This window comes from Callospermophilus lateralis, chromosome 8 (assembly GCF_048772815.1).
Source record: "Callospermophilus lateralis isolate mCalLat2 chromosome 8, mCalLat2.hap1, whole genome shotgun sequence".
Taxonomy (NCBI): Eukaryota; Metazoa; Chordata; class Mammalia; order Rodentia; family Sciuridae; genus Callospermophilus; species Callospermophilus lateralis.
The window spans coordinates 19,260,420-19,404,084 of record NC_135312.1 but is presented as its reverse complement, the minus strand read 5'-3'; the positions used below and the strand labels follow the sequence as shown (position 1 = coordinate 19,404,084).

Sequence of the window (143,665 nt, the reverse complement as noted above, 5' to 3'; positions counted from 1 at the left end):
TGTGTTTCAGCCTGTCACCATGCGGAGAATTAATGCACCTCCACCGGCCAGACACCCAGTGCCAAAGTGAGCACCACCGGGGAAGTCGGAACCTCAGAGGGTTCTGGCCATCACCAAGTTTACATTCAAGAGCAACTTCTTTGCAGGGTGATGCTTTTTCTGAAAAATGAGCAGTGAGATGGCAGATTTGAAGCACGGTTCATTGACGTTCAAGGGTTTCTTCCTCAGATGAGCAGAGCTGTTCTGGCACTTGGAATTGCACCGTGTTTTCTGATTGTTTGGTTATTGTCGTTGGGAGCAGGCAACAATGTCGGGGCTTAAAATTCAACAGAGGATTGCTTCTAGTCAGTGGGGGCTGGGAAGGCTTTGATTGTCAGCTCAGGGTCCAGAAGAAACAAAAACTGGGAGCATCAGCATCCATTTGGACATAATTGTACTGGACATCTTAACCAAGCCACATACATGCCTGTATGGAAAGCATTTAATTATTTTAATATATTCCCAGTGAATTTTTCTATTTAGGAGAGCTTTAACCCACAAGGAGGCAAATATTGATATTATATTAACTTGAAGTTGGAATTTGGCTGTTACCATGAAACATTTATGAAGTATCTGGTTCCGTCATTCATGGGTTCAATTGCATCAATCAAGAGATAATTATTGAGGATCTCACATGCGCCCGATGCGCAGTAGGTTGTGGGAAGACCCGGGGAGTTTGCAGTCTGGAGGGAAGAAAGACAAGGAAGCCACAGCTCTAGCACGGTGGAATCTGTGGCACGGGTCAGCAGGGAGGTCCAAGGGTGGCAGGGTGGGGGAATGTCTGGAGAAAGTGACCCGCTAGGTGAGCCCCAGGTCCAATGGAGGTGAGGCTGGACGAAGAAACAGAACCAGGCTCTAGAGTCTGGGCAGTGGAAAGCACTGAAGCCTTTAGGTTTTGAAGAATTATTTTGCTTGCAGGGGGTGGTTAGGGAGGCCCCTTTGGGTGAGTTGCACAGACCCTGAGTCTGAGCAGGGCTCTTTGGCAGGGGGGTTCCTGAGGGAGCACTCTCAGGCCAGCCTGTAAAAGCACCAGGGAAACAGGGCAGGCTACCATGCTGTCTGGCTTCAGCCAGGTCCCAGGGGAGCTCTGGAGAGGGCACGGTGCTGCAGATTTGCCCCTCTGTGCCCTCTGATCAGGCAGATGTGACTGTGAGCTGTCTCTGGAGGGAAGGCAACCCCCATTCCCAGGCATTTTCAGGTGAGTGGCGCCTTTCTCCCAGGGCAAGTCTCCAGAGAAGGGAACAGCTGTGTTCTGTTAGCAGGTGACAATCACAGCGGGGGGGGGGGGGGGGGGAGGGGGGGTGCAGGCGCCCAGAGGCATTTCCACCATCTACGTTTAGAGGGAAACAGGTTTGGTTTGTTTGGGGGGCTCCTGATGTCCTCTGCATGGGGGAGATTGCTTTCCATTGCGGAGAAGGGAAGGCCTAATCAGTCTCTCTAATGGAAAATGCATTAGGCTTTTTAGAGGTGTCTGCTAAGCCTGAGGCAGGAGCAACAGGACATTTCCATGGCTTGGCTGGGGGCAGGACCTCCAAGGTGTCTCCATCAACCCTGAAGAAGAGGCCCGCAGTTCAGAATTAATCAGAGGCAAAGGGAGTGGGATTTGAGTCACACTGGAGTCTGTGACAGGCAAGCCAGGGACAGGGCTATGCCAACAGTCTAAAAATAAATAATTCCCTCCTGTTTCCTTCAGAGGCACTCAAGGCAATTTGCAAACATTTGCAGGCAACTTTTCACGGGGCTGAACTGCAGGCAAAGCTCCCACTGACTTCACAGGGAGCTCCCAGGGGACACGCAGCAAGGTGAGGCCTTAGTTCTGGGTAATTAAGACTTATGGCACCCTTGTTAGTGAAGAAATCCCGGTGCACATCATTGAAATGCAGCAGCTCTGCAGCCCGCAGCCCCTCGGCCGCCCGCAACCATTAGCCCACTCCAACCATCGTTAATTTTGCCATCCTTCACTTTTTGAAATCAGAGAATGACATCACTTTGATTAAGAGGGACAATCGTGTTACAGACAATCAGTGGAGTTAGCCTGCATTTGGTCGGGCGCTCAGAGCCGCTCACTGGTGGTGGGGTTGGTGCTCCCCGGGAGGCAGGGACCAGAAGGAGGTCAGCTCTAATTCCATCGCTGCCTTTTGAGCATGCACCGTTCTCCCCAGCACCTCGCCTGCACCTCCTCCTTATGCTTCTCTCCTTTTCTCTTTTCCTTCCTGTCCCTTTCTCTAATTCACAAAGGTGTTCATAGGTGATTACCCCTGGCCAGGAGGGAATCTCTCTAGAACATTCTATCCTGGATCAGGACAGAGGAGGAATGAGACACTTAGCACAAGGGCAAGCAACCCTTTGGGATTCAGGTGAATTGGATTTGAACCCTGGCTCTGCCACTCTGTCTGTGTGATTTGGGCAGGTCATCCAACCTGTCTGTGCCTCGGTTTTCTCATCTGTAATATAGGACTAGAAGAGTAATGACTTCATAGTGTGTCTGGGAGGAATAAACAAATTAATGAAAGGGCTTTAAAATGTGGTCATTGCTCAATGTATATGATCAAAGCAACAGACGTTTATAGAACACTTGCTACACGAAGCTCTTCGTAGGCTTTATCTCACTCAATTTGCTGATAACAAAGGAGATGGGGATGACCATTATCCCCGACTGTGGTCTAAATGTCTCACAAAAACTAATGTTGCGATGACTTGCTATTGTAGGAGTATTAAGAGGTGGGACCTTTAAGAGGTGACGAGGTCATGAGATCTCAGTCCTCTTAAATGGATTAATGTTGTCACAGAAGTCCTAAAGAGAGGGAGTTTGGCCTTTCTTTCTCCCTTTCTCTCTCTCTTTCATTCTCTCTCACCTTGTGATGCCTTCGCCATGCTTAGACACAGCAAGAGGCCCTCCCCAGATGTGGCCCCTTGATCTCGTATTCACCATCCTGCAGGACTTGGAGCCAAATCAACTTCCATTGTTTGTCCTTTCCTCTCTCGGTGGCATTCTGTGATAGCAGCAGAAAATAGACTATGACATCCCCGTTTTAGCAGCAAAGAAACGGAAGTTCAGAGAAGTTAAGGAACTTGTGCAAACTTCAAAATTAGGAAGTGGTGGAGCTGGAGTTTGTGCCCAGAGCCAAGGCTCTTCGTCATTATCCCATAAGGTGTCTCCTCCTCTAAGAAAATCAATGAGGACCAAAGGCATCCATTACTCAAAGAGCAAGACTTCCCCGGGAACTGGAGCCGTCAAAGAGGTTCTCTGTCGAGTCATCCATTTGAGGGTAGGAGGTTCATTTGTTTATTCAGCCAATATTTAAGGAGCAAAAAATATAATCGGGCACAGAGCTGGAGATGTCGTGAGCAATGCAGAGTCTTTACTTGCAGTTTTTACTTCCTTTTTTTAATAAAGAGAAAGAAGAATCAACAACTGAATATTAGAGAGGCAGGGGCTGGCTCTGTAAAGGGCCTTGCTGAGCCGTGCCTCCAGGAGGGAGTGGGCAAGTCTCTCAAGGAACTTGTTTTAGTTCATCTTGTGGTGCTGTAACAGAGCACCCGAGACAGGGTGATTGATAAACAACAGAACTTTATTTGGCTCACAGTTCTGGAGACGGGGAAGTCCCAGATCAAGGGGGCCACATCTGTGAGGGCTTCTTGCTCCACTATAACGTGGCAGGAGATACCACAGGAGCAAGAAAAGCACAAAAGAGAAAGAGAGCAGAGAAGGCTGACCCTCTCATCAGGAACCCACTCCAGTGACGACAGCATTAATTCTGTCCGTGGTTTTTATGTTGCAAATATTTATTTTTTTTCCTCTAGTTTTATAAGCACCTAAGTAACAGCCTCAATTTTGCTTTGTAACCACAAAACCAGAAATATTTACTGCTTGGTCCTTTATAAGAAGTTTCCCTGTTCTTTCCAAGCACCCAGGAGGCATTGTTCAGTGATGTGACTCAGGTCGCCAAGCAGACAGGGTCGAGGTGGCCTGAGCACAGGTATCCTGGTCCTGGGGGCTGATGCTCTGAACTGCACTTCCACCCAGCATCTGCTAAGGTCCAGGAAAGACTCAAAGGGCCAAACCAGGACCAGAGGAGAGAGAATGGAACCGAGAAAACTGCCCAGATGTGAATACAAGCAAGAATCAGGAGGCTTCCCTGGGTGCCCAGGGCTCTGTGGGCCAGACTAGTCACAGAGAATAAGACTCGTTTCCTGTGCAGAAAATAATTCTGACTAAGGGCAGCAGGCTTCTCATTCAGATGACTGGAAATACTTGCAGTGTCGTGGGAAATGCTAGAGGAAAAGCTGGACCGAGTGAGGGTGGGACAGAGGGGACATTCCCCCTGGACAAGGTGAGCTGGGGATGCCTGAGGATGGATGGGCAGACGTGTCCAGAGGAGGGTGGATAAAAGGGTCTAGGGTGGAGTATGGAGCTGGGAGTCATGGAAATGGGGAATGCAATTAATACACCGAGAGAAGACATCATTTCCTCAGTGACCAGGAACTGAAAAGTCCCCCTTCCCCAGAATGGACTGGAAGCAGAGCAATTCTTTACCTTTGAAACTCTGGGGTGGAGAGGGGAAGGGGCCATGTTCTTGGGTTCAGTGGATCCTAGAGAAGGAAACAAGATTATTTTTTGTTGTTGTTGTTGCTTCTATCATTGTTTTGGTGCTGGGGAGCGAACCCAGGACCACGGAGCTAGGTTATAACCCAGCCAAGGCTATTTTTGAAATGGGTTATCTGTGTCATTATGTGATGGCTCTTCACACGCGCACACACAATGCACACACACACACATAGAGATCATAAAGGATGTATTTTTAAAGCCCCAGCGTGTTTATTAGCTTGCACAAAACTATCTGATTAGCTTTGGACACTGTTAGCTTAAAGAGCTGAAAAATCTCCAAGTGCAAGCAGAGGGAGAATGCTCGGTGAATTGAGAACTCAGGAGAATTTTCTTCCAGCGAAGTTTCAGAAACACAAAGGAAGACACGGCCTCTGATTATACAGTTCCTACCTGGCAAGTAAAAATCTTTGATTATCTATTTATGCCCTGCCGATCCCAGGCCCAGAGGAGATCAGACAAGCCTAAAAGAAACTAATTTCCACCCTTCCGCTTTCCCTCACTCGTTTCTGTGGCCTCCCTGACCTGGAGGGGGCGGCCCCTGTGAATGGCAGCTGCCTGGGAGATCTCTTAGGCGGGTTCCAGAGGAGCAGGTGGGGACAGTGAGGGACAGACTGGGATACAGGGGAGGGGACAATGCTGCTGCCCAACTGGGGAAGGACAGCCAACACTGGCTGCCGGAGAAGATTCCTACAGGCCTGAAGTCTGCCTAATAATCCTTGGAGTCAATAAACAAGGAGTTAAAAGAGCCCTCTGCAGTTCTAGAGGAAGTGAGGATCCACCAAGGTATGGGCATGCCAGCCTTTGAAGTGCTCACCTTGGACTTCCTTGGCCTGCTCCTGGTCTCTGAGGTGCCTACAAGGTACAAAAAGGTGATCCCACTGCCCCAGCCCCTACCCCAAGTCCAAGGCCAGGATTAACGGTACAGTAAGGGGAGGTGGCCCTATCACCCGTGGGGTGAGGCTTGGGCGGTGCAGGACTGCACATCTGACCCACCCCCGCCCTGCTTGGGCCATTTGTCCCATTTACTTGTTCAGAAAGAACAGTACCCAGAAAGCAAACACTGCCGAGAACCTGGTGATGTGGTAGGGTTCAATTACCAACCTCACGTGTGCAAACCTCAAACACCAGTTTGTCCTTTTCCCTGGATAATCAATGTAGGAGCAGGTCTGAGGATCTGTCATGTCAGGGGCCCGATTTTTGCCCGGATTTAACTCTCTGAGAGATCATCTAGGAAGTGCTTTGGAAAGCTGCAGGCACACTTCAAGGCCACTAGGGTTCCACAGAATAAATTACCCCTCCAGTGTTCTACGCGGAACTGGAGATCAAATCGCTAGCTCTCAGAAATCTTTTTAAAAGATGTCATATCCAATATGAGAATGAGATTTCCACAAGATAGCTTTGAAAGAGAAAATGCCTGTGTAAAACAATACACATCACCTAAAACAATTATCTGTGTGTGTGTGACTTGAAGGAAGCATAGGACATAGGTGGAGGAGAGATTTGTATTTTCACTCCTGAACCTGATTAGATTCTGATAATATTCCATCATTTGTGAACAGTTCCCAAGAGTTGCTTATTAAGTCACTGAACGTGTCTTATGAATGTAGCAGACAATCTAAACCGTGACTCATTCCATGGGATCCCCTGGCCTTTGCTCCATCAGATTCTACTAACGAGTTAAACCAGTGTGCACACATGCGCTCGGCATCCTTTCTGTGCACGATTCCGAGCTGACCCTGGAGTAAACAAAGACTAATAAGACATATCCCAAGTTTGAAAGGAGCTCTTAACCCCGTGAGGGATGAGCAGATTAAAAAGAACACTGCACAAGATAAGGTTGAGCCATGAGAGAGAGATTAGAAGAGGTCGCTCTGACGCTGAACTGATGAATTCCAGCTCTGGACAAAGCACTCTGCCCACACGGAAGCGGGAAGTGGGCCCAGCTTGGGGTGCCTGGGAGAATCCAAAGCAACGGCACTCACGGATCTTTTGAAAGATGGGTAGGGGTTGGTAAGCAACAAGGAGGGGAGCAGAGCAGGGAAAGGTTTGGAGGTCTGGATCTAACACAGCTAGTGGGGGAACAGGGGAGAGTGTGTGGCTAGACAGCACAGTGCCTGGACATTGGCAAGGGGAGGGGCTGGGAAAGAAGGCAGTGATTGGAAGAACTCTGCGAATTGGAGCCCAGAAGGTTCTCGTTCTGGGAAAGGTACAGGGAGGTTGGTGCTTTCCACAGATTCTTCAGATAACCTCCAGGTTGCAGGGCTCACTGAGCTCCCCTTGAGATGCTGTGCATGGTATTATCATGGTTGTTTCTCTCTCTGACTCAGAAAATCTATCCATTCCCTAATGTTCTTTGCTTATTTTCAAGGAGTGTTTGTACTTAGAACAGGGGTGGGCAAACTTGTTGGCATGCCAAATTTGGCTTGTCACTTATTTTTGTAAATAAAGTTTTATTGGAACACAACCTTGCCCATTCGACTCAATGCTGTTGATGGCTGGTAATAGTACTATGACTGATTTTGCAGCCAAGCTGAGTAGTAGCAACAGAAACTGACGGTCAAAACCTGAAATACCTGCGATTTGGCATCTTACAGAAAAAGCTTACTGACCTCTGTCCTTGGCCTATTCAGCATCATCACCATCTTTTCCATTGCACCAGGAACTTCAGAGACCACCCTGAAGATTCCCTCATTACCTGGCATGCCTCCACCTTTATTAGGTGGTCAAATTCAACTGCTATCATCAACTCAGTGGAGCACATGGTAGGAGTGTCAGGAGAAGAGATGTCTCTAGAGAAGGGCCCAAGGGGTTCCCAGAAGAGAGAGGTTCTTGGCATATGTGACAGAAAAGAATTGCAGCATAAGCCAGAAAAACTCACAAACAGAGGTTTATTAGGAAGGTAGATACACCCTAAAGAGGCAATGTGGGCTATCTCAAGAGCGAGAGCCCCACCTCGGGCTGGGGTCTGATACTTATACACTGGCTCTAGTTAAGGGCTGGACTGGAGGTGGGACCAGGGTGAAGCACAATTCATGCCAGTTTTTCCTGTGCTTGTGTATTTCCCTCATTTAACAAGGGCATGGCCAAGAGCATGTTCCTCGAGATTTACAAGTGTGCTTTCTGCATCTCAATGGCTTGTGGGAGTTTTCTTTAAGATTCAGTATTTCTCACTCTTTATCCCGAATCCCTGTCTCAAGAGGATCCACTATGGAATGGACAGAGATAGTGAGCACCAGAAACCAGGGCAGTCTGATGAAGCCACTCTCTCCTCTCTGCAGGAGCCTGAGGATGAGGACAGCAGCCTGTCAGAGACACCACGTGTATTGATTTCAGCAGAGTTCAAAAACTTTTCACCACATCCTCATGGATAGGAGGGAACTGATTAGGGGGTTCTGCTGGTCACACTACCACCTCCAATGTATGTGGGTGAAGGAGCCGATGTCAATCTTAGGGGGATCTCTAACATGCTGCCACGAGACCACGGACTTTCTCATGCCCTGTTCAACATTTTACAGTCTTCTTGCTGTTGCTATAACTGAGTAGCACAGACTGGGTAGTTTATAGAGATCTGAGGTTCATTCGGCTCACAGTTCTGGAAGCTGGGAAGCTCCAAAGCCTGGAGCTAGTGTCTGTTCAGCACCTGGCGAGGGCCTTCCTGCTGCATCCTACAGCGAGAAAGCATGTGTACTAGATGGGACCTTTCTTCCCCTTTCCACACAGCCACGGATGCCCTCGTGGTATACCCACACTCGTGGCCTCATCTAATCCTAATTACCTTCCAAAGGCTCCACCTCTAATATCATCACCATATCAACTCTCCAGCAGGTGGATTGGGAAGGAACATTCTAACCATCGCGAATCAGAAGCCAGGCTTATCAATGTGGACCTTGCTCACCGTGAGGCCCAGGGGCAGCAGACAACTAGCATTGATATGTCAAATTCTGTGTTCCTAAGGACGCTGGGTGAGCTAGAGCCGTGGCCAAAATAGGCATCTGCCTGAGAGGCAGTCTCTCCTGAAAGAGGAACACAGGGCTCTGGCAGAATTTCCCTCCGCAGTCCCAGGCCCTGGGGTAAAAGTACAAATGCAGGCCGGCCAGGCACAGGCCCAAATATGTACAAGTCATAAATCAAGCTACCAGACAGCTTCATAAATTGTGTCCTATCCTCCTGCCTTGAAAAGTATACCTTATTGCCAAGCCCAGGGTCAAATTCAGAACTCTTAAGACGGCTTGAGTCTCAGTGCAACAACCTGATCCAACAGGGCGAGCCAGCCAGTAGCCCCTTCCCCCAGAGGTCAACGCATCTTTCCATTTTGTAACCTGTTCCTGGACTTTTGGGCGACATATCTGCAGTTGCTTCCTCTTTCCTGCCTCGCCAGTTATATCTGCCATCAGTCCATTTATCTGGCTCTGCTCTCCGGCTTCTCTCCAGTTCCTCAGTTTCTTCAGGCAAACACTGGACTGGGGCTTCCTTCTGGCACCGTCCCCTGGGATGCAAAGAGAACCTGGTCAGTGGCTCCCTGCTTTCCAGCTCCTGGGTCTTCCGTGGTGGTCACCACCTCACCCCCACTACCCTCACCAATCCGAGGCTCTTGACCTCAATCATAACCAGCCAAAGCCTACTTCTGCAAATTTGGGGCAGCTGGAGTAGGAGGGAGTCTCACCCACCAGCAATGCATCTCTTTGAGTTCCAGTGATTTTATTTTTAGAGTTTTACATGCTTTAAAGGAAAAGGTTTGATCATTGAAATATGATTTATGTATAACATGAACTTCAAAATGCATTTAAAAAACAAACATTCAGCTTTGTGAATTGTTAAAACATACGAATATAAGATAAACAAATGCCCCTGACCCCTGCCTTGTGCCTCGCTATCTTCTCTCCAAAGGGAACAAACCACTCTTCTGGCCACAGATACTATTGTTTGGTTTTGCTGGTTTTTAAATTTAATGTAAATAGAACCAAAGACTATAAATTCATTTATGCATGGCTTCTTTCATTCAATATGTATATGAGATTCATCTGTGACACTGTGTGTTGTCCTTGGTCACCAATTTTTAATGCTATGTAGTATTCCATTACAGGAGTGCATCTAAGTTTATGTATGCATCTCATTGATGATGACGTTGTACCCGATGGTTGGTTGTTTATCAACAACACGGCAATAAACATTTCTTGTAATTATTGGTTGGTACACATGAATATGAATTGGACTGTGTATGCCTAGAGGTAGATTGCAAAGTGACAAATCTGGCATATTTCAACTTAGTCAAGTTTTCCAGTTTTCCAGAGGGATTGAACCAACTTGACTTCTCTCTTCTTCTCTTGCTCCACATTTTTAGGGGTCTTTTTTTTTTCCTAGAAGTTTTATTCTTCCCTTTGAGAGTCACACTTGTTTCCATGTTGAAAATTCATCAAGTTTTGATCAGGTGAGGAGATGATACTTGTGGAAGTTATACCAAGTTCATCCTGGGGCATCACCGGTCTCAGTTTGGAGAAGCTCAACCCTTTACTAAGCAAGTTGACCCTTGGAGGTTCTTCATTCAGCTTCCAAATCTTCCACCGAATCTGTTGCAAACTCATGGAACAACTTCCACCTGTTTGGCAGAGGAACTGCTGCCATTTTGGTTGGGTCTGAATACTGATCCACTGTTGACCTTCAATCCCTTTTGCAAAGACGGCATTTATCTGAGTAATTTTATTTTGATTGCAGGTTCATCTATTTTTTTTCACTTCGATTAGTCCCTGAGCCCTCTTAAGGTAACGGACCAAGTACTTCTTTCATATGTACTTCCTTCACCTGAAAGAACACTTGGGATCCCACGGGGAGCAATCGGTATTTGCTAACAGACTGACTGGCTCAGTGTCGCTTAAAATCCATCTCTATTTTTATATGATAGTTCAAATGATTTAATGACTGGCTGCCACTGACAAGGCACTTGGGGACTGTGCATAAAATGACACAATAATATGAAAATAAAGCTTTGCTTGGAGACTAACACCCAGAACTGCCTTCTGTGTACATATTGCTCTTTGTACTCGAAGAAACAATTCTTCCTTTGGTCAAGTAGAGTTGTTTTCATTGATAAAAATAAGTAAATCTACATTCTCTCCTTCTGCTGTATTTGAATGCTTACAAAATCAAGCATCGTATATAATGCTCATTTCAGCAATGAATATGCAGAAAGTGCTGCATCTCTTTATTTAGGGATTTTAAACATTGCAGTCATGTTCATCATGGTGACTGTAGGCTTTTATATCTAAGACAGACTCATTTCTCAGAGCCATATTTAAGTATCTCACGCAGTAGCTCTGGCCTGTGGGTATTGCACAACATACCACTGAAGATGGAAGGTTCACCTCAGTGGAAAAAATACAAAGCCAGGGTGCAGCTGGGGGTTCTTCAAGTAGAGGAAGCAACAAGGACAGGAGAAGGAAGAACGGTGAATTCCAGGGGAGCTAAGTTTGCAACGAGAATCTGGATGTTGGCTTCATCACAGAGCACAGTGTGCTCTAAGAGAGGTCTACAATGTCTTCTGAGTTCCATGTTTTGTAGGCAAGGTTCCTCTTCTCCGTGCAACAGTCTACCAAATACTGACAGTCCACTCAGCGTGCACACAGCTTCAGAGCTACAACTCGGCTCCTGATTTTAGATCTTAGGATGATTTTTCTTTCATTTATGTGTGTGTTTTCTCATTAATTTGCTCATTTTTAAAATTAAGTAGTTAGGCAAGAAGTAGTTACCTAGTAACAACTCTATGCAGAGCGTTGGGGTTGGAGTTAAGGATGCAAAGATGTGTCTGAACCCCAGATGTTATTTCAATGAATATGCACATAATCGTAAACCTGTACCAGTGTGAGTGCTCTGAAAGGAGAACGTAGTGCCACAAAAAAATGTGTATTAGAAGGCTTTGACTTAGGGAAGCTAAGGAAGTGTCTTTGAGGATGTGATAACTGGGCTGAAAGCTGTTAAGTGAGCAAGTGAGTTAACTAGGTAAAGGACAAAGCAGAAGAGGATATAAGAACAGCTTGTGCAAAGGCCCTGTGGTGACAGAATTTGATTTACATGAGGACACCAAGGTCAACATGTCAGGGGTGAAGAGAGCAAAGGGCATGGGCAGGACTGGTAACACTGAAGGAGCTTTGTCCTCATCCCAACAGCAAAGTTGGCAACACACGGAAGACAGGCGAAGGACAGAGAGCGCCAATGTCACAGCATGGGCTGTGGGAATTGGAAGCATACAAAGAAGAGGATTTTAGGACTTTTTCTTCTTGCCTCTGCACAGTCCCTAGACAGCATCCTGACACAATTACAGGTGTCCCCCAGCAGCTGTTAGCTGTCAGGTAGGCAACTCTCCCAGGTCTGAGTGGATAATAGGGAGGATGCTCAGGGGTGGCAGAGGGACATGCTCCAGTGGTCCAGACCTGCTCTCTGCTCTGCTCACAGTGAGCCATTTGGGACGGAAGCCTGGGCTCACTGCTCACGGATGCAAATGCGTCTCACAGTAATGTTCTGACGGGGAAGCCTGGCTTCAACCTTAATAGAACAGAGAGCGCCCAACCAGCTGGCATGACCTCTCCCAGGAAGGGTAACGGGTGGCTTCGTGTGCTGGGCTTCCATTCACAGCCGAGAGTGAATATAGACAGATTCAAAATAGAAGCACTCCGGACTCTGTTTATAATGCTAATAATAAAATGAACCGCAATAGCCTTTTCATACTCCAGGTATTCAACATTTGGAGATTTGAAAGATCTGGAAAATATCCTATGGTTGAAGCTATTATGATATGTAGCCTGCTAACAGCCACAAGCCTTGGAAGGGCGGGAGTGGGGGACAGGGCAGAAGAGGGGGAAAAGACTGAGTGTGAGCTCACAGGTTCACTGCCACTGCCCCGGGGCAGGGCTCCCCCCCCCCCCCACCACCACCAGTGAGGATTTGGGTTGGGCCATTCTTCCTTGTGGGGTCAGCGCTCTGCATCCTATGATGTTTACCAACATCTCTGGTCCCCACCCACTAGACGAAACCAGCACACCATCCCTCCCCAGTTGTAACAACCAAAGTTTTCTCCAGATATCACCAAGTGTCTCTTGGGGGACTAGCTCCCTCTCTTTCTGAATCACTGTAATAGAAGATTCATCGTTAACACAGCTGGTGCATAAGGTTTCGTGAAAGGAAAACAAATATTGCCAATAATTTGAGGATTATTTTTAAATAAGAAAATTCCGACAGAAAGCGGTTAGAGGTTTTTCAAACTAACGTCGTCTTTAGTTTTCAAACGAGTTTAGTCGCACAGCCACGGTTGCAAGTGACCCCACAGGAGCCTTGCTCTAAACTCCCATCCAGGGCAGCTCTGCTCTAGCCACCGAGGAAAGTTGACCTTCGGATCCAGCAGGTCAGCTTTTTAATTTAAATTTCAAGATGCAAAACTGGCTTTGATATTTCTTCCATCTCAGAGAAATAAGAAAGGAATGGTTGTTTGCTCTTGGTGCTCTTGAGACTTTGAATATTTCTTCCACCTCCACTTTGGCAGGAGATGGGAGGGTATTAAAAGCCGTAATAGAATCATTTGGATGCCTAACGGGAGTCTGGAGGGACTGGGGAAGGACTGTCACATTTCCCAAGAGACCCAAGCTCTCTGACAGGGGTCGGCTGCCCAGAGTCCTCAGCGAGGGGGGAAATCCCTGCCCAGCGGCTGCGTGACCACGCGGGCTGGGGATGATCAGCGCTCTGCCTCTTTACCATGCTGTCCGTGTGTGACCTTGAACGATGGCTAAGTCTTTTTTGGATCTCCACCATCCTTTTCTTGGAAATAAGAGGGAGAGCAGGGACTGAGCTCCTCTCAGTGCAGGCGAGGACTGATGAGATTTTGCAGCACGGACCCCGCGCTGTCATTCGGGGAATATGGCTTTCCACCTGGAGGTCGCCCAGTCTGTACTTCTTCTTCCTCCTTCTCTCTGCTAAACTGGTTGGGCAGGCAGAGGGTTCTTTTATATATTTGGTTGCAGGATTCAGAGGTGCCACAGAAGCACTATTAACCACCATAAATTAAATCTGGTGAGTTGAGGTGAGGTTACATGAACAGGATGGATAGATGATAGATACTTGATGGATACAGACAGATTTTATATACATAAAATCACATATGTGTACACATACATAATTGTTACAATGAATATCCTTGAATAGGTTTGTAATGTGAATGATAACGTACTACCTGAAATTATCAAAAGGCTTTTGGTATTTTGGATCAGCTGTATTTGCCGGTCTTGATCAGCTCAAGCTTCTACAACAAAATACCATCGACTGGGAGGCTCATAAACAGCAGGATTCATTTCTCAGTTCCGGAGGCTGGGAAGCGCAAGATCAAGGTGCCCGCAGATTTGGTGTTTAGTGGGTCCACTTTCTGGTTCATAGATGGTGCCTTCATGCTGTGTCCTTGCAGAGTGAAAGGAGCAAAGGAGTCTCTGGGATCCCTCTGATAATGGCACTAATCCACTCTGAATACCTCCCGAAGCCGTCATCTCCTAATACTAAGACCAAGGGGACTCCGATTCAACAGAAGAATGTGGTAGTGGGGAGGGGAAGAGAATACTCATTCTGACCTACACATCTACGAAATTCTGAAATGGAGTTAGAAAACCCTCGTCGATCTGAATGTGACCAAGTTCTAGAGAAGTCACCCCTGCCATCCTGCATGCGTATCGTATCTTAGGGAAGGAGAATTTATCTTCAGCCCCTGAAGGCATATGGAGAGAGGGAGAACTTCTCTTGTTGCATTTTGTGGTTCTGTGTGGCTGGAAATAAAGAGGATTAGGCAAGAAAATATTGGTTGGTTTATTCCCAGGCTAAAGCCTGACCCCTGACTAATGTTGGAATTAGCTCACTAAACTTGCATTAGTCCAAAGGGTAAATCAAGTAATAAAATAAGACTAACACCTTTTTAGATGGGAGCAGGGTTCCAGAACATTCAGTGGTAGCCTTACTGGATGTCTGTCTCGTGGCTGGTGGTGGAGGAGTGTGTGCCCTGACCAGGAAGACTCTCATCCGTTTCCGGAAACCATACTAAAATTCAACACATTTCCTCCACCATTTAACCACCCTCCAGACAATCTTGACAGTTGTCGTCCTTTACAATGGACAGAGCCGGCTCAGAAGGTGAAGGGGCTTGCTCAAAGACCTTTGCTTAATAATTGGTGTGGTCTACACTAGACCCAATCCATCCTACATACCAAGTTACTTTAAGAAAGAAAGAAGGAGGGAAGGAAAGAAGGAAGAGAAGAAAACTTCCATTTTTTAAAAAAAAAAAGGTAGAATAAAAGAAAAATTGAAAACAGGATTCTAGGTGGAATTAGGAATCAGCAGAGTGGTTTGCTTTTTATCCATTTATTTACTTATTTGGGGCCATTGGAGAATCTAACCCACTGATGCTCTACCACTGAGCTCTATCCCCAGGCTTTTTATTTTTTTGGTTTTAAGACAGGGTCTTGCTACATTGATTAGGGCCTCGCTAAGTTGCTGAGGCTGGCTTTGAACTTGCGATCCTCTTGCCTCAGCCTCCCGAGGCCTAGGGATTATAGGTGTGTGCGCTCATTTTTTATTTGTTGTTGTTCTTTTAATTCACAGAAATGAAGAGGCGCTGCCTGGGAGGCAGGGGTTGGGGAGGAGAGAGGGGCGGAAGTGCTGAGAATTTGTTTTTTCTTTCTTTCTTTCTTAAGAGTTTGAATTACTGTGAAATCTTGGATTTTCTAGTGACCTGTGTTAAAGCCTGGGGCTAAAGCAGACCTATAATGGATCTATTTCTGAATTGTTCAGATTTTTGTTTCCTGGTGTTGTGGTTTTGCCCTTTACTAAGTTTAGATACATTTGTACTTCCCAGAAAGATGTTTAAGCCATTTGTCTTAAAAGTAATTTTTTTTTTTTTAACATGTGTCCTGTTGGTGATACATAGAAGATACAATTTTAAGAACTCAAAATATGTTTAACCACAACTGAATAAATTTGGCCTTTGCAATTTCATTTTATATAATGTTGTAATTGACATTCTTGATTTGAAATACTTTCTAACTTTTGTTTTTGTCTTGAAGGCAGTTTTGGGGAAAAAAAATAGTACTCCATTGGAACCTGTTTTAATAACGTCCTCCTGGAAATATACGTGGTTTCTACAGCACTCTAACTGGGTATCTGTCCTCTACATCATCCATCTGTATAGATGGTGCCAGGTCAGGTCCCGGCAGCATTTGGAGGGGTCCTGTGCTGCGTGGCCCCTCATGAGTGGCACAGGAGATGTCGGCGGCCACTCTCTCCAGCCGGCGCTTGGCCAGTTACGGAGTGTTCCTGCCATGTTTCTCCACTTCACTCACACTTGAGCAAGTTAATTATTTAATATGTTTGCCAAGCACATTGGGTTCCCCAGAGAAAGTGTGCCACATAAATACATATAAATGAATAATTAATTAAAGTTTAAACAGATTACTTGGCGAGTCCTGCCTTAACTACCCCGTTTTCCTAATGAGGTGTTTGGAAGTCACAGAGTCTTCTGCTTTCTTCCCTCCTCCTTTCCGGCACGTTCCTCTCCTTTCTGACCTTAGTTTCCTTCTGTTGAATTCTTCTTCTCTTCTGTCAGTTCTCTCTGTGCCTCCCTGGTGGTGGGCACTTGGTCCATCACAGAGACTTAGCACCAGATCCATAGGTAAAAGCCCTCCATTAACTTCAGCCGGCCTCACAGGCTCCTAAGAACTCTGAGGTGAGATTGATAATTAGATAATGATTCTAATGTGCCTTGAAAATGAGAAGCCTGACTCAGGAAATGCTGAGCGCAGCATGGTCATCAGCAGTCTTATCAGGAAACTCTTGTTTAGTGACCCCTTTTCCCTGATGTGTTTCAAATCAAACATGAGAAGCCGGATCGTCTAAAAATTGATATAAATCCAATCAAACCCGTCCCCCCCACTAACCTAGACTCTTCTCTCATCAGTCAGAACGATACGAGGAGATTGCAATTTAAGAGTGAGGCTTGGGGCTTCGCTGGATTTTCTTTGAGGAAACAGTGGACTCATTTAGATGGAGTTTCAAGGAGCGACATAATTGCTTATTGAATGTTGACGTCCAAATCCTAGTTATTCCTTTACTGAAGATTAAGAAGAATTAGAGAACAGTTCACGTCCGGCCTGCTCAACCTGACCCAGTTTATTTACACTATAATCTTACTTCAGAGCATGAGAGGTAAAATGAGCTGCTCTTATCAATTAATAGCTGGAGCAAAATTTAGACTTCAAGTTCAACATAAGAGCTATTTATTCCAAAGCACTACAGAAATGAAGAGGCGCTCCCTGGGAGGCGGGGGTGGGGGAAGAGGGGCGGAAGTGCTGAGAATTTTTTTTTCTTTCTTTCTTTCTTAAGAGTTTGAATTACTGTGAAATCTTGGATTTTCTAGTGACCTGTGTTAAAGCCCTGGGGCTAAAGCAGACCTATAATGGATCTATTTCTGAATTGTTCAGCAGTATTGGAGTTTAGAACAGCAGTCATGGTACAGGCATATAATGAGGCCGGCGCCACTCCTGCATCCAGGAGGGCATTGGTCACAGCCCACGCTGGCCTCGCAAAGTGCATAGGACAGCAGCTCCTCCTCGGCCCCCTTCCAGAATTCTCCAAGGTACCCAGCCCTAGACGAGCACACAACAGAAGCTGCTTGTGAGGCTGTGGATACAGGGCAGGTTACAGACCCTGCCCTCAGTCCCAGGTCTCCCCGGCTGCTTTCCACTCCCAGGACCACATTCTGCTGTTAGAAATTCACTTCTCTGAATCAAGGGGTCATTCTCCACGCAAAGACCTCTGGGAGGCGGCACACGTTGTCCTTGTCTGTCATTAATAATTTAGTATGCATTCAACAAACATTTGCTGTTTGTTGAGTTTATTTACAACATGAATGAGCAGAGTCAGGGAGGGGGGAGATGTCCAGCGCTGCCTTTCTGCTGGCAACCCTACCCCTCTGGACCAGCTGGCCCACCTGGAAAACTGGGGGTTGACCAGATCTCCAGAGTCGCTCTCAGTCCCAGCACTGGGCATCTCCAAGGCAGCTGTGGGTATGCACACAAACCAAATGGTGGGGATGGGTGGGGGCGCCTGGGCATGAAGACGCTGCCTGGAGCTTGAGACACAGCACAGCAAGCGTGGACACTCATCAGAAGGCTCAGGGACTTGGGCATACAGCGGGTGCACAGTAGGTGCCCAATCACAGTGGATAAAAACGTGAAATTAACACTCAGCTAAATTTTAGTTTTCTATGTCTGCCAGAGCAAAGTACCCATATGGGGTGCCTTGAAACCACATAAATTTATATCCTCACAATTCTAGAAGGTGGAAACCCAAAACTGAGTACTGGCCAAGCCAGGCTCCCTGTGAAACTCCAGAGCAAGACCCTTCCTTGCCTCTCCCAGGGCCTGTGGCTCCAGGCATTTCTTGGCCTCCAGCCTCAAAACTCCAATTTTGCCTCCATCTTTCCACCGCCATCCTCCTGTGTCTGCACACTGTCACCTCCCATGCATGTCTGTGTCCCAGATGTCCCTCTTCCTATGAGGGCACCAGTCATCCTGGATGAGGGCCCACCTGTGACCTCATCTCAACTTGTTTACATCTGCACAGCCCCTATTTCCAAATAAAGTCACGTGCACAGGTTCGGGGTCAGGACTCCAGCCATCTTTTTCGGGGTGAAAGCTTAACCCATAACAACCTACTGCATAGACTTTTTGAGAGAATGAAATGAAACAGGGATGTGAAGGAGCCAGACGATGGGTTTGCAGGATGAGGAATTCACCTGGGATTTGAGCCTGGCCCTTTCTCCCGACCCATCAGCCACCCGCGAAGAGATCCAGTCCCTTTAAGGGCGTGGAGACTAATAAGGGGGTAGAATTCAGAAAATGAGGTCAAGGCACAACAGGAAATGTCGAAGGGTATCCTGGGCCTAGTTTGGGTCCTAGTTTGGGAGGAGGTGACACCAAATGCTTCATGTGGCAACCTGGACTTCTAAGAATGGGACCAGCAGGCAAGAAATGCACTCCCCCAAGTCCTACTGGGGACAATGGGACTCACAAGTTCTCTTTTATCTTTATACCTTTTATTGCGTAGATGATTTCAAAGTCATTTATTGTGACTTTGAAGGTCACTTAATGAAGAAAAGCTTTAATAAGCACCAGTGATGTGCAACCACTGAGCTGCCCCGAGGCCCGCGGGACGTGGCCAACCTCCCAGAGTACAGATGCGGAGGACCCAAGGACAGCCACGCGTGAGTTTTGTAATTTCCCCTTTTCCTTTTAGGGGTTAGAACCAGGGAAGAGTCGCATTCTAGCTGATTAGGAACCTCAGGTCTAAATTTCAATTCTGGGCTGAAGAGTAATTTTCCTGAAGGTTTGAATAAATCATCCAATCTACTTCAGTTTCAACTATTTTCATCATTTCTATTTTAATCATTAATTTCGTCTACTTAGGACCCTGAAGTCAACGAGCCTGTTTGCGACTTAATTTGGGATGAAAATAGGCAGAGGCCGTACCGAGAACTCAACAGGAGCAAATGGGCTTGAATTACAACGTGAAAGAGTTGGACCAGAAACAAGGGGCACTTTCTTCGTGATAACTGCAGTTCTTTGGTTTTCTCTAGTAGGGCAAATTATAGAATTTGTATGACTGTAAGTTTGCTAAAGATAGAGGAGATTTTCCTGGTAATGAAGGTAGTTTACTTTTCATTCTGATTTGACTGCAAGAAGACAGATGAACTCTCCATTCAAGTCAATCACAGGACCTCAAGATAATAGGTGCATACAATCCATCCTGTTCCCCTTTTTGCTTTCAATGCTTGGAAGCTCAGAGCTAACAATACAGTTCAGTTAAAATATTAATATTACCTATTGCTGTGAACAAACTACCCCCAAACTTAGTGGTTCAAAATGACATTTTTATCTTTTATCATTAAGTTAACAGGATTCAGCTGAGCAGTTCTGGCTTGGGGACTCTCTAGCATTCATGATGGTGTGCCATGTTGCTGGAGGCTAGAGGCTGGAAGTTGGAGGCTGGCTAAGCAACTCTCTGTCTCCTTCCACAGGGTACTCAGTCTTTCTTACATCATGATGGTAGTCACAGCTCACATACAATGGCTGGCTTCTCCCAGGGGAAATATAAGGGGATATTTGTGTCAAGATTACAGTGGGGGATGTGGTTCATGGGTGCGTCATCTTTGGAGACATGCTACCACTGGTATTTATAAGTCTTCTTCTATTTTCCAATATGTGTAGGAGATGTATCTTTCTTTGTGAGCCTTTTTTAGAAATTGACAAGCCTGAGTAATATACAAACAATGCTCTGCTCTTGTGTAGAGCTTGCCACTTACAGACACCATGCCTCTCACTACGCTACACTGCCTGGCTTCAGCAAATGGACAAGATCAGCAACTTGATTCCTATTTTTAGAGACATAGAAATTCAGATTTAAAAGTAACTAGTGACTCATTCAAGGAAGAGGTGGGCTGGTCCCTGGACAGGTGTTACCTGCGCTCTCAAGCACCTGGGGAAGTGCTGGCAAAGATCTAAGTCCAAAACCCACGTGTGATATCTCTGTGCACAGGTTGCCTCTCCATCCACCCTTTGCAATGGTGGTTTGGTGTGAAGCCCTTGAACAAAATTGCCAGAGCTCAGGCTGGAGCATAGCTCAGTGGTAGTGCCCTTACCTAGCATGCGTATGACCCCGGGTTCAATCATACATAAATAAATGAATAAATAAGCACATTTGCCAGAATCAAAACTGGCTGTTGTTTCCTGACCGTGGACCTGAAACTTTCCATATGATTCAGTTTCTTTGTCTATAAAATGAGGTTGGTGATAGTGATCGTGCCTGTCCCTCAGAATTGTCCTTGGGATTAATGATTTAATAATCAAAGCAATACTTGGTAAGAACTTTAAAAAGACCTCTCAGTGAAGAGTTGTAGCTGTTAATAGGACCCTGTCTAGCTGTCCCTTCTCTATGCTTTTCTTGATTTTATGTGGCTCTTGCTAAGTATCCCAGCTGCTCCTGATGTTTTGTTTTGCTTGATATAGAATATTACCAGATAGACTGAAAGTGCTAAATTGATATTAACGCCTCACACGCGCTTGCTCTCTTTTCAGTGACATTCCCCCCCAACTCCCATGTGTCCACTCACTCTCTCCCCTCACTCTCTGTCCCAAAAGGATCCGTGGGTTTCTTCCCACTCCTTTTACACATGTGATCTGAATACACTCGCCCCAAGACACCCTTACATCTGCAGACACGCGCCCTTGATCTTCTGCATCCCATGTACTTTCCTTTCTCAGATTCTCAGGTATTTCTATGCTGGCTGAGCCTGAAATTGCCTCCATCACATCCCAAATTCCCCAAAGATGTTCAGAGTTTCTGCAACTATGCCCAGAAGGGCAAGAAGCAGACTGTGACTGTGGATGAGCAAGAAGGCTCTGGACACTTGGCTGCACCCTCCTGGGGATGCTCAGCCCACAAAGCTCTTCATCAGTGGCCCAAGAGGGCCAGAGAGTGGATTCCCTTGCTGCCCACCTGAACACTGCACTGAGAACCCAGGCCCAGCCTGGAGAGCTCCTGGTTAGTGCTCCTGACTAACCTGGAAAGCTGGGCTCAGGGAAGCTGCCTGCCTTTCCCCGCTCAGGGTGGGGCCAGAATTGAGCTGAATATGCACCTATTCAGAAGGGCAAAGAGCCAAAAATAACGAGGAGCAACAGCATTTCATCTGACAGGCCCAGAAATAGAGCTCATTTTGGAGCATGCCAGGGCTGCCGACCCAGTGAATCCAGAGACCTTCAACATTCCCATAAAAATCCCGGGGAGAGCTCTGGGGCGAAGAGACAGGCGCTTCCCCGCTCCTCCCTGCAGCTGCTCAGAGCCAGGCTCTGTGGCCCCCGCGCAGAGCCCACAGGTCAGGGGCTCAGGTGATGGGGCTGAGGCTGAGGAGAAGAGGACGGAATCTGGTGGCATGTTCTGAAGAAGGAACAAGAGGGGACTGGTAAATGTGAAACAAAGAACAGAGCCAGGAAATGGATCTAGGGAAGGTGAAGCCGAGGGTCCTGAACAAAAATGAAAACGCTGGACAGGAAGAAATGGCACGCAGGGCTTAGCCAGATTCCAGAGGTCACCTAAGCAGAGGGAGGGAAAAAGGCCACCGTTTCCTTATTGGGTTAGTGAGTCTATAGCCTGAAAGCAAGCTTCCCTTCTATTTTTGCTTTCTTCTCTTCTATTTTGATATGAAAGGCAAATGTCGCCATTCATTCATCTTCATTTTGAATAACTGAAATCACAGAAAGGAGGAGGGGGAGGGGGGAGGCAAAAAGGACTCCAGAATCCCAGAGAACCTTAGTGTAGACATCGACCAGGAGGTAACGGTGGGTTTAAAAAGGGTGGGGGCGGGGAGGGAAACAGTAACAGAAATGAAGAGGATGGGTTCCGTTCAGCCTGGAGTACCTCTGAGAACCTTGTGTTTATGAGCCATGGGGTGGGTACACAGAGGTGGCTGAAAACAAGCCCTGCTTTCACGGACACTTCGAGACTTGAGAGCAGTCCAACCAACCACAATACCTGGCAGAGTTGGCCAATGGCCACAGGGGGAACTGACCAACTGTGCCCTGACCCTGAGGTCAGAAGGGACTACTCCCTAGGGCTGGTGCCATGTGCCTGGGTCCTAGCCTTTTATGTAGGAGAGAAGTGGGTAAAAGGGACACTCTTCACTCCCACAGAGTGCCTCCCCCACACCTCTTCCAGCCCAGAGGTCAGCTGTCTCTGTGGGGACAAATCCCTTTACCTTAAACATCCATAGCACCAATTAACATGGTTTCTAAGTGCCCCTGTGGACACTGCCAGTCCAAAGGCACATTTCTGCTAACCCAGAAGGATAAGAAGAATTCAGGAGTTTTCACAGTACAATTATTTTCTGGTTAAAGCCTATTTTTTTTGGTGGGGGGTGCTGGGGATTGAACTCAGGGGCATTTGATCCCTGAGTCACATCCCTACCCCTATTTTGTATTTTATTTGGAGACAGGGTCTCACTGAATTGCTTAGCACCTTGTCATTGCTGAAGCTGGCTTTGAACTTGCAGTCCTCTTGCCTCAGTCTCCTGGGCCACTGGGATTATAGGTGTGCATCACCACACCTGGCAAGACTAGCTTTTATGATGTTGGTTTCTTTCTATTTTTTGATGATAAAAATCCCTTCCCCTTTTAATAAAATGATGTTGGTAGAAGATAATATATTTTAGATGTTTAAAAACTATATTTGTACTTGACAAGTTAATAGTTGGCCGACTGCATTAGCTCCCGAGATTTGACTCATCTTAGGCCATTTCAGAGTCTAAGAACAACTGGCCCAGGGTGCCATGCTGGGTCCAGCGAGGTGAGCTGTGGGCCTCTTTTCCTCTTCTCCTTTAGGCCTCTGACTTGTCCTCCTCAGGATTCATTGCCATGGTCCCTTTCTGTGTTGGGGTGTGGGACTGTTCTCTCCTATCTCCTTAGAGGGGATGTGATAAAGTGGCTCATAGGCATGAAGGAGGCCAGATTCATTCACTCTCCCCCTGGGGCCTTTTGGGTTTTAGTGCAGTATTAAAACTTAATTCAAACCAATGAATTGTAATGGTGGAATATCAGCCCTGCCACGGGGTGATGGGAGAAACATATTTATTTTTAAATACAGGATCTTCTGGAATCAAACCACATACTTCAAATGACTAACAAACCATAAGAAAAAGCAACTGTCTCACAGAGCTAAATGTCATGCTCCGCTGTGAAAAGAGGTCCTGGCCTTCCTTCCCTCTGCCCTCTCCCATACAGGATTTGTCAGCCTCGACTCCCTGGGAAGCACAGCCACCCCAAAGTCCCTTTTAGACGACTCCAGTACTTTGGAGGCCAATTTTCTGCACGCCTGTTGCTCTTGGCAGAGTGGAAGGTCCTGGATTCCCAGGGCCCTGGGTGGTGCCCCACGTGCAGCAGGGAAGCAATAGAAGATAAGTAAGTGAGCAACCGGGAGTAGAGAACCAGGTTAAATATAGCCAGCCCCCTGCAGGGCTCCTCTGCATGGACGGCACTTGAGTGAATGCAAAGGCTTAAAGCCCACAAAAGCTTTGAAAACTGCAATTCCATGAATCCTGATTACAAACAACCGCAGGGAACCATTCAGTTTTGGAAGACCAAGGGAGTCTGGGTGCAAGGAGGGAGCAGAAAAATTCAGGAGAAATACCCAGGAAGACAGGGGGAAACCCCAGGAACACTGCTGTGCGAAGAAGCCCCCTTCTCCTGAACCCGATGATGAGCTTCATCATACATGCATTAAGTACAGTCTGTATTTTGTCCTGTTGAAAAAAAATATATAGATAGGATCTGGGACAAAGCCACTTACTCTTTTGTTCCCTTGGACACTCAACAGAATAAATAGTTTTTTTCTACATTACATGGGAGAATTTTAAGTGCTTTGTTTCTGCAGAAGTGGGACAGGCATAGTGGGAACATCTGTCAACCCCCCCCCCCCAAGTATTTTCCCAGTGGCAGCTAGCTGAGAAAGGGCAGGAGTCCCTTTCCTACAAGCCACTGGTTCTGGAAGTTGGGTCTCTGGACTCATGGGTGCTACCTGAGGGTTTTGCAGAGAGCCAGCTTCTCAAGCCCCACCCAGGAACCACTGAACCTGAAATTCTGTGGGTGGATTCCAGTCACTCATTCTAAGGATCCTTCCGGCTGTTTGGCCAGGGTGGAAGTTTGAGAAACACTGGTGTAAATACCTTGGAGTCTGTACCTGGGGGCCAGGGGCTTCACACAGGGCAACAGCTCTTAGGTTACTTAAAAAAAACAAAAAAGAGGAAAGGGATGACTCAGCTACCAGGACATCACCAGTGTTGCCAGGTCTGGGATGAGATGGCTGGGGGCACGCCCGGGCTCAGGGGACTTCTATTCAACCCTGGGCATGGCATCTTCACCACCAGTCTAGGCCCTATTCCTGTGGTGACTTGACCCACAGTAGTGGCAACTCTACGGACTCCCAGTCTATTATTAGTTCCACACGGCACAAGTCCACCAGTGCCAAAGGCAAGCTTCTGCGAACTTTCGAAGGTAGCTTAACTGTCTCAGAGCAGCAGCTCTGGGCCTCCCAAGCAGTTGTCCCAGCAGCCAAGTGCTTCCCGGACTCCAGGGCGCCCAAGTCCCTCTCCACTTGGCCACAGAACCCGGGCCGGCGAGCAGCCAGTCCCAACCTGCGTCCCTGAGGCCAAGGATGTGTCCTGATTTTCTAAAAGCTGTTGGTGCACTTCAAGGGCCTCACCCCTTTCATTTGTGGTATGGGTACGATTGGACTGGCCTAATTAATTCATTTCTTTTCAGTCTAAAGTGGGAGCCGGAGCCCAGGGATGCAAATCAAATACAAACCCGCTCCGGGCGCCAATACTCTGGACAATTAAAACAAAGAGCGCGGCGGCAGCGGCGGCTGCACCGCACAAAACCCTCGGGAAACATCCAGAACGTGTCACCAATCAGCCTGCAGGGTGGGGCGCAGCCCGGGCTGAAAGCGCGAGAGCCGAGGGCGGCCACAGCCCTCCCTGCAGGTGGACAGGTGGAGGTTGGCAGGGGTCAAAATCCATCCTTGAGGACTTGAAGCTGAGCCGCTGCGTGGCACAACTCCAGGGGGCACGCTCGCCCGGCGGGAATGGCGCCCCTGCCCAAAAGCCAACAAACAAAACCCATTGCACGGGCGGGAACTGGGCTGCGCGGCCGCCAGAAGGGGTGGGTGGGAGAGGGCGACGGCGAGAGGGAGGAAGAGGAGAAGGGAGGGGAGTTAGGGAGAGAGGACACGGGAGAAAGTGGGGGAAAGAGGGGGTCAGCAGGAGAGGCGAGGGAGAGGAAGCAGGGCACGCAGGGAGAGGCGGGGGTCGCAGAGAGCCAGGGCGCGGAAGGGGGGCGAAGGCGGAAAGAAAAGAAAGAGAAAGGGGCCGGCTGGCGGCGGAGCGCACCGCGCAGGGGGCGGCGGCGGCCGGGGGCGGGACCCGGTCTGTCCCCACCTGCGTGGGCGCCCGCTGCCGCGAGCGGTGGGAGCCCCGGGGCCGGAGGGAGCGGCCGGGAGGCTGGGCAGGAAGGCAGAGGGGAGGGAGGGGACGGGGACTGGGAGGCGGGGAGGAGCCGGCGCTCGGCTGGGGCTGCGGGGGCGGCGACGGCGGGAGCGGCAGTGGCGGCGGCGGCGGGTCCGGCGGTGGCGGCAGGTGGCCCCGCGCTCGGCGGCCGGCCCGGCCGGGGGCGGGCGGGAAGGTGGCGCCTCGGGCGGGGGCCGGTCCCTGCACCAGGTGACCTGTTCCGGCCCGGATCCGGGCGGCCTCGCCATGCAGCGGCGCGGCACGGGGCTTTGGTGGCCGCGGCAGCGGCAGCAGCAACCCTCGCCGCCCGCGGTCGGCCCCCGGGCCGCAGCCATGGCTCCCCCGAGCGGCGGTGTCCCCCCGGGCCTCGGCGGCCGCCCTGCCTGCGCGCTGCTCTTGCTCTGCTACCTGGTGAGCGCCGGACCCCGCTCGGGTCCTCCCTTCTGCGCGGGGCTCCCGGGACGCGGGTGGGGGCGGCCTGGGACCCCAGCCGTACGGGGTGGGGACGGCGCTGCTAGTTTTCTCTCTTCCTTGCCGCTGCGCCCCGGGCGCTCCGGGCACCTGGGATGGGGACCGGGGCGCGGACCGGGGCGCGTGCATCGGACTTGCTTCTGTCGGCTTGTGTCTGTTGCTCTCCCTCTCAGACTCGTCGTAGACCAGGGTCAGGTCCCCTTCGGGATCCCCTGTTGTCCCCCACTCAGGCTGAAAACCTCGCTACCCGGAGATCGCTCCCCGCCCCACCGTGCTCTGCTCTCCAGCCCCCTCCCAGCCTTCCTGGGCTTCCCTCTTATTTTCTCCAGGCTCCTTTCCCTCCGGTGCTCAAGTTCGGCTCTGGCTCTCAGCACCTACCAACCGCTTCGACCCTTTTTAGTTTCCACCGGGTCCTCATGGCCCGGACGGTTTTGTGCCAACGCACCTCGCGTTTCCAGCGCTCCTTAACTCGTCCGTGGTCACTCCAGCCAAGTTGCGGATGCCAGAAAGAAATCTAGTTCTTTGTAACACGCTTACCGCCAGAGTGGTGACTTTAGCTGCGTCTTGAACGTTGTCATTTCAGGGAATGTGCTTGGCTTGTGTACGTCAGTTTGCAATTTGCCCACTTCTTGGCTCCTGTTTTACTCATCAACTAAATGGCAGTAGTCTATTTTTCAGAACCAACTCATTTTAAATATCAGAGTTATTGAGACCCTCAGAACACAGTGGGGAAATATTCCTCAGTTCCTTATGATGGTTTGCTTTCTCCTGTTTTTGAATTCTCCCAAACAATAGTGGATTTACAGAAGGCGACACCCTTGCTGCCCAGCCTACCTTATGTTCCAGGATCCTGCAGAAACCCCGGGTTATCTTGCCATATATTACTGTAAATAAATGAAATGGAAACTGCTGAATCATGAAACTGATGTAATAGGAAATTCACAGAATGTTTTTTAAAAAATTGAGCAGTGTCATTGTCCAGAATTCTTTTCACTTATGTATCATTGTCATTATCTGGAGTCTTTCTTTTTAGCAGCTCAAAACTCCCTAGGAGATACTGGCAGGGATTAGAATTTGATTCTGAAGAAATTTGCCACTCAGCTGAAGATTTTTTTTTTTTTAACACTCTACTTATTGGATGCTTCATTTCTTGAAGCAAGAGTGTAAAAATGCAAATCGTATTTCTGCCTTTGTATCTACCTGTTGAGCAACCCATGCTTTTGCTCGTATTTCAAAATTAGCCAATACCAAATTCCGTGATTGGATTTAGTTCATGTTTTCACAAGAAGTTGTCAGTTAACATGAGTGATTTTTTTTTTCGCCCAGAGGATATTATTATTTAATATTTATGCCACAGGGTTACAGCACACAGGCTCATAAATAAAACTGCCACAACAAATGGCAGGGTTTCAGTTTAAACAGATGATCCCTGTCCACAAGGCCCTGCTGGTTATCCAAACAGAAGCAGAAATGATGTGGTAGAGCTGCGCAGGAGACATGCACGTACAGGTGGTCTGGAAAGTTCCACGTGGAAATCTCTAGAGCTGGCAAGGAGGGACCACTTCTCGAGAGTTCTAGAAATCAATAGATACGAGTGCAAACCCTAAAGGCCTGAGTGATTCTGATCCGAGGCAGAGGATGGAACAGCTCAGAAGTTCTGCACGGGCGGAGGGGACTGGAGAGAAGGGATCACAGTGAGGGAAAATGATAGACTGGAGATGTGGTAGACTGGAATGAGATAGGGACGCGGTGAGGTGGAGCTCTGGAAAGAGATTATAGAAATACTGTAATGTGGAAAATAACTAGAGCATGGACGAATGTCTTGCAGCCGGCGAAGGAATGGGTTCTGGATCCTCATGGAGGGGGACCTCTCAGTGCTTTCTGCTTGTGCTTGTTTCCTTCCGAGGGGCTCACGATACCAAAGAGAGAAGTTGATAAGCAAGAAGGGCCATTGTGCAACAGAATGAGAAGGTTTTGCACAGCCTGGGAAGCCAAGGCCTGACTCAGAAGGCTGTCTCTAGTTTGTTCCAGTGTCTGGCCACATGCTGGGGATTTTTGTTCTCCAGGTGTGTCCTAACTGAGGCACTTCCAAAAGGCAAGGCCTCCTGATCCCAGACAGGCTTGGTGTGTGAATTGGAGAAAATATTAGTATTGCTATGTGATGAGCACTGTGAAAAGACTGAGAAGCAATGCAGATGCATCATTGTGTACAGTCTGTTGAACCAAGGAAGGCTCCCTGGAGGAGGCAGTTGTTCAGGGGGATAGAAGTGGGCAGGTGGGGGGTAGAAGTGGAGCAGAACAGCCATTCAGGATCTCAAGTATATGTAGACAGTGGAGTGAGAAAGCACTTCTGAAATTTGGAAGCCTAAACAAAGTAACAATAGCCTGTATTGTACTGAGTCATTTATAGGCATTATCTAATATGAATCTTAGCAACAACCTGGTGAAGTAGGAGCTTTTATGATCTCTATTCAGATGAGATAAGGGAGGCACAGAGAGGTTAAGTCATTTGCCCCAAGCCACACAGTCTGAAATTAACCCCAAATCTATCTAATCTCTAGAGCCCTGGCTTTAACCCATGCTAGTTTTTTGCCTTCTGGATTTTGCTGCATGAAACCCATTCCCCTCGTGCATAATGTATGGTCCATTAGCAAAGCTCTAGCAATTAGCTGCTGTGTGGTTGGCCAGGATGTGAGGTCATTTCTAAAGTAAACTGAAATACACAAAGCAGGAAGCACAGGCCACAGAATCGAAGCAGGATGTTAGGGAGAGGGAAAAAAATAGACAGACAGACAGACAAACCAGAAAATGTTTGCCATCAATAATGGAGAGGTAAAGGAGTGGGTCTTCATATAGTCCCCAGGCAACTGGATGGTTAGCATTTTAGTTTGTGTGGCTGTGTGTCCCGGTGTCTAGCAAGTGTTCACTGGGATGCCTTCAGAGCCAAATTGTCAGTGATTTCGGGACCAGGCCCTGTTCTGTGTCAGTCTGTTCACAAGAGCTAAAGACTGAAAGTGGCTTTCTCCACAGACGGCCTTGAGCCCCTGTCCCCTTGGGGAGCATGCCTCCAGAGTCAGGGTACCAAGGACAGGAAATCCTGCCTTCTCCACCAGCTGGGACGGAGCAACCTTGCACATCAGTCCGTGAGCACTGTGACTGTAGCTAGGATACTGCCAAAGCATGGATAATTGTGATGAGGCCTGAAAGATAAGTCACGGAACGACGCCAAGCAGGTTTCTGAAAAGATGATCCCTGGTTCCAGCGACTGCCAGGAAATTCTGAGGTCACCAAAGGTCAAGATGCAGGGAGCTTCCCCCCCAGAGGGTGAGGGCCTGGAAAGCAAAGGACTGGAGTGGCTTCCCTGGAGGTCACCGGTGCTGAGAGGCCTGCTGGATGCAGGACTCGCCCACCCTGCCCCACCGACCCCACTAACACTTAGCAGCCCCTTCTGTGACGATGGTGCTTCTAGCCGGCAGTTCTGTCCACCCTGAGCTCTAGTCTCCAGTGTCTGAATTTTTTTTTTCTTAAGTGAGAGAATAAAGCTCATAATGGCCAATATTGATGTCAGCGGTAGAGATGAAATATTCAGAATGGACATTCGCGCTTGTTAGACAAGCAGGGGACAAAGAAATGAGGACATCAGCAGCACAGGTATATGTAAGGATCATTGCCAGACAGTCACTGCATTTGTCTTGTACAGGAACCTCTCTAAGTGGCCACATCCTATCAGGTAGCCATCCAGGGGTATTCATTAGCCCCCGGGGGCAATGCACAGCATAGGAAGACCCCCAGTCAGTCAGCTGCAGGAAGAATGATGTGGGCGTTTGAACAACAGAGATGACCTCAAAACTCCAAGAGCATCCACGTTCATCCTGCCTGGTGCTCCTAAACTCTCCATCACGGCGCTCCCGTGTGCCTTCTGTGTCTTCTGGCTGCCTGTTGGCAGAAGTGTGGGTGCAGAGGAAAGATCCAGGGGAAAGGCAGAAGGGAAGAGATGAAGAACCCAGGCAATTCGCTAAGATGGATAGACTCGCGCAGATCATGAATAGCCTTTAGTGAGTTCAGTTGCCCTGTTGGCTGGTCCCATCCTCCTGGGAAAGCAGCCGAGAGCGGGAGGCAGAGCTGCGTGGGGCCCAGCCCAGGAGCTTCTGCAGCTCATGCCCCCCAGCCTTACCCAGGCCAGGGCCCAGTCGTGCTGGCCTGTTGGCCCCGTCCTGTGTGCAAGGCAACATCTGTTCTCCCGAGACTTGAGGTATGTTGACAAGATGGAACTGCAGTCCCCTTCCCCCACTCTTTCAAGATGGGAATGAAAGTCCCTCATTTGAAGCCAGAGGCAAGTGGGTGAGTGGGAGCATCATTTGGGTGTTTCTGGACAGAAAGATGCACATCGCCTCTGACTTTAGAGTCAATCAACAAGGGTTTGAATCTTGGATCTGCTTTTTGGTAGCTGATTGATGCTGGGCAAGTTGCTTACCCACTCTGAGTGCATTCCATGCCCTCAGCCGTGAAACTGGAATGCGTCTCCCTCACGGGCCTGTTGCAGGGATTAGGTTAGAAGCGAGAATCTCCACCAAGGTGTATCTGAGAGGACGAGGCTGGACGTGGATGAGAAGAAAGATTCAATACACCTGTCCCAACGTCCAGCACACAGTAGGGCCTCAGTGAACCAAACCAACCTCAGTTCCCTTCGGTTGACTTGAGTTGCAAAGAAACAGCACATTCAATAGCATGGGTGGGGGATAGATCCCACACAACGGGAAATATGGGTCATTTCTGTGATGGCATTTCTCTGGCCAGCCCTCAGGTTTGGGAAGGAGTGGCGCTTGACTGGGAAATGTTTCCCAAGGTACACGGTGGTTTTGAAGTCCATATTGACATCACCGTCCATTCTCCTTAATTGCATGCTTTGTTAACATAACAGAATTTCTGCTTATGTCTAGTCAGCAGAAATCAGAAAAACCAGGCCCTGTTAGGCCGATACAATTACTTTTTTGACCTGTGGAAGTTTGATCGGGCCAGTTTGGAGAGAGAGTGCTCATGAGCCAAGGTTTTCTTAGGTGGCTGATGGGGAGAAATGGGTAGAAATGAGACACTCAATTATTGTTTGCATATCAGACCTTCGCACCTACACGTGTAAGTCTAAATGAACTTACCATAGTGGGATGTGAACCATTTAAGATTTTTCCAATCTCTGTTTCTTCTTTAAATAGCTCATGGGCCATACAGAGAAAGAGCCAAGTCTTCCAGCTCTCTGAAACAGGGTTATTTGAATGGAATCTCTCCTTATTGATTTTGTTTAAAGGAACCAAATGCAGTCACCCTAGAAGTTGTTTAGGCTGTGCTGAGAATTCTGTTTTTTTCCATTCACCAGATACATAAATTCACCTGTTTTTTTTTTTTTTTTTTTTTTTGATTCCCAAGCTGAATTAATGCATTTAGATCTCCAAATTTGGGTCTTCTATTATGAACACAAATTAACTGGCCCATTTCTTTCCCTTTTTTTTTTTTAAATCACAATACATACATAAAGACAAAAGAAGTCTGTTTTGTGACAGTGTGACGTCAAATTTGACTTTGGCTAGGGCTCACTTCTGCTGAGCGGAGGGTGGAGGGCCCGGGCATCCTTTAGATCAGCAGTGCTGAGGCGGGACCCCCACGTGGCTGCCTAAGTGTCATCATCAGAGGGGTGCAGGGGTCCCCCCCTTCCCCGCGCCTCTCTTGCCTGGAGCTGCAGTGCATTTGGACTGTGCTTTTAAAGCATCCTCTCGCAAAGCTGGCACAGAAATGCAGACAGGTGACGTTACCTCAGTGTTTTTTCATTATCCCATTAACATGGGTGAACTTGGGGGATGAACAGGTACCCAGCCGAGGGTGAGTGGGATGGGAAATGTTTAGAATTTAATTTGCGTTTTTGGTGTGGAGAAATGGAAACGTTCTCGAGGGTAGCGCGGTTGTCTGAAAGGTCTGCAGGAACAAAATAGCTGACAGAAGTACACCCCCAAATAGGTGTGATGGGGCGTGTGGTGTCAAGAGTGTCACCTTCCCCATTCTCAGAGTCGCTAGGTCCGCTCTGACTCCAGGGGCCTGGTGGGGTGCCAAAAGGTAAGCTGATGAGACTGGGTGCATAAAACACCCACCCCACCCCACCGCTGGAGAAGGACAGTGGGTGCTCAAGATTGGATCCAGTCTTTTGGCTTACATGCAGGTCCCGCCAGGGCTGAGCAGCATTGGTGCAGGAGGGGTCACCGAGGCACCTGGCGGGAATACGCATACCCGATCCCTTATTTCAGCAAGAAACACTGGGCTCCTCCTGTGTGCCAAGCTCTAGTCCAGCAGCTGGAGACAGCGCAGTGGCGCCCATCTGAATTCCCAGTTTCCAGACGAAGGAACCTGCGGGATTATCTTTTAGGTTATGTTAATGCAACCTGGCATGTGAAAATACCTATGAAGGTTGGACACGTGTCGTGCCTGTAGCCGGAACTCTTCAAGTTCATGGCTTTATTTTCCTGGCAGGAAGCAGCTGAGAGCCACACCGAGGACCTGAGCCAGGAAATCAGTTTCAGCTTAATCAATATTTGGAGTATGAGGTGTTGCTAACCGGTGTTGGTTTGGTACATAGTAGAAGTAGCCACAACTCATGATGTAGCAGCCACCCACGGGGTGGATTCAACCACGAGGTGCCAGCTTCCTGCATTCCAGAGGGACCCCAAAAGCTGAAGACTGAGGCCTCCTGGAGGGCCGCAGACCACGCTCCGCTCCCACCACACCGGGGGATACGGAAGCACCTGTCCCGTTTCAGACACTGCCCGGGCCTGATGTCACTTTTCTTTTGTGTTTCACTTGTCACCCTGCTTCTCCTGCTTCTCACATATGCCTCTCAGTCTGCGAAATTATATCTCTGTCCCCAGCCTGGCTTTGGGTTCTCATCTGATTTAGAGCTTTTCTGAAATAAACCAGAGCAAGATGTCAGCAGCCGCTACCTGGACACCTTAGAAACACCTGGCCTCAAGCCCCGTTGCCTAGCTGGGCATGAAATGTTCCTTGTGGGGTTATTCCTCCCCTTTCTTAGGTGATGGCTCTGTATAAAGCATGACTTCTGTCACCCTATGTGCTTCAAAACCCCATCTAGAATAAAAGTTGATGATCTAGAACGGTGGTTGGCAAACTCGGGCTCATAAGCCAGGCCACCCAGCTGCCTGTTTTTGTAAACAAAGTTGCATGGGACGATTGTGTCTGTGGCTGCATTCACACTGCAGCAGAGCCGAGCGAGGACACTGAGTGGCCCAAATACTTCAGATAAGCCTCAGGTTCAACGGAGGCTAAAAAATGTCCCCCGAACCCTAAAACCATGTCTCCTGTCATCCCCTAAACAATACAGAAAAATAACCGTGTATGTACCACCTGAGTTGTATTAGCTACTGCCAGCAACCTAGAGATGACTTAAAGTGCACACGAGGCTGTGCCTGGGTTATATGCAAATGAACACATTATATAAGGGACTTGAGCATCCACAGATTTTGATGTCCTTGGGGGTCCTGGAACCAGTCCCCCATGGTTACGGAGGGATGACTGCATTTACCATCTGGCCACTTTTTGCAGCAAAAATCTGCTAGCCTCTAATGTAGAATACCACTGTCCGGCAGAAAAGTTCAAGCCGAATAATATGATTTTGTATTCAGTATTTTCCATATCAAAAACGTCAACAAGAACAGGCGTAATGGATTTTAATATTTTATTTAACTTGAGGTATCCAAATATTATCACTTCAACATGCAATCAATATAAAATTATTAATGAGATGTTTCAAAGTCTTTCTTTAAATCCCGAGGCTTTGAAATCAGTGTGTCTGATGTACTTAGGGCCCATCTCAGCGAGGACCAGCCACCTTGCAAGTGTCTAATCTGCCAGGGGACTGCCATGTTGGGTAACCTGTGTCCCTGGGGTGTGCTTTTACTGTGCTTGAGACTTTGAAGCACGTGAAAATAAAATAATCTTCATATTGGGGAGTATGAAGATTTTCTTGGGAACAGAATCCGCAGAGAGGACCCAGAGAGGACCCGGGCGAGGTGGGTCTCTGCCCCCTCCTGCACAGTGGTGTGTGTGACACACCAAGCCAACTGAAAGGAGGCCAGCGGGCCGCTGTGCTCATTAATGCGGAAAAGTGTGACGGGTGCATGTTTAGCAATCAGCTGTAAAATAATGAAGTGGATTATTATTAACTGCACTTTGCGATGAAATCAAATGGCCTTTCGCCAGCATTCTGTTTAAAAGAGGTTTTCATTGGCGTTAGCTGCATCCGCATTAAAGACATTACGAGGGAGGAAGGAAAAAAAAAAAAAAAGGGCAAAGCAGGAGAATTGGGCCTGGGTGAGTTTTTTAAGTACGAATAAAACGAAGGAGGAAGGGGTTGAAATTGTTCTTTGGAAAAGAACACGATTTTTGATATTTAATATACCATAGCATGTCCTGGGCTCAGCACTCCCTGTTGTCTCACTAAATAAGCAAACGTCTCCTTGTGCCGAATTTGGCAGGGAAACATCTGGCCCGTTGCTGTGGATCAAGATGCACTGGCCGTCCCTCGGCTGCTCTTCTGGGCCAGCCACCCTCAGCACCAGGGGCACAGGCGAGCGCTGGCTTTGGGCGCAGCCCTGGGGTGCACTTAAGTGCTTAACGCAGAGCTGCGTCGTCCTGGCCCATCTGGGGGCGGAATGAAGGGACTGCTGCTTGGGCAGGAACGCTGGGCACATCCCTGTTCCAGTCGGCACAGGCCACCGAGAAGCAGTGGGTCTTCCGAGTTGCCACCACGCGTTGGGCGGGGCCTGGCAGTAAAGGACAGGGGCCTGGCACCCAGTGGCACCTGGTGGCACCCGGCCTCACGTCTGCGGACCCAGCAGCTGAGCCATGAGAGAGACTCTGCTCTTAGTTGTCGTCCCCTGGTTGGCAGTTTGAGGGCGTGGGCAGGTGCCACCCAGGGCTCGCCTCTCCTAGGTTCTCCTCTTCCAATTATAAGATCGTTTTCATATTTGTTTTCTCCCTGTAATTTGGCAGCATAAATGAGAACATAAAACAATGAAATCGCTCCCTGTGGGGGCCCACAGTTTGGACTGTACCTACTCTACACATTTCTTCCTACAGGTTTCCCATGACTAATCAGAGGAAATGGCCAGTCCTTCCATTCTTCTCTGCCATTTGTAGAAACTGCATTTTCCACTGTCACCTTTCAGGACTGTAGCTCTCCCTGCTCTTTGAATATTCATGTGGTGCAGAATTCGAAAGATAAAGAAGAGAGCACAAGGCCTAGCACCCTCTTGCCTTGTCTCTGGCAACAGTGACAATCAGTGCTATGTGTATTCAAGGAATTTTTTTTTTTTTTTTTTACTGTGTGTGTGTGTGTGTGTGTGTGTGTGTGTGTAAAACTCAATAAGGTATTTTTGAATCTGCTTCAAAACAAAAGAAAAAAACTTCAAACCAAAAACCCTTTAGAGGTTATCCCATGGTCTGCATTTGAAGATGTTCCTCTTTTCACAGTTGTATAGTACTCCAGGAATGGATGTACTATAATTTTTTTTTTTTTTTGTACCAGGGATTGAACCCAGGGGTGCGGACCCACCAACCTACATTCCCAGTCCTGCCCCCTTCATATCTTATTTAGAGACAGGGTTTCCCTGAATTGCTTAGGACCTCCCTCAGTTTCGGAGGTTGGCTTTGAACTTGTGATCCTCCTGCCTCAGCTTCCCCAACTGCTGGGATTACAGGCATGTGCCACTGTGTCCGGCGGATGTACTATAATTTAATCAGCCCCTCTCGATGAAGTTTCCCATCCTCTGCTGTGGAAACAGTACTGGTGTGAGACAGCTGTGTGTACATCATTTCACACAGGTTTGGATACATTTGTAGGATAAGCTCCTAGACTGGAATCAGCATCAGTCCTCGGTGATCACTGCCACCAGCCATACCTAAGAGAGCAGGCTTCCTGACTCCAGCCAGCAACATGCAACCTGAAGTCTTGATCTGTGAGTCTGTAGGTTAAAAACGGTACCCCGGTGTGGTTTCTACTTGCCTTCCTCTTACTTGAGTGAGAATTCACTTATCAGTGAGCTACAGCGGCTGCTCACTTTCCTGTGGATCATTGGCTGTGTTTCTGATTGGCTGCCAGTTGCTTTAAAAGGGACGCACCACCCTCTCTTACAGCCCCTTCCTTGGTCTTCGCTGTCTGTAGGAGTGAAAGTCGCCTTCTTGGGGCAGGGACTCCACGCTCCAGAAGCAGGACCGCCTTTCTTTCTGTCCCTCTCCCCGTGTGCATTCGTACCTCCCGCCTGGTGTTCACTGACCACACATCCCTCACCCGAAGAACTTCTCTTTGTCCCTCAAAGCCCCACTGAAATGCCACCTCTCCCCCGAAGCCGAGCCCCGGGCAGGTCCTCGGTCCTGTGCTGTCTCCCCTGGGCTTCGGCATCTGAGCCCTGACCGTGTCCCCCTTCACCACCATGATTTCTAGACATCCCTAATGTCACCCTTCACGCCTCTGCATGGCTCCGAGCCAGAATCGAAGAAACGAGACTCTATTTCTTCTTCTTCTTTTTTTTTTTTTTTTTTTTTGGAGGAGACCAGAGTGACCTTTTTCATAACATAAAACTTGCCATTTTAGCCACGTCGAAGTGTCTAGTTCTGTAGTCTTAGGTGAATTCACGTTGCTGTGTGACGGCCCGCACGTCCCATCTCCAGCACACTTATGTCACCCCACACCGAAACTCTGACCCCTCCGACCCGCTGCCCTGGCCCTGCCGGGCCCTGGCAGCCCCGTTCTCCCGTGTCTCTGTGAACTGAACTGCGCTCGAGTCTCATTTAAGCGGATCGCACCACACTGTTCTGTTGGTCCGGCTCAGTTCTCTTAGCTGGTCCTCCGGCTTCCTTGGTGTCATAGATGTATCAGAATTTCATTCCATCCCAGTGCGTGTTCTCCGCCTTTGTTTATCTTGAGTTGCTTTTAGTTACCGTGAAGAATGCTGAGCACACAGCGCTCCCCTCCCGGCCCTGCTTTCATCTCTTTCGGGTATATACCCAGAAGTACAGTCGCTGAATCAGCTCGGGTGCTACTTGTGTGTCTGATTTTCTTTTTTTCATCACTAGGGATTGAACCCGGGGGAATTTTACCACTCAGCTATATCCTCATCCCTTTCTAAAAATTCTTATTTTGAAACAGGGGGGTTGCTTCATTGCTGGTGCTGGCCTTGAACTTGTGATTCTCCTGCCCCAGGCTTCTGAATAGCTGAGATTACAGACGTGTACTCCTTGCCGGACTAGATATGTCATTTTTAAAAAATAAACTGCTGTGCTTTTTTTCCATAGCAGGTGCACCTACCAGTAGTGCACAGGGCTTCTGATTTCTTCATCTCCCCACCAACATGCATTATCTTCTATTTTTCTTTCCTCTTCCTCCTCCTCCTCCTTCTGCTCCTATAGTAGCCCTTCTCATGGGTCTAAAGTGATCCAAAGTGACCTTTGGTCTACTGTGGTTTGGACAGTGAATCACAAAGCCAGACTTAGAAGAGATCCTGACACCCCTATTTCAGTACCCACATGCTTCAGACATTGCCTTGATTTCATAACCGAGCTTCCCGGATGTCTTCTGGAAGAAATGGCCACAGTGAGAGGCTTGGTCATTTGACGACAAGCTCAGCAAACACACAGCTAAGACATTTCCTGGCCCATGTGGCATCAGTCATGGCGGGAGACTCAGACACCACAGTTCGTGGCCCTGGCTTCCTGAGTGTGACTTGGAGCTGTGGGAATCTGAGGGTCGGTCCCTCATGCAGATGTGTCCTGTCTGCACCTCCAGGAGAACTGGGGACAGGCTTTGGCATCCCCGCCCTCTTGCCTGGCAGGTGCACTTTGAACTCTTGTGCCACCTTTGATCTGGCAACCTTTGACTGCCATTTGAAGTCAGGACAATAGTTTGGAAATGTCTGAAGCCAGGTTGTCTCTTTGTCACTCCAAGGGAGCTTTAGTTGCTACTGGGTTTGCCGTGGATTCACTCTTCCATAGGGAAGCGGGCTTTGGAATGGTTGCCACGTAGCTTTGAAAGTCACATTCTGACCAGCAGATGCTGCTGAGCCCGGGAGAGGGTTCAATGTGTGTGTGTGCATGCGTGTGTTGTATTTTCTCCAATCCTTAATGGTGCTTTCGACATCTCTTATGTAGATTGGTGTTTTGCATCCCAGGAAAATAATGACGCCTGCGCGTGTGTTAACATGATCACGTCTGACCTTCTGTATCTCTCTCACGTTTTTTTCATTTTTCTCCTTTACAGAATTTCGTGCCGTCTCTGGGTAGGCAGACCTCCCTGACGACGTCTGTGGTCCCCAAAGCCGAGCAGGGCGCGACTTACACAGACTTTATTCATTTCACCGTCTTGGAAGGAAACGTGCGCAACGTTTCCGAGGTCTCCATCGAGTACTTGTGCTCTCAGCCTTGTGTGGTCAGCCTGGAGGCCGTGGTCTCCTCCGAGTTCAGGAGCAGCATCCCTGTGTACAAGAAACGGTGGAAGAACGAGAAGCATCTGCACACCAGCAGGACGCAGAGGGTCCAGGTGAGATTTCCGAGCATCATGGTTTACCGAGACGACTATTTCATCAGGCACTCCATCTCCGTCTCCACGGTGGTACTGAGAGCCTGGATTTCTCACCAACGCGGCGGCGGAGACGCGAATGTGAAGTGGGAGGAAAACCTGCTGCACGCCGTGGCCAAGAACTACACTCTGCTGAAGACGGTCCCGCCCTTTGAGCGCCCCTTCAAGGACCACCGGGTGTGCCTCGAGTGGAACATGGACTACATCTGGAACCTCTGGGCAAACAAGATCCCACAGTGTCCCCTGGAAGACGGTAGGTCATCGCCTGGCTAGGAACCTGATCTCGAGTCTTCAGGCAGCGTGTGCCGTGGGGTGGCCCCGGAGAGTCTCACAACAGCCGTCGGGGAGACCCGAAAAATGGAGGGGCCTGTCGAGTCTGTGGTTTTGAACTTCGGGGACAAAAGGAGAAAAGTAACAAAAAAGTCAGGGTCAAGGGGAAGAGAGGAGGAAAAAGAGGAGAGACTAGGACCCAAGGTGGAAGGCAGGGAGGGAAAAAGGGGCCATGGAAGGGAGTCTTTGAGAGGTGTGGCTCTGCCTTGGGAAGGAACACTGATGCCGTGAACAAGGACTGGGGTGACCTTTCCCCTTCCCTGTCGACCCCTACCAGCCCTGAAATTTCTGTTATTTTTGAGCAGGACTTTTGCCCGGGAGGATACGAGCCCTAAAGGAGGCTTTGTGTCAGACAGGGAGGCCGCACCCCAGAAGGGAAACTCCTGCCTGGCTTCCCTCTGACTCTGTGACTGGGAACCTCTCTGAGCCTCAGTGTTCTCATCTGCTCAGTGGGAAAACCATTCCCCAGGAGCAGAGGGGTGAGGATTGACTGAGATGGCATTGCACAGGAGCTGGACATCTCTGGGGTCTGAAGTTCTTCCTGGCTCTGGGATGCTGAGCACCCCAGCTCTTCTCCCTGCCCCGGATCAGGAAGCCAAGGCAGCCATGCTCCCAGACCCCTGCCCAGGCTTGTGCCATTTCCTAAAGTGGCACCCCAGGACCCCCATGGTGGCACTGCCCAGCACTCTCATTATAAATGCAAATTCCTGAGCTCCATCCTTCATCACTCAGGGGCTGGGTCAGTGGGATTTTGATCCCTCTCTTACCCTGGCTGGGTCCCAGGTAGGCTTGGCAGTAGAGGAAGCCCAAGTCGTGGGCAGCAGGCCCTTGCCCAGGATATCGGTCTTCACCAGGCCTGGTTTGGGACAAGGTGACTTAAGGACATGCGCTCTACATTCTTCCTCTAATGATCAACTTCTTGTCACCTCTGGGGCATAATTTCATGAAACAACGGCTATGGTGGTTTCTGGGCGCTATGCCAAAGTGGGCATCTAGCGGAATGTAAAGGACATGTGTGAGAGTGTATTTCCATTGGTCCTGGTCCATTTGCCATCACATCAGCCCACTGGACATTTTAAAAACACTTTGCATTAACTATAGTCACAGGAATTTGCAAAAATGGTAGAGAGCCCTGTGCATCTTCATCTAGCCTTGCCCTTCAGTACCATCTTCAATAACTATAGCACAATGTCAAAACCAGGGAGCCAGTGTTGATCTAATAGTGTCCACCAGACTACCAACTTGAATTCAAATCTGCCAGTGCTCGTGTGTGTGTGTGTGTGTGTGTGTGTGTGTGTTTCTACACAATTTTATGCTACGTTATGGTTTATTCTGTCTTTGTGAGGTGCTTTGGGTACAGAGACACCTAGGAGGAGGCAGATCCCCCTTCTGCGTGTGTGTGTGTGCACGTGCGGCAGATAGGATGGGGTGGGTGATCAAATGTCTGCGCTATGTCGAGCTGCATGGGGTTGCATGACCAGTGTGCATCCCTGCCCCGGGCAGCACCGCGTGCCTTCCACGGGGACCCCTAATTTTGTTGAGCAGAGGGAGGCACAGGACACGCACAGCCACCGTTTTGCTTTTTGTCGGGGCTTAATGATTCCATTTCATGTTTGGCGAACCATATATTTCTCATTGAAGAATGATTGAATTGCGAGTTGGAAGTTTTCAAATGAAATCATTTACTAAGTTCTCAGGGCACCTGAACAGGCCCTTAAAATGTGCCGTGTCTTTCCTTTGTTGCTCCTTCCCGCCTTCGCAAGGCTCCAGAAGGGCACGGCGGGGTTTCTGTCCCCACCTCGGCAGAGCTTTATTTTTGGAGTGAAAACCCATTGAATAAAATCGTAACGCAATGGAAAACCTTTCATAAGAGCTAAAAGGCATTGGAAATGGGATGGGGGGCTCCATGCACCCCCAAACCAGCTCTGTCGCTAAGCTGTGATTTGTTTTCCGAGAAAAGTGAGCGTTTCCTCCTGCCCTCTTTAAAAGCCTGGGCCATCTCTTGGAAAGTGTGAGCTACTTTTGCTCTGGACACGGGCTGTAGGACAGCGGGGGCCTGGCCTCTGGCTTGTTCTTAGCAGGGGCTTCTTTATGCCGCTCTCTGTGAAGTGACAATGTGAGACAGCAGAATTGAGCCTCGGGGCACCTGTCGTGTCTGGTACCCACTGCAGGGCCCACCGCCAAGGAGCCTGGGGAGTGGGCTCTGTGTCCAGTGCCTTGTGTCCCAGGATGGTCCTGTCTCTGAATTGCATCACTTCCTTGACTTTCAGTTTCTGGGGAAAAAATCTGCTGTGCCCTCTGCCACCAGCCTGGCGTGTTGTCCTGAGGCGAGGGCTGTGTGTGGTCAGACCCACCCCTGGGCCGGTCATCTCCTAGGCCAGGATCTGGCCAGGCTTTTGGTCTGGGTTTTGATGGAGCAGAGTTTTATCTGGCCTGCCCAGTAAATCTGACCCTGATCAGGAGCCAGCAGCTTTTCAGATGTGGGTGCAAAGGCCCAGCCAGGTGCCCTTCTGTGTCCCTGTCCCTGCCTGCAGGCATGTGGGCCATAGGTGGTTAGCAGGCCACACCTGGGGCTCCACTATTGTTATGTGTTTCCTTGAGGGAGGGATGGACGTTATCTGCTGTCCAGTGAGCCGCATGAGCTCCTGACTCATGCATAAACACACAGACAAAAAACCAGCCACGCAGGCTGGTGACTCAGACCCGGACTTCTCTTTCTGCCACACCTTAAGGTGAGAATCCGTGAGTGTCGTTGGCTGCAGCCTCAGCCTATGTATGTCACAGGTCCAACATGTCCAGTCACTCGTCACCATCTATACTGCTGTGGCCCTGGTTTGTCACCACTCTGCTGGACTCCGGCCACCGCCTGTCTGCGAGGGGCCTCTTGGCTCTGCCCCTGGCCTGGCAGCGCAGCCCGCTCGCAGTTAGCATTACCCAGCATCCCTCCCTCTGGCCTGTCCCTGCCCGCTGTCAGCTCCCTCTCCTGCCAGGCTCCCCTGCACACCTGTTCCAGCCACACCCGCCTGCTCACTTCTTAGACCAAGTCCGTCCCCACCTTGGGACTTAGGGTTACCGTTTCCTCCGTTGAAAACGCTCTTCTCCCAGGTGGCTGTGTGGCTTGCTGCCCTACCTTCACTCAGACCTCTGCCCCAATGCCATCTTCCCTGACCGCCTGGTGGCCGCTCCCTCATGACCCGCCGTTAGTTCCCCTCACAGCCCTTCACTCCTGCACCTGGGAATTTAATAGACTTAATTGCTGACTTGCCTGCTGACCGTCTGCCACTCTAGAGCAAAAGCTCTATCAGGTCAGGGTCTTTGCTTGCTTGGTGCCACGCGCGGCGCCTGTACGCAGTGGGCATCCCACAGCCATCCACAGAATGAGCGGTGCCGCTAGGACGTGTGTCTCGTGCTTACTGTGAACCTCACACGGAGGGCAGGCTGAGCCCCTCACATGGCTGTGTGGCCCCTGGAAGTGTGAGGAGGTGGGAGGTGGCTGTGTGCCCTCCCTGCGGGCCCCTGCAGGGGCACCACGGCTGCCCAGGTGGAACCCCCGTGGGCGGCACAGGTTAAGGCTGCGGGCCCTGTTCACGCACTGTTACCTGGGTTGAGACCGCCTGCAACCCAGGTAAGCTCCAGCGGGCCCCGGGACAGGGAGTCCGCGGCTCCCCTGCTGTGCCTTTGCCAAAGTGTCCCTGAAGTCTCCCAGCCAACCCAGACCCCAGAGCCCACCTCCCGCCACTGCCCCTTCCACATCTAATGGGCAAAATCATGCTCCTATTGCAATCCAACTCGCAGTTCCACCTTTCCCCAGCCCTGCCCTGAAAATAGAATTATATATATATATATATATATAAATTTCCACCCTCAGAAATTAACCTTTGGACTCCCTCTGTTGGTGGATCTCACATAATATCACATCGTTCAATTCAGTGAGAAAAAGATTGAGCAGCTACTATGTTCCCGTTTCTTCTCTGAAATCTGGGGGCCCAAGGATGGAGAAGCAGTCCCTCTCTTTAAGGTCTGGTGTGGGCGGTGAGTAGCTCCCACAGTCATGGCCTCCGTCTGAGATGAGAGCTCATTAGGTGCCAGGCGTGGTGTGCAGTGCTCTGTGTATCTAACTGCATCTTCCCAATACTCTACCGTCATATATACAGAGGAGGTAACTGATTCAGAGAGGTAGACTAACTTGTCTAAGGCCACACAGCTATTAATGAGAGAGGTGATATTTAAACCTGGAGAATTTGATTCCCAAACCCCACATGTAACCATTAAGCTTTGCTGCTGCATGAGGGCAGGGAGCTATCTATTTGTAATGTTTGAAGCTACTAAGCACAGAAAAAAGTTAATGAGATAGCCCTTTGCTAAGCTTCCTCTTGGAAAAGGTGATAGCTGAAGAGAGACTTGAAGGATAAGCAGAATTTTCTTTTTTAGATGTTGATGAATCTTTATTTTACTTACTTATTTTAATGTGGTGCTGAGAATTGAACCCAGGGCCTCAAACTTGCTAGGCAAGCGCTCTGCCACTGAGCCACAGCCCAGCCCCCTAGAATTTTCTTTTTTAAAAAAATTTTTTTTGTTCTTTTTGATATTACATGGCAATAGAGTGCATTTTGATATATTATACATACATGGGATATAACTTCCATTCTTGTGGTTGTACCCGATGTGGAGTTTCACTGGCTGTGTATTCATATATGAACGCAGGACAGTTATGTCCAGTTCATTCTATGGTCTTGCCTTCATTCCCTTTTGTCTAATCCAGGGAACTTCTATTCCCCCACCCCCACCCCCGCTGCCGTTATTGTGTGTTAGCATCAGAGAGAACATTCGGCCTTTGGTTTTTGGGGATTGACTTATTTCACTTAGCATGAGAGTCTCCAGTTCGTCCATTGACTGGCAAAGGCCATAATTTCATTCTTCTTCTTGGCTGTGCAATATTCCACGGTGTATGTATAAATCACATTTTGTTTATCCATTCATCTGTTGTGGGGCACTTGGGTTGGTTCCACAGCTCAGCTATTGTGAATTGAGCTGCTGTAAACATGGATGTGGCCCGGTCACTGTAGTATGCTGATTTTGAGTCCTTTGGGTCTATGCCCAGGAGTGGCATAGCTGGGTCAGATGGTGGTTCCATTCCAGGTTTTCTGAGGAATCTCCATCCTGCTTTCCAGAGTGGTTGCCCCAATTTGCAGTCCCACCAGCAATGGATGAGGGAACTTTCACCCTCACCCTCACCAATATGATGAACAGAATTTTCAGCCAGAAAGGAACGTGGGGGACTCCCAGGCAGAGGTGAGAGCGTGAGGACACAGAGGGGACGCGGCCCGGGAGGTTTTATCACAAGCATCCCTGGACGTGTGTGAGGGCAGACAGGTTTCATCTCGCGGGCCGACTTGGATCGATGGCGGGTAGCTGCCTGGAGTGTAGTGTTGAGAGGGATTCTGAGGCTGAGTGTGCGTTTGTGAGCTAGAGGGCCAGGTCAGTTAATTACCAGTGTCTATCACAGGGTGGAAATGGGGAGCAGTAACAGGCTTGGTATGTATGTGTACTTGGAGGTGTAATTGGGGGAATCAGACAGAATTGAGGTTAGGAGCACATTTCGAATGCTCTTAAGCACCATGCCAATGGCTACTAAGTACTCTGCCCTAGTGTCCACCTTTATGAATGCTTCCCTGACCTTGCCTCTTAGCTAAGAATCTCTTGGAGAACATGTCTCTTTCCTTCTTTTCTATCCTCTTTTCCTTTCACTAAAAATTATTCCCATCTTCAGTTTCAATAGACTGGAAGCATGATTTCTTATAACAAAACTCCATTACAATGAAATGATTGAAAGTCCTATCGAAGTTGGAGCCAGGTTTGACTTGCATATGTGGGGAGAAAAGAAAAAAAAAACAGTAAAACAGTTTGTGCAGCAGGACTGTTCAACCCAATGATGTGATGATACTTTTTCTAATTATAAGCTATATATTTGGTATTTAAAAAAAAAAAACAAAACACAGACCTCGTTCTTTTTTTTTTCCAGTTAATCATGGTATTCTGAGTTTTTCAGTAATAACACTAATTACTGCCTAGCATCTGCATTGCCCTTTACAATTTTCAAAACACTCTTCCTGTGCACATTGTTGCGCTGACTTCTCACCCTAGTCCCCTGGGAAAGACGGTATCATTGTCATCCTCTCGTCTACGAAGGGGAAAACGGGACTCAAGGAGTTTATTTAACTAGGGCCTAAACTTCTTGATGCTTTCGGCTTTGCTATGCCGCCTCTCTGAAATATGCTAATACCGTCCTAACCCAGGTTCTAAATTAGAAGGAATACTTTTTTTAAAGTTGAATTTTTATCGATGTGAATCATCCTCTTCCTTCACCCACTGGACGTTGTCTCTGCAGCTGACGGGGCTGAGCCCAGGGAAGGGCTGAGCCCAGGGTAGGGAGGCCCCAGAATCGGTCGGTGCCTTCTGCCTGCCTGGGCGGGAATGTTCAGGGCTTTTGTCCTGTTCTTTCTGAGCCGCAAAAGTAATAGATGTACCAGGTAAAAAAATTTAAATCGTGTAAAAGGTTTAGAGGGAAGAAGATGTTCCACCCCCATCCCCCAGTCTCCTGGTGCTTTTCCCAGAAGCAAACTCAGTACAACAGCTTCTTGTCTCCTTCCAGAAATATTCTCTGCACATAGAAACAGTAAGTTTAGCCCCTGTCTTCATGCACAAGAGAGGATCCGGAAACTGTGCCGGGCACTCGGAGGGTTTTCTGCACGTGTCGCACGGCCCGTGCTTTTCAGCAGATGCTCAGCATGCACAACTTACCCACCTTCTGTTGATGGTCCTGCAGATCATTTTGAATCCTCTGCTTTCAACAGCCAAGCTTTTACTGCACATCTTCGTGCCTGTATCTTTGTGCATCCATCTAAGCAGGTTTGGAGATAAATGACTAGAAGTGGGAATTTATTTCATTTTCAAAGACTCCTGCTAATGAATATTCCACAGACTTCCAAAGTAACCACTTCACGGCCCAGTATTCTCTTTGGGTGAAGTTCTGACTTCAATCATTTCTGTTTAAAAAAATACATAGCTTTTTTCTCCTTAGTCTTTGGCCTTAAGGAAAACAAAACGCCTGCCCGGCCCAGCCTCTGTGTGTCCTGTGTTTGGAAAGTGTTATTGAGTTATTGTGCTCGGGCTTTACTTCTTAGACGGAAAATCATACTGTCTTTCCCCCCAGGCCCCTCGCAGTCGTTTTTAGTCTCGGTGATTGCTGGCAGCGGGGCTCGGCTCACTTCTCGGCTTGCGGGCTGAGGAGTCAGCGGGGCCCTTGTGGTGTAGACGTCCTGGGACGGGCTTTGCTCCCTGGAGACAGGACCTTCCCCCCACTGCACCAGGGAGTAGGCTGCCTGATCCCCCAGACACACCCCCTCCAGCGGTGGGATTCAAAGCATTTACCAGCCAGTGAGGAGAGCCGCCCAGTCTGCCTCCTGGGCGCTGGCCCCAGTGCTGCTGCAGGGGCACTGGAGGGCCCACTGAGCTGGCTCTCACCTGAAGGCGGGTCCTTGGGAGCTGAGGACAGCCGTGCTTCCTGAAGCAGAGGGAAATGTCTCAGTGCAGCCAGGCAGCACGCGGGGAGGGCCAGGCGAGCTGGACGTCAGCCACACTTCTCTGGGGTGCATCGAGTGGCAGTGTGGTTGATAAAAAGACCACTGGTCTGTCTTGGGGAGACCAGGTGTGAGCCCCAGCCACCTATGTTACCTATGCAGAATAAGACACTGTTTTCATCTCCAAATGAAGGGGTTTGTACCATAGAACACCCAGGGTCTTCACCCGCTCCCAAATCTGAGGAACTAAAGCAAAAACAGTCATGGGGAAGACTTCAAAACGTGTTGTTTTCCTGGCATTTTATTTTTACGTTTATGTCTTAACAACTCCCCCTACCCCCAACCTACCTTCTCATGCAAGAAAAGTCAAAGACCTGGATTTGGGAGAAGAATTTGAAAGGACAGGGACTGTTACGTGCCTTAGGCAGCATGGTGAACACCCTGGAATTATGGGAAGTGTTGAGGGAAAGGGAAACCGGCTTGAATCCTGACCAGGCCATGGTTAGGCTCATTCATCCATCCACCAAATATTTATGGAGTCCCTATCAAATGCTGAGCACTGTTCTGGACTATGGGAATGAAACAGTGAACAAAGTAAGGTCCCTGCTGTCATGGAATACACGAAAGGAAAAAAAAAAAAAAAAAAAGCAAGCTAGTAAATCTTTTCTTTAAGTTTTCCAACCTATGCATTCTTTAATGGTGATGGCACTGGTGCTGATACTCCCTGTTCTGCTGCAGTGCAGACATCACTAATCAATCACAGACAGTCTCTGATTTATGAGCATTCCATTTAGGAGCTTTTGACTGTGCAACAATGGAAAAGCATACCCTCCCAACCATTCCATCTCTCACTTTCTATACAGTATTCAGTAAGTCACACGAGATATTCAACACTCTATTACAAAATGAGCTTTGTGTTAGATAATTTTGCCCTACTGTAGGCTAATATAAGTGTTCTGAGCCTTACTTGGTCCAGGCTAACCTACTTAGGGTAGGTTAGGTGTAGGAAATGCATTTTTTGCCATTGATATTTATTGACATCTTAAGTTAAAGAGTATCTGTTGGGCCCTCCCAGCAGCTGCAGTCGTAGATTAGACAATAAGAATATATGTTTTCCTGGGCTAATGGAATTCTGAAGTCCTTCCTGCTCCCCAAATCATTCTTGTTCCTTGCTTCTGATCATAATGGAAGACAGCATTAAACTGAGGGAGAACTATAGCAGAGCTCCCATTGCAGAACCATCAAAGTTACAGACTTTACAAGAAAATGACCATTACTTTGGTTTTGCTGGGAACAAGCAGCATGTGTTTTTATAAAATTATTTCAGGTCTCTGAGATTTTCCCTTCTATAATTTTGTCTTTTGTCTCTAGTGCTTTAAAGGACCCCTCAGGCTGGGATCCGTGGATGAGGGAAGGGCTCGCCAGTATTTGCTTCTAACTCCTTACACTTTGGAAACCTGCTTCACTGAGTTTATTTTTACTAGTGTGAGGCTGGGAAGAATAGAACCTCACTTGCTTGGATAAATGTTCCTACTATGTACTAGAGAACCGCAGTCACCGGCAGAAGCCTTCCTGGGGTCTGGGGTGGCCATCTGATCTCTTCTGCTCCACTTGAAAGAGTGGAGAACAAACCAAGGCTGAGCTCCTGTCGACCTCTTTGGTGAATTTTTTTTCCTTCCAATTTCAAAGACATCTTTGCAATATTTCCATTTCTAATCCCTCATAACAGACCAGCCAGTTCAATGTTACCGAATTGAGCTCAAGTTTAAAATAAGAAAATTAAAAGGCTCCTCTGTTTCTGTTGGAACTATGTCCATCATTTTGGGTTTCCAAATGTGTCTCTAGGTAGATTTATGGACATTTGGGGAAAATTGGCTCATTTCATCCTATTACATTTGTACACAGGGGCCTGAGAGTCCAAATGCTGCTCTTAAGATTTCCAAATTATATTAAACCCAAAGTACCTCTCTACTTAGTGAAATTCTGTGTTTTCTTTTGGGCAATGAGGAGTGCTTGAAGGTCCAGCACTCCAGACTGAGGCCAATGTTGATATTTGATGATTCTCAAAGAAGCCAGTTCTTCTCTCCCCATGAAACCAAGGAACATAGATTGTGTCCACCATCTAATCAGGGGTGTTTCAATAAAGGAGCATTTTAGAAAGAGAAAAGCATCCTTCTTCCTAGGATGAGTTAAGGGAATTCTCTTTTCTTTGGTGGGGGATGTATGGAAAACAGGAAATTTACACTTAGCCTCTTTAAAGCAGTGGATATTAAATATAGAACTGAAACTCATTTTCCCCTTCAAGATGTGTTATGGACATCCCTATTTTCTAGAACTACAGAGAAGAAGTCTCCCACGTTTGTGAAATAATTTTTTTTTCCACACCCAGTTTTACGGGGAGTGGTTGGTGATTTTTGCGTAGGGTAATGTGTTGCGTGTATGTGGAAAGCCAAAGACAAAATAAACAAAGCAACAAAAAAGTGCAGTTTAAAGAACATGAATTCTGAAACCAAATTGCTTGAGTGGAATCCCAACTCCACCTCTTATTCTTTAACCTTCTCTAGGGCTCAGTCGGTGGTATGTTGAATGGGGACAGTAAAAGAACCCACCTCATGGTTAGTTGTGAGACTCAGTGAGATCGTCCCACTCCATGCTCAGTGTGCTGCATGACATTCTCTAACAGTTGCCATATGGCAACTGGCTGTGCCTCCATTTCCCCATGTGTAGACTGGGCAACGGAATGAGGATTTAGTGCATGAAAGCATGCTTCAGTGTCTGCACCATCATGAGCACTATGGAATCTTTCTCATTGTAACACAAAAACGATTTCAAAATGCTTTCCCTGGCATGAAGAGGGCAGTGTGTAAAAGGGTTAAGAACATAGAGGCCTGAGTTCGAAACCTGCCATTTGGCTCTACCACTTCTGAACTTTGCAAACTTAGCCTTGGGCGTCCCATCTGTAGAGTGGACGTTAGGATGGAACCAGCTCCGCAGGGTTGCGATTGAAGACTGGGGGAGACAGTCTCCGTCAGGTGCCCGGCACGGTGCCCGGCAGGTATCCAGTGATCATCCGTGTTTGCTCATAGTTGTAGGAATCACATTTAAGTGTTGGTTAGAGCCGGGGCGGAGGGCGCCAGGAGGAGGGTGGCTTGGGTCGGATGGCTTTGCCGGAGATAATCGGAAGCGACTGTTTTGCTGTTTGCAGACGTGGTGGCCCTCCTTGGCTATCTCTATGCCTCCAGTGGAGAAAACACGGGCATTGTGAAGAAGCTCCTGAGGTTCCGGAACCGTGAGCTGGAGGCCGCCCGACGCCAGCGGATGGACTACCCCGTGTAAGGGAGGGCAGCCCAGGGACTGGCCTCGTGATGGGTTTTTATCTGCAGAACAGGGCAGGCTCTGGGAAGGGCTCTTTAGATCCACAGATGTTGGGATCTACAGGGTTTAGACAGATTTGTGGACCTGAAAAACAGGCTCGCATTACTCTTGCACTAGGAGCCACCCATTTGCCTTGGTCTTTATATACAGATCCAGGAATGGCGGGAGTAAGCTGAAGGTGTTGGACCCAAGGCCTTGGGAGGTTTCAGCTGCAGCCATCCAAGGCCACGCAGATGCAGCCGGGCTTTGCCTTTTCTTTCTTGGAGGGTTGAGAGAGCTGCTTGCAGTCTCCCAGTTTCCGTATCCTCCATCGATTTCAGCAAAATCCACACATATGTATTTTTTCCTTTTGCTGAATTGAAGATGCTGAAAACGGTTCCTGGTTCTCCCCAGATCAGATGGATTTAGCAGAGTGATTTAATTCTTCCCGTGCTGCTGGCTGTAGAGAGATCTTGAGTCGCTTTACCAAGCATGTGCTCTTGCTAAGCTTCCTTGTAATAACTTGTCTTCATGAGCTTGCTAGCTGGGTGGGTCAGGAGGGAGCTTCGTGACACCATCTGTTTGCATATCATGCCACGGGTTTTTGAGGCCAGATTATAAAGCCCAGAATATTCTAAAGGACTTGTTTGGATATGGATAAGAACCTGGGGCTGCTGCCACTTTAACCCACACTGTGAATTGGCTAGGGGGGTAAGTGGAGAGAACCTGATGTATTTGTGCGACCTTGAGTCGGTTTCCCGGGTGAAATGTGGTTACTCCCAGCTCCTTCTCTTGGAACTACTGGCCTCCAGTGCAATGCATGGCATAGACAGGTGTCCAGCAAATTTTTTTCTGAATGATTGACGGATCACACATTTAGCTGAATGTGCCCTAGTTAAGTTGGATACTGTTATATCATCCTCACTCCACAAATCACAGATGCACAAAATTTGTACAATATTTTCTCACCTAAGTAGCCTCAGTCCAGGAATAGAATAATTAGATTAGTTGTTTCATATTGGTCAGCCAGACCCGGGTCTCGGAGCAGCCTAATGTGGTCATTAAGGTAGTCTGTATGTGTCCCAGTTACCCTGTGGTGATGCCATTTACAGATTAGTATGTTTTTCTACCTTGGGGCTTTTATCTTTGAAAGAAGCAAAATTGCTCAAAAAGCCCTAATTATGTTTTTTTTTTCTTTTAATCATAGGTATTAGAATAGCTTCTTATCAAATCACCTCTTATTAAAATCCATATTTTTGTCCCACATCTGACTTTATAAGCCGTCATCAAGAATTCAAGTGGCAGGCATGTCAGATTCTCATCTAAGAGGCACCGAGGCTGGTTTTGGTGCAAGGAAGACTGTCTGTGGTTTTGTACAATGAGGCTTAACTCCCGTCTCCGCAGTTACTATAACTACCTCCTTTGTCTCAAAACTCAGGCTTTGCGAACTGATCTCCCATGATGAACACTAAAGCAAATCCATCCCTTCGTTGGAAAGAAAGCAATTTACTTGGTCATTGTTAACTATAATTACCTGTTCTTGGATGATATCAATCTGCACATTTTTTTTTTTCCTCTCCTCACTCCTTTAGGTTTACTGTTTCAATGTGGCTTTATTTACTCCATTACTGCAAGGCCAATCTCTGTGGGATTCTGTATTTTGTTGATTCTAATGAGATGTACGGCACACCTTCTGTGTTTCTTACTGAAGACGGTAAGTATAAAGCAGAACCTTTAAAGGGATATCGTCATTTTCTGACGTTCTGTCTACTGGGCAGATATATTTGTCTAGAATGAGGATGATATTGTCCAAGTGGTTGCTCAACAAGTGTGAGATGTGCTTGTTTTCCGACCAGGCGATGGCAATTGTATGGACTTTGTCGGGATGCCATTTACTTAAATATGTAATTCTGTTCTTTCTACAAAAACGAGTTGATTATTTGGGGGTAGACTCGGTAAAGAGGAGTTACTAAAAATGGGTGGGGGAAGTAAGATAGCTAGAAACAGTTGAGAAAATAGGTTGAAATCTGGATGGGTGTTGGGCTCAGATAGTTTTTACAAGTGTCTTATTTTATTTTCATTTGGAAGAAACAGATACCAGGCACTGTTTATAAAAGAAAGGCCACAGGGAACCAAATGCGAACTTTAAACTTCTTTTTCCTAGAAGCTTAGAGCAAATGTCTCATTTATTAAAAAAAAAAAATGCATTTTGGTTTTGCTTCATTTTTGTTTAAAGAAAAAAAAGGAATGTTGTTGAAAAAGGTACATCTTTGTCATTCACTCCTAGGTGTTTTTTGGGGTCATGTTCATGAGTTTTGATTTTCCTCTTAGGTCATTTGCATATTCAAATGCATCTTGTCAAAGGAGAAGACCTTGCTGTAAAAACTAAATTCACCCTACCTCTGAGGGAGTGGTTTCGGCTGGATATCTCTTTTAATGGAGGCCAGGTATGAGAATAGAGGCTCCACCATGAATCCCATCAGCATTTTCACTCCAAGTCAAGCGTTAGTATAATGCCAGACAGCAACAAAATCTGTAAGCAAATTTGTACGAAATGATAGACTCTTTGCAACTATGCACTTGCTAAATCAAACTTTTATAGATGCAAGTTTAAATCATAAGAATCTCATCCCATTTAATTAACTTTTAAAGTGCTTTCTTTCGACTATATTGTGAATGAGTAAATAATATAGCCGGCTCTACAGCCACAATTATCTGAGCAATTCCGTCCTTTTCCCCCAGGGAGTTGGGCTTTGTGGAGATAAATGTTAAAACAGCATCGGCCATGTTCAGGCTGTGTTATCAGATCTACAACTTTTTTTTTTTTTTTTTTTTCAAAAAAGGAAATTTATTGCCTGGTTCAGCTAAGATCTGGTTTGACTGTTCTTGGCAGTTGAAACAATTGCTTATGTTTGGCATTAAACACACTCATAATAACCAACAAACATAAGTGATAATTCTGATGGGATGGAGGGTCTTTATCTACTTTGCACATAAAACATTGCACATAACCATTCCACCCTCTCATAATACGACTTTTATGGATTATGGCAAATCTGTTATAATTGAAGACAATTCCACTGCTCCATACACAAGATGCCAGGGTGTTACCTTTTTCTGGTTACTTGATTTTCTCATCAGCTTTTCTTATTGATTTGTGATTTTCCTGTAACAAAGGCGTTCTGTTGTCTCCTGCATTAGACAATACACCGTCTTCCCTTGGTGTTTAGGTTTATCACATTTCCTTTTTCTGAAAAGAAAATAAATCAGGTCAGTTCTTGCTGCCTCCCTGAGAAGACTCTGTAAAACATTAGCAGGGAGCTTTTGTCTATTTGTTTGTTTCCTTAGAAATGTGAGGTGACATAGCTGTGGCCCGCGTCTTTGCTCCCTGCACTGGAGTCTTATGATGGTATTGTGGCGTGGCTGCTGCTTTCTGCCGAGGAGAAGGTCAGCTCTGTGCCATGTGTCACTGAGACAGGCATCACACGTCAGAGCAAATACATAGATCTTATTTTGCACCTGCTGTATGTAAGGCACCAGGCTCCAGTTGCTTATAGACTATTTATGGAAGTAACATGAAGCACGTGAGGAGAAGTCAGAAGGCAAGCTTAATTGCCAAATGACTCAGATTGATTTCCAGAAGGGAGACAGTGTTTCATACTGGGATGCTCAAGGCAGGCTTCCTGAAAACAGTTTCTCTGTCTGGGCAGAATGTAGACAGAAAAGAGAGGAGGGGTCGTTGGAGCATATCGTTGGAGCTAAGAGATAAACCTGTTTGGGTCTTAGTCTGTTTTGTGTTGCTGCCACAGATTACCTGAGATGGGGTCATCTCTAAAGAAAAGAGGCTTATTTCTCACGGTTCTGGAGGCTGCCAAGTCCAATATCGAGTTGTTGGCCTCTGGTGAGGGCTTTTTGCTGTGGAATCACACAGCGAGGATATCTCACAGCCAGAGAGCTAGAGCAAGCAAGCTTGGGTCTCGGATCCCCTTCTTTTAGGACCACTAATTCCATCATGCGGGGGACCCACCCTCACAACTCCTCATGCTAATCACCTCCCTAAGTCCCCCACCTCCAAATACCATCGACATAGGAATTTGGGGATTAAGTTTAGGACACGTGAACATTTGAGGAGCACGTTCAAACCATCGCAACTGGAGTAGAGATTTGTACGTTATAGAAAAGTAATAGAAGGAGGGGGAAAGTCTTTGGGGTTAAAACGTGCAGAATCTTGAATATCAGAGAATTTGGACTTTAACCGGCAATGGGGCAGGGGGCCCGCCGTGGAAGATTTTCAAACAGCATAAGAATAAAAGCCGTCCTTTTTTTAAAGACGCAAATTCAATGGCACAAGGCATGATGGGCTAAAGCAGGAGAGAAGACTTAGGAGGACCAGCAAGGTGAAGAGAAAAAAAAAAAAAAATAGTTGTTTTCCGCATTTGTAGACTTTTGCCCGTTTTTCTGTCTTCCTTTCCCATCTGCCTCCCTGCCGAGTTGGTTTCCATTGAGTTTGTCTTCAGTAGACACAGTGTGGTGTCCGTGTCTTGAGGACCCAGAGAGGCCACCACGAATCTGATAAATGCTTTCTGTGGGACATTAAGGGAGTCAAAATGGTCCCTAGGTCCAGGGTCTCCCTGTTCCAGCACACAAGAAGAACCATGTGAGACAAAGCCCTGTCCCCACCGATCCCTGGTGCCCAGGGAAAGGGAGGAGGAAGAGCTGGGTATGAAGAACAGGGCACCCACCTTGCTTTCCCCCTAAGGCTCTCACAGAGTCAAATTCCAAAAACTCCTTCTTTTGCCAAACACATTTGTCTTTTTATGCGACAAGCTTGTATGCGCAAACACATTAAATGAACCTTTGTCTTGGAGTCTGGAAGCATCTGAAAGATCCAGTGGAAGAAACTGCAATTGTAGATATATTTAACCACATCAAGTCATTTGGGGAAGCTGAATTTACCAAGTCGTAAAACATGCACAGGACTAGTAAACTGTTTATTTTTGCAGAAATCGATCAGGTCAAAGACTGTCCAGCACATTCTATGAGGAATTTTGCCAGGGAGTGTGTTTGTACTGTGGGGTGTTGAGGCATGACTCACCCTTCTCTCTCTTTCTCTCTCCCAACCTAGATAGTAGTAACCACCAGCATTGGACCAGAGTTGACAGGTTACCATAATCAGACAATTAGGTAAGTGCAATTTTTCCCTTTATTCAAACTCTGGCTGCATGAGGGTTAAGGAATCTTTATACCTCAGGCCTCGACCCTAGTGCTGTTCCCACGTCCCCTCCCCATTCAGCTTTCCAAGCATGGACCCCTCTGCCTTGTAGCTAGCCTTTGTACTTTTTTATTCTTTTCTCAGGCACAAACTCTCCTCATTTTCCTGCAACGTTTTATTTTTTTCTAAGCAAGAGAAACTAGTCATTCTTCCAGATCTCATTGTAAATTCTTCCTTTCATGGCACTTCATAATTCGTTTTCTTTGAAAATTATCTCCTACGAAGGATTCTGAAAAAAAATAATAAATCAAAGTATTATTGTTACTTATTGAGCATGGCTGATGACGTTGGCTTAGTGCAAAACATAAAAGCAGTCAGTCTTTATATTTATATTCATAATCTAGATTTGAAATGTATGCAACTATTGATATTGGTGTAACTTTTCATCCTTATGTAACCATTCTCTGCAAGAGTTACAGAAACTGAGAACTCAGTCCTTTGCTTTGTGTTTCATGATTTTTTAATTTGCCTCTAGATCTGCATATAATAGTAGGTTTTATAGTGTCAGAGCAAGGCGAACCTCAATAGGAATTTGGGATACCCCATCAAAGCTACAGAATATATGTATAATTCAATGTTTAAGAATAAGCGTAAAGATCAGAGATAAAAATTACCAGTTTTGTAATATATAATTTTGAAATATGTGTCAGGACAGCTGGGTACTTGTGGGGTGGGGAAATGCTGTATGGCTCTAGTGCTTGGTTGTCTCTCTGTAACTTACAGAGGATACCTCTCCAGACAGGCTCCTGGTCCCCAGCCCCACACAGCCCGAATTCTCTTGGAAACGGATGATTAAAGAAGTGAAAGCAGAGAGAGGTAGAGAGGGTACACTCTTTTTCAAACCATTCCTGTTTAGATTTAAGTCAAACTTGTTCCTTTAGACTCTGGGCTCCTAGGACAATTCTTATTTTCATGCTGGATTAAAGGATTAGGAATTTATAGAAAGGCTAAAGGAGAGTTATACCTTTGCCTGCAAACAGAGGGTCTGAGAGGGTTTTGATAGTTGCAGGCAAGCATAGACAGCGAGCTGAAGAAGGGCGGAAGTCTTAGGCACACCACGGTGGGTTTGTGTCACAGGAGGCAGTCCACAGATGGCAGGTTTCTTGTTACTCTAAATGGCGGTGGGCTTCTATGGTGAGTGTAAGAATAGACAGGACAGGAGGGTTCTCTCTGGAGAAACTGAGGTTCTGTAGCTCCTTTGGGAATCTCTCCTAGTGCAATGTTCTGTGAAGAAGATACTAGAAGTTCAGGGGTTCTGTTTCAGGGTGTGAAATCTAAAATATCAGCCTCTTTTCCCCCATCACCCACTCCAGCTGTAGGAAACCGCTTGAATTTCACGGGTTCCTTTTCATTTTCCATGGAAGACCTTCCTTTCCTCCCAAATCCCAGAAATGTGGAGGTGGACGTGGGTGAAACATAGACAGATCGAGGTGTGATCTGGGCTGGGCCAGGGTGAGGCCGGTGAGGGATGAGCCTGGAGCAAAGAGTGGTAGGGAGTCCCTAAGTGCTCAGCACCAAGGCCGTCAGAACCAGGTGCCCAGAGGGAGCGGGTTTAACAGCAGAGCTTTGTCTTCTCAGCTGTAGAGGCTGGAGGTCCAATCACAGGTGCAGTGAGGCCACGTCCCCGCCAAAAGTGCGAGGGAGCAATCTGCTCTAGACCATTCTCCCAGCTTCTGGTAGCTCCTCGGCTTGCAGCAGTGTAACGCCAGCCTTCACGTGGCGCTCTCCCCATGCGCATGTCTATGTACAAATGTTCCCCTTCAATAGATACCAGTCGCAAGGATCAGGGGCCACCCGCGTCCAGCATGACCTCATTTGAACTAGTTGCATTTGCAAGGACCTTATTGCCAAGTAAGGTACAGGACTTCAGACTTTGAGGAGGGTCACAACGTAACTCGACAGTTATCATGGCAAAACAACCCTTTAATACAATATTTTAAAAAAATCAGAATGAAAGCCAAGAAGCCATAATGAAACAGATATCAAAATTTTAAGTAAAGGGCCAATCTGATCATGAAAGATTTCAGGGATCAGGACTGGTTTTCAGTGCACGACAGGGCAACATCCCAGTTAAAGCAGCAAACTAACCCTGACATCGTAATACTAGCAGTGTCCAGACCTGAGCAGGCTACACCTCTACCTCCTCAGCCCTGATTGTGCCCCAGGTGTCCAGAGCAGCTGGAGGGGAGCAGGCCCCCAGAACATGCATGTCTCTCCTGGGGTTCCTCTGGTTATATGTTGGGGATCTTGTCCTTGCGGGAAAACCTGCTTTCAGGGTTGGCCGAGGCACGGACAGTAGATGCGATAGCTCAGGCTTCCTGCCCACAGGTGTTCTGAGGAAGACCTTTAGCCCTCCCTTTTGTCCTTGTGACGTAAACAGTGCTGGCTATTGTCCCAGGAAGGTGGTGTAGGAAGACTGTGGATGAAGCGTTCAGGAGTACTATGTTGTGCACAGATGAGGGCCATTAAGTGACACCGGGTGACAGGCAATGACCTCAGGCCTCTGGAGTGTTTCCTTCATTCAACACAGATTTACTGAGCATATACCATGTGCCAGACACAGTGCTCGATTCTGGAAATGCAACAATAAACAAAAAGAACAGAGTCCCTGCCTTCAGGGAGCTAAAGGAAATCTAGCAGGGGAGAGCGAGATTAAATAAATAAGTTTACAAATTAATTTAAACGTACAAGTTGTAGTGGATGCTAGGAAGGAAACAAATAGGGCCAGCTCAGAGGATAATGAGGGGGTCAGAATTTAGACAGGGTTCTTGGGAAGTGATACTTCAGATGAGAATTACTCTCAGGGGTGAGAGGGAAGCCACTTCAATGCTCCAAGTTCCCCTACCCTAGAACCCTCTAGCCCATCTCTTTCCTGCCTCTGGGTAAGGCCCATCTAACAATATCAGCAATTCTTTCGGGCCACTGCTCCTCCGCAGTAATAAACCAGGGTACTCAGTGTCCAGATAAGAGTAAAGATAGTTTGCCAGCATGTCTGAGGTTTTCGAAAGAGACTGGTTTGGGCTTTGGAACAGTCTAGCTCAGCTATTATGTCAATGAAATTGATGACCATCAAACAATGCACAGTACAAGAAATCTCTTGCAATCTTTGTGCAGACACTGAGAATTTCAGAGGAGAAAGATGTGGAAACATCAATATAGGGATGTAGATGGAGACCAAGCCAGACAGATCTCCTGATGGTTGATAATAATGACAATTTAAGAATTACAGTCCAGTGCCACAGTGACCAAGTAATTTTTTATTAGTTGAAAAACTCAGTTAAAGCAAAGATCCATAAAAGGATTGTTACCATAAACATGTTAGTCTAAATCTTATCCAAGATTTTGCTTCCCATGTTTCATTTACCCATAATCAACTGAAGTCAGTTAAAATATTAAGTGAAAAATGCAGGAATGAACATTTTATAAGTTATAAGTTGCATGCCATTCTGAGTTGCATGATGAATTCCTGCACTGCCCTGCTTTGTCCCTCCTAGGACACAAATTACCTCTTTGTCCATGTTTCCATGTTGTATATGCTACCCACCTGTTAGTCACCTAGTATTTGGTTTTCAGATAAACTGACAAGGTATTGAAGTGCTTGTGTTCAAGTAACACCTATTTTACTTAATAATGGCCCCAGAGCACAACAGTAGTGATATTGGCAATTTAGAAAGCCAAAGAGAAAACATAAAGTGCTTCCTTTAAATATCATTTACATCATCACAAGAAGAGTAGGTATCATAAATACAGCAGTAAGGTATTTTGAGAGGGAGAGAGCACATTCGCATGACTTCTATTACAAAAGTATATATTATTTTATCATTTATTATTAATCTTTTGTAGTGTCTAATTTATAAATGGAACTTCATCCTAGGTATATATGTGTGGGCAATAACACAGCATATATACATTTCAGTACTATCCGAAGTTTCAGTCGGATACTTCTATGTGTCTATCTATGTGTCCCCCATAGATACTGGGGGAGTACTGAATAAGTGTGTGTTCTTTTGCTTATTTTTCTAAATAGGGCCTTTCCTTTGACCTGAAAATCGGATGTCTTTTTGGCATAGACAATGCCTAATATCTGTTTTTTTCCAAATGAAAACAAAGATATTTGTGAAATAATGAGACCCAAGCCCTTCTCAATTCTTCTGCTTCTTTCCCCAAAATTTGTGTAACCCCTATCTACAGACTCTACCAAAATATTCAATTTAGTTTTAATAAAAGGAACCACCCTTTCTTCTTCGCTCTTGTTTTATTGGATACCAGGTTGAAGTCAATAGTGAATGATTAGGACCATACAGTCACCATTGACTGGCTTGAGAGTCTACATTTCGTACTAAGAATGCAGCTCAAAAGGAGCAGAAGTCCAGCAGAGGACAAGGTCAACTGTAATAACTGTAGCTGGTAGTGTGGTGCCTACTATGTTCACTGTTCTAAATGCTTTGTTCCTGTATTCAAGGTTGAGCAAATTCCTCCTAATCTGAATGTCAGAAATCCAAAATAATCTCAAATCTGAAAATTTTGGATCATCACACCACATTTTTGAACATTTTAGATGCTCAAATAATTTCCTCTGCGAGACCATTTTGGATTTTAGATTTTCAGGTGAAGGATGCTTAACTGGTAAAGTCTATGTAATTATCCCAAAATCTAAAAAAACTCCAAAATCTGAAACATTTTCATTCCCAAGTATTTTGGATAAGGGACGTGCATCCTATAGTTCATTTATCCCTCACAACAACCATATAGGTAGGTATTATTACTGTTCCCATTTTTAAAACATGAAGGCTCTGGAGAATACCGTCTAGTGAGGGAGCATCCAGCCTGTCGTGGGCATTAGTTGGTAGGTTTGACAGGAGTGGGGACCTCGGGTAGGCTTGTGAGTTGGTGAAGTAGAGGTCACTTAGAAAACTTCAAGAAACATTGCTTCCAGCTGTCGAGTGCCGGGTGTAGTCTCATGGGAACTGTTGAAATATTCAAGTCTTATCAAGGTCTTGGAAAACAGGGTCAATTCCCAGTCTCAGAGTTGATAACTTCGTGTTCTCTCCTGGAAAAGGGGGAAGAGACCTTCATCTCCTCACAGTCCTTCAAGGCCGAGATTCCTAAAGGACACATACCAGGAGATAAAGCCCTTCTTTTCCATTTGGGTTGTGTTTGCATAAAGCTAATTAATTTCCGAGAGCTCGCTCCTGCTGTTGTCAGTGGATGTCTTGGGAGCTCGCCGGTTGCTTCACCCCAACCTGCTTCCTCTCCAGCCAGATGCACCTGCTAGGAGTTGCTTCTTTGCTCAGAGGCAGGCAGTCCATCTCCTGTCCTGGAATGACCCTGGGTGGCCAGCTTCTTGATCCCTCTGTGGGTAGCTGGCGCTGTGGCCCAGTCCTCTGCTCCCTGGCTCCTGGCAGCCTGCCTGGCATTCTGCTGTCTCCCTGGTGCCCCCACCTGCCCTCTGTGCTCCTTGGCCCTGTCCTCTCTTGACTCTCACCCCACCCCCACGGTTCACATATGTTCCAGTCACACCTCGGCCTATCATCCCTGCTTTAATTTTCAAATAGGTAATAAATTCACTTGGTTAAGGACATTAAATCAAACAAAAAAACCCTAACATTTATATGAAAATACAGCTAAATGTCTTGCTCCCATACACCCCACCCCCTCTCCTCATAGACTTTTAATGGTTACTTGTCTACAAGTACAGATTTCATACAAATTAAAAAAAAAAAAACTACTCTCTTTTGTAGTACATACCACACTGTGTTCTACACTTTTCCCCCACTCAGTGTATTTTGGAGATCTCTCAGGTCCTTTTGTACCTTTTGTAAGCTGCATTGTGAATAAAGCTCCCTGGTTGGATGGGCCAGTGATGGACACCCGGGGTTTCCCAGTATGAGCAATATAAGCAATGCTGCGAGGAATTCGGCACTCTTTATACAGGCCACCCGTGTCTTCCTTCATTGCGTCTCTGATGCTTCAGACCCTTCAGGGCAAGGCGGACTTGTGACACATCACCTGGGCTGAATTCTTGTCCTTGGCCAAGCCTTTGACCTTGCCGTGGCCTCCTCCTCTTCACCCAGTTTTGCTTCCATGCTCATCAGTGTCTGCACTTTACCTTTCCCACACAACCAGCTTCTATTTATTCCACAAGTTCTTCCCACCTTGCAGAGCAAAATATTTCCAATTAAGAGCAACAATTTCAAATAATTCCATTATTATGATTGCAAACCATATCGCCAATACCAACAGTCATGTACTGTACTGCGGTGGGGCACTCTGGTAGACACTGACATCTTTACCTAATCTGACCATCCAATAGATCAGGCACTATCATTTTATAAAAGAAAACAGTCTCAGAGAGGTTAGGTGACTGGACCAGTCACATACCTGGTAAGTAGCAGAGTTGGGATGTAGCCCAAGCCTTCCTGACCCCAGGTGGTCTTGTCTGCTGAAACCCGAAGTGACAGGCTTGTGGCAATTTGGGTTAAGTTAAGGAGGGTCAATGAAAGTCTCTTTAAATAACCTGGTTCCTGTCCAGGGCTCTCTCAGTCCTTTCTGTTCTTCTCCAGCTTCCGAGAGGATTTCCATTACAATGACACAGCTGGGTACTTCATTATTGGAGGGAGCAGGTACGTGGCTGGCATCGAAGGATTCTTTGGACCCCTGAAGTACTATCGCCTCCACAGTCTGCAGCCAGCACAGGTGAGCCCCGCACCTAGATGTTTGCAGTGGGCTTGGGTAGTAGATGTGATGTGCCTTCAGGAACACAGGACCCAGTGTAAACAAAAGATTTACCCCAGCTGGACATCAAGCATAATTAATATTAGGTTCCCCCCTCCAGCCAATGCGATAATAGATTTCTGTTAACGTTTGGTTCATTTAGCACTCATAAAATGGAAACCATTTACTTCCTCTGTTTTAATAACTACTAGCTTAATTATAGAGTAGATTTTTATCAGGCTGTTGCCTATCCAGTGATTAAGCTAATGAAAGGAGAGATTCTTAGTTATTTGGTAAAGCTTCTCTTACACGCTATTATTTAAAGTATCAGAAGATGAGAGGCTCCAGCAAATTAAAATCCTGGTACCACGAGTTGCTCTCTGCAGAAGCACAGGCGTGGGCTTGAGGGGGGTCCAGGGGCTGTTGGCTCTGGTTGTACAGAGGGAAGAGGGCTTTGCGTTCCCAGTGGAGTCTCCTGCACCAGGCTCTCACATCCAAACCCACCACAAAGGAGACCCCCAGCTGGGCTGAGGGTCAAGGGCTTCCTATGCAGAGCCCTCATAACAGCTAGCTTCTTGGCAGTGTGGAAGAGATCGGGAGCCCCATGTGATACCTGAAAGAGGAACATTCTCTCTGTCCCTTGCCTGCAGAGAGTTTGTTCTGGAGAAAGCAGGACTCACTAGACAAAATCCTAATTAGAAAAATGGAAAGCCGTACCGCCCATGGGTATGTCACAGAGCTGCTTTTGAGGGATCTCTATGAAAATGAAGAAGGGAAATTTGTTTATTCACTGTACAATCAATACTGCCTACCTGTGATGTGACAGGCTCTGGGCTGAGTACTATGGCAAGCAAGGGGGATTCAGAGAGCAGCTTTCAATTGTTTTTGAAGGTAGTTGATTTAGTATCATTAATACTACATACATAAGAGCGTATATATATATCCACACACAAAACTGAGACAAAAATTTTACCAAGGGTTCTTACCCTTGCTCTGTTCAATGTACTCTGATATTTTGTATTTTACTTTATAAAAACAAAACACTATCCAACTACTGGTTACAAAGCACTAACACCAGTTTATGACCCTGGACTGGGTCCAAACCTGCGTTTTGAAACACACTGAGTTCAGATAAGTCGCCCGATCCTGACAAGCTCCCTTTCTGGAGCTTCAGTTGGTAAGTCCTAAAAGAACTCAAGACTGGTTTCATTCATTGTGAGCACAGCTCTGGGCGCCCTGAGGCAGGGGCTGTGCCTCTGCCCACCAGTGACCGTGGTGGGGAGGGCTGGCAGGGAAGCCTGTCCCCATGACACAGACTTGCATCCAGCTCTTGGAGGCTGAGCCATGCAGGAGATGAGAGGAGGGGTCCCAGACAGCTGGCACGGCATGGGTAGAACCCACAGCCCTTGGTGAGAATTGCAGGTGGGGAGAAATGGGATGTTCTAGGGAGCGCAGGCTAGGGGTTGGGGGAAGGGGGCGGAGCCTGGTCTCTAGGAAACCCTACATGTAAAAAGCTCTGCAGAGGGAAACATGAGCCCCAAAGAAGCCAGAACTGGCATGGCCTTGAACTAATACTAACAGCCTTGGTTTACAAATCCAGAGTGGAGGATACGTGCACAAGCAAGTCGGCCGGGGGCGTCAATGGGAGGTGAAGTCAACCTGAACACACCCTCGCTGACCTCGGTCAATGAGCATTTGATGACAACGGCTGTTCATTTGGTTTTCTTGCCTTCTCGTAGATCTTTAATCCCCTCCTCGAGAAGCAACTTGCTGAACAAATCAAGTTATATTATGAACGGTGTGCCGAGGTTCAAGAAATCGTATCTGTGTATACATCTGCCGCACAGTCCGGGGGTGACAGAGAAGAGGCATGTGAGTACTGAGGATCAGGAGGGCTGCCTTATGCTTTGTGCATTTGGATTAACACAGGGAGCTTCTCCCGGACGGGACTAAAAGACAGCACGTATGACTTGGCTCCAATACCAGTGGGGACAAGTGCCTCCGTAGAGGGAGGAGAGTGAGAGTCTGCATTCGACCTGGATTCCAGAAAGACCAAAACATGGCTCACAGCTGCCTCCACACCTAATCTTATGTAAGAATACAAATGAGAGTGTTTTGAGCCTTGTGTGGCATTATCCCTATCCATGATGCCAGGCTGAAAAAAATAAGAACGAATTGGAAAATAAATTAACCATTAGAAATGTTTTCTCATCGGTGCACTTTTGTCTGAGGCTATTAATATCTGAATAATAGCTTTCATATATTTGAACATTGACTTTGTTGTTTGGGGCTCTGTTTTATTATTATTATTATTTTAAATCCTTACAACTAACTCTGGGTAATATGGGAAATTTTCGACAGAAGGAATGAATTTGAAATAGACAGCTTTCGTGCACAGACCCCCTCCACTCATCCGGGATGCTGATCAAACGTGGTCCAGTCCTGTCTCTAGTGTTCCAGCTTGGATTTGGCACTGACACGTTTCTCTGTGCTGTAGATCTTCCTGTTCGATATGGTGGCACTAGAGTTAGTCACATATGTTCCTTCTGGAAGAGAAATTCCTGTGGGTCTCTGCCATCAGCAAACAGGAATTAAGTATTTCAGTCCTGCCTACGTGTCTCACCATCCCTAGAGCAGAATATCCCATTCCAGGCCCTGGGGGTGGAGGGTCACATGTGCCCATCACAGCCCAGTCCCCTAGCTAGTCCCCTTGAGTTTACACAGGCTTAGGGACACCCACAGGTAAGTGTGCAAGGGTAGAACTGCAGCTCTGTTCAGGAAGAGGCTCTTCTGGCCCCACAGCTGGGCTCACCACTCAGCTGTCTAGAAAATGTGACGCGGTCAGCAGAGAGGCGAGATCCAGGGGCATGGTAATGTGGCAACTTCCGTGATATCAGGAGAGATACTGTGAGTCGGAGAGCCAGACTGTCGTGCCTGTCTGTTGGGTGGCATTAGGGAGGTTTTTTTAACGTCTTCAACTGCCTCACCCCCGGCGGGGGGTCCTTGGGGTTTGCTCTCCAACTCATACGCCAACAAAAATGGCCTAGATATTGGCCTCCGGGGGCCCAGCCAGAGGCCAGCTGCTCATTCCGTAGAATTATTCAACAGCCATCAGCGGCTCTGGCACGTTTCCCTGGGACTCAGCTCTGAATATTGACCCTAAGCAAAGGAAGCGTGTCCAATTTCAAATCCCTAAAGGACCCAGCCAACATCCGGGAATGTTAGGTCTGACCTCTTGTTCCTGGCTCCCAGGTCTTAGAGGGGCGAAGGCTTGGCCTCTCTGAGGGGTGTGGTCTCTTGTGCTTCTGTTGCAGGTGACCTCCACAACTCCTACCTGGACCTCAGGCGCAGGTACGGGAGGCCCTCGACGTGCAGAGCCTTCCCCTGGGAGAAGGAGCTGAAAGACAAGCACCCCAGCTTGTTCCAGGCCTTGCTGGAGATGAATTTGTTGGCCGGTAATGGAGCTTTTGCCTGAGCTTGGGCTGCTGGCTAGAGAGGCTCCCTGTTTTTCTGTTTCTCTCAACCTCTTTGGTGATTTATGCCTCAATGTTATTTTTAACCCTAGTGTTCTAGTTTAATTTCAAATTTAAATTCTGCCCTTGTATGTCCACAACTCTCAATATATCTGTGCATATTTCCAACTCCACACACAAAAACTTAAATTTAGGAATTGCCTGAGCAATTCTTTAAAGCCAAGGCCACAAATGCACAGCCGGTGGCTGGAGCCGGCTCCCACATGGAGTTGGTTTGCAAAGTACCTTTTTGCGGATTAAAAAAAAATGATTATCAGTATCTAAAAACTTGTAGGAAAAAATGCACATTTCTAGCTTTTTATGGAAACATTCAAAGATCTGGTAATCCTCACCCTTCCTTCCTATAGGCCATGATCCTGGAGGTGGGGCGTGGCCGGGGCCTGGTCTGACCATCCTGGGCCCCTTTTCTCTATTTCTCCCCTCCTGCCTCCTACACGCAGGGGTCTGACCTGCCTGGGCCCTTAGGCATTTAGATTTGGGACTTTGATTTGAACTACACTTTAAGCATCATCTCAGGAATTTGCAAAATCCTTTCTAAATGCTGCAAAGGTTCTCTTTAGGCCCATAGCTATTTTGGTTTGCTCAGTTAATTAAACACACACTGTAGGGTCACAAGGGAACTTAAAACCGTGGCTGTTAGGAAGAGAAGATGAAGCTTGAGAGGCTCAGTCAGGGGAAGGGGAGAGCAAGGGTGAAGGGTAACTGTCCCAGTGGTAAGGGGTCACCAAGGTGTTCCTGTGTGAAGGTGATCTAGAAACCAGCCTCCTAAGAATGACAATGTCCAGTGGCATAGTTTTTCTTTGCAGATAGTGACTCTGCTGTCCTGGAAAATTTTGAGCTGGATGAGATTTTTATCTTTCATTCTTTCAAGACTTACTGAGCGACTCCCTGGTTACTTGGCCACCTTCAGAGATAAGTGAAATGACACAAGGTCCCTCCCTGGAGGGACAGACTTGAAAGCAAAGGGAAAGTGTAACACATGTTAATAAAGGCACAAAGAAGGGAGTGGTCATTTCTACCCAGGAGGGCCCAGGTATGCCAGGAAGGCTTCCTGGAGAAGGTGACCTTGGGACTGATTCTTGAAAGGTCATAGGTGTCTTCCGGAGTGGGTGTTGGAGACCAGAGACAGCAGAGAGGGGAGGGCAGCACAGCAAGTTGAACGCAGCAGGAAGGGCTGGGGAGGCCCAAGGAGCCCTGGAGAGGGACACCAGCCTGAAGGGGTTTGGCTTTTCCTTGTAGGTGACCAGAGGTGTATCAGATGGGGCTTTTTGAGGTCCCTCTGGTGGGAGTGGGGGAGAGAGAGGTGAGCTAGAGGAGTGTGGGCCAGAAGTGGGGAGAGGATGGCTGTGGTTCAGGAAGAGAACAAGCAGGCTGGGGTGGGACAGAGTGACGGAGACAGAGCTAAAGGACCTGAAGAGAGTGGCCCCGAAGGATCTATGGCTGCAGGGATGTGGGCAGGGAGGACAAGGAGCTCAGAGGCTGTGTTACATCCTGTGACAGCGTGGCCTCCAGCCATGGTTCCAATACTCACTGATCGTGTGCTCTTGGCAAGGGACTTAATTTCTCTGAATCTCAGTGTCATCATCTGCAAAATGGGTGATAGTGGCCTGTGTCTCCTGGTGTTGGGTTCAGTGAGTTGATATCTGAATAAAATGCTGGGGACAGTCCCAGCACACAGGAGGCCCCTCAGAGGCAGCGCTTCTCAAACTCAGTGCTACCGACTAGACATTTTGCTCCAGAGGATTCTTTGTTTGGGGGCCTCTCGTGTGCATTGTAGGGTATGGAGCTGTGTTTCTGGCTTCCACAGGGTTTCCCCCATCATCCCCTCATCTCCAAAAGTGTCTCCAGACATTGCCCAAACCAGATGCCCCCAAGGAGGCCAAAGCACCTCTGGCTGAGAACCGCAGTGTCAGTGTCATTGTGTGGTTACTGGGCAGAGGTGAGTCCAGGTTTTCCTGGTGGCCTGGACGGTGGTAGGGCTGCCCCTGCTCTTTCCCCCAGACAGACCCACGGGAGTCGAGGTGCTTGTTGAACGTTGACTAATTGAGGCTAAATGAGCTATGACCACATCCACCTCCAAATTGTTTTTATGAGATTTCTGATCATTTTTAAATATAGTGTTGCTTGTTGGGAATGGGAGTGAATCATTTTCACAATACATTCTTTTTTAAGAAAATACTCTCGATAAAAATGTTTTCACATTATTTTTTTTTTACAGCTCAAAGTTTTGTTTATGAGAAGTGAGGGCTATTTTATTCTCCACGGAGGCCTGGATATGGAATCTGGGTAAAAACTCAAATCCAGAGCTCTCTAGCCACAAGGCTTCCTGATGTAGGTGCTGTATCCAGTCAGGCTGGGTTTGGCTTTGGAGCCTCAATGCCGGGTGGCCACTGTAGGATCCACCGTGTGTGCCAGGCCTGTCAGTTAGGTGCTTCTGGGGCCAAATTAGAACAGCATCAAGGAGTGTACATACCCCTGGCCCTGCTGTGTCTCCCTCCCCTGCCAAGGCCTCCGCCTCCCTGGGCCGTGCAGTCACCGGCTTGCCTCAGCCTTGCCCTGGTGGCCGGGGAGCAGGGGGCAGGGGAGTATGTACAGAGGAGGCTCCATTCTTCCCTCAGTGCCTGCCTTTCTGGGTCACGTTGGAAGGACTGGGGTGCCTCCTGCAGAGGCCAGGCCCACGCTCCTTCCCATTCATCTCTCTCACTAGCACAGCGACACTGCTTGGGGCTGTAAGAGCATCTTCCAGCTAACCCAGGAGAGATTGGTGTCGCACATTGTACCCAGCTTCCTAACAAGACTGAAAAATAGGTAGAAAATCTGATTTTACAAGTTGAGGGTAAAAATGGGTTTACATTTTTAACATACATTTTATAAAAGAGTAATAGTAAGACAGGCGTGACCGTCTGCTCCTGGTGTCTCAAAGACCCTTCCTTCCAAGGGCATAGTGTCGGGCTGGCCCTGGCCTGCCTCAGACCACTCTAGTTTATAGGAATTGTGTTTAGGTCCTGTTCTCTGCTGCTGTCCTGACCTGTCCTGTCCTGCTGGTTAACAGACTTTATTAGAATATCCTTTGCTATAGTTGGAATGTGGTTTGTCCTCTAAGGCGCATGTGTCAGAAGCCTGGTTTCTAGCTTGGCCATGTGGGAAGTGAGGAAAGCTTTAAGAGGTGGGGCCCAGTCGGAGGTCCTAAGGTCATTGCAGGGACTGACCTTGGAAGGTATTAAGATCATTGCCATGGGACCCCTGGGCTCTTGAGAAAGTAAGTCTAACTCCTGACCCATTCTCTGGCTTCCTGTTGGTGATGTGCTATTCCTCTCTCTCATATTCCAACCCATCTGATGCCAGCACCATGCCTTGAACCACCAGAACTCTGAACTAAACCAAACCTCTTTCCTTATGAAGTTAGCCTTCCTTAGGTATTTGGTTATAGTAACACCAAACAGACTAATGCATTCACATTGCATTTTCATACCTGAGACAAGTTCTGAGATCAGACAGGAGCATCGGTGTTCAGTGCCTGGAAGTTTTGCTGTAGGAGCTGAATAGAAAGACAAACATCTAAGTGGGCTCTTAAGTCACTCCCAATATTTCATTCATTCATTCATTCACTAAAGAAATATTGACTGAGTGCCCCCTATGAGCCAAGACGCAACAAAATCCATGCTTTGAGCTAGAGTGAGTTAGGCCAAATATAAAGAGAACATCAGCTCCCTTGATTCCCCCAGGGGAATTAATTTGTGAAATTATTTTTCCCGGATTTTTTAACAGATAGGATGGTAGGAGATGATGGTCTGTTATTTCTGATTCTTTAGGAGGGAATCATCTCTTTCTTGGCAGCATCTCCCCATATCCATGGCCGACACTCCAGTTCCAGGGGGCTACACACACGCACGTGGCAGACTTGAAAGCGATCTCCCCCCACACTGTGTGATTTTAGTTGGATCATCTGCTCTCTGTAAGCCAACAGCATACTTCAAAGGACGGCAGGGGTGGAGTGGCCCGGCTTCAGCTTCATTAACGAGCATGCAGAATGGCCTCCACCCCCCGCAGCCAGAACAGCAGGGACAGCACCTCCCAGGTGCTCCCAGAATACCTGGATCCCCCCACAACTGGGAGAATCGCCAGGTATTCACACCTCTGCTCCCAAGGGCGGTAGTTGCGTGTTGAAGCTTTAATGGTGGTGAATACATTTAAGTTACCTTTTTAAATCCAGTGCAGTAGCATTAAGTGTGTCCACGCTGCCTTGCCATGCGTCTCTAATTCTTTGATTCTTTGAAAACTGGAATTCTACCCATGGCCTGAAAACCACCATCCCGCTCTCTGTTCCCAAAAGTCCAACAACGTTCCGTAGCTCCCGTAAGTGGCACCGTTTTTATGTTTCAGTGGCAGGCTTGTTTCACTTAGCACAACGTCCTCGCCCATGGTAGCACGTCTCAGAATTCCCTTCCCTCTTCACACCCTGCGATGTTTCATTCTGGGCATGCGGCACGTTTCGTTCACTTATTCTTCTAGGATGGACTCTTGGGTTTTACCTACCTCTTGGCGATTGGGACTAATACTGCCCTGAACAGGGGAGTACAAATGTCTCTCTTCAAAGACGTTTTGCTCTCAGTTTTTTTGGGGATGCATCTAGAAGCAGAGGGGCTGCATCGTGTGGCAATTCTGTTGAGAAACCTCCGTACTGTTCTGCAGCCGTTCCAGCACTTTCTGTTCCCACCAGCGGTTCTCCAGGCTTCCGGTTTCTCCACATCCTCACCAACACTTGTTGCCTTCCATCCTCACAGGTGTGATGTGTCTTCCATTTTTGTGCAACAGTTTCATAGTAGATTCTTGGGAATTAGGAATGGAAGGCTTTTAGAGGTGATTCGTGTCTATGAAAGAGCTTCCTGCAGGGAAAGTCCCCGGTGGGCCTGAGGAGAATCTGTCTCGCCTAGAATCGTTGGAGTCTGCGTGTCGCTGTCACGTACTCAGCTGCAGACCCCTTGAGGTCAGCACGGCAGGTGGGGGTGTCCAGGTTGTTCTTTTAATTCTCCACCTGCAAAGGTGCTGGGCGTACATTAGCAGCTCATGGAACCCATCCTTCTTGTGACCCTGCACAGCACACTGGGCCCACATCCTCTTCAGAGAGCCACCACACCCTCCCATGGCTCTGCTTGCTCACCTGGTACGCTGCCTTCCTGTCCCAACTTGGGTACCCCACACGTTTTCTCTCTGTCTCCCCGGGCCCCCAGCTGCTCTGCCCTTGTCCCCCTTGATGTTTCGTATGTATCCCTTTAAAGCAACCATCTCCCCACATGATGGTCGATGTGTCTGATTCCACACTAGAACTTAGAATCCTCAAATCTGGAACCGTTTGTAGGTTCTCTAGGGTTTTTCGAAGACCCTCACCTCGGTAAGCCTTTGTGGAGCAGCAGTGCATCCCCAAGGCACAGGGAACCTCAGTGTGTGTGCTGTGCTCCAAACGTCCTCGCTGGGCCAGTGAGTCACTGAAGGATGAAGAATGTGCCTTCCAGGAGACACAGGTTCAAGGTCCACATCGACCATGCGTGGCTCCAGTCCAGACTGATAGAGCACACTGGGCTGCTCTCCTTCCTGCATTTCCCCTCTTTCTTCCACTTTTCCTGAGCCTGTTCCCTTTGGGGAGTCGCGGTCCTGTCTGTAAACAGAGCTCTGTTTCCCAGCTCTGGCCAGGCCCTGTTTGCCAGCTTTCCATCGTCAACCAAAGTAGACAGACTCTTTCTCGGATCTTTGCACACCCATTTTTAAAAGAATTCCAGAAATGTGGCCCTCATGGTTTTGGCTTTCCTGTTGCCCATAATCCGTGTCTGAGATAGACAGGTGTCCAGGGCAGAAGAGCTCGTGGTACATACAAACTCGATCTGGGAGCCATATTTGGGGTTCTCCCAGCACCGAGGTAGGCCCCACGGCAGCTGCAGTGAATAGCAGAGCCAGCCCCCACGCAGCTCTCTCTGCCAAGTGCCAGGGGTGCAGAGGGTAAGACGTTACAGGTTGACAGCTGATGTACCAACCTGGTAGAGAACACAGCTGTTCCCACGGTGTCTCCCACTCTGAGGTGTAACAGGATGTGCTCCTCCCCTCCCAGCGTTGGCAAGCCTCTGAATTAAAGATGGCTGTGCTCCTTGGGCTCCCAGCAGCAGTGCATGTAGATGGGTCCTGAGACCTTCGGGCCCCTGAGGTTCCAGAGCTGGTGCTTTGCATCCTGATATATCTTACCTTGGAACGGGGAATTCTCCTGTGTGGCTCTGTCCTCACGTTCAATCTGTCCAGGCTCTGGGGTGTCATCCAACAAGAGACCCCTGATCAGGACTTCCAGGGGCGTTTGGACCAGTCAACCTGCACCATGTTTCCTGGGGAGCTTCTGACTCTCTAGTAAAATGGCTCCTGCCAGGGCATAGGAATCGCCCTATGAGCATTTGGGTTTTTCTAGAGCTGGTACAGGCGTGTTTAGTATGCATGCTGTTTCATTATTTAAGAGTTGTGCTGGCTACTTCTTTCACTCTCCTGTCACACCTTTCTTGTCAAAACTGAACTCTTTGAATTCAAAACCCCTTTCAGCTCGCATCCCGGAAAGCGAGGCTGGAGGGAGGCTGCAGGAATGGCAATGGCGAGGGAGCTGGAGACCTGAGCACAGGGAGCAGGCTGGAAGGACTCAGGCTCAGGTGCAGGCAGGCAGGCAGGCGGGGTCCAGGGTCCTAAGCAGATGACATGAAGCAGGGAGGGACGGGGGGAAGACAGGGGAGATGGACAGCATGTCTCTGGGGACATCTGCCCTCGTTCCTGGGTACTTGGAGCTGGTGCCTGTGGCTACAGGAAGTCCAAGATCTGCCAATAAATGGTTCTCTGGGAGGAGGCCAGGCCTGAGGCTGGGCTCTTTTCCCAGGGAGGACACCATCTGCCTGGTTCTTTGGGGGCCACTGCTGCCTCCTGCCCCAGGCTTTGGAGTGCTGATGTAGGGAAGAGGTGTCCGCACATGAGGTGCCCAGTAGTTACTGGCTTCACTGGCAAAACGCTACTTTGTTTTCCATTTCATTTTTTGCCAAGGACCGCAGCGTTTATTTGGAGACCCTATAATGCAAGCATGGATGTGGTCAAAATGCAATGATGTTGTGGAATAACACCAGGACACTGTTTTATTTTAAGAGCAGTTTCGCTTGTGTTTGTTGAAGAACTAGCATCTTTATTATTTTTTTAAAGCATACATTTTTTTTTTTTTTTTTTTAGTTTTTAAAAAGTACACGGGGGTGGGGGGGGCACACAAAGAATGAGCTCTGACTTTCCAACCCAGAGAATAACCTGAAAGGAGAGAGAGAGATGGAGGAAGAAAGGACGACAAGGAGAGAGGGACAGAGGGAGATCACTCGTATGAGATCAGGAAGTTTACACAGTGCTGAAAGGTACCAGAGAGAGAGATGAACCAGCCCCGGAAGCTTGGGGAGCCCCTGGGGCTCACTGAATCAGAATGCAAACCAGGGACGCGCAGGCCGTGTGTTTCAGTCAGTAAACTTGATGATCACTCCTTCTAATGGCTTGGTGACATTCTCTCCTTTTCCTTTTTTTCTGCCTTTCGAACTTCTACTTTGGATGCAGTGTGCTTTTCGGAAGCTTGAAACTAAAAATGACTTTCCTATTGATGTCCCTGTCCCTCTCACAGGAAACGAGGGTGCCTTTCTCCTTCTGAATTCTCAATCAGATGCTGGCTCCAGCAAGTGGCCACCTTCTCATAGTTTGCTTCTTGCCTCTTCTAATGATGAGCACACAAACGGGGACCGACCTTATGCCATTATTGTCAAAAAGAAAAAAAAGGGCAAAATAAATGATGCTGTGCCCCTTGGAAAATATAGAGGTGAATTCAAGGTGGCAGTGACTTTTGTCCCTTAACTTCTAGTATAGGGAGACAGAGCATGGGGAAATGGCTCCTTCTATGTGGTTTGTTTGTTTCTTCGTTATCCCCATTAATCTCTATAAACAAGGCATGTTTTAGTTGCAGATCCGCTAAAAAAAAAAAAAAAAATGCATATGCTAAACCAGATGGGTGAAATTAACAGTTTCATTAAACTGACTTTAAAATCGCCAGTTTCACAATATCACCAAAGACATCACAGCTTTGATTTTCGGCAACAGTTGGAACTTAAACTTTAACAAATGTGTGAAATGAGCAATTTTACCTTAGAATTATTAGTTTCTATTATAGTCACTGGTGCAGAAAGTTGTTTAGATTCTTATGCAGACAAAAAGTGATTGCAATATTTTGGGGGGAGTTAAGAATTGTAATGTGCAAAAGAAATAATGGAGCCCTTACAATCAGCCCATGTTTCAGTCTGCAGAGTTTTTCTGTGCTGAGGTTTTTCGCTGAGCACTGTGAAGGATTTGATTTGGTTCCTTATTTTCCAGGGATCCCAGGTACCTGGGCAGCCCTGTTAATGATTTCTGGAGTTCTAAGCCAGGGGTCAGCAGGGCAAGTGTTTTATGTGGAGCTTCATTTGTTTAGAGTCTCTTCCCTCCTCTGAGCCCACAAAGCTCAGATCTGTGTGTACTCAGGCAAAACCCATCTTCTTAGGTAGGCATTTGGCAAAGCAGGTGAGGCAGGAATGAATCGTTAACAAAATGTTAATGCTGCTTTGCTGAGATTGTGCACAGAGGGGCATCTGAAATGAGAACATATTTAAAAGTAAATATATGAATAAGTAGCAGTAGAATTTATGCTGCAACCCTGTCTGAACGCTACGGTGCATATTGAATCCAGAGGAGAAGGCGGCTAATGGTCCAGGATGGTGGGATTCCTACCTCAACTACACAAAGAAAATCCAAAACAAGATCCCCAGACTCCTGATGGGAAAGGCTGTTATCATTCAGATATATCCCAACAGGCGAACGCAGGCGAACGAGGATGTCCACCGCCATGCTGTTGCTCAGAGCAAGACCACTGGAAGCAGCCCAAGAGTCTAAAAATAGACAACTGCTTGGGAAATGGTACAGCTCCAAATGCAAGACAGTTGCCCCTCTGTGCCTATGGGTTCCGCATCTGCAGCTTGATCCATGCACCCACAAAATTAAGAATAGAAGGCTGGGGAAGTAGCTTGGTGTAAAGCACTTGCCTAACATGTATGCATAAGGCCCTGGGTTCTATCCTCCAGCATTGAGGCGGGGAAAGGGGGCCTCAGGAAAGAATAATAATAAACATGGACATTTCTTCCTTGTCATTAGTCCTTAAACAATACAGAGTAACCACTATTTACATAGCATTTACATTGTATTAGGTATTATAAGTAATCCTAAAATGATTAAAAACGTACAGGAAGAGGTTGTAGGTTAAAGGCAGACACAGACCACTTTGCCTGTGGGACTTGGGCCACCTGGAATTTCAGTACCTGCAGAAGTCCTGGAAGCAGTCACCCATGGCGAGCACGGGATGACTGTTCTATTGAGACACTAGAAAAAATGAGCTTCTGACAACTGTATAATAATAATGTAGAGTTCGTTTTTTTAAAAAAGTTGCGAGCTGGAATTCATAATAGCATAATATGCCATTTTGGGAAAGAAAATGTATATGAATGTATGTAAATGAATGTATGTATGAATTATTGTATATGCTAAAAGGAAATGTCTCAAAGCATACATACCAAGCTTTTATCTTCACCGTTAAAGAAAGATTGGGGAAGAGGGCACTTCTGTTTTTATTTTATACAAATCTGCATGGTTTGATTTTTCTCGCAAAAAGCAGCTATTAAAAAAAGATGTAGGAAATAGGGCGACTGTTTGTTCAGTAAGATAATTTTTTTCAGCCTTTTATGTTCTGGGTGCTTGGGATCAAGGGAGACAAAGCACAGCGGTGGAGGGGAGACACCACAGCTCCAGGGACTGCCAGTGCAGGTACATTGTCCCCTCTCAGGGACAGCCAGCCCACCCTGCCCACGGGGACCAGCACCAGCTCATAAACAATCAGCTTTCACAGTGTCACCCTGGATCTTGCTGATTCTGACCTCTGCTTTGAGCATAGACCTCTGCAAGTGAGTTGCCCAGAATAAACCCCATGCCAAGCCTTCCCATGTGGGCACCTCTGCCCGTTCCCTGATGGAGGGCTGAGAAGAGGGGGTCTCTTGCTGCCTTCTGAAACTTGCTTTTTAATAACACTTTTATTTTGAATAGGATGAAGAAAATAAGAATGTTGAATGTAATAGTTCTTAGGAAGGTGAAATTTTAGTCTTGACATTTAGCTTCACATTCAGGTTGACATTATTTACATGTAATTAAGTCCTAAGTTTTACGTACTTAACATCTGTGCAATCCTGTGTTACCTTTGTAACATGGCATCTGGAACAGTGCCTTACCTGTCCTAGAAAGGACTTATTTGTTGGCTGATTAATGTGGATTGATTTTAGAAGACTCCAATAGTTACATTATAGGACCTTCAGACTTGCTCATTTGGGCTTAGATGCTGGTCTGCTTGTAGATTTAGGGGAGAATTCTATAAAATGAAGCATCATGGCTCGGGGCTGTTGAGTGACATGTGACAAGTTGCTGCCTGTCTGTCAGGGGGTGAATGCAGCAGATTGACTGAGAATTCAGGCCTTAGCGACCTGCAAAGCTAGGTTCAAGGGTGGGCTCAACCTCAATCCCTTGGTAACTTTAGACAAGTTACTAGACCAAGTAACTAGTGTCTTATATGCCCAAACCCCATATACAAATGGTCACGTTCACTTCTCTAGGCCTCAGTGTTCTTGGGAGCCTTGTTCCAGAGAAAACCCAGGAGGCTAATAATAGCACAGACCTCCTAAGGTTGTAGGGATCCAGTGACAATCTGCACGGGACACAGGACACACCTCTCTGCTGGCTGGCTGGAAGCCCCCCATGAAAGTTGTCCATTGTTTTGTGTTCAGAGACCCACAAGAGGAACAGGAAGCCAAAGGCAGGCAGGAGGTATCAAAATCAGGTTCATTGGCTCAGATTTTTAGAGCAATACCTAAGAACTATTTCTGGGATAAATCACATTCTTCTTCAGAGAGTCTTAGAAGGAAAGCATCTCTGTGGAAGTTGCAGTGGTCCTGATTGGGTGGTGAATTACACCCGGTAAATTACCCTCTTGAGGCACTCGCTCAGCTCTGTGAGGCCCATCCTTTCCCCAGGAGACTAGGCTGTCATTTAGTGCCAAAGAAAAAGCTATTTACAGAACGAGGCCCGGGCATCCCTAAAGGGTTTCATTTACCTCCCGGGAAGGTGGTATATTTCAAGATACTGTGGGACCCGCCGTATCGATAACTCAGGTGATTTAATTGGTTTTTCTCTCTTCTTTCTAAAGCCCTGTTGATGCCATGGTAATTAATCCCGTGTGCTGTGAATTGTGTTATTTACAGGGCCAAGGAGCCAGAGCGAGTCTGTGTTAGACATCGGTAGGAGGATATTCGAGAAGGCTGTAAAGAGACTTTCCGGCTCTGATGGTCTTCACCAAATTAGCTCGGTCGCCCCCTTTCTGATGGATTCCAGCTGCTGCGGATACCATAAAGCATCCTACTACCTCGCAGTCTTCTATGAAACTGGATTAAGTGTGCCTCGGGACCAGCTGCAGGTGAGCACCTTGTGGGTTCACAGGAGCATCGGCCACCTGTGTTGTGTCTGCAGAACAGCACCCTGGCCAGAACCGGACGTGTCGCACCTCCTTGGAGTCCTTTAAAGACCTTTACGCCCAGGAGAAGGGTCGTGGGGCTGCGTAAACACAGGGCGCCCTGCTTTCAGGGAGTGGAAAAGAGCCCTCTGTGTCATTCTGCACACAGCGCTGGGAGCACGCTGATCCGTGCTTTCCAGAATCCCATTCCTTCAAAAAACAGTGTCCTCTTCCCCATGAGCGTGACTACTCTGAAGGTGAGACCATTATCCCATACTCCTTCTCTGCGAAGGGAAGTCATTTGGGTCTCTAAGCAAAGCATTGTCACATCCAGCTTTCTACCATCAAAATAAATGCCATCCCAGACAGTTTTGTTTGGGGTTTTGAATCCAAATTGATTATGCAACTTGCCTAACATTTAAAGTCACATTTTCATAAGTGTATTAGTCAGGGTTCTCCAGAGAAACAGAACCAATGGGATTATATGTATAGGAAGGATTTATCATGAAGCATTGGCTCATATTGGCTGGTGGTATATTTCCAGCCCGAGCCTGAAGGCCAGAGCGGACTAGGGATGCTGATGGTGTACATTCCACTTCAAGGACAGGAAAAGCCCGATGTCCCAGCTCACACAGACAGGCAGGAAGCAGAAAGAGACAATTCCTCTTCCTCTGCCTTTTGGTTTTATTTAGGATCTCAAGGGATTGGATGAGGACCACCCACACCGGGAGGCCATCTGCTGTCCTCAGTCCACCGCAGTGCTAATCTCTGGAAACACCCTCAGACACACCCAGAAATAACCTATAAACTGGGACCCCATTGCTTGGACAAATTGACAGATAAAATCCATCATCGCAAAAATATGTGACTGAGTCCAGGACACACCAATAGTCCCAGCTACTCAGGAGGCTGAAACGGGAGGATAGAGTTTGAGGCCAGCCTCAGCAATACAGAGAGATCTCAAAAAAGGAAAGGGAGAGAGAGAGAGAGAGAGAGAGAGAGAAATTAAGAAAGAGTGCTAAATGCTCCCTGGTCACCTTTAATCTTCATGTTGGCACACGTGATTGTCCCTGATCTGGGGAAACACACCCAGACAGCTCCTAGTTCCTTTTCAATGACTCATTTGCAATGCCTCTGGTTTATAGATGCTCCTGATCAATAGGATGTTTCCCTGAGTCCCTGAAGCCATCCCCACAAAGGTGGACGAGTGTAGAAAATTCTAGCTTTCTCTGTGCCACTCAGTGGCTGGGTGCTCTACCTTGCTAGGTCTCTCTCTCCTCAAATAGGAGATGACCTTGTTGGACCAGCCAGCCTATAAAGACACTCTGAGAGTGGGGGCTGGGGTGTGTGCCCACATTCAGAGCACGTGTTCACAGAGAATGCAGCTGAAGCAGCACAGGGGTCTTTAGACCAGTTGACTGAGAGGCCAGAAAGTCCTGAGGGAATTTAGGAAGGTCCCCATTTCTCATTTTAAGATACTAGATGTTAGGAAGGATGACAGCTGGGGATTTGTAAGCCATAAGAGGTCTGGGTTAGTTGATTTACTAGAGACAGACTTTTTTCAAAGGCAAGTTCACAATTTCTGAAGTGGCAGGATCATATATAGGGATTGAGCTGGATGACCTTTCAGCGTTAGGATTTTATAAGCCTGTCCTCAATCTTGTGAACACTTTGCCAATTTCCCTAACAGGGCATGCTGTATAGCTTGGTTGGAGGCCAGGGCAGCGAGAGACTGTCTGCAATGAATCTTGGGTACAAGCACTACCAGGGTATTGACAGCTACCCACTGGACTGGGAACTGTCGTATGCCTACTACAGCAATATCGCCACAAAGACGCCCCTTGACCAGCACACGCTACAAGGAGACCAGGTACCTGGGATGGGTGGAAATGCGAGGGAGCTGTTTACCAGGGTTTCTGAACTATCTATAAAGGGTTTTTTCTGTCTCTCAGAGGGTGAGCGAGCATGATCAAATGGAGAGAGAAGCTTTCTTGCCCTCTCTAGTTTACATTTTCTGACTCTGTTCTCAAGTTGTACAGTCCCGCGTCCCTACACAGGAAACTTTCCATGAGTGGGTAGATTGGTATGTGCAGGGGAGATTTGGCCCTGGACAGATTTGGATTTTGCAAAAACAAACAAAAAAAGTGCATTAGGAGCATAAGCCTTTTGTCTTTCTTCCAAAACTGTGTGCAATGGCAAGGTCTGGAGATGTTAGGGAGGACTGAGTCCAAATGTGATAGGCACTAATCTCCTGGGGTGCTTATCAATAATGCAGTGAGCAAGCAGGGACTACAATACACAGACGTCAGTGCCACACCCGGCCAGGCTCCCAGTGCTACACACTTGAGAAATGTCTGTCTCCATCACATGAACCTCCTTGGCCCCGTGCTCCTGGGTGATCGTCAACAGCAGGTGATGTTTGATGACTTTGTCCTATCCTGGACTAAGGACTAGATGAGGGGCACCAACTCCAGCCCCTCATTTTGCAGGCTTCCAAATCTTATTGACTCATTGGGCAAAGAAATCAGTGGCTCACATCTGCCAAAACCAAACAAAGCCACATGTTAGATTAGACTGACAGAGAGATCGTCTCCAGACCTAACAGGCTCAAAGTAGTAAGGGACAAAAGGAGAGCTCCGGCCTGATGACACCAGCCTGCGTCATGGGACAGCAGACAGGAGGTTGGTTTCAGGGTCACAGCACATGAGCTGCTCGAGTTGGGAAGTGTGATTTTTTTTTTTTTCTCTAAAGAGCCAGATAGTAAATATTTTCGACTTTGCCTGGACAGTCCTTGCAATTACTCTACTCTGCCACAGGAATATGAAACAGAACGGGGTGCCTGGGCTTGTGCAGGCAGGGACGGTACATAACTGTGTGGCAGGATTTGGCTGTGATCTGTGTCATAACTTGCTTTTCCCCTGCTTGGTGAGCAGGCCTGAGGGTCAGGATCGCGAATCTTGGGCTAGTGGGTAATTGAGAATCAGAACACTGGGTCCCCAGCTGCGCTGCTGGATTGTACCAGAAACCCAAAGTGCAAAAAATGCATGCTTTGATATTTGGGAATGGATGGTTTTCGTAAAAGAAATCCATAGAGGCCACTGTACGGTTATGAAATAAACAACTCAAAGATATGTGCTGTCAGTGAACATTAAACATGAGTGAAGCTGTAACCACCAAAGCCCGTCTATGGAGACATTTTAATTCCTTTAGAAAATGATTCCTGCTGAATAAACTCACACCCCCTTATTATTTGTACTGAATATTCTTTCAGTGTACATAAACCATGTGCAAAATTTGACCTCCATTCAATAAGAATTAACTTATTAATAAAGTATCTTAAAAGAATCACCCTGAAAAAAAGACATTTTTACAAAACCAGGCTCCAAAAATAACATTTCCTTTGTCTTTCCATAGAGCCAGGATGTGTTAATAGTGCCCTATATGTCTCATGTTATACTTTTTTTTATATTATACTTTAAAGAATTCTAATTCAGCATAAATTAGCAACGGGAAATGGTATGTTGCTAACAAGCTCCTTTTCTTTTGAAGATTTGGCATATGAAATGTTATGATTATGAAAGAAAATGTTTAATTGGTTAGAACCAGAGAAAAGATCCATCTTGCAGCTGAAAAGTCGTATGATTAAGGATCTCAGATAGGAATTATACACTTAGAAGAGTTGTGTCATAGCTCATTTTCTTAAGAATGTGTAATTAATGGCTTCTTGAGAATTTAAGCAGGTGTCATACATTGATTTAAATGTCCTTTTGTTGAGACATCTATTAATTCACCAGCATAATGTAGCAAATGAGGAGCTATAGAAAGCCAGACCTCTAATTAACAAACCAAGGATCTGTCAATAACTCCCTCCTTGATTCTTGTTTCATTTTCTCTTTTATGTAACGTGTGGTTCACATCATTTCATCTTCTTTATTAGGGCTCTCGCTCCATGTCACTTCTTCATGATTTAGTGGGACTCGGCTTCAGATTAAACAGAAAGAACATGGCTAGTGTTTCTGTTTGTTTGCTTTTGTGGCTCACGTCGTGAATGAGTTCCTCCTGTTCTGCCCACTCCTTAGAAGTTGCTCTCCCTCGAGGCTTGATGGTGGCTTCCTGTCCCCTCTGCATTTTCTGGGCGGTGGGGGGACAGGGGTTCTCTCTACCCCACTCCGCCCTTCGTCTCCAGCTGAGGCTTTTCTTACATGTCCCTGTCTGCAGTCAGAGGCGTCCTCCTCCTCCTCCTTCCCACCCCCTGCAGCACCTCCTCTGGTGGCACCATGGTCTATACTTGAAACTGGGGCATCTTCTCTGATGCCCCATCATCCTGTCCGTCAACCACCCCCAACAGCTCTACATGCGAGTTTCTCTCTCCTCCCTGTCTCCATCCCTGCTGCCACAGCCTGGTTTTGTCCTTCATCCTCTCTCCACTGAGCTGCTTCAACAGCCACCGTCTCCTATGTGTTGAATTGTGTCCCCTCAAAACCCATACGATGGCTGGGGATGTAGCTCAGTGGTAGAGCACTTGTCTAGCATTTGCTAGGCCCTGGGTTCTATCCCCAGAACCACAAAAAAAAAAAAAAAAAAAGAAAAAAAATCCGTATGTTGAGGTACCAATGCCCAGCATCTGCAAATGGAATTATGTTTAAAGATAATATCTTTAAAGAGGTGATGCTTTTAGATGAGGCCATTAAGATGAGCCCTAATTGCATAGGAACGGTGTCCTTTTAGGACGATATTAGGACGCAGACAGTGCAGAGGGACAGCTGTGTTGGGTCACTGAGAAAAGACAGCCATATGCAAACCACAGAGAGCCTCCTTGGAAGAAATCAGGCCCGCCAATACCTTGATCTTGGGCTTCCAGGCTCTAGAGCTGTGAGAAAATAAGTTTTTGTTGGTAAATCACCCAGTGTGTGGCAACCACAGGAGAGAACACGCCTCCTCTCTGGTCTTCCGGTCATCTTGACCCTTCCCGCTGTTCTCACAAGGGACTGAGGATGTTCTCTGCCTGGCTGAGTGTCAGAATCAGCAGGGGTTCAAAGAACACCTGTGCATAGGCTCCACCCCGGGGTCTCAATGCAGCAACAGGGGCAGGGCCCAGGGGTGCGGGTGCCCCCCCCCCCCCCCCGCCGACCCTCCATATCTACAGGTTCCATACCCTCAGCTTCAACCAACCACAGACTGAAAATATTTGGAAAGACAAAAAAAAAAAAAAAAAAAAACTGTCTGTACTGACCATGTGCAGACTTTTCCCCTTGTCACTATTCCCTAAATGAGCCAGTCTAATGGCCATGTTCATAGCATTTTCAATGTATGAAGTATGAAAAGTAATGGAGAGATGATTGAAACCATGTGGGGGATGTGCCTAGGTTATATGCAAAACAAATCCCCTTTGGCTCCTGAGGGGTGAGGGTTTGTATTTAAAGCTCCTCAGGTGGGTGCAGCATGTAGCCAGGGTTCAGAAGCACTGACCCCGGAGAACCAAGTCCAGCTAGCTGGTCACAGAGCACATCGACATGCCTCCACCCTCTTCTTCCATATTCTCGGCTCTTCACCCTGGCTTGGCCCCAGCTCTGGCAATAGCAAATCTTGGCCACACTGAGGTGCTCCTGCCCGGCTCCTCCTCTGTCCTGCTTTCTCCACGCCCTGTTTCCCCTGGGGACCTCCCCCTTTACAGTGGCACACCTGTCACCTCTTCCTCCCTGGATCCTCCTTTTGCAATGTCACCACAGAGCCCAGCCCATGTCTGTCATGGCTCCTGTGCCCAGGGTTACAGACATGGCTCCCTCTCAGACCATAAGCTCTCAAGGTAGGGACCTTGTCTGTTCTCCTTGGTGACCCTAGAGCCACACGCTGATGGACGTGCAGTTGGCGCTCAGTGTTTACCTTGATGGAATGATGGAAGGGGTGTGAGGGCAGGGCTCATCCAGGGACGAAGAGCTGGTGACAACTGTGTCTAGTTGATGCCAGTGCCTTCAGATGTAACCAGGGCTTCATCACAGACGGTGGGTGCCCAGAGCACGGGGCTTTAAACCCTGCGTCCCTTGACATCCCGCGTTTGGGGAATCTTGTTTCTCTGTCTCTTTTCCGTCACAGTTGATATTTCCCCATCTTTACTTTAAAAGTCCTAAAAGGTTAAGTTTCAACAAAGACAACACACAGCCCTATTGGGAGTCCCACATGCAGCTGATTTTCACTCTTCAAAAGGCAGGTTCTTTGTGGCAGTTCCGAGGGGCTCTGAAGGGAGGTAGCAGAGGCAGGCAGGTTAAGTGGAGGCTGTGAAACCGCCCGTTCCTCTTGCCAGCTGCTCCGTGCCCCCGGGAGTGCCGGCAGAGCCACTGTATTTCACAAGTCTGCAGAAGGCAGATGCTTCTGGAAGACATGAGGCTGCTGAGAGCCTCTCCAGCTCCGCGTCTGTCTTCCTGTCTTCCCTCTTCCTCGTCCCTCTCTTTCTCCCCCCGCCCTTCTCCCTCCATCTCTTCCCTTCTCTCTCTGCTCCCTTCCTTTACCCTCCCCCGTCTGGATTTTCCTGAAATCAGTGATGGCAGCCTGCAGGCTGAGCAGAGGGCAAGGCGGTAAAGCCCTGAGCCCCAGCATCTCCAGGACAGCCTGGCGCCTGCTGCGGCGTGTGGCCCAGGGTGGTCTGAGGATTGCACAGTTTCCAGACTTTGGGCCTCGGGGGACCTGGCAGCAGGCTTCAACCCTGCAATATAAGATATGAACCTCGGTGCTCATTCTGGAGACATTGATTTTATAAATGGCCACAAAAGAACCTTCTGGAAACTGTGGAAGATTCCAGAACTGGCTAGTCTGGGACATTTGATCTCTGTCAGCATCCCTTGGCTCTGCGTACCCTGCTGCGTCCCCCACCACTGTTGCTTCTTCATGTCACACCTTCTTTCTGGGCCACCAAATGCTAATTGAATGAGAGGACAACCCCATGCTGCCCCCTTTAAGGGTCGCTCTGTCTTCAGAGGCTCTTGCACATGATCTGTTTTCACGCCGGGGCCCAGACACGCGGCTCTGACGTGGTACTAGTTGCTAAGGAGAAGCAGCCCCCTGCCTGGGGGTGGCAGGCAGCATGTGTGGCCCCGGGGCCGGGTTTGCCTGGGTTCACACCCCGGGCCTGCTGTTCAAAGTGGGGAATCTTGGACAGTTCCCCTCACCTCTCACCTCTCCACCTCAGCTTCTCACCTGTAAAACGGGAGCCACCACGCTCTGCAGCTCCCGTGGGTTTTGCAGCACAAATAAGTCAGTCCACACGCCACGCGCTGAACGGAGGCCAGCACACAGCGTGAACGCTCTCCCATGTCTCCAGGCCCCCCCCCCCACTGTCTCCCCAGGTTCTATTCCTTCCATTTTCTAAGCACAAAATTCCCTAGGTAGATCTTCATCCCCACAAAATAAGGCTTTGAGCTGTACAAAACTGCAAATACCAATAGGAAGGCTGACATTCTTAACTGCTGTCAGCGCTTCTCACTTTAGAGTGAACAAGGCCCTAAAAATGATGTTTCTGGTTAGTAAGAGCAGGCCCTGCACCCGGGAGCGGCTGAGCTCACGCATGAACTTTCTCACTCAATCCTCTTGCCAACCTGTAAGCTCAATATATTATCCCCATTTTATGGAAGAGGCAACTGAGATACAGAGATACTAAAAAACTTTCCCAATGTCACACCACAAATAATTTGTGGAGCCTTGATTTGAAGCCCCCAAGTCATTCTGTTTGCAGTGTAAAACATAATGGTTAGTAGGCTGAGTGCTTTTGACCCAGCAGGTACCGTGCTAAGCTACATTTTATGGGTGCAGAACATGAGTATCAGATAAATAAAGCAACTGGCCCAGGTCTTCAGTAGTTGGTGGTGAGTCAGAATTCAAGCCCCCTATGTCACATGTTTAAGATTGCCCCTAATGGCCCCACCTTGCTGCAAAGCCCCAGTGGCACCACCCAGCAGAGTGCAAGGGCTGGGTCGGGGATACCAAAGACAAACGTGTTCCTTCCTCACAGTGATGCCTGGCTTCTGGGGCCCCCTGGAGACACGGTCTCTTCCCAGACTCCCACAGCCCAGTCCCATGGAGTTCCTTAGGTACCTGGGAGACCCGGAAAGCCGCCACTTGCTTCTTCCTCACAGAACACCAAGGCCAGGTGCAGAGTGTGGGGCAACGTGGATCCAAACTCCTAAATCTAAGACGTGAATATATGATCTCAGGCAAGTGAGTTAACCTCCCTGGACTTCAGGATCCACATGTGTGAGATGGGGACATCCAGGGTGACTGTCTTACCAGGTTACAAAGATTCGATGCATCCACCTGGGCAAGTAGTCGGCACAGTGCCAAGCAGGCCGTAAGGCAGGTTCGGATGCACGTCATCAGTGCCAGAGATGGGCAGGAAGACCCGAGGGTATGAGCCTCCCTGTAGGGCAGAGCCAGGGTCTTCCCGTGTTATTTCTTTCATTCAAGTCCTATGGCAAGGAGGAGGAGGAGGAGGAGGAGGAGGAGGAGGAGGAGGAGGAGGAGGAGGAGGAGGAGGAAATAAAACAAGAAGAAAAAGAAATCGAAAAATCAGAACGCCCCAGTTCTCCAGATGAACAAAAACCCTCCCATTGAGAATCCCTTATTAGGGAATTCCCCGAGCTTTTGCCTGATTTCAGGCTCATCGCAAAGAACAGAGTGTCCCCTGGAGCTTGAGCTGAAGGGCTCTCAGGCTGCACCCTCTGCACACACTGGTCACTTGGCAAAGAGTAAGCCAGATAGAGCTCTGATGCCCCTGAAGGGGACCTGCCTCCCCAGGCACAGAGCAGAAGGACTGGGGCTGTGGCCCAGAGTCAGGGACTCTGTGTATTTCCTAAACTACCAACGAAGTCAGAAGGGAAACCAGGCCTGGGCCCCTGGGCTTTGATGCTTCTTTCCCAAGTCCTCAGCACCTGCCTGTGGCAAGTGCTGGGCATGGAAAGTGCTCTTCAGGATCCCATCCTGGCACATCCTGGGGGGGGCGGGGCGTGGAGCCTGGAACAATGGGACCAGACTTCTAATGAACAGCCAAAATTCATGCATCAAAATGAATCTTATTTTCTTCAAAGGCTGTGTGCAAATTCAAAACACTTCGTGAACTCTCCCTTTGGGTCCATCTGTAGAGTCTCCAGAACATTCTTTCTCCAATTCTGAGAATTAACATGCCTTCTTCTTTTCAGAGTAGATTTTCAAATTTTGGGAAATAGCCCAAAGATATTTGAAGCTGAGCCTGAAAATAAAAAGGGTTAGTCATGCAGGATAGTAATACTTTGGGATTAAAAACTAAGGTCATATTCAGAAAATATTGATTTACCTTTTTTTGAGGCTGTGTGTGTGTGTGTGTGTGTGTGCGCGCGTGTGTAATTTCTGGCTCTGAAACCTGTGCTACCAGATGGACTGCCAAACAAGCTTGAATATTAGAAGTGGAAGCGGAAAAAAATCTGGCCTCTCAAAGCAAACACTTTGATAGGAACACACACGCGTGTGGCGATGTGAGACAGAATACGTTTGTTTAAAAAGAATGTGGTCTTGGGGCATGGTGGGCCGCCTCCTGTTTCGGTTATTCATGTAGTTTGTGCTGGAGCAATTGACTGCTGCGGTAAAACTACCCTCAGGTCTTTTTGCATGCCCATAACATATGGGTTTGTCTGCCTGTCCGTCTTTCCTTCCTCCCTCCCTCCCTTCCTTCCCTTATTCTTTCCTTCCTTCCTTTTAGGCATATGTTGAAACCATTAGACTAAAAGATGATGAAATACTCAAGGTGCAAACCAAAGAAGATGGGGACGTCTTCATGTGGCTGAAGCACGAAGCCTCGCGAGGCAACGCAGCAGCCCAGGTAAAACGCTCCCCCGTCTCAGACATCCCACTGGCCGTAGTGGATCAGGCCATCAAAACCTTTCAAACCTCCGGGGCTTGAAACAACCCAGTGTCTTTCTGGCTCACAACACAGGATTTCTTGTCCAGCGGGGCCTGGCCGGGGCTCTGCTCTCACAGTCCCTTGGAGCCCCGGCTGACCAAGGCTTTTCCACATATGCTTCCAAAGCCGTTGCAGCAGGGCCACGCCATGGTGTGTCACAGGCTGGCTCCTAAGGCCTCCGCTTAGAAGTGGCACAGGTCACTGGCAAAGCAAGTCACATGGCTGCTCGTGACGTCAGGTGGGACAGAGTGCCGTCCTAGTGGCCACCCAGAAGGAGAGCACGACGGTCTTTGTGAGCAGCCCTGCAGGTTCCTTTCAGATATTTTGGATGCATCAGATAGAAAACAAGAAGCATCTTGGGTTCAGGAGAAATTAGATGGGCTTTGAAAAGAAGCCCATGTATTCAGCTGGAAGAACAATGGAAAATCATTATGGTGTGTCAAGCCAAACGGGTCGACCTTGTCTCTCAACTATCTCGTGTTCTTTAAATGGACTTTTGAGATGTGCAAGGAAGGGCAGCACACTGGGGCAGGGTCCTCTGCCTCATTCCTTGCTTAGATTTCACTGTGAAGAGCGCTGTCCCCCCCAGCAGCCTGCCCAGGTGACTGCATGGGGAGGGAGCCTCCTTCCTACCCGAGGGATCCTGCCTCTGCTGAGTGCACCCAGAGCCCAGCAGCCTCCCTGGCTGCTAAGCAGACAGAGGATCACAAGGGGGAAAGGAAAGAAAAAAGAGAATGAAAGATATTAACAAAGCCACCTGCTCGGGGCCTCCTGCGGGAATGGGCCTCCCGCCCTCCTACAGATCCCCCCAGCAGGTCGGCAGATACTTCGCTGGAAGATGAAAGTATCTGGGGGGTGGGGGGAAGGGAAGAGAAGGAGATGACAGGCGGAGCAGGAAGGAGCCAAGGCAGGAAGGGAGCCATGGGGCCAGGCTGCCCACAGACCCAGCCCCTGTCTTTGGCATCTGGCCTTGAGCTGCATCTCCCCAGTTCTGAGAAGTCCAGTGTGTGGTTTCGGAAATTCCACGGACATCGCCTCCCTCACAAGGGACACTTCTTTCTTCTTTGCTTCAGAAACTCTTGGCAGAGAAGTTTCTGTGAACTTCTACGAGGGGCGGGGGTGCGGGGAGAAAGATTAAAAAGATCCTGAGGTCTCGCTGCTCCACAGCTCCCAGCCTTGACTCTGATGGTGGATCCATCCGCAGATGACAGGACCCGAGCTGTGCTCAGTGCTCTAGAGGGATCGCGGAGCAATGGTCCAGAAAGACAGCAGAACCTCCCAAAGGAGTGGGTATTAGACGAGAAAAAGAGAGTTGTGAAATGTGGGCCGAGTTCTGTCCAGCTCTGGCCCTGGGTGCCAGCAAACACACACACACACACACACACACACACAGGCACCACTGTTGGGGGCTGAATGAATGCAAATCCACCTTCAGGCTCTCCCCCCGCCCTGCCCCCATCACTGGAAGACAGTGTCTCTCTGATTCCTCGTTCTTCACATAAAACATTTTAAACCAGGTTTGTCCTCTCACCTTTAAGTCTTACATTAGGATTTAAACAGGAAATGCACTGTTGTAAATTGCTATTGTCTTTAAGCAACGATTGGCCCAGATGCTGTTCTGGGGGCAGCAAGGTGTGACCAAGAATCCCGAAGCCGCCATCGAGTGGTATGCCAAGGGAGCCCTGGAGACGGAGGATCCCGCGCTAATCTACGACTACGCCATTGTGTTATTCAAGGTAAGAACCACTTAGTCTGTCCTGGAGTGGTGCGGTTGTACTGCCCGGCCTTCCTGAGCAGTTTCCAGGGTCGGGCAGGCAAACCTGGAGTCTGTGGTGGAAGGAGTTAGCCCACGCCTCTGTCACTCCTGATGGAGAGGGGTACTGGCGAAAGAGGCAGGCGCACAGCATTTCGCTGGCTGCATTTTTTATTGTCAATCTTACATGTGTCACCTGGATTCTCTGTACTTTTCAAAAGCTGTGGCCTTCCCAGGGAGACCTCCCGTTTTATGGGTTGGTGCAGGGCTGCCAGACAGCAGGTGCTGCACTTGGCCACTAGCGTACTCAGTGAATTGCTGCTTCAACAAAGTGTGGGTTGGGGCCCCATCTCACCAATCCCACCAAAGAAAACAAAGATCTTGGTTTTGAACCCGTGGAAGAATAAGGAGAAGGGCCTGGGAAGAATCCAGGAGACCGACAGAGATGTTACAGTCCCACCTCGGCAAGCATGGATGTCCTTGGAACCATCTCATCTCATGAGACGAGGTCACAGTCATGGATTGAATGCGATAACATGATCAATGAGCTTGGAGAACTGTGAAATGTGTGTACCTTATACAAAAGAGTAATCATTCACACTCATTGATTGCACTTAGGTGAATTAATGCCTTTAATCTTCACAGACAGTGTATAAGGTGGGAGCCTTAGTGTATTATGATCATAGTTTATATTTGTGGAAACAGAGGCACAGGAAGATTTTGTCACTTACCCAAGGTTGCCCAGATGAACATTTTGGACTGGGATAAGGATCCAGGCAGACTGGCTTCCCAATCTGTGCTCTTCACCCCCAAACAGAGAGTCATAAATTCACCTGCCTTGGAAAAACAGAACACTTTGGCTGTGGTAAGGAAACCCCTGGTCCTTATTTCCATGCCCAAAGAATGCAGCTTCCCCTAAAAGTGAGTGTCTTCGAACAAAGACGTGTATTCACATGGCAAGGCACATCTCCAGAACCACAGCTGTGGACACTTACTGATTAACAACCATGACTTTTGCTACATTTCTACCCTCTAAACCCCATCAAAGCCTGAAATGCTATTGGTTGTTATGGTTTCCAAATTGAGAGCCTGGACCTTCTCTTTCCAGGCATCAAATCAACATAGAAATTGTTTGAATCTTCGCCATATGCCAATGCATCCGTGTGTTTATTCAGCAGGCATCTACTCAGGGCTGACAAAGTGCCAGACTCTGCACGAGGTGGAGGGACATATGGGTGCATGAGTCACATCCCTGGCCTCAGGGGGTGCATACACTGGAGGGGAGGGCAGAGGACAGAGGAGAGATACCTGCCCACAGAGTTGGGACTGGTCACTGTGAAAATTGTGAAATGATAAAGGCATGTATCAGACATTATTTCTGTTCTAGGAGCTATTGAGAGGGAAAGGCACGTACATAAATAAATGATTCTGCTGGTGACATGTTTTCTCGGTTCTGATTTCCCAAACCTGAAAGCTTTTTTTTTTGTTTGTTTTTGTTTTCTTGCATCCTAGCTAAGTTATCTCTGGGTGGGATGCAGGAAGCCCTTTATCTTCCCTTTATCTCAGGGAAGATTTTCACCTCTAGCTAAGAGGCTTTTCCCAGTGTATTCCATGTGAAAGAACCCAGTGGAAAATGGGTTTTCCAAATGTAAAGAACAGCTGTGTCCTTGACACATTTGGCAGTGTGGGGGCACCTAAGTCATTGTGTGCAAAGATGGCACCAGGATGGTGGCTGTGGAGAGTCCAAGGCAGTCAGGTGCATCCCATTTGCATCCACAGGAGGATGAAGCCTTGACTTTGACTGTAGCAACAGTAGATAATTGCTGAGACTCACTCTGTGCCAGGACTTGACATTTCCCACATTTAACAATTTCCAATACTACTCAGATTTGTGCACAGTGCTTTGTACAAGAAGCCATCCCACTTCTGATTAAATAGCAAGTACACGGGAAACATCCTGCCTGAGAAACTGAAATATCTGGGTTACGATTGCGGCTGTGACTCTATAGATTTGCACAAGCCAGCTTCTCTGGGCCCCATTTTTATTCCTTCAAAACAGAAAATTGAAGAAGATAAGCTTTGAGCTCAACCAGGTTCTGCCATTCTGTGATTCTGGCCTTTCTGATACTCTTCCAGCAGTCCAAAAAAAGGTTATCCCATTCCCTATCCAGTTATTCCAAACGTCCTTCTGTGTCCTTCTCTTTCCTCTTCTTCTGTAATTAAGTGAAGTAATGGTGCACTTCTGAAAAATATTTCCATCATCTCCTTTGCTTCAGCCCATCAGTTTTATTAAGTAGGTAAGTTAAAGTCTAGTCGAAACTTGGTACATATAATTTCACCTTTAGTTCCATTCATAATGTTATTTGGGGTCCTGGAAAATACAGAGTCCAGCCTACCTTATGTGTTTCCTGTATCCTGCAGGAGATTATGAATCACTGTACTTTCTCACTATAGAGCTGAAATGTACACGAGAAAATATGAGTAACGGTTACAAGCTTGGACTCAGTTCACTTGCCCGGGTCCAAACCCTGGCTTTGGGCCTCACACAGTGTGTGACTCTCAGAGGCTTCTTGGGTGGGAATGAAGTGTCATCTCTGGTGGGCTGCCATGACGGTTAGCCATGATAGGACTCTGGTGGCCCATGTTAGTCAACCCAGGAGCACTTTTTAGTGCCGCCTCCATTCGCTCAGAGCTTAAGCATTTCAGCAGAGCTAATAGCTGCATTCCTGCGAAAGCCTCACATGTTCACCTCACACGTGACCCTGATGACTTTGTCTGAGTCCAGAAGGACCCTGTTTTGCATGGCTGTGACCAAAATGCCTGACTAAAGCAACTTAGAGGAGGAGAGCTTTATTTTGGCTTACAGTTCCCTGGGTCTCAATCCGTGGTCAGCTGACACCATCTCACAAACATGGCAGAAGGGCATGGTGGGGGAATGCCGCTCAGCACAGGGCAGGTGGGAAGCAGAAAGATCAGAGACAGAGGGAGGGAAGAGGGATGGCGCGCCTCGGGTGACCTACTTCTTCAACTGGATGCCATCTCCCAGTCGTTCTTTCTGCTATCCGTGGATTAATCAATCATTAATCAATTAATCAATTAATCAATCAACCTTCAGGACCCAGTCACTGCCTGAAAGCCCCCACCTCTGAACCTTTTGCATTAGGGCCCAGGCTGTCAACACGTGAGCTTTGGGGGGACATTCCAGGTCCAAACAGTAATAGACCCCATGAGGCCCCTGGAGGATTGAGGGTGTTGGACTTCTCCGTGAGTTTGGAGCAGCAGCGTTGCCACCTGGCTCCCCGTGGCAGACCCGTGTCCACAGAGACCTCTCAGACCCACCACTTTGCACGTGGTCTTGCAGACACCTCAGCCTGGGCCACGGAGTTCCTTTCTGGTAACAAGAGCCTCAGAGACCATGTCTCTGCAGAAGGATAAACCAACTCTTCTGGAAAATCATGATTTTGCTGGAAGAACCTTGTTAGTGTCTGTCGTTTGCCTCTGAGGCAACCAATTTCACAGGGTCCTATCTCCTTCGCAGCAGGTTCTCAAGCTGCTTCTGAAGCCACAACGTCACACCCTGGGGTCTGGAGCCAGGACCAAGGAGGCTACCAGCAACTGCCCAATAAACTCTTGACTGTCCAACCCAGATAACGTGCTTTGTCTGGCTGGCATACTAGATAATCCCGGAGGAAAGCATCCAGGAGACCAAACACAGTTAACCCGATTCCTGGCTTCTCCCGACAGGACTCGGGGCGTGTCGGGAAAATGATTCACACGAGGATCAAGGGGGATTTTGTACCGATGCTAAGCTGGGAGGTTGAGGTTTGCTGCCTCTGTTCCACAAATATGAGCAAAATCCTAATGATGACGACGATGGCGGCGTTGGTGGCAATGGAGACGTATCAGTGCTGAGCATAGAATGTTTAAGGTGGAGTTCTTAATTAGGATGACCTTAATTAGGATGGGGGTTTATTTGTAAGTATTTTCTGTGATGCTTGTCAGTGCACATAGTTGATTTTCCTGATGATTATTGCTGTTTATCAATGTTTAGGGTCAAGGAGTGAAAAAGAACAGACGGCTCGCCTTGGAGCTGATGAAGAAAGCAGCTTTCAAGGTACCTCGGGCACCTGTGGGAGGGAGCAGTGCACCCCTGCACCCCTGCACCCCCGCACTCAGAGGCTGAGGGAAAAGGCAGCTCTTCCTACTGGAGGTGGGGCAGGCAGGGTCCCGGCTGCAGCAGTTCATTATCTTTGAGTTGCTACACACACAGAATCCAGCCACAATGGGGACAGTCGGATTCAAAAGCTGAATCCACCTTCCAGTCAATAGAATTCAGGCTGATTTTGTTTGAAGGCTAAAATTATAATCATGAGCTGCCCTGATAACAAGCAGCGGGGGCTCCTTGAAATTGAATGGTGTAAACGCCAATGAATTAGGAAAACCAAAAGTCTAATTCTTTAGGAGGTTAACCCCATCCTGTCCAATTCCCATTGGCTTCTTGGGCTTTGATAAGGGGACTGTTTACCAAGGTTATTAGCAGGTTTAGGAATTATTTTGCTTTTGTCCCTATTTTTCACTCTAATGCTACGAGCCAGATTCTATGTAGCACTACAGAAAGGAGGTTATGAAAGCTCTTGAGAGGAGGCGCACGCGTACACACACACAATGCATGCATACTCACACACATACACTCACATGAGCCTGCATACAGATTTGCAAACTAATAGATTTGTAGAAACCACTCTAATTCTACATCTTAATTGGATTTTTTTTTTTTTTCAGTGCTGGGAATTGATCCCCGGGTTGCTCTACTACCGAGCTGCATCCCCAGCCCTTTTTCTGCTTCTTCTTTTGAGTAGGGTCTCTTGCTAAGTTGCTAAAGCTGGAGTTAAACTTATGACCTTCCTGCCTCAGCCTCCCAAGTTACTGGGATTATAGGCATGTGCCATTGCACCTGGCATTGACACTTTATACCCTTGTGACTCTTGGATGTGCCTCTCTTCCCAAGGCTGCAAATGATGGCCTTATCTATGAAGACTCCTGAAGCAACCTTATTGACTTTCTATCCCTGTTTACTTTTCCCTGGGCAGGGACAGAATGTCCTGTTCCCCAGAGCAGGAAAGTGGAGCCCAAAATAAGACACCGCAGAGACTGTCCTCGGAATGGGAGTTGTTCAGAGGGCACATGGCCCAAGAAGAGGGACTTGCCAGTATGCACACCTGCTCCTGACCTGACAGAAAGTATAGGGCAGAAATAGAACAGGAGCATAATGGTGGTCATTTAGAGTACTGGTTCCAGAATATTCTAAAGTGGGATAGTGATGGGTTTCACAGGTGTGAAATTTGCATCTCTTCAGGTCTCTAGTGGTGAATTAAAGTCTAATCTGCTTTATTTTGAATAGACTTTTTTTTTTTTTTTGCATAACTTATTGGGGAAATGTAGTTTTGAGGTCTGGCATAGTCATGTTCTTCAAAGTACTTTGTGATTCTCATTCATTCATTCAGCAAGGATTTCTTAAGGCCCTACTATTTGTCAAGGACTGTGGTAAAGGTTGCATATAGTTGATTTTTAGAATTAGAAGTCACACAGAGGCAGATCTTGTTGATCCAACTGAGTATATGCACTTAGGCAAAGTCTAAGAACTAAGCAATAAGACAGAATTTCTTCTGGACCCCTAAACCCAAAACAATTCCTAGAGGAGCAGTTTGGAAAAGTTTTTGGTCAGTGGCAGGTATCTCTGAATATAGCTAAGGCCACTTGAGTTAAGAACTGCAAAAGTCATTTCCATGGGTCCCTTCTGTAGGTATATCCCAAAGCAGATTCTTGTCACTTGTGACCTGGTCTATTACTTCATAAACGCATTCTGCAGTATTTACTGGGAGCGTACCTCGTCACAGGCTCAAGAAGAATGCTTCCATGATTGGGTCAATGGCCCTGAAATTCCTAAGTGGCACTCTCGGGGTGGGTACTTGGTAGCCTATGGGTGCAAACCCCACTCTCCATCCTAAGGGCATAGAGTTTGGAATCCCTTTTGATTCGCATTGGCATTCAGAGCGCTTCCATTCATTCAGCAGGTACGAACTGAGTGCCTGCTCTGTGCCTGGGATAAAAACTGAAGTCCCAGTCCTCAGGGAGCTTCCACTCCATTGGGCTCTGCTAGTTTGTTCTCCAGAACTTCCTGACCCCCAGATTACAACATAAACGCTAGAAGGCATGGCCTCTAGGCCTCTGTGACTGACCAGGCTGCAGGCAAGAACCCTGTCACCTGCTCTTTAGAGATACCTGGTCTTCACTGGGGAAAGGGGAGTTGAAATCAGATGTGATTCCAACTTAGACTCTGACTTCACAAGTCCACTGCTGCGAGGCCACTGTCTGACCCTCACATTGTTTTTTGCTGTTGGTTTTCATGGTTCCGTGGGTCAGGTGGGAAAGAGGAATGAGAGCGCTCTCTGGCCAGGTGTGCACGCAGGAGTCTCCTGGGTGGGAGGGAGGCCCTACCTGGGCCCCTGAGCTTCCATGGCAGTGTAGCACAGCCCATGCTTGATGGGATGCATTCAGTAGGTACATGGGCTTCCGGATGGAGTGTCCCCTCCCCAGCGCCAGCTCCTGAGTTCAGTAGGGCCTGAAGCCCTCCTCCTAGTCTCTACTCGCCCCTTCTGCTTCAGCCCAACCAGAAATGGGGAAGCCCAGCAGTCACAAAACACCAGCGCCCTGCACGCGGGCTGTGGCAGCTGCGTCCCTCCAAGGGGCTGTTGGTGTCAGGGCCGAGGACCCAACAGACAGGCAGGCGGATCACCTAGAAACCATCCCAGCTGCAGGTTCCAGGTCTCCCGCCACAGTCGGGTGCTCAGGAATTTCAAGGGCACCGCTGACCCTGCCGGGCAGTGGAGGCTAGTGTAGACAAGGGCGGTGCCTCAGGGCCCCAGGCGCTGAGCGGTGATTTGGGGGCCATTCTCACTGCTGAGCTGGAAGGCTGAAATCCCAGCAGCAGCCGGGCAGAACCCACCTGGGAAGTCTCTCAGGCGGACTCATGTTTTCTTGCGCTTAGCTTTTCTTTAATGCCATCTGCCCCCAAAAAAAGAGAAAGAGAAGGTTTTTGCTTAAAGTTGGGCAGAATGTTTCACAGCAGTTGCTTCTGCATCTCTTTAGATTTTATTAAAAATAATAATAATAATAATTTCTTTCTTGTTCTAAAAATTCAGGGATTGCATCAGGCAGTCAATGGCCTGGGATGGTATTACCACAAATTCAAGAAAAATTACGCCAAAGCAGCAAAGTACTGGTTAAAAGCAGAAGAAATGGGGAACCCAGACGCGTCGTATAATCTTGGAGTCCTGTATTTGGATGGCATTTTCCCAGGAGTTTCTGGGAGGAATCTGGTGAGCAGACTGGAGACCAGCACTGCAGCTGGACAGTCCCCCTGCCCTGATGTGTGGATGGAAGGTGTCCTCTGGGCCAAACTTGAACTAGGCACCGGGAGGGGAAGGCATGAGGATGTCACCTGAGACAGGCCCTGTTCTCGAGCAGCTCAGAGTGCCCTTAGGAAGAGAGTGAAGAGCAAAGGCAGGTGTTTAGCCAGGTGCCATGTGTGCCACAGGGAAGGCCAGCGCAGGGTCCACGGAGGAAGGCGGCTGGAGCAGGGCAAGAGGAGGACGTGGACCCAGGCTGAGGGTGAAAGCTGGGACTGATCCTACTAGAAGCCCAAGTCCAGATGGGGTGCCCGTGTGAGGCCAGACCTCATGATAACGAAAGCCCTGGCGTCCTCGGTACCTCTCAGCCCTTCCTCTGTGCCCCACGTGGCACTGTGTAGGCTTGTGTCCCTCTGAAATGTCTTCTCTGATCGTGTCCATTTTATGGAGGAGGCAACTGAGAGTTGAGTAACTTGGAGTCGTGTGTGTGTAGTCGAGTCGGGGCCTGGACTCTGTGGGAAATGGAGCCCCTGGGTTAAAATCGTATCGATATGGTGACAATACCCCCAGCTCCATTGTATCCCACGGCGTTTATTGGCCACCCACCTACACCAGGCACGTTTCTGGGCAGTAAGGACCCAGAGCAGGCAAAACAGTCCCTGCTCACATGAAGTTTCGCTTTCAGTAGGAGGGAAAAAAATAAAATAAAATATCTGACAAAAGGGCAAGTGGAGAGAGTTTTATGGGAAAGAATAAAACAGAGAAGGAGGGCCGGAGGGAGGACCCTGAGGGAGACTGTTTCTTAAGGGAGACCAGGGAAGGCCTCTCTGGTGAAGTGACAACCTCCCAAAGGAGACCTGGGGCTACCAGGGAGAACATTCCAGAAGGAGGTCACAGGACAAAGGCCCCGAGAGAGAAGTAGGCTTGGTGTGCAAGAGGAACCGCAGGGAAGCCAGGACAGCAGGAGCAGAAAGCAGGACAGATGGAGAAAGGCCAAGCGCGCGCTGACCAGGCCACCTGACTCAGCTTTTGCTGGAACTGCTGACAGTCTTGGAGGAGGGACATGACAGGCTGCGATTGAAGAGCCTCCTCCTGGGTCCCAGCAGATACTGAAGACAGAGCAGGGTGGGAGCAGATGAGTCCCAGCGAGAGGGGGCAGCGGCCAGCCCAGGGTCGCGTCAGGGAAGGTGTCTACAGAAATTCTGAAGGGCCAGGGGACAGGATTTGCAGGTGGGCGGGGTGTGGGGCATGAGAGGCGGGAGGTGTTTGGCATTTATTGAGATGGGAGAAGGGAGGTAGCAATAATGGGAATGGGCGAGACTGGGGCTACCAGAGCTGGTGGGGACAGGAGAGCGGATTGGAAGCTTATTCTCCTTGAAGGACCGGGCTAAGCCTTGCGACTATGGTGTTCTATTTAATTCTCACTCCAAACTTTCCTGCTAGGGACAATCAGCAGTCACGTTTTACAATTGCAGAAAATGATGTTTGGAGAGATTAACTGAGAAGCCCAAGGCCACAGAACTCATCAAGAGCAGAGCTGGGATTTGAACCCCAGTCTGCCCGCCTCGCGAGTCCATGCTTTTAAAAATAATAGCAAACTGCCTCCAAAAAATTATGTTAATCAGGGGAAGTACAAACCCCCATCTAAGTGTTTGTTTTCTTATTTCCCTCCGCCTCCGTCTGATTGCCCACGAGGCTGATATTTTTATGCATTGCAAATGTCTGGTGAGCCTCCCACACATCTGTGAGTGACAATTTTTTATTGTCATTTTCTAATTCTCACCTTCCTACTGGAAGTGCAGTTTTCGAACAGGAGTTTGAAGAAAGGTATTGAGCAAGGTTAGGAAAGCAAATGTTTGAATTTTCACCTGGTGTGACTCCTGATACAGTCTTGGTGGAGCGCGCAGGGGTTATGTGAGGATCAAATGAGAAGGCAATGGTACCCTCCTTCACCTGTCGTTGTCCCTCCTGGCTAAACTTAATCAACAGAATAGCTTTTGGCGAGGTCATACATCCCGGAGGCTGGCTTCGGTGATGAGCTGTCTTCCTGGAACTATTGCTTGACCTGGTTTTCTCAAGTATCAGAAGTTTCAAGCCAGTGATAATATTGGACTTCAAGTACTTCACCACTTTGGCTTTGGGGAGACCAGCGCTGCCAGGGGACCTTTCGCTAATGACAGTGACGTCTGTTTGTCTCTCTCTGCAGACTTTAGCTGGTGAATATTTCCATAAGGCTGCGCAAGGGGGACACATCGAAGGGACCTTGTGGTGTTCTCTCTACTATATCACAGGCAACCTGGACACTTTCCCAAGGGATCCCGAGAAAGCGGTTGTGTAAGAATCTGTCAAGTGTCACCCGTGACGGAAAATCCATGTCCTCCACTCACCGAGCCTGAGAAGATGGACTTCCTTTTCTCTTCTTTTTCTTTCTTTCTTTTTCTTTTCTTTTCCCTTCCCCTCTCCCTCCCTCCCTTTTTTAGATTTTTAAATTGATTTTTATCACTTATACATGCATGTAGGTTAAAGTGCCAAATTAATTAATAAGACAAAAATTTTTAAATTTCTAAATCAGAAATAAGAAAATAATTTGACAAGGAAAGGCAGGGAATCCTGCTCGCTACCCCAACCCCACCCCAGCCTCTGTTTCCTGCTCCCTGGAGTAAATCACTTTCAATCTTTTATTCCTTCTCTACTTGCTTGTCTCTAAACAGCAGGCAGATTCCACTGTGCCTTGGTACGTGGGCTTTGTCTAGTGATGCCCCGGGGAGAGACAAGGCTGCAGCCCTCTGTGCCTCTGCCACCTCCCACTGTCCCACACACTCACACGTCCTGCCAGCTCTCATCTTCCCAATGAGCATATGTTGGTGGACAGCTCAGTATCAGAGTTCACATCATTACATCCATGTAAATGCCGTCAGTGGCTGAACCATGCAGAATATTATGGTTGCTTTTTTTTTCTTGCAAAACTCCTCTATTCTATACAGCAGTAATCGTTTCTTATCGTTGTTTATTTGCTTAGCTCTATATTCTCATCACTTTGTAGGTACTTGATCTCCATCTCGATCTCTTCCAGATGTCAGTCTCCTCTCTCGATGTCGCCCTGTATTCTATTCAGTTTCTCTTCTTGCCCACATCTCTCCTGGAGTCTTTGTTCAGGCAGGGCTATCACCCCAGAGCACCTTCATCACGGTTGTGGGGGTTCCCTTCCCTTCCATCTCTGTTTGGGGTGGGGGGGGTTGTGTTCTCTCTGCTGAGCCCCTTTCTTCTTGCTCTGCACCTACATTTTGGAAGGATACATCCTATGGTAGCTTCCTGCACGATGGTGAGCAGGAGGCCATTTTCAAGGTCTTGCATATCTAAAATGTTGTCTAGAGATTGGCAGCAGCTGCAGTGTGGCTCCGTACCCATTGTGTGGCTCCGAGAACAAAGAATGTTTTTTACAGTTGAAGAGATTTGCAAAGCAAAGAACAATGAATATGCAGCAGTGATTACCTGTGATCTTGCCTTTTATAGAAAAAAAAATTGCTCACCTCTCCTCAGGCCACTTGACACCCGCAGCCTGGCTCTCCAGAAGGCCGTTTGCACAGCATGGAGTCAGACCCATCCTGACCTCAGCGCAGCACCGAACTTACCTTGAATGGTCTCAGGGCTCTTTATCATTGTCATGAAGGCTATCTGGTGTGGAACACTCATGTTTCATGAACTTTCTCATTATCCTTTTGTTATTGATTTTCAGTTTAATTCCCGTTGTGGTCTGAGAACGTAGGCTGGATGTCTTCAATCCTTTGACATTTGCTGAGGCTTGCTTGCTGACCAGGATATGGTCAATTTTGGTAGATGCTTTCCGGTCTCTTGAAAAAAAGAGCTGTGATTTCTAAACGAGTTGGTGCAATGTCTACCTACGAATCAGTTACCGCAAGTTCATTAATTCTATTGTTCAGCTCTTCTATGTCCTTTCTGACGTTTTATGTTTTGCTCTATCAGTTATTGAAAAGGGTTCCATTAAAATTCCCCAGGTGTGGATAGCTGTGTCTGTGTCTAGTTCTGTTGGTTTGGCCTCACATGGAGACACTTTACTTTCCTGGGTCACACAGATGCTGATTGTTTTGCCTTTCTGGTTGGCCGCTTCCTCATGTATAATTTCTTTGTCTCGGTTGATGGTTCTTGCCTTCATATCTCTCTCTCTCTCTCTCTCTTTCTCTCTCTCTCTCTCTCTCTCTCTCTCTCTCTTTCTTTCTTTTCTGTTTTCCATGAAGTTACACCAGGTTTTATTGTTAAGAGTTTTATGTATCTTTTTCCCATTATTGCTTTCTATCTTTGCCCTTTACTTTTAAAGTATATCTTCTGTAAGTAGCACATAATTGGGGTTTTGTACATTTTTCACAATTTTAGCTTTTAATTGGTGTATTTAGTTCATTTACATGTAATGTAGTTCTGGATATGTTCGTTTTTAAAATCTACCATTTTGTTATTACTTCCTATTTGTCCCACCTAGTTTTCATTTTTGTGTCTTTTTTTTATCTTTCCTATGTATTAATCAAGTCTGTTTAAATATTATTCTCTTCCCCCTCCTATGAGCTTGTTAGTTCTTCATTCTTCTGCTACTCTTTTAGTGATTTTAGTCCAGATTAGTTCATTATTAATATACCCCTCTAGGATACATTAGGGGACAGGAACAGAGTAGGAAAAATATATATTCATGGAAAGACTACTAGAAGTCTTGGTGGAGATCATTTTTCCATCTCGGTAGGCATTTTTCATTATGTATGTTGCATGTCTCTGTTTCCATAAAAGACAAGCTACTGAGCGTTCATAAGAAGGGGCACTGAATGAAAAGCTCTCAAAACACATTTTCTTCACCTTCTTAACATTCAGTTCTGGTTTGTTGCTTTATAAAAATTCTAACAAGCAAAATATTCCCCAAGTGGGATTTATTGAGATCATATGAAGAAAAAAGTGATTATTTAATTTGCCACAGTTTGCATATTTTTTTCTTCCCGTTCCTTTTCAGATGGGCGAAGCACGTAGCTGAGAAAAACGGCTACCTGGGCCATGTCATTCGCAAAGGCCTCAACGCCTACCTGGAGGGCTCATGGTAAGCTCGGACGCACCTGAAAGTGAACTTCCTCAGCCCTGAACTTTCAGTCTGTCATTAGAGTCTTAGGAGATGGAATCTTAAAATGTAACTGAAAAAAGAAATTTGCAGGGAAATCACAGCTTCCAGTAATGATATTCTGAGTATCACGGACTGATTGGCTGTTGATTGGAAAACATAGCATTTCCATGTTTAATTATACACAAAAATTAGTTCTCTGGAGGGGTGGCCACGTTCATCAAGTTGAAAGACACACAAATACGTTGGCTTCTCTTTCCTTCGAGTTTGTTCCTCTTGACTTTAGAGTCTAGGGACAGCACAAGGGACCTTAGGTGAGACCTTCTTCTCCCTGCCAGGCCACAGAAAGTTCAGGATTTCTAGCTGAATCATACACACCTGTAGTCCTAGCAACTGAGAGACTGAGGTAGAAGGATAGCAAGTTTAAGGCCAGACTGAGCAACCAGGCAAGACTGTATCTCAAAATAAAAAATCAAAAGGGCTGGGAAGTCATCCGGTGGTAGAGTGATCCTGAATTCAATGCCCAGTACCCAAACGAAAAACCGGCTCAGACCACCTCCTTTCATAGATAATTGACCATCTTCGGCCATGACCAGGAGCCGGGGATGCCAAAGCCTCTCACCGGTATCCGGTGTCAACCAAACAGATGTCCCCTCCTAGGCTTCTCAAGGAGCTGGCATGTCTCACCTGCCCTGTAAGTGATGAGACACTGAGGACGGGGACTTACAGACTCGCCCGTTTCCACACTGCCGGTTCTCACACTGTATCCTCATTTTCCTTTGGGCCACATTTTCTTGGCTGTTTTATTGCCTAAATGATCCGGGTATTTCTGTAATAACTAAAAAAGACATGCAAATCAGCAGATCCCCCTCGGTCCACTGCCTCCAAGACATTAGGTGAGACCTGCCATTGATCACACACGGATCCAAGCTGTAATTAAAAATTAAAATATTCCCCCAAAGGTGCCATTTCCTCCTTGGGTCTATAGCTGGTCACGCACCCATCAGATCGCATCTCCGTAAGCAAGCGTTTTAAATTAGAGAATGCAGGGAAATGAGCCCGGCAGGGGGGAAAAATCACCAAATACAAATGTTTGTTATTATCATCCTGTGAAAGTTTATTATCTGTGGCCTCACTTTGCACAAACAGAAAGGAATTTCTTTGAAGGAAATTACCTCTTCCCGACTGTAACTGTACCTTCCTGTTTTCCTGGAGTTTCTGTGGTGTCCTGCTTCCCGGGGGAACTTCAGTTCATAAAATTCCAGATACTCCACTGTAACTCATTCTCTCCAGCCTCTGCAGGAGGCTCATGCTCTCCGCTCCCCATAAGCTTCCGAGGGGGAACCGAAGGCTTCAAGATACCCCTCGGTTTTTATGTGGGGTTTTCCAAAAAGGGGAGCAGGTCTGTACACACACACACACACACACACACACACTTCACACCTACATGCCCCCTTGCCACACAAAGGTATCTGACACTTTTTTACCCCCCAGAAAAAGAGTGAATAAAAAACCTGGGGAATAGCTTGGCTTTCTTGCCCACTTTGGCATTTAACAGAAAGCCCTCCACTAGACAGCTGAAATTTTGCCATGAAGGGTTAGTTGAATGAAATGCCTGTGGCTTGACTTCTGCCTTAGACTTCCCAGCTTCAACGTGGGCGTCCCACCCTGTCGCTTGGTAGCGGGGAAGGAAAACTTACTACGTGTGTTTTGCGCTGTGTGTGTGTTTGATTCAGTTCAGTAGGTTCTGCTGTGCACACTCACATGCAAGGGTGTCACCAATCAGGGTTGGGGACGCTTGCTGTCCCTCTCCTCTACGCACATTTTGTCACATGGCCCGCATTAGGTCTAGCCTCAAACCCTTTGCACCTGCTACTTCCTCTACCTAGGAATCCTGCCCAGTCCTGGGATCACAGTCATTTTATTGTCCGTTGTCCGTGACTTGTATCCCAGGGCCTCGCACATGGCAACACCGGGGAGTGCTCAGAAACTACTGAACCAGTGGAGGAATGGAAGCAAATAGACAGAGCAAGCCAACTCAGGGGCCAGGAGCAGGAGGTGGGGGCCCTGGGGATGGGAGGAGGAAGGCTGCTGTCTCACTGGGGAGGCCTAGGTCAGCTTGACGGTGCAGTAGGGATTATAGGGCCTTGAGGGATGAATAGAGTTTCCTCTTAGCCACACAGGGAACAGCACTAATGGCGAAGGGCATTGCAGAAGCAAAAGCAAAGACATAGGAACAGTCTGAGGAAGTGTAGAAAAATACAAGCCATCCAGTTTGCCATGGGGGTGAGACTGAGAACCTACAGGGCAAAACCAAAGAAATGCTACTGGGTGGGATTTTGAATGGCAGGTGATACACTTTTTACTTGGTCTAGGAAGCAGCAGGGAGCCATTGGTGGTGTTGTGGAGGGTAGTCACGTGACAAAGCCCATCTCGAAGACGTTTAAACCAAACAGCTGAGTGTGATGGCGATAGGAAGAGAGACCCTGAAAGGGGGCTGGCTCAGACCCAGGTAAAAGGCGCTGAGCATTGGAGCCAAAGATGTGGCATTGCCACTTGAGGGTTTTTTCTTAGGTAATAGTTGACATATGTGAAATAATATGTGATATGTAATAATGTGACACACAAGAGCACAACAATAAAAGGGACCCCTGTTAATTTTCACCCTACTTAGGGGGCAAACATCGAACATTGCCAGCACTGTTGAAGGCCCTTGCATGACCCTCCCAGATTAACCCCCAGAAGTCACCATTGCCCTGAGTCTTACTCATCCACCTCTTGGTTTCTGTATAGTTTTGCTATATATGGATATATTCCTGTGCAATGGATTTAGTTTGGCTTATTTCTGACCTTTATATTATTAAAATCATATCATATATAATCTTCAACTTTTTTCAGACTTAACATTACACTTCTAAGATTCGTACATTTTGATGCCTGTACCTGTGGGTCATTCATATTCACTGCTATAATATGTTGCTGTTTGTTAATTTTATGTTGATGCATATTTGTGTCACTTCCCTTTTGCTGCTGTTACTGGGTTTTTTTTTTTTTCCTTACTTTTTATTTTTTTTTTTCTTTTTAGTTATACGCGACAGTAGAGTTTGTTCGACATATCACACATTCATGGAGTGTAACTCCCCATTCCTGTGGTTGAACATGGTGTGGAGTTGCCCCTGACATGTATTCATCCGTGAACATAGGAAGGTTGTGTCCGATTTATTCTACTGTCTCTCCCATTTCCATCCCCACTCCCTTCCCTTCATTCACCGTTTTGCAGTGAATTTCACTGAGACCCCAGGACTTTCTAATCCAGTGAACTTCTGTTCTTCCCTCCCTACCCCCTTCTTGTGTGCTTGTTGAGCCACACGGCCACAAACATTTCTTAATTTCTTCTCTGACATTCAGGGGAGAGTTGATTTTAGCTATCAGCTCAGGAGTGGGGCCTCTGGGTGGCCATGAATGGCACCTGGACAGCATTATGACCAAGTCACTGTCCTGCTCACCATCTGTAGATTTCTGTTTCTCCATATCCTTGTCGATCCTGGTGCTGAGGCTAAGAATGGTTAGAGGTAAATCCCAGCCTGGCTTCAAGACTTCAAGACTTCTTAGTATCAACAAGAAAAAACATCTAGTATCCATTACAATGAGAAGATCTTTGTCAAAATATGTTTGGGGCAAAGCGCATCCTGATTGCTTCCTGCACCTCCAGTCTCCAACCCCTGCCCAGGGGTTGAATAGGAAATAGGCGCGTGCTGGCCTTCTCACACCGCAGTGTGGCTTTTGGGGTACCATCTATTTTCCCTTAATAGAACAAAATCATCCATCAATGTCTCCGGCCCATCCCCCTTCTTCATTTCTGTGTGAGTGAATTTATTCTGGACGTTATTTTCAAATTACATGTGTCAGTTTGATGAGCTTCTGCCTTCCTGGGTTGTTCCAAGATTTATGTGGGGGAGCATAAAGAGGAGCGTGATGGAGAAAGGGGCTTTTTGCTGGATCAGCGTAAGACAGAAGATGATGTTGTCATGCCTGAGGCTGTCCTCGGACACCAGCCAACGTTAGCAGGGAAAGGCCGGCTGTCATGTTTCATTTCTCTCCGCCTTATGTGTGTTTTATCTGCGAGCTACTGTTTTATTGTGCTTTGTCTTAAATGTACCCAGAATACTTAACCCCAGAGGTTAGCAACTTCTAGTGGACTTGAGGCGGGAGAAGTAGACATGCAAAGTTCCGGTTGAAAGAGATTCACCTTTTCGCAGTGAATTCCACCGAGACCCCAGGACTTTTCTTCTCTTTTTTTCTCTTTCCCATCTGAACTGCCTGAGGCATTAGAAGAAAAGAGCACAGAGGAAATAATATAATTGTTCCAGCAACTGCTCAGAGGTATTCAAATTCACAATTCACAGCAAGGGGTCGAAGAATTGATTATTAAGACCTATCATTATAAAAGTGCTAGGAATGTCTGTCTGTGGTCTGAAAATGAGAGGGAAGCAAATGTGCCTCTAAATTCATTCCTATAAATCCCCTCCTTTCTTGCATTTATTCCCCATCTTCGACAAAATTGTCTGTCTGGAAGACAATTCACTTGAGTGCATTGGAAATAAAACTTGAAGCTTGGGTCATCTTCCTAAAGTTTGAAGAAATTAATGGAAAGGCAGGAGCATTTTGAGGTCTGTCTTTGGGCTTCCTGCAATTATCAAGTGCTGAGTAAATGTTGGTTCCAGAATATAAGTGTAGAAATATCTGTAATTAATACTTTCAGGTGGTTTCTGTTGAAACACAGTTAAGTAGTGCTGGGAGGCTGCATGTGGGTCGGGCTTCTGCATCGGTGTCATGTCTCAAAGTTTTAACAAGCTGGGGAGTCTGGTCTGGGAAGTGTCGATCCCCCTTTTAGAACCTACTCATTCACTATATAAAAGTGGGTGGTGGTGACATCAGCATGCACAGGCCTGGGTGATGGGTGCAGTCAGGAGGAGTTGACATCAACGTTTTTAGACATCTCATTTGGATGGATTTAGTTTCTCCCTTGATGGAAATGTTTGAGAATTCTACAGTATTTCCTCCCAGTCAATGTAATAACTGAACAATAGAAATCTTCCTATGAAACCTCTCCCTCCCCTACTGCCAAGGTTACTTGAGAGGCAAGAGATCGTCTTATGAAGCTTCTCTAAGTGAGCCTTCTGACCGTCTCAACCACCAGCTCCCACCCCATCCCTCAGTTCTAGCAGCCAGTTTGGCTGTTTTTCTGCTATCCAAGAACTCATTGTGTGACACTTCAGTAATCTGGGCCACATACTAGCTGGTCATGGCAGCTGGGCATTGGCTCAGTACTGGACTTTAGGGGACAGGTCTGCCCCATCTCCTTTCCTCAAGTTTCCCTGGTAGAGACTGAGACAGTAGTGGGAGTACACGTGTATGTGAAGAAACTTGAGGTTTTGAGACCTTGGGAACAGGGTTCTGTTATAAAAGGATGAGGACCTTTTGCAGGACCTCCCTGTGGTGCCTCTTAGGGATCAGGTGTGCTCTGAGGATTCTGATGTCCCAAAATGATTTTTGCAGCCTGCGTAATAAAGTCCGTAGTCATCTTTTCAGTGGTGTTTGCACCTGCTGTGGAAAGTGGTGTGGCCTTGTGATCTGACTGCCTGAGCAGGGGACACTGCTTAGCTGACCTTGTCTCTGTTTAGCATGAGTCACAGCTAATTGGTCAGCCACCTTAGGTATCTCAGAGGCTGGGAACTGACTTATTCAGAAGCCATGTGTCCCATGACCTGCAGCCTGTCTCACGGAAGGTCTGCCTGTCCTAATTTGATTCCCAGCCATCTCTGTATGTCTCCATGAAATGGTCTCCCAGCAGGTGCTTTGAGCCCTGTAGAAAGGTGATTTCAGAATCTGTTACCTCATTTTCTCTCGCCCATTCTTCCCTAAACCAGATTCTGGGTGGGGCTCAAATTAAGAAAGCATCATTTGTGTCAACAACTTAAAATGAAAAATAAGCTTTAGAAACAACTACTTATTGTGAAAATCAAATTTTATGCACAAACTGGGTAACAGAAAATTGAGGAAATCAGGTAGATAAAAGGAAGAAATAGAAATTACTGCATTCTAACCATGTAGAGATTAGTATTGTTAACATTTGGTAGATGGTTTTTAGAATTTATTCTTCTACATATATGTATTTACAGGTGTATGCACATGTGCATATTTAATTCCATTTGTGTTTTCCTAAAGTGGGATGCAATTTTATATTCTGCCTTTTTGGGATGCTAATTACAAGGTATTGCACAAGTATTTTCAATATTCTTCCCATGACATTGTCTTTATTGGCCACATCTGAATGTGGCTGCACGAGGTTCACTGAGCCTAGTCAGTGACTTTCAGGTATTCGTTTCGAGTTTGCTTTGATGTAGCAGCTTTTGCCAACAGCCCTATCACAAACCCCTTGGAATGGGATCCTTGCACATATCTGGTTTCTTTGGAATAAACCCCCAAGGGAGAGCAGTAGGCAAAAATGGTGTGTGATTCTCAGACTTCTTTCCTTGACCCCAGACCCACTGCAACCACTGGCCCTCCAGCATGGGCACAGAAGTGCGTGCATTTCTCTGGGTCCTTGCCATTGTGCCATCGGTGAATCTTGTGCCCGTCTTTCAACCGATGAAAAGTGGTCTCTCTTTGTTTTGCACTTGCTCAGTCGCTACTGGTGTCAGCCATTTATTTTTCATGTGTTTTGGCCACTGTCATCAATCCCTTGTAAACTGCTTCTTCTTTGCCAAACTTCTAATGCACAACACAAGCTCAGCTTTAATTAAGCTTGTTCTGATCCTAAGTCCTGTAAAGCCTTTCATAAAACGGGGGACTATAAAGCCCAGGGTTTTTTCTTAATACCACTCATCTCCTCTAAGCAAGGAAGGAAAGATTCAAGAACCAAAGACTAATGGACAAGTCCCCAGCCAGCGTTCCGCATCCCTCTCGGCCAGTAGAGGTAGCTGTTGTACCAACTAGGTCCCCAGCCTTATCTGGGAGCTCAGCCTTTAAGATAGGAAATAAATCAGTGCATGCAGTATTTTTAACAACAGTATTTATTTAAAAAGAAAAAAAAAACTCATGATTTTGTGGTTTTAAAAAACTGCTTATTTTGTGCCCTCTTATGTTTGAATATAAAGCTCTCTGAATATTAGTAAGAGCCACTATATGAAATTTATTATTAATCATCTATTTTTAGGCATGAAGCTTTGCTGTATTATGTTTTAGCAGCAGAAACTGGAATTGAAGTGTCACAGACAAATTTAGCACACATCTGCGAGGAAAGGCCGGTAAGTAAATGGATTCTTGTGCAAGCAGAAGCTGTAAGGTTAAAGATAATGAATTAAGCTTTACCAAGGCAAAATTAGTCACTTGGCCAAAATATTAATGAATTAACTTTTTCTCTCCTTTACCTCTTAGGACCTGGCCAGAAGATACTTGGGTGTTAATTGTGTTTGGAGATACTATAATTTCTCTGTTTTTCAAATCGATGCTCCTTCATTTGGTATGTATAGAAAACAACGGGTGCAAAACCAAAGCGTTAGAGGCTTTTAATCTTTAGTAACAGGGAACATCTAACAGCTTGGTGTGCAGTGTGATATTTCTAAACAATTAGGAAAGAAAGTGAAAAATCTCTGCTATTAAGGCCCTGGCTAACCTGCTCTTAGCCCCTGCAGGGCACTCAGGCACCTTGTCCTGCTCACCAGACCCACCTTCAAACCAAGAGAAGGCAAAAGCGATCCTACTGTAAAGGGACGCCCTGGCCTGTCATTTGCTTTTTGCCCTCAGATGTGCTCCCAGCCCTGTGCCCTGCTCTGCTGTCTGTGGGAGGGGTGGCCACCAGGAACACAGTGCCAGGCTCCTGACCCAGGGGCTTCTGATGGGCATCACCAGTGGTGGGCACCAGGGAAGGCTGCAGGGTGGGAGGATCGGGGAAGCCCAGCTCTCTCTTCCCATATCTCTGTTTTGCACCAGTTTTCTGCCAGTGGCCACATGTCCCATGGTTCCAGCGCCTGCCTGGTAACTCCGCCCTCTCTGGTCCAGCTCCCAGGGGACTGGGAAGCTCTGGGAACCTCACAGCCACCCCCACTTCCCCAGCCTAGTAGGTGACAGTAGCTTCCTTCCATCTCCCACTTGCCTTCTGTCTCTTCCGGTACCCAGGCATCTACTTTCCCATGATAAAAATCCCTCTTTGAGCTACCCAAGGTGGATTCTGGATTTTCTGATTGGATATTGACTGACACCTGTGCTCTCAAATGTGTTTCCTCAAAGTCAACAAGAAATACGCGGCTAACGCAAAGCAAAGAGATAGGAGACACATCAAACACAGCAGCAGCATTTCAGATGTGGAATAGAGGGCCAGGGACAACCTTGGCCGCTGGGCTGAGTTCGCTGTCAGACAGTCTCAAACAGACCTGCTCAGGGGAGCTACCTGGAGCACGGAAAGTATCTAGATAGGGTGCTCCAGGAAAAAAAGAAAGAAAGAAAACCTTTTTTGTTTTCTCCTGACACAGTAAGGAAACCTAAAAATATTCTGCATTCAAATTTTAATAGGATACACTCTGTTGAGTGAATGGCCCAGTAATTGACGATGTTAGCCTAAAATAAAACTGCTTGACAAGTGGATATGTTTTGTGTTCTGCAGCATATTTGAAAATGGGAGACCTGTACTACTATGGCCACCAAAACCAGTCACAAGACCTGGAATTGTCTGTGCAGATGTACGCCCAGGCCGCGCTGGAGGGAGACTCCCAGGTAAAAACCGCGGAGCCTTCTCTGAAGGCCCGGAGACCTAGCAGTCTTCTCTGTGTACTTCCACAGCATGGTTTGGTCTTTGTCCATGCACGTTCACACGTCCTTCAGACAACTCCACGAGGACCTGGGGAACCTTGATTGAGCGCCTACTGTGTTCCCCAAGCAATCCTATGGAGCTGAAGATTTTATACCTATGTCATAGTTAGAGACACAGCAAGGTAATGAATGAATTGTTCCAGGCCAGATAATCAGTCAGAGCCTAAACCTGGGTCTCTGGCTCCAATCCTGAGGGGTTTTCTACTGAATTCTGTCAAAATAACTCACAGACAGAAACTCAAGGATCTAGAAGAGTGGCTGTTCCAGGATGTGCTTTCCATGTGCGATTGAGCTCAATGCTTAAGAGACAGGACTTTTTCTCAATGACTTTTATTTGAAGCTTCTTATTTTAAAATAACTTTAGGCTTATATAAAAGTTGCAAAAGAGATTCAGAGCACCACCATAAACCTCCACCCAACTTCTTTTAACGTTAACATCCATCCAGTGGCCACAATGCCACTGTCAATATCCGTACCCACCCTTCAGACTATTTGGATTTCACGTTTGTCCACTGATACCCTTTCTCTGTTCTAGGATTCAGTGCAAGGTCCCACATTACACCTAGCTGCTTTCTCATCTTTCATTCTCATCAAGTGGTTGAACATTTTTGAGCCTGTTTTTTCATGAACCCGCTGAGGTTGAGTGTTTGGGGCAGGAACGGTAGAGATGTCACGTGTCCTTGGCGCGTCACGTCGAGGCTGTGTGGTGTCAGTGACTCCCTGGTGAGGTTAAGCGTCTCTGGTTTCTGTTGGGTTTCTCCACTGTAAAGTTAACGTTGTTTCATTTCTAATTTATAAATATCTTGGGGAGATAGTTTGAGACTATGCAGATATCCTGCTTGTCCTCAAAATTTTGGCCTATGAATTTTAATAGATGGTGCCTGCAACCACTATTAGGACTAATGATAGTTCTCACTTGCCTCGTTCTCTCTCCGTTTGCTAATTGGGATCTCCCTGAGGATCTCAGGGCAGGTTTTTTGCAGTGGAAACTGGAATAGTTTCCGACTATGCTCCGGAGTCTGATCACAGAGCGGAAGTTGGAGACTCATCCTCGCCTTGGCTTCCCCCACCCTTCTTTTTTCTTAGTGGGGATATTACCTGGGAGGGGTTGGTCCCCAGGTTAAGATCCTACATCTCTCCACTCACAGCTGCTTGTGTATGGGGAGTCACTAAATCTCTGAGACTCCATTTCTCGTCTGTGGACTGGGAAGATAACAGCATCCCCTCCTTGGAGGTGAGGATTAAGTGAGGTGCTGAGCCCCAACACCCAGGATGCTAACTTGAGCGTGATCTGCTATTTCTTCTGGAATGAAGTAGAAGCTTCTGCTACAGGGATTTGTATAGAAACAAACTCCCTTAGATGATGTCGGCCGTCATTTTAAATGAAGCCTGGCTAATTTGGTTTTCATTTTTGATGATCACTTTTTTAGGAAGACAATGATACAAAAACAATAAGGGATAACGTATAAAGAAAAAAAAATAAAAAGATCCTTCATTACACAGCAGAGGCTTTTTCTTCTTCATGTCCTTGTGTCACTTCTGGTCCCTGCTCACTGGCACATGACCTGCAAGGTGACCTCTAGTGTGCGTGCCACTCGGACCGCCCTGTGGTTTACTTAGTCTCTGCTCGCTGCTCTCAGTGGCCCCACATTGTGCTGAGCTGCAGGGCTTTCCCAGCTGCCGGGCGCTGCTGCTTGCCGTCGCTAGCTCGTCCACTGATTCAGCCCATCTGTGTCCCGTCCCGCCACGTCTGAGGCAATGCTTAGTGGCAGGGCACAAGGTGAAAATCAACCTCCTGCCTTTGTGGGGCTCAGAGTCGACCCAGGAAGATGTGGAGGCTCCTTGCCAGGGGGCAGCAGCCACACTAATGCTGCCCTGAGCACTTTTGTGTCTTTTCACTTGAATAATTTAGTTACATTCTGAGACGGCATTACCAAGGCACACGGTCCCAGTGCCTCTACGGCTCTGCGATGGCGCCCCTCCAAGCTGCTTTCTGAAGCCATTTTCTGATGGATGCCTCGCCTGAAATCCTGTCGGCCCTGGACGATTGGGTTTTGCAAATGGGACAACTGCAAATTAATGCTTCCTTGTCGTTTTGAATGGCATGTATTTAATGATTAGTGAGGACAGACACCTTTACCTGTACTTGCTGATGGTCGTTTGGTCTTCACGTCTTAGGTGAATTCTCTATTCTTAGTCTTTATCTACTGGAGTCTTCATACTTTTTTTTTTCTTCAAGCCATAATTAGTTCTTTATTTATTTGCTTAGTAGATAATGAACCTTAAAGCTATTACATTGCATACAAATATTCCCCAGACTATTTTACCACTTATTCTCATAATATGTTTCCACTGATTAGAAGAACCTTTAAAATGTTACAAAGTCATTTTTCTGCTAATACCTCAAGTTTTAAAAGTATCTTCTTTTCAAAGAGAAGAGAATATCCTGTGCTCTGCTGCTGCTGCTGCTGCTATGTGTGTGTGTGTGTGTGTGTGTGTGTGTGTGTGTGTGTGTCTACGTCTTGAAGATACTTAACATTTAAATCCATTTAGAGGTTATTTGACAACATGGTGGAGGTTAGAGAACCTGGACCCCACCATCTGCTTATATTTGAATCTCAGCTCTGCCACTTTCCAGCTGTGGGATCAAGGGCAAGTTCTTTAACCTTTCTGTGCCTCAGCTTCCCAGGCTGTAAAACAGAGGATAGTAGTGTCATCTCGACTCCTTGTTGTGAGGATTAAGTGAATGTATACAAAAGAGTGAGGCCTCGCATACAGCAAGCACTCAGAAAATGTAACTATTTTATGTCATCATGGTGGCCATGCAGGACGCTCTCCAGAGTCCTGGTTGTACGACTTGGTAGTCCGTGATTTTCATTTAGATTGTGGTCTTGGCAGCTGAAGGGCAAGACAGAGGGAGGACGGGAGCCATTCAAACATGACCGTGGATTCCTCAAAAGGCCACAGTCCAGCTCCATTTGAAAGGCTCCTTGTGGTGAGCCCCACTCATGTTTGCTGGCTTTGTGGTCTGGCCGCATGCTCAGCTCATGATGGCCAATGACCTCCAGCTGGCATCTCGCACCCATCTTGTGGGACCCATTTCCACCGTCGGGCTCCTGAACCAGGATCTGCACAGTCCATTAAGGTGGGCCCACCCTGAGGGTCAAGAATAAGGTACCAAAGAAGAGGCCGGGGAAACGTACATGCGGAGGTCTGTGCCAACAGAAATCATGAGGTTTTCCACGCTGACCCAGGAGAGCTGAGGCAAGTGCCATCTGTGACTCTGACACGCTTGACCTGAGAATGTCAGTCACAGGTAGCGTGCAGCCACAGAAATATTTTCTCAGATTTGATGGTGACCGAGGCCACCGTCCGTGATGGACATCGCCTCCGACGTGGTGCTCTGGTTTTGCAGTGCGTTCTGTTTTGAGAGCGTGAACAGGAAAGGACAGACCTCCCGGTTGACTGGCTGCTGAGCAGATGGGACGCAGCATCCTTTGAAAGCCTCCCGGTTCTCTTGCAAATAAATTTCTGAGATGCATATATTTAGGGAAACAATTCATCAATGAAGATGACTAAACCATCTGGCTATAGGGGCTGGGAAAAAATATGTAGAGGTTTTAAAAGTTTACACGCTGATGAAGGGTGTGTGTCTGGGTTTTATTACGAGGAGCTGATGGGTCTGGTTTGTGCCTTACCTTTAGGGATTTTTTAACCTGGCCCTGCTAATTGAGGAAGGTGCTATCATCCCACACCATATTTTGGATTTCCTGGAAATTGACCCATCACTCCATTCTAGTAACATCTCCATTCTCCAGGAACTATACGAACGGTGAGTTCAGAGATGCCTTTATGCCATGGCAGCTGGGGGACCCAAGGAGGTGGGAGTTGTTTCTTGATTCAATTCTTATGTGATGTCAATTGTTAGAGAAAGGGCCCAGGATTTGCTTCTAGTAGTGAACAGTTAGCCAAAGCCACGTGTCTTCCTTTTCCAGTCTCTGAGGCTCATGATATACAATGTGCTTGATCTGAAGTTCAAGTGCTGACCAAGGTTTTCCATGACAGTGGAAAAAAAAAAAAAAAAGCCACACATCTGATTCTGAAAGATAGGGAGGCCTTCCTGCCTCTGGACTTTGGACAGACACTTGGACAGAAATGCTGTTCTAACAGGCCCCATGCTCCTCCGTGTGATCCTTCATAACGAAGGGTGCAGGTGACCTTTTCCTCAGATTTCTGCGAGGATCTCAGAAATCCAGGTGAGGCGCAGAGTACTGAAGTGCCTTTGCTCCCGCGCCCCTCACTGCGAGTGTGCTCGCGTGTGCAAGAGCAGAGGCGTGCAGGTGTGAGCTCTGGAGAGGCCGGTTGTGGGAAGGGCCACCAAGTCGCCCACCTGACGGGGGCCTGGCTTTGTTGGCAGGTGCTGGAGCCACAGCAGCGAGGAGTCCTTCAGCCCCTGCTCCCTGGCCTGGGGGTACCTCCACCTGCGGCTTATCTGGGGCGCTGTCCTGCACTCTGCCCTGGTAGGTACCGTCCCCGCAGCCCTGCCCTGTGGCCCCTGCCTGGGTCAGTCATCTGAGGCGTGCTTCTGGTGTCTGCAGATCTACTTTCTGGGAACCTTCCTGCTGTCCGTGGTGATCGCTGGGACAGTGCAGCACTTCCGGGATGTCTCAGGTAAAGCCTTCTCAAAGCCACCGCGTGGGGCGGGGTGGGGGGGGGCACTCCCTCCCCACACTCTCACGGTGCCATGGCCCGTCTTCAGCTTGGGCATGCACAGCACGGGGACCCCCAGGAGCGTGTCATACTCCCTGGCTGCCAGGAGGTCACAAAACTAATAGATTTTTCAAAGTAAGGATTTAAAAAAAAAGCTAAAGAAATGGAACCAAAATATCCTCTCCTGTTGAAAATACATCGTCTAGCAAAATTGTACCTCTGCAAACCCAGCTCAAAAGCCCCTCCTGCACTAAGCCTTCCCTTTCGTTCCAGTCCAATAAGCAAAGGCGTGAGGAGACAAGCAAATACACAGCTCACAAACCTCCCCAACCACGGGGACGTGGAGGGAGGGGCCGAGGAGGACGTCACCTAGCTGTGTTTCCACTGAATCACTGTTACTTTTCTGAGCCAGGACGAGTTGAGTTGGTAGTTAGGGGAGCGGTGTCCCAGTCACTTCTATTTGGGCTTAAAGTCCAGACTTGGCTACTCATTAGCTGTGTGACTTCTGGTGAGTTACTTAACCTAACTGATCTCCCAATTTCTCATTCATCTAATACTTACTACTTCCAGAGAGATAAAATATGAAAAAGAAAAGTGAACCGAGAAGATGCCCTAATAGTAATATAAAGGGAAATGTTTATAATAAAATATTATTCATTTCCATATGTAAAATTTTAGCCTCGTGCTTCTGAATTTTAATGGGTGCAAGAATCCTGCAGGAATAATATTAAATGCAGATTCTGCAGTGGGTGTGGGGAGGGGCTGAATGCACCACACTACTGGAAAGACACGCGTAGTTCAAAGCCTGCTCTTTCATTCTCTGGCATCCATGGCCCTCTGGATAAGTGTGAGCCACTCATTCTCCCCTGTTGCGCTGTAGGCTGAGTTGGGGGACCCACCCTGTCCTGCCAAGCAGCTCCCACCTCCCAGGTACTCAAACCTACAGATGCCTCTTGGTGAGAACTCCAGCTTCCCGCCATCTTGGATGGTTCCAGAAGGACATGGTGACTCACAAAGGCCAACAGCGACATTCACAAATGAGTCTATTAGGGTGAGAAAGGCCCTGGAGCCTGGCCTAGCCATTATTTGTGTAGCAAACAATGAACAGCAAAAGGAACAAAGCCCCTCCTGTCCCTGGTGAGACCCCCTTGTGGCTGCTGTCCCTGATCACCTCCCTGCTTTGCCTGAGGAGTCACAGGAGCCCTTCCAGGCCCTCCCAGGCTGGCTGCCTCCTCCACTGCTGGGCCATAAGTCACCCCAACGCACATTCTCTCCCCCAACACATTTGTCGCCAGGTAGAAGACATTTATTTTGCATCTTGTCTGTTTTCCATTTCAAATTATCTTTGTCATTTTGACTCCGTGGAAATATTGTGCTGATGATTACGAATGTGGCTCCATCAGAGGTGTCGAAATCGTCTTTATGATTCCGTGCCAGCTGGTGGCCATGAAAATTCATGGGCGGCGGGAATTGCTGCCGTCAGAGGCAGCCCCTCTCCCATCTCCGGTCCCTCCTGGCCCTGCCAGCGTCTTCTCGCTTCTTTCACATATTTTCCTGTTTGTTTTTTTTTTCCCAACTCTTTCGTTTGCCTCTTCTGGCACTTGCTTCCTTTCCTCTTGACCAACCAAGAGAAGATCTTGAAAACCATTTCACTCTTTGCCCTTCATTAGACAGATGAGGAAACTGAGGCCCAAGAGGTGAAATAGCTTCCCAAAGACCAAAAAAAAAAAAAAAAAGTGAGAGAAATGTAGGGCCACAGACTGGCCGACAATTTTTCAGAATCACAATACTTTAGAACAATGATTATTGACTGTCTTGAACCCACTGTTCCCTCACACAAGGATATTCTGGAACACTTTTCCACTTGAAGTGAAATCCTGATAATTAACCTACACCAATAGAATGCCACAACAGGAATATAAAGAAAGCCAAAGAAATCAATTCTAACAAAATAACCTTTTCCGTATGTAAATTCTAGCTCCTTAGTTTTATGTGCATAGGAATCTCAAAAGGATTGTATTAAAGGCAGGTTCTGATTCGGGGGTCTGGGGGTGTTTCTAACCTGCTCCAGGGCAATGCCCACATGGCTGTTGCACAGCCTGGACTTTGGCCAGTAAGGGTGGAAGTCAAAGGAAAAAATCTCTCATTTACAGAAGGGGGCCCCACAGGGGCACCTGCCACCCTGACAGAAGTCACATCTGGAGTGAGGGCCTGGGTACCTTCCTGCCGTGACTTGCACTTACGCTAAGTGCAAACATGTCAGTCGTTGTGAAATAGGGAGGTTCTTCATCAGCACAGCAGAGCAGGTGATCTTGGGGGTGATGTGGCAGGTGACAGAGACACAGGAGGGAGGAGGGGCAGCTGCTGGGCTGATAGGGGCCAAAGCTTCTGCTGCTAGTGTCTCTCCAGGGAGTTGATGGCACCCAAGGGCCCAGGACCTGCCCCACGGGAGGGGAGGACAGCAGCGGGGGCTGGCCAAAGCCGTAGGGTGGGGACGGGGGGTAAGCACAGTGCTGAACCTGTGACAGCAGAAGGCTCAGGACTGCTCAGGACTGCTGCCAGAAGACAGCCATTTTTGTCATGATTTGCCTTTTTTCCAGTTAATTGTTTTCAAAAATTAACAATTCATCCATGGAGGCTCTCGCCGTCCATTCTGCGTCCAGCTCCGACCCCCTTCACTCTCCTGCTGGGGTTGCCAGCTCTGGGATATACAGCCAGCACACCACAGCCTTTGTCATATGGAACTGTCCTGCGTTCAGAAGGCTGGTGGTGCAGGCAGCAGTGAGCAGCCCCTGCCCTGTGAGGATCAGGCTGAGGTTCTGGGCGAGGGAGGGAGCCTCTTGCACCTCAGGTTCCTCTTCTGTCAAACAGCACGCAGAGCAGTGCACCTGCCGCCTGTCCTAGCTAAGAGGACCAAGTCTGGCGACATGGTACATGGTTCTGAGGATTCCACCGACAGTGGCTGGGAGCCCCCGGGAATGTCCCCCAGGTGTTTCACCTGTGATTGAAGCGTGCTGAACCAGGTAGCGCCTGCACTTCAGGAGTTTGGTTGGCCTCAGTAGCAGAGCCTTGCCGGAGCTGCATGCTTTTTTCTGTGCTGTGTGACTCTTTCTAAAATATAAGGTTCTTTTTTTAAGGCACTGAAACAGAGGCACTGGCTCATCCATCAAGAGCAGCAAGAGGCACTCCACAAACACTGCACTCCAAGGCCCCTTCAAGGGACCTCCCTGACGTCCGGCTTCCATTCCCCCGAGCTCTCTCTTTCCAGAGGCTAAGGGCTCACAGAGTAGTGCAAAGGTCCCTGTTTTGGACAGCCCAAGGGGCACTTGATTACCCTTGGCCTAAGCGCAAAACACACATGGCTCGAGGCCTACGCTGTCCCTCTCGGTCCCTTGGATGGGTCACCTGGCAGCTCCAGTCCTTGCTGAAGTCTGGCCCCATCAGCCTTTGCTCTGAGTCTTGCTGCAGATTGCTGCAGGGACCAGGAGAGGGCCTGCTGCAGTCCAGCCACAGACAGGCCCAGCCCCTTTCCAGACTCCAGAAAGCTCTTCTCCCTGCCTGGCTTCCTCTCAAAAGCACTCTCCCTCTTCCTCCCTGTCAAGGACGCCAAGCATAATTGCCCTAATGGAGCAGGCTTTAAAAATCAAAACAAAAACATCCCAAAGTGAAGTATGTCTAGAGCCTTGTTCACCTCTGCCTGCCCCAAACCTCCCCCCAAGCAAAAGACCTGGAGCCCGCGGGCTGCTCTAAGGAAGGCAAAGGGATGGCAGAGGGATAAAATAGGAACCACCTTTCAAAGACAGACTCCTGCCTCCTTATAGGCCATTGAGAGTCCCCATCCAAGGCATCCAGAATCTGAAAGGCTCCAGAATCGGAAGCTTCTTGAGCACCGACATAACGCCCCAAAGGGAAAGTTCCACATGCGCCTTCTGTGATGGGTTGCAGTCAAAACACAGGTGCCCTGAAAATATCCTATATGATGACCTTCAGGCTGTGAACAGGGTTTTACGAACATACAGGAATTTCATCCTTAGACTTGAGCCACACCCCAAGATATGTCACGTATGTGCAAGTATTCCAAGATCCAAAAAGATCTGCAGTCTGAAACACTTCCACTTTTGAGCATTTCTGATAAGGGATACCCAGCCTGTAATAGCAGCATAAACTTTATGGATCCACCAGCTCCGAGGTACCACCAGGAACCTAAGGCCAGGCCAGCCCGGTTGGTGCCTTTCTCATGTAAGCCAACGCTTCCTATCCAGCCAAGTGGTTAGCCTGCTGTTCTCTGAGTTCAGATGAGCCAGGTACAGTGGTGCACACCTATAATTCCAGTGGCTCGGGAAGCTGAGGCAGGAGGATCACAAGTTCAAAACCAGCCTCAGCAACTTAGCAAGACCCTAAGGAACTTAGCAAAACTGTATCTCAAAATTAAAAAAAAAAAAAAATGTAAACAGCTGGGGATGTGGCTCAGTCAGTGGTTAAGCGCCCCTGAGCTCAATCCCCAATACCAAAAAAATAAAAAAGAGTAAACTAATATAAGCAAGATTAACTAAGCCTTTCCCTACTCTTTTCCTGTTAATGATATTTGCTACTTAAAGTAAAATGCCACAACCTGGTGCCCATGAGAAAAGCAGAAGCCTGAGCTGGGGAGACTTCATGGTGAGGTTCCGCAAAGGCTGCCCCACCTTGGTACCCCACAGCACCTCCACTCGGAAGAAAGGTTTCAGTGCTCTTGATGGATGAGCCAGTGCCTTTGTTTCAGTACTTTAAAAAAAAAGAACCTTATATTTTAGGTGACCAATGATCTTACACCTGCACAGGGCCCTGCTGAGCCCACGGCCAAGTAAAGTAGCCAAATCTTAGCGTAAGATTTCAAGCTCCTCTCCCTTGCACCTCCTCTTGGGAAGGTTCTGCCATTTCAGAGTTAACCCACCGTGTTCCCCTGTATTCTTTTACATCCACATCTGGTCAGCTGGCCTGCAGATGTTTTTCTAACAATGTTCTACAACAGGGGTTAACAATCTTTTTTCCATAAAGGGTCAGTTAAGAAATATTTTTAGCTTTCAGGGGTGTCCCTGTCACAGCTCAATCCTGCCACTAGCGCTCAGAAGAAGCCATTCCAGCTAAGTTTCTGATAAAACTTTCCCATGGACACATTTGCATTTCATATATTTTTCCCATGTCACAAAATATTCCTCTTCTTTGAATTTTCGCTCACCCGTTTAAAAATGTAAAAACCATTTTTAGACCCAGAGCCATACAAAAGCAGGCAACAGCTGCCTGTGGCCATGGCTGCAGTGGGGCCAGCTCCTGATTATTCTCACTAATGTGCAGGAAATGGTCCCCCGGGCAGTCAGTCATCCACAAATCACTTCTATTTGGCTCTGGAATATACTCTGAAATTTTTTAAACAGCACGCTTATTTTCCTGGTTGCCTTGACTCCAAGTCCAGTAATGAAATTAGCACACATTCCAGGTGGGCAGAGACAAAGGGGCCACTTTACAATTGGGATGGGTTATGGGGGGGCTCATGTAGCTACTGCAGACCCCCACAGAGGGGAGCGAGGCCCCTAACTCCACGGTAATAAACTGACTGTGGAAGCACCAGCGTTTCTTTTGTGCTCTTACCAGAAGGTGGTAAATGGTGGCCGAGTTGATTAGGCGTTCCTTCTACATTTACACATTGGCATTTTTTGCTTTAATTGGAAAACTGATTGCTGATTTATCTTGTTACCATGGTGATTTACACATTCCCTGAGTTAAAAATACTTGCTTTAGTGCCGAGTTAACTTCCTCAGAGATCATCAGGCAGGTTGGTCCTAGGGTCAGAGGGGGTCTGGCACCATCTGCTCACAGCCCCTGATTCACAGGTGGGGAAAGCCAGGCCCACAATATTCAAGCACCTTAGAGGGAAACATCTGCCATTCTGTACCTATGCTAAGGTCACCTATTATTAGCTAGTGGCAGATAAATGAGACTTGCCCAGACCAGGTCTCCTGACTGCAGCGAAATGGTCTTTACATCTCATCACCAGATTGCAGTCACTACAGCACCAGCCAGAGTGATGGTTTTAATGACCCTAGAAACGTCACGGCATTCTACAACACCCTGGGGTCCCCCTGCCACTGTCGTATTCTTTCAGGACATCTCTGCATCCACAGAGGCTGCAGCTATTGGGAAGGGAGCCAGGGAGAAGCCCTTACAGAAGTCCTGTACAGAGCCAGGAGCTCAGGGGACCCTTCCTCACCCTCCTCCTTGGGAGATGACCATAGCTACTTGGGCATGGACTCTTGAAGGGTTTTATCTAGATTGTCAGTATGTGGTGACATCTTTTTAAAATCTACACATTTCAGGGTGGACATTCGGGAAACTTTAGAAGTGTTTCTACTTACTAAAACCTGCACAAGACTAAAAAATTATTGATGAGCTTCATTAATATCACTGCTTAAAGGCAAACTGTTGTGTGCATTGTCTCAGGCTATTGAGGTCTCAAAAAAAAGGAGGGGGGAGGGTAGGCATCCCAGAAAGAAATGCACCAGCTCTTATCAGTCCTGGAAGCCACGCACCTGAAATCAAGACATCTTAATACACTGGCCTGGTGACCAGGTCTTAGTCATAGCATGTGCCAGGCACTGTTCCAGGCATTCTATAAGCATTAAATCATTCAGCCCTGAAAAAGCTCCAGGAGTTAGGACTGCTGTCATGTGGGGTTGGCAGTGGCGGGTAGGTAACTTGTCCAAGGTCATACAGCTGTTAGAGGGCAGAGCAGACAGGTTCCAGGGCCCACAGTCTTAATGGGGGGCTCTTCTTGGGTTCAGCACCTAAGGCAGGTTTATCAGGCCCAACACCGTTGACATTTGGTTTGGATGGCCTCTGTCCACTATCTGCTAGCCGTACCACCCCACCCCAGGTGTATGACCACCAAAAATGTCTCCAGGCATTGTCAGCTGTCCTCTCAGGGTAGAGTCACTGTCATTTAGAAACTTCTGACACCAAGTATAAACCATAAGCTTCGCTAGGACTGGTAGAGGCCCAGCCTCCTCAGGATTGCAGACTGCTAAGTCATTAGACCCAAGCCTTACGCACAGGAATTTAAATAACGAGCTTTGAGTTTGGCACACCATCCAAACGGAATAAGAGTGTGAGTCAAACGACCCCCCCTTTCTCATTGCTTGCTATGATGCATGACTGGCACTGCGTCCACATCATGGTGGGGCTGGAACATGGACCAGAAGCCCTGTGGCCTGTAAGTTCTGGCATAAATGCAGTAACTTAGACTCCCAGGCCGTCAGAACCATCAGAGATCTTTGCGCATCCATTCCAGTCTACCATTTTACAACAGAGGACACCAAAGTCCCAAGAACCTAGGGAATGACTCCAAGGTTGCCTTCAGCTTAGTGTCAGCGGCACTGGGCTAGAAGCATCTCCCGGGCTTGCTAGAGTCTGGGTGTGGTTGGGTGTCCTAAAGGTTCTGTCCTGAATATTCAGCCCTGTTGTGCATGTGTCTCTGCAGCCAGCGGTTCTCCTCCAGCACCAGCCCGGGCTCCCTCGGGTCCCACCTCGTCCACTGCAACTCCAGCTGTGTCTTCTGCTGCCGACACCTCTGACCAGGACCAGTCCACAGTCACTAATAACCCAGAGCCACGTGGGTGAACCGTGCACTCCAGGTCTCTCCACTTGAGCAATGATCCCTTCGACAGCCGGTATTGGGAGGCTAGGGCCAGAGCATTACCCTGATAAACACCTTAAAAATCTTGTCCACTGTATGCAAATTTTGCACTTGGTGTGGTTTTTTAAAAAAACTTAAATTATAAGGAAGTACCCAGAGCAGACAGTGGTCATACCAAAAGTTCTCAAAGAAATCCAAGGAACATCTTGGTCACAGGGACATCTGGGGAGGTTCACTGGACCCTATAAACTTCTGTTCTCGTGATCATGTATTTGGGGAGTCCCAGTTTTGCTTGTGGCTCATCTGGATTCTTTGACACAGAGAGGCATTTTGAAGAGTCTTCGTCCTTTGTTCATTCTCTTTTATCAGAGAACAGAAAACTGACTTTTGCACAAGGTAGATAATGTTTCAGTGCCCATGTTTGCCGGAGCCTGCTCCTCAAAGTCCAATTTAATCTTTGACTTCCAAAACCCAGGGGTTATAAGGCACCTTGAAAGAACTAGTTTATGGCTGGAAGTGCAGGGAAGATAATGGCTTTGTAAATTGGTTTACATTTTTCTCCTTGAATTTTTCTAGGGTCGTAGTGCTTCCAAACCACTTGATGACATTGTTGGATATCTTTTATGTTTCAATTGCAATCCATAAAATATCATCCAGAAAATTCTTAGTATTTAAGTGTAGTCTTCTCCATGAATTACCCATTAGAATAGACCGGCCGCAACGGAATATGCAGAAACCAAGCCTGTAGCTCATAGTCTCATCCCCACCCCTGATGCCTGCCTGAGTCTGTATAGGGGTGTGCGTGGGTGTGTGTGTGTGTGTGTGTGTGTGTGTGTGTAAGAGGGCAAGGAAGAGCAGAGTGTCGTTATACTGTATGCTGCTAAGGTAGTAAAAATAAATCAGTAATGCAATATTGTGGGGTTAAACTACTCTTTGCACTACTTTATTTACAGTAGTAAATAAAATTATTTTTATACAATCAACTACTGGAAAGTGCCCTTTCTTTTATAGTTTCTGCGGTTATCATACAAAGTGCTAAGTTCATGCATTCTCCCTGAGTGGGATTAAAAAAAAGAGAGAAGAAAGAAAAAGTCCTCCTTATGAGAGATTATTTCTGGTAACCCATTGACATTTGTGGATCCAAAGGTGGCAGGAAACTCCTTTCCAGGAACCCTGAGCTCAAGGTCTGGCCCCGTGATGTTTGCAGTGTCACATATTGTTCAGGGACCTCTGGCTGCTCTGAGGCTGGGCTTTATGTTAATCTAGGTTAAGCCTGCAGTTGGCCCTGTTTCTGCCGTGTTAATTGCACGTGTTAATTTACAAAGGTTGCCTTTGAGATTTGCAGAAGAGCCAGACTTTGGAGTCTAGCTGTCCGGAGTGCAAATTCCGGTTCTGAAACCTTCTGGCTCAGTAACCTTGGGCAATGGTTACTCTCTGGGCCACGGATTCTTGTACTATAAAATGGGAGTAGGAGTATCTTATCACCTCTTGGGCTTCACATGAGGCTTAACAGAGATCATGTGTGTACCCTGAACATGGTTGGTTGTTATATTTGTTAGAAAAAGAAATCTCAGGGGCCAGAGAGTGGGCTCTTTGCCCTGCTCAGAACCACTCTTCAGGGCAAACACACCACTCCCCAGCTGCTGGGAACCTAGGTTGCTCGCTGGGCACCTCCCTTAGCTGTGAGATCTGCCAGGGGTACGGCCTTGCAAGAGCAGCCCGTGGCTGATACAGGAGTTTTTCAGTCTCAGCGCGATTGACACTTGGGACGAGTGGCTCTGTGTTGTAGGACAGGATGTTAAGCAGCATCCTGCCCTCAACCCACTCTAGGCCAGTAGCACATGCTCCCCTCTTCACTCACTCCTTCCTCCTTCCCCAGTTGTGACAGCCAAGAGTGTCTCCAGACACTGGGAGTAAGATCATACCGTCTCCCTTCATGAGAATGATTCCTATGGGAAAACTGTCCTGTGCCTCAATTCAAAACAACTCCAGAACTCTATCTCACTGAACCCCAACTTCTCATTGTGCCCATTTGTACCCTCCTCACTTACAGGGTTTCCCCACAGTCCTCCCACCCAACTCTGTACTCCAGTTTCCAAGAAACCCAAGGGCATTCATTTGGGAGGGCTTCCGTAGCAAAGCCCTACTTACTGAGGGGCTCGAACAACAGAAATTTACTTTATCACACTTCTGGGGGACAGAAGTCCGAGGTCAAGGTGTTGGCAGGAGTGGTTCTTCCTCCGTCCTCTCCCTGGCTTGCAGATGGTCTTCTTTGGTGACTTCATATGGTCTTCCCTGCGTGGGCCTGAATCCCTTCTAATAACGAATAGATCCTTCCCCAGTCCCGTTGGATTGGGGTCCAGACACTGGACCTCATTTTACCTTCATCACTTCTCTAAAGACTCCATCTCCAAATACCGTCACATTCTAAGGGACTGGGGACAATCGGCCTGTTGTCCCACCTAGAACAACAGGAGAGGATGGTTCAAGTGCAGACCGTGGATGCATGGAGCCAGCCTGGCCTGCTCCAGTTGTCCACTGGAGGCTGGAAATGCCAGCAGAGCTCCAGGGCCAGCCACCTCTGTGAAGCTGGAGGACTAATTGTCAATTCAGACTCCACTTACACTTCCGTTCTCTGGGGACCCCTCAAGATTGAAATTTCTGGGTCTAACCCACACCTTCTCTTGCCTTGGCCATCCCCTTCTCTCCTAAGTTCTAGACTCAGTTCCCCAAAGCTGGTGTCCCAGTGGCTGGAGTAAAAACCTGCCCAGAAAACCCAGCGCAGAGTGGGTGGAAAGGAAAGAGGGAACGGAAAGGCCAGGTAGGTTCAAAGGTGACATTAGGTTACTGCCCTATTGTCCCTCCACTCCATGCATTCTTAAACCAGAGGCTGTGGGCCAGTCCATCTGGAAACAAATCTAACCCATAGATATGATTTTTGGGGGGGGCCCACCTGGTAATTTTTAAAGTTTTAATTAGTTGCCAATATGTTATAATCCATCGTTTGAAGTTCTCCTTAAAAATGTAAAGGTGTGAAAAACCTGGGCCTTTGCTACTGGGTGGCAAGAAGTAGGTGAGGCTGAAGAGATCCTTCCCTTTTGGATAGAGTCGGTGCTTTCTGGCTTGCGCCAGGCCCCACCACTTCCTGTTGCCTTACGCCTAGGCCACTTATGCCCTTCATGCAAGCATTTCAAGTTACAGCCCATGGACTTCCTTCTCTTCCAAGTCATGACTTCGTTTCAGCAAGTCTCAGAGAGACCTCCAGATTCATGGATTGTCTGAACGCTGCCAGTCCTCGGAGAGCTGGAGAAGTGGTGGTCTTCCCTTCCACTCTTTGGGAGAGGAAGATGCCAAGATGTGGGTCATTCAGAATCTTGATAAAGTTTTCAACAAAGTTTCAGGACAAAACATCTGTTTAAAGTGATCAATAGCAAGGTGAGTGGTGCGCTGAAATCCCAGTGACTTGGAGGCTGAGGCAGGAGGAGCACAAGTTTGAGGCCCACCTGAGGGATTTAGCAAGTCCTTGTCTCACAGTACAAAAGGACTGGGGATGTACTCAGTGGTAAGGCACCCACAAGATAAATATAAATAAACAATAGTCTTTTCCTACACCAGCAATAACTTGATTAGAAAATGAAATATTAAGCAATATTAAATGTAAATAAGGTTTCGTCTACAATTATAAAGGGTCTAGTAATTAAACAATGAACTCAGAGCTTTACCAAGAAAATCTTTAAATCCTACTACAGGACATGGAAGATATAAACAAAATAATATACCATGTTCATAGATAGAATAACAACGTACAAGTCTGTATACAATTTCCTCAGAATTCACTCATAAATTTATGGGTCTCCCAACCAAAGTCCTGATTTGGTGAATATGTGAGGAATTGACAAAGTGATTTTTGAATTTATATAAAAGAATAGAAGTCCATAGACAGCAATGTAAAGTTTGAAGGAAAATGAGAGGAAGGAATTGTCCTGCCACACATTGTTATAGTACAAAGTCACAGTAACAGAAACAGCAGGGCAGTAGAGAAGCCTAGACAAAGATTAAGGGAAAGGGGTATAGAACCTAGGAGCAGATGGGAATTTTTTACAATAAAGTGGAATCACAAATTAATTGGGGGTAAGAAGGATATTTAGCATATAGTTAGCAAATTGGCCAATTACATTTTGAAAATTAAGATTGAAATTCTCTCTCTTGTTATAGATATAAAGGGCTAGTGGATAAAAACATAGCTGTGATGGTAGAACTACAAGGCTAGTTGTAGAGAATTTAAGAGAATATTTTATGCATTTTTAAGTGAGAAAAGAATTTCCTAAACAATATGCAAATATAAGTAGAGCTCCCTTCTTTGTAAATGAGGGATTTCTATTCAAGAAAGAACCCAACAGCGTCGGTGGGTAGGTGACTGAGGCATCTCTACAAAACATCCAACAAAGAACAGACAAAGACTGCTCATCAATCAGCTGTGCAGCAAGTGGAAAACCCAGGAGAAAAGACGATTCCAAGCACATGGTTGAGCAATTCACAGAAAGACACCATGACTTAAAGAGGATGAAGGACTGCTTCACCTAACTTGAAGTCAAGGAAGTAAATATTAAAATCAAAAGAGCAGTTCACGCCCACCGTATCATAGAAATACAGAGAACACGTTAAGAATAAGTGGACACAGAACCTCATATGCCTCACGGGTTGTGCAGAAACTACCTAAGGAGGGTGTCATGACCTGGGAGGCCCAGCCCCAAACAGACCTCTCAGTCTGCACAGACCCACTAAGAGATCCGTGTAGGGAGGATGACATCCCAGCATTTGAGAGGGCAAGGAGACGGAGTCACCTGGGCCCCTGAGGCCCAGGGGTAAGTGATGCACCAGGCAGAAAGTGAGAGACCATATTTATAAAAACCGAGATATTAAAAATTTGCTGGCAGTGAAAAAAGTGAGAAACTGAATTAAATAAGTCAGTATGATCTGTTTAAAGACCAAACCCTGAAAGAATACCAAATGCGTTTGTGTACACACACATACTCGTACCCGCACAGATTCATTTGTATGTATATGTTATGGTTTAGATGTGAGGTGTCCCCCAAAAGCTCACGTGAGACAATGTAAGAAGGTTCAGAGGAGAAATGGTTGGGTTGTGAGAGCCTTGACCCAATCAGTACATTAACCCCCTGATGGAATTAACTGAGTGGTAACCGAAGGCAGGTGGGGTGTGGCTGGAGGAGGTGGGCATTGGGCTTAGCTTTAGGGTATATATTTGTATCTGCAAGGTGGAGACTTCTCTCTCTGCCTTCTGATCATCATGTGAGCTGCTTCCCTCCACCACACTCTCCCACCATGATGCCCTGCCTCACCTCAAGCCCTAAGGAATGGAGCCAGCCTTCTGTGAACTAAGACCTCTGAAACTGTGAGTCCTCAAATAAAATTTTCCTCCTCTACATTTGTGCTTTTTCAGTCATGGCAGTGACAAAGCTAACACAGTATGTCTATACAACACACATATACACGTATGCACACCCACATATGCGCACACACACACGCACATGCTTTTCTCTTCAGCACACACACAAGCTGTAAACCTGGGTTCCTTAACCTCAGAGCTATTGGGCTGGACCATTTTTGGTTGTGGGAAGCTACCCTGAGCATCACGGAATGCTTAGCAACATCCCTGGCCCCTCTCTGCTAAGTACTAGTAGCACCCCCTAAATTGTGACAACCAAAAAAAATCTCCAGGCATTGCCAAATGTCCCCTGGAGTGGGACTGGGGGAAGCAAAATTGCCCTGGTTCAGAACCACAGACCTAAATCGCATGTCAAACTGAGAGTGTTAGTGAGCTAACCAAGTGCTACTGAGCCCAGGTTTGGAGGCTCATCCCACAGAAAAATCAGTGTCTGAGAGACGAATGTTGGGAGGAAAAAAAGGCTTTATTTAATGGCCCAAGAGTGGAGAAGAGGGAGCTTTGCTCACAAATCAGCTTCTCGGTTCCAGAAGGTTGAAGGGTCACAGATACAGGAGAGGGATGATGAGGGAGAGGGAGAGGGTGATAACGGGAGGAATATTCACGTTCCTCCAGGAACTCAAGCGCCAGCTCTTGTCCTTCCTGTCATGGACACGATTCTGGGCATGATGACTGGCAGGTGTTTCAACCGTAAAGCAGGGAGAGAGACTCTGCAGGTCTAAGTCATGTTTACCCCACGTCACCGTTTTGGATAAAACTATCTCAAATGATCAACGTGTCTGCATGCAGTGCTGAGCAGGGTCTGACACGGGTCAGGGCAGCAGAGAAGAAAAGACACACGGGAAGCCCAGTCTCCCATGCTGTGTCAGTCACCATCGGGCAGCCTGGCTATCCTGGGAAGCCACAGACTCTCTGGCCTTTGGACTTTCCCTGTGACTTTAGCAGAGTGAGGAAGCCTTTGTTTCTCCCAAATGAGTTATGCTGAAGAGTTCTTCACAGGATGCAAAAGCTGTCGTGTCAGGAAGATGGTGCTTGATGAGCCAACAGACAGGCAGAGAACAATCTGGTGAGAAAAGATCAGATCTGATGAGCTTAACTGGACTTGGTACTCAGAAAAATCCAAAAAGCAAGCCTTTGAAAATGGGTAGTATTTTTGTTATGGACGAGATGTTTATGTCTCCCCACCCTGTTCATATGTTGAAGCCTCACCTCCAACGGGATGGGACTTAGAATCAGGGCCTCTGGGAGGTAATTAGGGTTAGATGAGGTCATGAGGGTGGCGCCTCACCATGAGATCAGCGCCCTTGGAAGAGGAGACACAAGAGGCCACACAAGCTCACAAGATGGCAGCCACCTAAGGTCCCACCGACAGAACTTTAGAGTAACACCCACCTTGACCTGGGACTGCCCAGCCTCTGCTACTGTGAGAAAGACATTCCTGCTGTTGTAAAATCCCAGTCTGTGGTGTGTTGCTCTTAGAGGCTGAGCATATAATATAGTTGTCCAAGAGTGATGTATTATTAAAAGGCACAGTGAATAAGAAAGTGAGATGCCTTTATCAACAAGAGGCATGAAGATCAGTATATGAAGAAAATTTCATATATATACATACATACACATATACACAATGAAAAATGTCTGAAGCAAAACCTGATATAAATTAGAACAGAGAGACAAATCTGTGGTTATAGTTGGAGGCTCTAATACATTTCTCTCAGCAATAGAACGAACTAAAAGCAGTAAGTATACAGAAGATCTCAGTGACACTATCAACCCCCTTAATCAAATTAACATTTATGAAATACTATGCCCCAAAATTATAAAATAAACATTCTTTGTAAAGGCACAAGAATGATCACCAAGGTAGACCCTATCCAGACCCGTAAAGCAAGCCTTACTATGTTTCAAAATATAGAGATCTTACAGAATACGTTATCTGACAACAGTGAAAATACATTAGAAATAACAAAACCAAAACCACTACAATAAAGAACTCACTGCTAAACAATCCACTGAACAAAGAAGAAATCACAAAGGGAAAGAAAAAAATATTTTTAACTAAATGATAATAAAAACAACATATCAATATTTGTGGGACTTTATAACATGAACGTTTATAACAAAGTTAGGTAGATCTCTAACCAGTGGTCTTCCAGGCCATGAGGAAAAAGATGGAACCACACTTGAAGTAAGCTGAAGGAAAGAAATAATAAAGAGAAGAAATCTGTAAAATTAAAACCAGAAAATCAATGAAACCAAATATTGGTTCTTTGGGGAGAAAATCGAATTTGATAAAACTCTTAGTAGAAAAGACACAAAATTACCAGTAGCAGGAATAAAAGGAAGACATTGTTACAAATCGTACAGACATTAAAAGGGTAATAAGAGAACATTATGGAAACTTGATGCCAATAATTTTGACAAATTAGATAAAATGGAAAATTTCTTGAAAGACATAAAACTGCTAAAGTTAACTTAAGAATAGGTAATTTGAAAAGTCTACAGGTTTAAGGAAATTGAATTCATAATTTGAAAATCATAAAAAGAAAATTTTGAGCCCAGACAGCTTCAGTGCTGAATTCTATCAGAAAAATTTCAGGAAAATGTACTACTAACTTTCAGAAAAATAGAAGAAAATACTTCTGAAATTATAAGGCCAACATTACCTTATTATCAAAATCAGACTAAGTATTACAAGAAAAGAAACCTAAACTTAGACTGATAGCCTTCATAGACACAAAATCTTTAACTAAATATTAGCAAATTGAGACAAGCAATTAACTAAAAGGATAAAACATTATAATCAAGAATAGCTTATCACAGGAATACAAAATTACTTAACATTTAAAGTCAGTCAGTATATTTCATCATGATAACAGTCAAACAAAGGATAAAATGTGATCATCTCAATAAAGACAGAAAAAGCCTTTGACAAAATCCAATATTCCTTTATGATAAAAATATACAAGAAATAAGGAAGGGAAGAGAACTTTCTCAGTCTGATAAAGGGAATATACAAGAAAACCTATGGCTACATTATATTTGATGGCAAAAGACTGAATGCTTTTTCCCTAGGATTTGGAACTGTGTTAGTCAGCTTTACATTACTGTGACAAAATACCTGAGAAAAATCGATTTACATGGAGCAAAAGTTCATTTGGACTCACAGTTTCAAAGGTTTCAGTCCAAGGTCAGGTGGCCTTGTTGCTTTTGGGCGTGTGGTGGCACACTCATCATGGAGGGTGCCCATGGTGGAGAAGGCCTGTTTACCTCATGGTGGCTGGGGTCCCACATCCCCTTCAAGTGCATGCCCCCAGTGCCCTAGCTTCCTTCCACTAGGCTCCACCGCTTAATGGTTCCTCCATTTCCCAAAAGAGCCAGAGGCTGGTGACTAAACCTACAGCACACGGCCTTTGGGGGACATTAGGATCCAAACATAGCAGGAACAAAGCAAGGATGTCCTCTTCTCACCACTTTTAGTCAGTATTGTACTAGAAATCCTGTGTCAAATTTTTAAAAAATTTAAATCCTAAGGAATATTTAAAAAAAAACATAAAAAATCAAATGATCTTAAAAGGTTGCAGTTCCCAAAGTTAACATGTTTTGATATACTAGCAAGAAATCACTAATATATAAAATTTTAATAAAAATATTTACAAGACATCAGGAAATAAGAGTTAGGGAGAAAATTTCCCAAAAGATCTGTAAGACCTATATTCAGTACTGAGGACAAATGGTAAAACCATAAATAAAATGGAGAGATGTTCCGTTTTCATGGATCAAAAGACTTAATATTTTCAAGATGTAAGTGATCTCCAAATTGATTTCATAGATTTAATGTAACTCCAGTCAAAATCCCAGCAGGATTTTTGCTTTCTGTAGAAACTGCCAGTCGGAGTCTACGATTTATAAGGAAATGCAAAGAACCTGGAACAGCTAAAGCAATTTTGGGATGGGGGAATAAAGTTGGAAAACCAGAACTATTTGATTTCAGGACTTTAACTAGAGAGTTAGAACTATTAAGGCAGTGTGGTGTTGGCATACGTATAAACATACAGATACACAGGATGGGGCAGTTATTCCAGAAACAGAACCACACACTTGAGGATCATGGACTTAAATGTTCAGGCTTCAAATTATTCAACTTCTAGGAGAAACTATTCCCTTTGAACTTGGCAAGGACTTTTTGAATGGGACACAAAACACCATGAACTAGAAAAGAGAAATATCAATACATTGGACTTGATCAAAATGGAAAACTCTTGCTTTTCATAAAACGGTGCTGCAAAAATGAAGACCCAAGCCTCCAGACTATATCTGTAAAACGTACACAGGTCAGAGAACTTACAAACAGAAAACACCAAGAACACTTACAATCCAATTATCAAAGATCAAAAGCCCATTCCAAAAACATTTCTAAATGGAAAAGGAAGTGAACAGTCTCCTCACCAAGCTTAGGGATAGTAAATAAGCAGATCAAAACTATGCTTAACATCATTAGTCACGGTGGAGACGCAGATTAAAACCACATTGAGATACAGACCATCCCAGCAGTGCTGTGAGGCTACTGATCTCACCTTAGCTGCTGCTGGAAATGTGAGTGGTGCCAACACTGTAGAAAACACAATTTGGCAGATTCTTTAAAACTTGGGCATATGCTTTCTGATTTATTTTTATTTATATGCCAAATTTAAAAAAAAAAGACTCCCAGTTAAATTGAAATTTCTGACAGTGTCTCGTTTTACAATCAGTCTTAAATATTGCACAAGACATATTCTTTTAAAAATACTTTTTTAGTTGCAGATGGACACAATACCTTTTTTTTATTATTATTTTTATGTGGTGCTGAGGATTAAACCCAGTGCCTCACACATGCCAGGCAAGTGCTCTACCACTGAGTTACAACCCCAGCCCCACAAGAGATATGTATTCTTATAAGCTACTGGTTGTTTGTCTAGAATTAAAATTTAACTCAGTAACCTGTATTTTTACTTGCTAAATCTGGTGAGTCTACTTCCCATATAATGTAGACGTTCCACTGCTGGATTATTTTGCTAAGAAAAAATGAAAATATACGTCCACTTGTACACCAATGTTCATGGCAGCGTCCTTTGTAAAAAGCTCCAATGTCCATCAATAAACAGCAGCATAAATAAATTGCATATTGATGCAATGGAACGCTACTCGGCAGTGAAAAAGAATCAACCGTCATTACACAGGTGCTGTGGTTCGCACATGGTCTGTCCCAGAGGTTCACAGGTAGGAGGCATGGTCTCCACTGTGCTAGTGTTGAGTTGGCGGAACCGGAAGGTGATTAGGTCACGGAAGCTCCGCCCTCAGAAGGGAGTCATGCAGGTCTCGCGAGACTGGCTTAGCTTTTGCGAGAAGAAGCTATTCTGAGGGCGCATGGCCGGTGCTCCTGAATCTCCCTTCATCCTGCTTGCTAGTCTCCCCAGAGCTCTTGCCACAGTGATGAGGCCCTCCCCGGAGCCGGCCGATGCCGGTGCCAAACCCTTGAGCTTCAGAACTGTGAGTTAAACCAGTCTCTTTTCTATAAAGTATCCAGCCTCGGGTGTTTTGTTATATGAGCAGGCTGGGGAATGGCTCAACGGCAGAGCCTTTGTGTTTCATGTGCGGGGCTCTGGGTTATATTCCCAGGAACCAGGGAGGGAGGGAAGGAGGGGAAAGGAAAGAAAATGGACCAAGACAACACATAACGTGGATGAGCCATCACGGTGGGCGACGAGATGCCACACCAGAGAAGAGTACATGTCGAAAGAGTCCGTTTAAGTAATAGAAAATGCAAACCCATCTACAGCAGCAGAAAGCTGAGCCCCATCAGACGGCGGGGGTGGGGTGAGGGAGGCCTTTTAACCTTCAGGAGCGATGAACAGGGTCATTACCAGACTGTGAAGATGGCTTGGCCGGTGTGTGCATACGTCCAGACCCATCAGATGGTGTTCTTTAAGCCCAGGCAGTTCCTACAGATCAGTTACACCTCAGTGCAGATATCCAGTAATTTGATTTTTAATCATCTTATGTGCGTTTACTCTGAATATAGTCGTTTCTAGAAATCCAGGGCAGATAAGGTGAGCATTTTATTCACCTGAAAAGAGCAACAGATACAAAAGGTTACATAAAAGCACATGTTAAACAAGATAAAACGGGGCATGAGATTGGCAAACAGTAAAGCCATGTATTTTAATTTTCCTTACAGTTCTCATCCCTGCGCAACCTTCTTCCTCGGGGAAAGCCCCGGAGGCTGTAACAGAGAGCCCAGGAGAGCAGACATCAGTATTCATTAGCAGCACCCTGAGCTTGGCGCCCGCTGGCTGGAGGGAGTGGCTTCCCTACAAGGAACACAGCGGAGGATGGGATCACCAGCTCTTCTACATTGGGTAGAGCTGGTCCCATCCACTTAGGGCAGCTTTAACTGGGCTGAGAGACTAGCAGGAGGACTAGCAGGAGGAGAACCCACTGATTCTGGTCTGAAGGATGGGCCGGGGAGAGAACAGAAAAAGAATTTAGAGGACAAATGCAGATGCCAGGGCTTGATTGTTTTGTTTTTGCAGTACTGCATCGAGCTACACCCTGTTCTCCATAAGTTGCTGAGGCTGGCCTTGAACTTGTGATCCTCCTGCCTCAGTCTCCAGAGTCTCTGGGATTACAGGCATGGGCCACTGAGCCCAACGGTTGTTTTTTGTTTTAATTCCTCTCAACATCTTCTCCCCACTCTCAGCCCCCAGGAAGACTGATGCTTAAACACGGAGGAGCCCTGGGCATAAAGACATTAGTCCTCGCCACTGGAATGTGCCAGACTGGCCGATTCTCCTGCCCAGGCCCTGACTAAACATGTTCGTGAATTGGAAATTCAATCTCCCTATTCATACATCAGCTGTACCTGGAGGTGGGGAATCGTGGGCGTGGTGAAGGATTCTGAGAGTAGGCATTGTCATAGGGAAGGACCATCACACGGGCAGGGAACTGGTTTATGCCGTGGACCAAGTCGATTCCCCAGCCCACTCCCCCCAACCCAGCCCATGGATACCCGGAGAACCCAGGCTTAAAAGAATAGCTGGATTGCAAGGAAAATAAAGAGAGCACATGGCAGGCTGGGCACAGTGCCACACGCCTGAATCCTAGCTGCAACTCTGGGAAGAACTAATGGAAGGGATGCCGGGTGGGGGGCAGGCTGGCCAATTACTTTGCTGCATTTGGCTTGGTATTTTGCCTTTTATGGTTGCATTCTTATTTTTTCCAAAAAAGTTGAGTCCTAGCTGGGCTGGGCGGTGCAGTCCTGCAAACCCACTAGGGAACCGAGGCAGGGGAATGGCAGGTTCCAGGCCAACCTCAGCAATGCAGCAAGACCGTCTCAAAGTTGAACATCAAAAAAGACTGGGGTAAATCAAAGGATTTCCTATACATTAGTGATTAATCCACTAAAAGAGAAATTAGGAAAACCACACCCTTTACAGTAGCCTCAAACAAAATAAAATGCTTGGGAATCAATCAATCAGAAGAGGTAAAGGATCTCTACAATGAAAACTGCAGAACATAAAGAAAGAAATGAAAGAGGACCTTAGAAGATGGAAAGAGTCCCCAAGTTCTTGGATAAGCAGAATTAATATTTTCAAAATGGTCATACCACCAAAAATGCTATACAGATTTAATGCAAATCCTATTAAAATCCTAATGACATTCTTCATAAAACTAGAAAAAGCAATCATGAAATTCATTTGTAAAACGAAGAGACCCAAAATAGCAAAAGCAATCCTTAGCAAGAAGAGGGAAGCAGGAGGCCAGTTATCTTTTTTTTTTTTTTTTTTTTTTTTTTAAGAGAGAGAGAGAGTGGGGGAGAGAGAGAGAGAGAGAGAATTATTTATTATTTATTTTTTTAGTTCTCGGCACACACAACATCTTTGTTCGTATGTGGTGCTGAGGATCGAACCCGGGCCGCACGCATGCCAGGCGAGCGCGCTACCACTTGAGCCACATCCCCAGCCCCGGCCAATTATCTTACTAGAAAAAGGTGCCAAGAACATTCATTGGGGAAAAGAGCCTCTTCAACAAATGGTGCTGGAAAACTGGAAATCCATATGCAGCAAAGTGAAATTGAACCTTTATCTCTCACCCTGCATGAAACTCAATGCAAAGTGGATCAGAGACTGAGGCTCTAGAACTGTGCCTAACAGAAGAAAAAGTAGGCCCAAATCTTCACCACGTCAGCCTAGGACCCCACTTCCTTAACAAGACTCCTGAAGCACTGGAAGGAAAATCAAGAATCAACTAATGGATGGATTCAAATGAAAAAGCTTCTTAGCACACAATAAACTGAAGAGAGGACCCATGGAATGGGAGAAAATGTTTACCACATGAACCTCAAATAGAGCACTAATCTCTATATAAAGAACTCAAAAAACTTAGCACCAAAAAAAACAAATACCCCAATCAATAAATGGGCTGAGGCACTGAACAGACACTTCACAGAATAATATAATCCATCGAAAAAGATATAAAAAAATGTTCATTATCTCTAGCAATTAGGGAAATTCAAATCAAAACTACTCTTAAGATTTCATCTCACTCCAGACAGAATGGCAGTTATCAAGAACACAAACGATAATAAATGTTGGAGAGCATATAGGGAAAAGGCACATATACATTGCTGGTGGGACTTCAAATTGGTGCAACCACTGTGAAAAGCAGCCTGGAGATTCCTCAGAAAACTGGGAATGAACCACTATTTGACCAGCTATCCCACTCCTCGGTTTATACCCAAAGGACTTAAAATCAGCAGCATACTACAGTGACACAACCACATCAATGTTCAGAGCAGCTCAACTCACAATAGATAGACTATGGAGCCCACCTAGCTGCCCTTAAACAGATGAATGGATAATGTACACAACAGGATATTATTCAGCTGTAAAGAATGAAATCATGCATTTTCGTGTAAATGGAACTGGAGAAAATCATGCTAAGCGAAATAAGCCAGTCCCACAAAAAAAAGGCTGAATGTTCTCTCTGACCAGAGGTTGCTGATCCCTAATGAGGAAGTGAGGGAAGGAAGAAGAAGGAACTTTGGATTGGGCAGAGAGGACTGAGAGAGGGAGGAGGTGTGTGGATGGGAAGGAAGGTGGATGGAGACAGACACCTTTACCCTACATACACTTATGATTGCGCTACCACTGAGACTGCACCGCGTACAGCCGAGGATGAGAAGTTGTGCTCCATTTGTGGGCAGTGTGTCCACTGTAATGTCAAACTAATTAGAAACATTTTTTAAAAAAAAACAAGAAAAATCTTCCGGGGTCCGTTCTTATTCTTATTATGAAAGTTGGAAAGGTCCTAGAGGCCCCAGAGTGAGATGACCACTGGGGTTATACCCAGGCGTGACCGCGTCATCTCCTGCTTTGACCTCACAAGGAGCCACCATTATGGGCTTTCAAACATGGGCCATATAAGAGGGGGGGCTGCGGCTGGGTTTTTCGTCCATAAGTACAGGAAGCTCTTGGTGGTGACCTGTCGGACTCCCAGATGGTTAGCGTGTTTGGTGGCTGGGGGTTTCAGTGTTTTGCTGTTGTTTTTTTGATTTGGGCTTTTGTTTGTTTGTTTTGTCTTTGGTTGTTGGTTTGTTCTTTTGTTTGGGTCTGTTATTTTTATTTGAGTTAGCGTCCTTAGTTGGTGTTCCGGCTTTAGGATGCAGAGGCAGTGAGAATAGTGTAGGACCACAGGGGCCCAGCTCCTGCTACGCGGTGGCCCTCACCGACCATTACCAGGTGGTGAGAGAGCTTGGGCAGGGGGGCTTCAGCCAGGTGGTACTGGCCCACCATCTCCTTACCAGGGCGGAGGTGGCCGTGAAAGTGGTGCCAAAGACAGAGGGGAATGTGCCCGTCCTCTGCCAACCAGAGAGGTTGATCCAGCTCTTCCAGGGGACTGAGACACCTCGCTCCATGGTCATGGAGCATGCAGATGGGGGAGTCCTGTGGCGCTATATCCTGGAGGTCAGTGGCCTGCAGGAGGAGCAGGCCCGCCCGATGTTCAGGCAGATCGTGCGCACCATGTACCACTGCCACAACAGGGGCATTGTGCACCTGGACCTGAAGCCCGACAACGTGGTGGTGGACATCAGGGCCGGCAGCAGCATCAAGCTCATTGACTTCGACCTGGATGCCACCTTCACGCCTGGGCAGAAGCTCAACGGTTTCTGGGGCACTGTCCCATACTGTACCCCTGAAATCATATGGCACCAAGAATACGAGGGTCCCCCTGCGGACGTCTGGAGCCTGGGGGTCACTCTGTTTCTCATGCTCACAGGGAGATGCCCATTTAAGGCCAGGGTTGCCAACTGCCTGCAGGATGTCCTCATGCAGGCCAGCTACCACCTTCCCAGGTACCTTTCCCAGGACGCCTGCAGAGCCTCATCTGACAGATGCTGAGGCTGGACCCCAGGCAGAGGGCCACCCTGGAGTAGGTAATGGGGCACCTGTAGCTAAGCCAGGGCAGGGAACCCTTGCCCAGTCCTCATAGAGACCCACACCCCAGACACCCAGACCCCGCCATCATGATCATCATGTTTGACATGGGTTACAACCCCTACCACGCCTGGGTGTCCCTGGACCAGCGGAAATACGACCAGACTGTGGCCACCTACCTTATCCTCCGGCACCAGAGAACCCAGGCGGCGGTGGGGTGGGTGCTCCAGGCGAGGCCTGTGCGCAGAAGGGTGGTGGGGCCTTGCCCAGGTCCCCCGGATGCCCCTGGCCTGCACCCCAGCAGGTGCGCCAGCCAGCCTGCCCTTCCCTTGCCCCATGGGCAGCAGCAGGCAGGGCCCAGGGGCACCGCCAATGCCAGCGTGCCCACCATCCCTCTGCACTTCTTCCACGTGGGCACAGCCCCTCCCAGCCCAGCCTCCCTGTGTCACCCTGTGCCCCCAGGCCCCAGGCCCCCAGGCCCAGCCCATGGAGGGTCCTCTGCGGGTGTGTGGCAGAATGCCCCAGCTCCTCCTCCCAGGAGCCCTCAGACCAATCCGCTGACAGCAGCAGGGGTTGGAGAGGGGTCACCAGGAGGATCGCCACCTGTTTCCAGCAACTGTGCTGCTGCGTGCCCTGGTTCCGCGGACCCCTCTCCAGAAGAAGAGCAGCACCTGTGCAGGGAGGCCACAGGCACCCTAGGTTCCGAAACAGTGGCCCCAGGGGATGCACCCTGAGGAGACACACAGACCTTGAGTTAATAAGTATGTTTCTCTACAAGGGACAGCCAGAAGACCCTGATCTCTGAGCAGCCTGACCTCATGGAGTCGGCACCCGTCAGGAAGGGCACCTAAACAGCTGCAGCAGTGAAGGATGCCCACTGGCCTGGGCCTCCCCATGTGGACTCCAGCCAAGAGCCCGTCGGCCTCCACCACCACTCTTCTCTGCCCCCACCTGCCACAGACACCAGAGACTTTTCCCTGGGACACTTCCCCCTGCCCTGCTCTGCCCAGTCTTCCTCCCAGGCTTCTGGGACAGCAGTGAGGGTTCTTCATAGTGTCTGTTCCTCCCCCACTGCATAATAAAACTAATGTCCCAAAGGCTCTTTTGTTTCGCTTTGTTGTAAGAAGACAGGTTTCAAAACAGAAGAGAAAACTTGAAAAGAAAAAGCCAAAACTAGAGAGGCCTCAGGGCAGAAGCAGGAGCCCAGCAGCCGTCCTGCCCAGGCCTGGACCCGCCCAGGCCTGGACCACTGGGCCCCATCGGCTGCTCCCTGGAGGTGGAGACTGGCGGACTTCCTTGTGGATATTGGCCTTGAGCAGTGTAGATGGGACTCCCTTGTCCTGACAGTTTAGACTGATTCTCCTTGAGCCACTCTGGACTTGATTCCGTTTTAGCCGGTTGATGTGGCCAGGCAGAACCTCTTTCCTGTCCTGAGGCCCCTTCTTGAGCTCTGTGAGCGGTGGGTGGCAGGTGCTGGAGAAGACACGTCTGGGAAGGCCCTGGGGACTGTAGGGGCTCTTCCCTGGACATTCACCCCCCACCCCCACTCTCCCCTAGCCTTCCTCACCGTGACTTTTGTGATAGCAGAGACTGTTCTTAACAAGTCTATTTCTCACAAATTGTATAATAAAATTGATTTTCTAGAGGATATAAAAAGTATCAGTCAAGAACAGAATCCAGAAGTTTTAAGCAGGAAAACATAAATCTGCCGGAGTCTGCTTATCATTGTGCCTGAGCTGTGGGTTGATGGTGCCTGTTGTACTCAGGTCCTAATGTTTGTTTAAATGTTTTGAATAAACAATGCAAGTGTGTCCTACCCTGCCATCTGCTGCTGTGCCTTGATGCCACAGACCTGATGATCTATAAAGAACACAGATTGTTTTAGCTCACAGTTTTGGGAGTGGAGAGACCAAGAGGCAGTGGCTGGCACCTGGTGAGGACCTCTTGGTGCAGGTGGCATCAGATGATGAGGGACAGGGGCCTGCCAGCTCACATTTCTGCCTCCTCTTACAAAGCCACTAAGCCATCTGGGGCCCCTCTCTCATGACCTCATCAATTCCTGATCACCTAGTCATAGCCACCTCCTAAAGTCTCACTTCCAAATACCATCAGGACAGAGATTAGGGGATTAATGTCCTGTACGTGAACTTTGGGGCACACTCACACCCTAGCAGAGGAGATGTGGTAGCCGTGTAAAAAGCTGGCCATTCAGAAAGTCTCAGGCCAAGCCTCTGTATGTTCCCCTTCCTTGAGTTAATAAGTATATTTCTCTACAAGGGGAAGAGAGGCAGAGGAAGAGGAGCTGGAGGAGGTGGAGGAGGGAGACTGCCGCAGTCTGGCTGGGCACAAAATCACAAGCCACTCAAGCAAAAACAAACTTTATTTCCAAAACTCCCGCGAATGCCATGCATGCGGCCTTCTCCCAGGACGCACCATACCAACAGGAAATCCCTCCTCCTTACCGCACTTCCCCAACCAATGGGAACTCTCCAGGAGTCCTTCGAGAGCTCCAAAGTAGCAGGCAGAGGTGGACAGCAGGAGTCTAATCTCCAATTGAATGCACATCTTAACATAATCATTATCATCTCAATGGCTTGTTGGCTTCACCTTTCAACCAAAAATGCCATGCATCATTCCTACTAAGCTATGGCTCTTAGCATCTCCCCACTTCTGTTTAATTAAGCACCAAGCATGTGGCTTAGGGACCGTGCCTGGTAGGCTGTCCAATACTACATATGGCCCTTACTCGTCATCGGATGAGTTGACCTCAAGGCGTCAGCCTCCTGTCTTAGGTTGGTATCACAGCAATTGGATCATACCCGTCACTGACTACTGGTCCAGCATACAGCCATACTTGTGGATAGGCCTATGTACCAGTGGCGGGGGGTGGGGGGTGAGGTTCTTTGCCTCACCTCTGTTGGCCCCCAAATTTTAGACCATCACTAGCAGAAGGGAGGAGGATACAGAAATGCCACAACACCAAGCCAATTGACGGCTTCTTTGGAAAAACTGTATCACCGGTGACACCATCAGCAAAGATAGGCCAGCACTACCACAATTCGCTGCACCAACAGATAGTTCACAATGCATACAAGTGATACATAGTCCAGGCAAGTTCTGCAAGCAGTTCAAAGTGGAGGAATCTATCAATATGTACATTTCCTCCCAAAGTAAATCGACTCCTTGATTGAGCATTACTTGTTGAGTTATTGATGCATCAGTTTATACAGTTTATTGTGATAGCTATCGAAGAAGCTATAGTTTGGTTTTATCTTTGTCTTCACCGGCACTGGGATGAAGATAGGAATTCTGGCAATGATGGCTAAAAAAAGAAATATGTAACATTCCAACAGGTACTAAGAAAACAATTTTCTGAACAATTTACATTATCCTGAACAGAATTATTAAATATAATGAAAAGGAAAGGTGAAAGTAAACAAACAGGTCTGTTAACCTCCTTATTTGTTCACATATTAGAACAATCCTCAAAAGCTGTTTACCCAATCTAAATTAAACATTAAAAATCACATGAATAAAAAAAAATTCAGATCCATTTTTTCATGAGCATTCCTCATATACAATATATGGACATATGCACATACAGACATACAACACAAAACACAAGTGTGCACACATAACATACAACACATAAGACAATAGTAAAGGCCTTGTAGCTTACACAGGTGAAATCTCCATTGCAATGTTTAAAAAGTCCACAGTCAAAAAAAAAGAACTGATCATAAAAACATTAACTTAGGTCTGAATGAGCTCAAAAAATAAAATAGAACTTTATTATGTGGGAAAGGCAATAATAAAATAGATATTGAAAAAGCCATCCTGGTTAATCACTAGGAGCCAAGCTGGAGCTCTGGATATCAGCTGTTATGGATTTGAGTTAAATCATCTTCTTTTTGGTTTGTAGAAATAGCTTTGGTTAGTCTTTCTGGAATCCAAATTGGCTGCTGTTCTCCCTGTGGAAACACACAAACAGAACCCCAACTCCAGACAATCACTGGGTCAGGACCTTTCCATTGTCCTGTTAGAATATCCTTCCAAAGTAACTTAGGCTTATGTACATTTTTTGGATACATATGCCTTTCCGCAGCACTAAGCCCTGATGAATCCAAATTTAAAAAGTTTAGAGTAAAAAGGGTTATTTTAAGTTTATCTTTGGGGGATATATACCCCTTTCCAATTCCCTCTTTTTGCTTTAATAAGTACATTTTAATAGTTTGATGAGCTCTTTCAACTATGCCTTGTCCCTGTGGATTGTATGGGATTCCTGTTATATGAGTAATGCCAAATGATGAGCAAAATTGTTTAAAAGAGGTAGAAGTATAACCAGGTCCATTATCTGTTTTTAACTGTTTTGGAACGCCCACAGTGGCAAAATTTTGTAAGCAATGAGCTATAATATCTTTAGTTTTTTCTCCGGCATGAAGGGAGCCCATCAAAAATCCGGAAGAAGTATCAACTATAACATGCAAATATTTTAATTTTCCAAATTCTGGCAAGTGTGTGACATCCATCTGCCAAATATGGTTAGATATCAATCCTCTAGGATTGACTCCAAGATTAACTTGTGGTAAAAAGGTCACACAATTTTGACATTGTTTTATTATTTGTCTAGCTTGTTCCTTAGTTATTTTAAAACACTTTTGTAAAGTATTAGCATTGACATGGAACTTTTTATGAAAATTTGTAGATTCTTCTAGTGTAGAGAAAATATGTATGTCATGTGTAGTTTTATCTGCTAAATCATTGCCCAAACTAAGGGCTCCAGGCAATCCTGTATGTGCCCTGATATGTCCTATAAAGAACGGATCATTTCTGTCCCAGATTAGACTTTGTATAATGGAAAACAAAGAGAAAACAGTAGAGGAAGGGGAAATCCTACTAGCATCTTCAAGGGATACTATAGCATTAACTATATACTGACTATCAAAAAATACATTAAATACAGAATCTTTAAACATCACAAAAGCTTGTAATACTGCAT

The 143,665-nt window shown here is 47.2% G+C and overlaps 1 protein-coding gene across 3 annotated transcripts; it reads left to right on the top strand.

Moving 5' to 3' along the window:
• Window positions 1–25,981: 25,981 nt before the first annotated feature.
• Window positions 25,982–123,689, top strand: Sel1l3 (SEL1L family member 3). 3 transcript variants are annotated; one of them, XM_076864728.2, is made up of 24 exons: window positions 25,982–26,186; window positions 38,557–39,127; window positions 49,990–50,116; window positions 51,731–51,852; window positions 52,470–52,585; window positions 55,264–55,322; window positions 61,974–62,106; window positions 63,864–63,996; window positions 65,439–65,579; window positions 77,030–77,241; window positions 78,968–79,147; window positions 86,999–87,118; window positions 88,795–88,935; window positions 93,004–93,066; window positions 96,155–96,331; window positions 98,568–98,695; window positions 101,373–101,456; window positions 108,694–108,784; window positions 108,915–108,999; window positions 110,140–110,249; window positions 114,050–114,177; window positions 114,763–114,865; window positions 114,944–115,016; window positions 122,569–123,689. In XM_076864728.2, the coding sequence occupies exons 1-24, from the start codon at window positions 26,022–26,024 to the stop codon at window positions 122,706–122,708; spliced, it is 3,402 nt and encodes a 1,133-aa protein (XP_076720843.2). In that variant the 5' UTR covers window positions 25,982–26,021; the 3' UTR covers window positions 122,709–123,689. The 3 variants fall into 3 exon arrangements, with proteins under 3 accessions (XP_076720843.2, XP_076720844.2, XP_076720845.2); XM_076864729.2 differs by lacking the exon at window positions 122,569–123,689 and adding an exon at window positions 115,329–115,661; XM_076864730.2 differs by lacking the exons at window positions 114,763–114,865; window positions 114,944–115,016; window positions 122,569–123,689 and adding an exon at window positions 114,341–114,414.
• Window positions 123,690–143,665: the final 19,976 nt, after the last annotated feature.

What these genes read in the sequence shown, in the direction of transcription:
- Sel1l3 (XM_076864728.2), top strand. Translation starts at nt 26,022, where the DNA reads ATGCAGCGGCGCGGCACGGGGCTTTGGTGGCCGCGGCAGCGGCAGCAG. An exon ending in CTCCAGGAACTATACGAACG is followed by an intron (nt 114,178 to 114,762) that starts GTGAGTTCAGAG and finishes CTTTGTTGGCAG; the next exon opens with GTGCTGGAGCCACAGCAGCG. An exon ending in GCACTTCCGGGATGTCTCAG is followed by an intron (nt 115,017 to 122,568) that starts GTAAAGCCTTCT and finishes GTGTCTCTGCAG; the next exon opens with CCAGCGGTTCTCCTCCAGCA.